General features: G+C 50.3%; 4 protein-coding genes across 11 annotated transcripts; 3 read left to right on the top strand and 1 right to left on the bottom strand.

Annotated features, from left to right (window-relative positions):
* The first annotated feature begins 26,921 nt into the window (after nt 1-26,921).
* LOC117882356 (endothelial protein C receptor-like) lies at nt 26,922-38,812 on the top strand. 2 transcript variants are annotated; one of them, XM_034780516.1, is made up of 4 exons: nt 26,922-27,222; nt 27,947-28,186; nt 29,902-30,183; nt 37,877-38,812. In XM_034780516.1, the coding sequence occupies exons 1-4, from the start codon at nt 27,168-27,170 to the stop codon at nt 37,930-37,932; spliced, it is 633 nt and encodes a 210-aa protein (XP_034636407.1). In that variant the 5' UTR covers nt 26,922-27,167; the 3' UTR covers nt 37,933-38,812. The 2 variants fall into 2 exon arrangements, with proteins under 2 accessions (XP_034636407.1, XP_034636406.1); XM_034780515.1 differs by lacking the exon at nt 37,877-38,812 and adding an exon at nt 30,479-31,946.
* Nucleotides 38,813-40,695: 1,883 nt separating this feature from the next.
* Nucleotides 40,696-63,250, bottom strand: DNAJB11 (DnaJ heat shock protein family (Hsp40) member B11). The gene is made up of 10 exons (XM_034780514.1): nt 62,673-63,250; nt 61,379-61,535; nt 56,389-56,486; nt 54,905-55,037; nt 52,195-52,337; nt 51,524-51,606; nt 49,783-49,840; nt 48,087-48,198; nt 47,532-47,691; nt 40,696-41,089 (listed from the first exon to the last, which is right to left on the bottom strand). The coding sequence occupies exons 1-10, from the start codon at nt 62,738-62,740 to the stop codon at nt 41,025-41,027; spliced, it is 1,077 nt and encodes a 358-aa protein (XP_034636405.1). The 5' UTR covers nt 62,741-63,250; the 3' UTR covers nt 40,696-41,024.
* A 21-nt stretch (nt 63,251-63,271) lies between these two features.
* On the top strand, nt 63,272-88,270 carry TBCCD1 (TBCC domain containing 1). Of its 6 annotated transcripts, none has more exons than XM_034780511.1 (8): nt 63,272-63,485; nt 64,308-64,699; nt 66,833-66,988; nt 68,746-69,112; nt 70,346-70,532; nt 70,691-71,188; nt 74,572-74,732; nt 87,639-88,270. In XM_034780511.1, exons 2-7 carry the CDS (start codon nt 64,364-64,366, stop codon nt 74,699-74,701), a joined length of 1,674 nt encoding a protein of 557 aa, XP_034636402.1. In that variant the 5' UTR covers nt 63,272-63,485; nt 64,308-64,363; the 3' UTR covers nt 74,702-74,732; nt 87,639-88,270. The 6 variants fall into 6 exon arrangements, 5 of the variants coding, with proteins under 5 accessions (XP_034636402.1, XP_034636401.1, XP_034636400.1 ...); XM_034780510.1 differs by having other exon boundaries at nt 63,272-63,502; XM_034780509.1 differs by having other exon boundaries at nt 63,272-63,632.
* On the top strand, nt 87,774-100,436 carry CRYGS (crystallin gamma S). Of its 2 annotated transcripts, none has more exons than XM_034780517.1 (3): nt 87,774-87,896; nt 95,525-95,767; nt 100,093-100,436. In XM_034780517.1, exons 1-3 carry the CDS (start codon nt 87,882-87,884, stop codon nt 100,363-100,365), a joined length of 531 nt encoding a protein of 176 aa, XP_034636408.1. In that variant the 5' UTR covers nt 87,774-87,881; the 3' UTR covers nt 100,366-100,436. The 2 variants fall into 2 exon arrangements, with proteins under 2 accessions (XP_034636408.1, XP_034636409.1); XM_034780518.1 differs by lacking the exon at nt 87,774-87,896 and adding an exon at nt 91,835-92,220.
* Nucleotides 100,437-141,493: the final 41,057 nt, after the last annotated feature.

Here is a 141,493-nt window from a genome sequence, read left to right as displayed (position 1 = left end):
ATGAGCCTAGGCAGCCTTGTGAGCTGATGGCTTTATCTAGTCAGAAGTTTGGGAAGGCAAGGAGAGTGGAAGATGAGTGACCCTATACCTTACCTGTTTCCTGTGTGAAGAATAATGACAGTGAAGGAAATGTGCCTGTGTCTGTCAGGGGTATTGACTTGCCTATGGAGGAAGCTACCCCAGTCTCCAAGCAGCTGTCTGTGAACAGCCCGGTGTGCTGGGACAAGGGAAATGAAATCCCAAACTGTATGTCTAGTAAAGGAAAATGTGTCTCCAACTCTTTTTTGTCTGTGGAGCAGACAGAAGGTGCCTTTCAGTCTGTGATGGTTAAGAGTAATTCAGTTGTCACAGAGTTGGTTCTGGATTCAATTAAAGCTCAGGAAGGGAATGGTCCTAAGTTTGTGTCTGCTGGGGAGAATGGCACTGTGACTAGGTTGCATCCAGTTAGTGTCTTAGCAAAATCCCAGAGACCAGACAATTCTGGTGCTTGTATTTTGCCTGTTGCTCATGTGTGGTTGGAGAAGGGTATAACAACTCTGTCTAATCAGGGTGATACCCTAGCCAGGACACAAGGAGAGCAGAAAGGTAATTTGGTTGTGCTACCTACGGACAGTTTAACAACTTGTAGCAAAAAGGAAAAAAAATCCTAAGCTTGTGTGTGGCAAAGGAAAGGAGAATGCTTCTGACCGTTCATCTAGTGAGTCTATGAGTTTGCCTGAAAGGGGATTGTGTAGAAATCTGCCTGGTGAGCCAAAGGTGATCCTGAATGTAAGTAAGACCCAGACAGAGTCTTGTTGCTCAGGAAAGTGTTCCTTTAGACTCTAGAGCAAGCCCTAGGTGAAGAGGGAAAGGGCAGAATTTCTGTGAGGGGTGAATTGCTGCTTAGAAAAGCTCCTGGGGAAAGGAATCCTCATGGTAATCTGTGCAAGCAGTTCCCTGCAACTGAAGGGTGTGAGAGTGCCACAAATACTCCTGTTCTTCTTAATCCAGGAAGTTTAAGTTCCTAGCAGCCAAAAATTGTCTGTTGTGAATGGATCCACTGACTTTCCTTTTAAAAGATCCAGTGTGGGTAGCTTTGAGAAGGTCTCAGAGGAAGTAAAAGTTGTTAAGGCATTGAGGCAGCCCTATAACCAAGTGGCTGTGTGGGGCTGACTTGTTGGGGAGACAATGGTGTTGGAACAGGAATGTCTCCATTCTGATTCTTTGAATGAGCAGTTTGTGCTTCAGGGTTTGAGGACAGATTTGGTTACTGATATGTCAGAGCAGAGCAGTTTTATGGCTAAATGCTTGAGGATGCGGGGGAGGGCAAGCAAACTCTCACCCTCAGACTCTTTAGATTTGTGTGGTATCTCTTTAAGACAGAGTCCAGCCTTGGAAATGATAGCAGTTACGAATATGAAAACTGGTGGACTGACTCTGGTCTGGGGTAGTGCAAATTACTTGCCTGGCTGGGAGAGGAAGGACTTGCTAATAGCTGTTAGCACAGAGAGCCCACCCCATCAGCCAGTGAATTCTGTTAAGCAAGAGAAATCTGGGTTTGATCCTGCAGGAGGAGGAGGAAAGAGAAAACTGAATTTTGCAAAGGGAAGCCACAGGTTAACCCCTAAATGCCCAAACTCCAATGGTATTGAGCCAAAGGTGGGGCATGACAAACATGATTGTAGATGGACACTTGCAATGAACTTGTTATTGCTAATGGTAAATTTTGTAACGAATGTGTTGCTATTGCCACAAACTGTAAAAATGTACAATGTGCCTAATCTTTTGGAGAATCCCTTGAACATGTTAAAAGGAATACATGAGAACACGTTATGTTAAAAGGCCTTGTTACACTGATGTCTCACAGTTAATGCCTGTAAACAATATTGGAACTTTTCACAGGGGAAAAGACATTCCAGACCCAATGTGCTGTATGAAAAGGAAGACTGAGGCACACTACCCTATTGCTTTCATGGATAAATACCAAGATTCCTGTACTATGAAGAACATTAATATCTGCATTTATTTGATGTTAATTGGGTTCCGAACATTTGCCCGAGCTTGTATGGATAAAGTAGCTGTTTTCTTTAGCTCTTGGCAAGATCACATGAGACATACAGGAACCATGCTGCAAGAGCAGATCCAATCCACTATTGTTCTAACTAAGTCTTATCTTGAGTTTGAAAAGAGGTTCAATCATGTTGTTGAACATGATTTTGATAAACCATTTCTGTTATACACTGGTATGGCTTCTAACCCAATACTAGCTGTAGTGAGACAGACCCAAGGATGGGGAGCTCTTGGGATGCAGTCAGTGATGTTGGTGTCATCCCTTCCTGCATCAATTTTGCGTTGGGGGTGTGACGTTATTGACATAAACTGGGAACATATAGATCATTGTTGCAACCAAGGTCCTGTAGTGGCACCCAAATCTTGTATAAAGAGGGTCAAATGGGGTGTATAAGACAAGGTTATGGTTTTCTGGTTATGATTATGCTGTCTATATGTGTGTATCAGTTTTGTAGTTGAAGTTATGAATATTGGCTCTGTACTGTCTGTATGGCAAACTTATGCTATGCTTCTGGGTGACATCCCAGACAAACTGGGATTAGCTCTGTCTAGCCTGCTTGATGGCCCATTAAGGACCATCACCTATACAATGGACCCCTTGAGAGAAGGCAAATATGCCTTCAGACTCAGCAAAGTATGCAAGGACTGGCCTATGTGATTCCAGGCTCCATTTTGCTGTAATTTTCCACAGTAAGAACAAAGAGGTGTTCTTACACCTGGAAAAGACTATATAAGGCTGATGCCTCATCTGCATTTTGTCTTCAGTCCTGCTTCTTACCTCTGGAAGGACTTTGCTACAAGCCGAAGCTTTGAACAAAGGACTGAATGACCCATCCCAGCGGGGGATGTACTCCAGAGACTTGATTTGAACCTGCAGTTTATTCTATCACTGTTGCAAGCCTGAACCAAGAACTTTGCCATTACTATATGTAATTGATTCCATATAACCCATTCTAACTCTTATCTCTATCTTTTTTCTTTTATCAATAAACCTTTAGATTTTAGATTCTAAAGGACTGGCAACAGCGTGATTTGTGGGTAAGATCTGATTTGTATATTGACCTGGGTCTGCGGTTTGGTCCTTTGGGATCAGGAGAATCTTTTTTCTTTTACTTGGGTATTGGTTTTCATAACCATTTGTCCCCATAACGAGTGGTACTGATGGTGATACTGGAAAACTGGAGTGTCTAAGGAAATTGCTTGTGAGACTTGCGGTTAGCCAGTGGGGTGGGACCGAAGTCCTCTTAGTCTGGCTGGTTTGGTTTGCCTTAGAGGTGGAAAACCCCCAGCCTTGGGCTGTAACTGCCCTGTTTGAGCAATTTGTCCTGAGTTGGCACTCTCAATTGGGTTCCGCCAGAACCGCATCATCACACCTCCCCAATATGGCCTGCGGGGCTTCAGCAATTTTTGGGCCGGGTCTCTCCCTTGGATCTGCCTGCCGCCCCCGGGCGCTTCCCCCTCCCCCTCCGTGCATCCCCTGGGTGATTTAAAATGGCCCGGGGTACTGTCCACCACCGGCAGCACAGCGGAGCTGAGCAGCTTCTTGGGTGCTCGCTCCACGTGGCTGCCAGCCCCTCCCTGCTGCCCCGGGGCGGGGTAGGGCTGTGCCTCCGTGCACTGCCCCCACCCCAAGCACCCCTGTGGCCAATGCGAAGCTGTGGGGGCAGTGCCTGGGGGCAGCAGCGTGCGGAGCCCCTCCCCGCCCACCCCACCTTGGAGCCTCAGGTAAGTGCCACACCGCCCAATCCCCTTCCCACACATTCCCTCCCGCCCTCAAACCCCCTCGCAGAGCCTGCACCCCCTCCCCACACTCCCCAGCCCCCAAACTCTCTCCCAGAGTCTGCACCCCTTCTCCCTCCTCCCTCCTCCCTCCCAGAGCCTGCAACCCCACCCCCTCCTCCTGCACCCCCACCCCCTGCCCCAGCCCAGAGCCTGCACCCAGCACCGAAACTCCATCCCAGAACCTGCACCGCAGACCCCTCCCACCCAAACTCCCTCCCAGAACCCAGCCTTTCACCCCTTCTGCACCCAAACTCCCTCCCAGGCCTGCACCCTGCACCCCAATCCCCTACCCCAGACCTCCTCCCTCACCCAAACTCCCTTCCAGAGCCTTAGACTGGTGGGGGGCGGAGTTTTGGGGGGTGGGTTCTGGGCGGCGTGAGTGACATTATTGGCCCGCTGGGAGGATTTGAGGACTGACACTGGTTCTAAGGTAAATTGAGTTTGAGACCCCTGATCTAAACTGTATTCATCTAAATTTGAGTTATTGCTGATTCAGCACTATATGTATCTTATGACTTTTAAAACAAACTTTGTATTTGTGGACAATCTAAGCACTATACCCAGATGTACAGACACTCTTTTCTCAACCTATGTATTATATAATTTTTTAACCTTAGCTTTAATAAAATTTTTATATCTGGCACATAAATACCTTCCAATGCCAGCTACAAAAGTGTCATGCGAATGCCTGTTCTCACTTTCAGCTGACATTGTAAATAAGAAGCAGGCAGCAGTATCTCCCATAAATGTAAACAAACTTGTTTCTCTTAGTGTTTGGCTGAGCACGAAGTGGGACTGAGTGGACTTGTAGGCTCTAAAGTTTTACAATGTTTTGTTTTTGAATGTAGTTATGTAACTAACAAAATCTACATTCATAAGTTGTGCTTTCATGATAAAGATATCGCACTACACTACTTGTATAAGGTGAATTGAAAAATAGGGTTCTCCGAGCTCTGGTCAAGTGAAAAAATTCTCTAAGTTATTTCTTTTGCGTTGATTTCAGTGGGTCAGCTGAAACGACCCTTTACTGACAGATAGTGAGTAAAATTGAATCCTGCCAAATCTAGTTATACTGAAGCAGTCTTTTGTCTTTATCCATAGACAGGCCACCCCCATCTATTGTAATTAGCGTGACCAGATAGAAAGTGTGAAAAATTGGGATAGGGGAAGGGGGTAATAGGCACCTATATAAGACAAAGCACCAAATATCGGGACTGTCCCTATAAAATCAGGACATCTGGTCACCCTGGTTGTAATATTCCTTGTTGTTGTAAGCAGAGTCAGGATGAGCTTTACCCTGACATCTGGTTGTGAATTATGGTGAGTGTGGAAAAGAACTCCGGGGGCTGATCTTGTTTGCATAGGCACACCCACTCCACCTAGCCTGAGCCCAAGGCAGCCCAAAATGGTCACTTTGGCTGCTGTGGGATCCCCAGTTTCTCTGTTATTGGGGCAGGAGGAATAAAGTGTTGTTACCCTGATTATGTGAATCAAGGACAATGAAACTGTTTTATGACAGAGGGTCTCACCATCACCTAAGTAGCACTCACTAGACAAGGGACATGGGTTCCAAAACCCAAGGAATTAAGAGAAAATGGGAACAGGTATTTGTGCTTGGTGATATGGAACCTCTTTGAGGGCCTGAAACACCAATTGTATGATCTTCTCTTTTCACTGTTAAATAGCAGAGCTAATTTTGATTTTATTGAGAGTCTAGTTACAGGTTGTCAAGTATCAGGGGGTAGCTGTGTTAGTCTACAAAAAAACAAGGAGTCTGGTGGCACCTTAAAGACTAAGATTTATTTGTTCCTATCCATCTGAAGAAGTGAGGTTTTTACCCATGAAAGCTTATGCCCAAATAAATCTGTTAGTCTTTAAGGTGCTACTAGATTCCTTGTTGTTTTAGTTACCGGTTGCTATGTGGAATTCACTTTGGGTCAATGGTGTACTACCATTGGGGCTCCCCTACTACAAAGCTGAAATCCCTGAAGAGCTAAAGTTACTAAGAGCTGAGATCACTGAGTGCTGTGTTAACCAGTGGGGGAACTTGAAGCTATATTGCTAAGTGGCTGGCAGAGCGGAGTAGTTTGCGGGACGTCTGGTAGAGTGGAGCAGTTTGTGGAGCAGCCCACGGAATGGTGAGCGGAGCGGAGTGGAGCTGAGCAGTTTGCGGGGATGGCTGGATGAGCAGAGCGGCTGGTAGAGCAGAGCAGTTTGTGGGGTGGCAGGAGCTGCTCACGGGACAGCTGGTGGAGTGGTGCGGCTCATGGTGAAGGCTGCAGTGGAACCCCACGGAGAGGCGGGAAGTTGGCCTCGGACCATGTAAGGTGCCCCTTAACACCCTGCATGTCCGCCCCTTTCCACCCAGGCTGGGGGAGTAAAACCGTGCAGATAAACTTTTGAACTCTGGGGCTGCACTGACCGGGGCAGAGAGTTTTGGGTTGTTGGACTTTTGGGACTTTGGGGGATTCTTGGGTTGCTGGACTCAAGAACCGAAGGGAAAGGACACAGCCCAATTTGCTGGGGTTGGTCTTTTGCTCATGGTTTGTGGTATGAATCCTGTTTGTGGTGTTTTTCCAATTTAATGCTGATGTCGTTTACCTCATGTTATTAAACATTTTCTGCTACACTCAGACTCCGTGCTTGCGAGAGGGGAAGTATTGCCTCTTAGAGGCGCCCAGGGGGTGGTATGTAATTGTCCCAGGTCACTGGGTGGGGGCTCGAGCCGGTTTTGCATTGTGTTATTGAAACAGAACCCCTAGATACTGAACCCGGCCCTTGTTGCTGTCAACTCAGGTGGACAGAAGGGTTACATTGACCTCCACGGGTTTTGATTGTTTGCAGTTGTCTTTGATGATTTTCCATTGATGGTTCTGGGGTGGAGCATTGCCAGACAACTGAGCCTGGCATTACAGTGCTGGCTGACCAGGGAGGGGTGGCCACACCCTCCGCATAAATAGGCTGTCACCGAGTAATATTACTGCCTGGTGTCTCCTTTTAACCTTAAGACCATGGGGGCATCATTTTCAATATAGTTACATTATTCCTTAAAAGACCTTAAATATCACCCATACACACATCACACCAGGATTATGAACATCCACAAGCTGCAAGTGTTCAGTAGAGACCTGAGCTGTTACCCTTGCTGGGCCATTCCCTGTATGCAATGGATTTGACATAGCGAGTTTGTCAGGTCTGAGACGAGCGTTGTTTGCAAAGAGCAGGGGATCCATTGTCAAGGGGCCTTTGTGGTACAGAGCTGGCGGATGCTCTTCAGGATGAGGCCAACCCCTCTACCCCACCAGCCTGCGGTCACTTGTTCCTCCTGCATGAGCTCATTGGATCATCAGCCATGCACCAAAGCACAATAGGACTGTCTAGACTCATGGGGATCAGCTTCTAGCGGCAAGGGGTTGTGAAGTACCCTGCTGTGACACTGTGGTGTGAGGAGCGAGCAGGGGGCCCCCAGAAACACCCAAGGCTTGCTGTGGGAGTCCCAGTGAGCTTCCAAAGGCTCACAGGGAGGCCAATAAAACTTTTAAGGTCTGTAGAAGGAGTGAAACTCCCCCACTTCACTGCTAACCCATCACCCTTTCTTCACTGCTCTGGCCCATACTGCTCTTCTCCCTGCTGTCCCCCCTTCCTCCCTTTTCTGCTGTCTCCCCACTCTGCTGCCACCTTCCATGCCCTAAAGATCCATGCTCTTCCTTCCCAGCAGGGGACTTGGGACATGGGTGAAGCAGGAGGGCAGGCACGCCCTGAAACTGATGCATCCCTCTCTCTGATCCGGCTGAACACACTTTTCTCAAAGCATCCGAGTTTACCAACAATCCATCTGATGAATGTCAGTGTTGGGGGAAAATTCTCCTCTTTCCATTGACAGGCCCCTGCGAGGGGTCAGCTTAAATGCTGAATTACAAACGATGATCTGTTTTAAAACAGCTGTTGAGCACTGTCCCGCCATCTGGAGTGGCTCAAGACCCTGAGTGCCACACCCAGGGCAGATTGTCAGAAAGCAGGGCACGAACCCTGAACTGGTGGTGTGTTCTAGAGTTAGATTTCACCAACCCAGTAACAAGAGTGAACTCAAGCATTATACATGGAGTCACAGACAGTCCCCTTGGACACTCTGATTTATCTTGCCCCCCAGGCAAGCCTGCCTTTGTGATAGATGGTCCCTTACACCATCAGAACAATATTCAAGTTACTCCCAGTCTGAAAGGGCCAGTCATTTACCCCAGCGAGTTAATTGCACCCTAGATCTCTTACCAAACTAAACGCTTGTAGCCAATCCTATAATAAACTAACTAAAGATTCATTAACTAGGAAAAGAATTGAGAGTTATTTACAAGGTTAAAGCAGGTGAAGATCCACACAGAAATGAGATACAGTCTCAGGTTCCGAAAGATGATAGCAGCTGCTATAATGCACATGCTTTATATGTCCTTTACGGGTAACCCAAGGTAAACAGCTCAGAATTCCTTGCTTATACTTAGAGACCCTTGCCCCTCAGATTTCAAGCAGCACAGGAATAAAGTTTCTTCTGGTCAGGCATTTTTATTCCCTTCCCCCAGAGTTCAAACTGACAGAACAAGCGTCAGAACCCATCTCCTCTTCATGTGAGTGGGGTGGGAAATCGACAAAGTCTTTGTTGTTTGATGTAGCACAAAAGCTATTCATAAGGTCTAAACACTAAATGTGTTCTTATCAACTTAACATCTCTTTAACAACTCTAACACACAGGTGAACCAGACTGGTTTCCAGCTATGCATTTGTCAGTGCTCAGTGAGGCCTAGGAGCATTGGCATGAACTGACCCCTGGTCTGCCAGTGTCACAAGCAAATTCTGACATCAGTACTGTATTCAAAATCTTAATCACTTTCAAAATTAATGTAAGCAACTAATCTTTGTTCTGGGGCACTAGATCTCTGCTAGGTGAATTGTCCAAGCTAAGGGTCAGTCATGGGGCTGGCTCGCACCTCTGTCCCCTTCCAGGTCTCTGTGCACACCCTTTACCTGTCTGAGAGTGGAATTTTGCAATTCTTCCACTCTCAGACTGGGACCTAAGTACACCATCTCTGGAAGAGGGTTGACTGGTGCACCCCATGGTAGCTGTGTGTGATATAGTAGCTATTTCTTTTCTAGTGCCCCCTGCTGGTCGCTCTGGCCCCATGTTAGTCCACCTCTTCTCACGATTCAGCCCTCCAGCCAAGTCACGTTTTAGTGCCTCCCCTTCCAGGGGAACAGAGAGTCCAACAAACAACAGGTCTTCAGCCCCACCTCTGGGCCCTGTGTTTCTTGTGGCAGGGCTTTCAAATATCCAGATCCCTTTATATCACGAGGCTTCACTCCACCTTCCCAGTGGCTGGTAGGGAAACCCAGGCCCTCCCACTACACCAGGTTCCAGTCCAGGGACCCTAGGACAAGCAGCCAAGGTCTGCTCCATAAGACACCTTGCAGCTATTTTCCTGGACTCCCTCCTACCATTAGCCTTTCTTCAGGCCTCTCCCCAGCCTCTTTCTGGGATTTTTGTGACAAACAACATCTGCCAGGGCTCCTCCCCAGAGTAGGTCTGGTTCCTGACCTACAGTCAGGGTCAGCCACAGGAGTTTGCTCCAATCCTGTGTCTTGCAGGCTTCTTTCTCCCCATGCAGGAGACTTCCTGCTCCCCACCCAGCCCTCCACTCCCTGCTACCTCTCTTCCTGCAGCCCCCTTCATTATCATCAACATCTTCTTCTTGGGTTTGTGGTGCAGTTACTCACTTCCTGAGTCTCTGGCCAACATTCACTGGACTCTGTAGTTATGACTTACATTCCCTCACCTTTCCCAGTATTCTTAAAGAACTTCAGAATAGCTTTTTTAAATTGGGGCTCATTTTCCTTGTACAGTAAAACCTGCCTTAGCGACCACCTCTGAAAAGAGACCATTGTCAGGTGTGACTACTTGCAGAGGCCACGGAACCTTTTCCTCTAACATTTGACTGTGAAGAAACTCTGAAGAGCAACTGCCTCTCATCTGCGACCAGTGACCATATTGTCTTACTCCCTTCAGAGCCAGATGCTTGGCCAGCAGCTGCCGTTCTCTGCTCTGCCTTCAGAGATGGATGCTTGGAAAGCAGCAGCTGCTTGCTGGGTGCCCAGCTCTAAAGACAGTGCTGCTGCCGGCAGCAGTGCATAAGTAAGGGTGGCATGTAGGGTGACCAGATGTCCTGATTTTATAGGGAGAGTCCCGATATTCAGGGCTTTTTCTTATGTAGGTGCCTATTACCCCTCACCCTGTCCCGATTTTTCACACTTTCTATCTGGTCACCCTAGTGGCATGGTATGGCATTTCCACCCTTACTTCTCTGCTGCAGCTGGCCGTGGCGCTGCCTTCAGAACTGGGCATCCAGCTAGCAGATTCCGCTCTCCGGCTGCCCAGCTCTGAAGGCAGCAAACCTTTGAAGAGAGACCATCTCTAACAAGTGACCACTTTTGCTAACTCCAATGAGTGGTCACTCTTGGCAGGTTTTAATGTATTCTGGACAGGTGCTGCAAATAAATTTTTCTTACTCCAAGGCTTCTGCGTTTTCTATATAAAAATATCTCCTTTCACTAGGACAGGCTTTACAATTCCACAAAAGATGATCTGTTGTTTCCTGGACCATACATGTTTTGCATAGCCAATCCTTATTTTTGTTTATTAGCAATAGATTATTATTAAATTCACATTTACCTGTTAAAATTCTGAACAGAGTCACTTCCCTCTTCCCCTCCGGGCCTTGGCTCATATCAATATTTTCAACCCTTGGGCGTGCTTCACAGAATTTTTTTCCCTTCGTTTCATGTGCCCACATTCTTCCCATATCTTCCTTAGCTCATTTTTGATTAAGTCTTTCAATTCCAGTTTGCTTAAGGGGATCTCTAGGTCAACTTATACCATACGTGCTTAATGGCATTTTTTGCCTCTTAGTCTGCCAATTTGTTGCCAGCTATCTTTACATGCTCTGGGATCCGTGTTATCACTATGGTCACATGCCAGCCAACTGGGCCAATTGGTTGTTAGCAGTAATATTTCATTATGTGTATCATTTCTGCTGTCAGACTTGTACGGTGCCTGCCGCCCTGATAAGGAATTGGACAGGATGGCCAGGGCAGCTGGCTGCACATCTAAGGCCCAAGTTAGTGCCAGCAATATTCCTGTACGCTCAGTCATAATGACAGACCTAAAGTTAGTTAGTGCCTGAATGTGAGCACTCGGAAAGTTGTTCCCACTCTGCCTGCTCTTTCCTCTTTGGAGCCACCAGTATACTGCTGGCAATAGCATCCCAATTTATCACAGATATATTGGTTTTTTATATTGTGTATATTTATCATTCTTCTTTTGTTTATTTGATTATATAATTTCATGTCTCTCTCTGGAGCAGGGTGGCAGGGAGGTGAGGCAGGGAGGGGCTCTAGTGAAAGAGTATTTTCCCACAGCTATAGATTTTGGCTTCTTTTAAGTCTTTCTTTTCATTGAGATTTATCCACTTCTTTACCCTGCTTACATGAGGAATGTTGAGTTTTTGTCCTGCCCGGTCTCCGCTTAATTCCCATCAGTTGGTGTATATTAGCTTAGGGTTATCTTCAATATTCCCTAGTACACTGGGCCAAAAGGGGAACTCTAGGAGCTTCATTCTAAGAGCGATAGACAGTTCTCTAGCTGCTATCTGCAGTACACACAGAGGCATAGTAATGAAGGCTGTACACAATGCCTGTGCTTGGATACAGTCTAGTTTTCTCAGGTTTGTTTTCCATGCTGACCTAGCAGGCCTAGCAGCCATACTCAATTATAGGTTGGGTTAGTGCTCTGTATAGCATTATCACCCTTTTCTTATCCACGCCCCAGGAGGTTCCAGAGATACTTTTACATAACTTGATTCTTCCTTTGCACTTATCTATAATATTTTCAGTAAGCTCCCTCCATGTGAGCTTGTTATCAAATATCTCATCTAAGAATTTGTCCTTTTTTTGCTATACTTATCTTCTGGTCAGATATGTATGTATGGTAGATAGACAGATGGATAGATTTTACCTCTTTTGAATCATCTGTGTTGTGAAGATCTTTCCCTTAGTTTTGTCAATGGAGAACTTGAAGCTCCACCTGTTTCCCCGTTCTGTACTCTGAAATGCATCCTTGTTGCTTTTGATGCCACTTTGAAGGTTTCTGCATTTCATCCATATGGCACAGTCATCAGTGAATCATGAGATGCCTATTCCTGTACGTGTCTCCTTTGGAAGGTCATTTATTATGATGACAAAAAAGGGTGGGGCTAATTATACCCCCCTGAGGAGTTCCATTGGTCACAGAATAGAGGGTGCAAAAGGTTTTCCCCACCTGGCCTTTTATAACTCTCTTGCTTAGGAAATCCCTTCTCCATCTGTACATTCTTTGTACAAAACTCACATGTTGGAATGATTATTACTTATGCAGGGTTTTACCATGGCACCAATTTAACCAGAAATCCCTTTATTAAATCCAAAGGCCAAATGGTTTATACAATTACTCTAAACATGCTTAAAAAGCTGAACTAATAAGTAATTTACTACATCCAAACAGGAACAAAACATTGATAAGCATTTCATTAAGATACTTACAAATGGGCTAAACCCAGAGTGTCCTAGTCTCAGGCAGGGCTTAGCAGTGAGCCCTTCAGAGTTTACTTTGTAGACCCTTTAACAAACAACAGGGGCACCAGAACAGAGGGCTCCAGGAGGCCATGGCTCCATTACTTTTAAAAGTGGGAGGGCTATCCCCTCTCACTTTTTACCAGCTGACAAGGCGAACAATAGGGGGAAGGGGCAGAGAGGAGCAAGCGAGGGTGGGCCTCAGGGGGAATGGGCAGTGCATGGGCAGAGGTTTGGGGGATGGGGCAGTATGAGGGCCGGGAAGAGAAGAGAAGGGGCAGCATGAGGGTGGGGCCTTGGGGGAAGGGGTGCTGTGGGGAGGCAGGACCATGGTTCCAGTGCTGGTGTCCCCCCCACTTTTAGGGCGCTTCTGCCAGTGGCATAGCCAGCTTCTAAGGGGAGGGGGCGCAAACATAAAAAAGGCGCCCCCCCCCTTGGCTCCTCCTCTGGCCATGCCCCCCTTGGCTCCTCCTCCGGCCGCCCTGCCCCTCCCCCCATGGCTCCTCCGGCCCTGCCGTGCCACCCCCGTTGCCCCCCCCCCTCGCTCCTCCGGCCACGGCTGCTGGCTGTGCTGCAGATCGCATACCGCGTTTCCCCCCCACTCCTCCGGCTGCGGCTGCTGGCCGCGCTGCAGGCCACATGCTGCGCCCTCCTTCCCCCCCCCCCGCTCCTCCGGCCATGCCCGCCGTCCCCCATGGCTGCCGGCTGCGCAGTGCTGCCAGCCTGTGCCCCCCCACCACTCCTCCGGCCGCTTTTGGAAAGGTGGGGGAAGCGGCTGCTTCCCCTGCACCCCNTCCCCCCCCCCCCGCTCCTCCGGCCATGCCCGCCGTCCCCCATGGCTGCCGGCTGCGCAGTGCTGCCAGCCTGTGCCCCCCCACCACTCCTCCGGCCGCTTTTGGAAAGGTGGGGGAAGCGGCTGCTTCCCCTGCACCCCGCTAGCTACGCTACTGGCTTCCGCCGCTCCTGCCAAACAAGTGATGTCGTTGCCAATTACTGACTTCAGCTAAAAACCAACTTGAGACAGTTCACCCTTATTTCCAGGCTTAATCCAGAGCAGATTTACAGCCTCCTTTCTGCCCAAGAAGGCCTTTCCTCCCTGTCTCTTCCTGCTGACCAACAGCTTTTCTCTAGCCCCTGGGATCACGCAGGCCCTGGTTTTGGAGAGAACGCTGCTAGTGAGGTGGGAAGGGCCCCGTTGGTGCTTTTTAAGACAGAGTCTTTTTTAAAGCCATCTGCAACCACCCCTATCGGTCAGACACCTTCTTTTTAGAAACCGTCTCTTATTTCATTTCTTCTCCTTTGAACCAGTGTTCTCCCTGCTTCCTTCCTTCTGACACATAATTTATTATTTTCTAGGCTTTCCTTCTACTTGCTAGTCGGGGCCCTGCCTTACAACACAGAGATTTCCTTAGCCAAACATAAGCCATCTCTAAGTCTTTAATTTCCTCTTTCTCCTACACTACGGATGCCACTTTATATAAAAGTCTCTCTCTCCAAAACATATCGTAGGTTTTTTCAAAGTGCAGAAAGGTTACTATCAGGTATTCTTTGCTTCTCCAGCTTTCTGTGCTCCTGTCTCTATCTGCACAATGTGGTCAGTCGTGCTCCTATCTCTTCTGAACCCACTTTGCTCCGATTTCTCATTACTTGTGCTGCTAATCTCACCATCACCAGTTTTTCCATCATTTGACTAAAACATGCTGGGAGGGCAGTTGGTCGGGATGCCTGAGGCGTGGAGCACATCTGGAGCAGGTGCGTTAGGTTCAGTGCCCTGCCTCGATTCTAGGGGATTAATTACCTGCTGCTGCACAGCTAGATGCCTCTGGCAATTTCAGTTGGAGCGGTGCAGAGCTTTCGTGACTGAATCCAAAGCCAGGTGAAACTCAGCTAGTGTCAGAGCCGAACACCCAGATGAAACTAGCCATGCTTCGAGCAGAGCAGTGCGGGGTCCACAAATCTCTTGGCTGGGTCTGGGAAGGCAGGGCAGTTTCAGTCCTGGATCTACAGTTTTGCAGGTAACAGGCTTCTGGGCCAGTGACTTGCTGAGTCTCCCTTTAGGCGGGGCAGTACGCCAAAGGACCATGCAGTACACAGCTGAGCTGTGCAGACTGTCACCGGCAGTCACAACCTTGGGCCCGAAGGCGGGGATGGATGGAGGGCACAGGGCTTGCTCCATCCCGGTGGAGCCATTCCTGTTTCTAAAGTGGGGTGAAAGGCCACATCTGCGACTAGCAGTGACAGCAGCCAGGAGGCCTGACCGAACCTCCACACACTAGAAGCAGGCCTGGAAGTACATTATTTGAGGCTGGGAATTATTACTTTACCTAATCGCCAGGCCAAAGATGATTATTAAAGATGCAGCATGAGACCAACAGAAAGAACTCACGGCAAAAGGCCCACAGTGCCTTGATGCAGGAGACATGACTTTCAAGGGGCTGCAGCTGCCGTTGGGGGAGTGGGGGAGGCAGTTGTATAGATTGTCCCATGCTGGAGTGTGTGTGTGTGTGAGGGGGTAGAAGCACCCAGGTCCCAACCCTGCAGGGTGCCCCCTTGGGTTAAAGCCCAGTGGGAAGCCAGGGCATAAGCAGTTATTAACAAGGATTCACATGGACTGGAGTGGGTCCGATGCCCAGGCTGGTGCTGGCTGCCGAGATGGCAGACCCAAGGGGGCAGGTTGTCAGGGAGCAGCTGCACACATGCCCTCGCAGGCCTGGATTAAAGTCTGAGGTGGGAGTGTTAAGGGCTGATGGGTGGTTTGATGTCATGAATGATGCTCTGCCAGGAACCCAGGGGGCAGTGGATGAAGATTGCTCCCACAGCACATGCCCAGCGTGAAGGGCACCGGACACAATGCCACCCAGCTACCCTTCTTTATGGGCTTGCTTCTCAAGCCTTTATCTACAGCAGGGTAATTGCCCGTGTCCAATAGCTGGGGGGCAGCAGGAGGTCCAGGGGGACTAGCATGGAGCGGCTCAGGACATGTGGCATTCAGCACTGCCTCCAGGAGCAAGGGGCAGCTGCATCCCCGTCACTGGGTGTGACATTATCTGATTAAAATATGACCATATAGATCATTGTTGCAAACACTCATATATTTGCAGAAATATTGTACAAAGGTTGTCGAGTGAGGTGTCTATGAAAAGGTTCTGATTTGCTGGTTATGATTATGCTATCTGTATGCATGTATCATTTTTGTATGTGAAGTTATAAGTATTGGAATATCCACCAGCTTTATGGGGATTGTCTGCCCCATTCTTTGCAGTTCACACTAACTGAGTAACCATAGCTATCCCCCGCTGGGACACCAATCACAGCCAGATATGCCATGTAAGATATCTGCAAAAATGTTATAATTTGCCAGATATGATAATCTTGTTTATATGTTTGTATCACCTTTGTATTATGAGTTATAGATATGTCTGTCTGTATTTCAAACTTGTGCTATGCTTCTGGGTGACACCCCCAGACAGTTTGGCATCAGCATTGCCTAGCCTGCTTGATGGCCTATTAAGGACCATCAGCCATACAACTGACCCATTGAGAGAAGGCAGATACACCTTATGACTCAGCAAGGCATGCAGGGACATGCCTATGGAGCAAACTCTAAGGCCTTGGCTACAGTTGCAGATGTACAGCGCTGTGAGTTAAACCTGACTTCATGCAGCTGAGTAGGGAAAGCACTGCAGTCTGTCCACACTGACGGCTGCCCAGTGCACTGTCGTGGCCACATTTGCGGCAATTGCAGCACTATTGGGAGCGGTGCATTATGGGCAGCTATCCCACAGAGCACCTCTTCCCATTCTGGTGCCATGGGTTGTGGGAAGGGGGCGTAGGTGCGGGGCATCCTGGGTCCTGTCCCAACGCCCCGTGATGCATCACTTCGCATCCCAGAAATCCCTTTGTTTCCATCCACCTTTGGCGCCATCTTTCAACGGATTCTGTGCAGCGCAATTTGTCTGCGGGAAATGGAACCCAAACTGCTGAGGCGTATGTTGACTTATCTCGCCAGCACATCACGTTTGGCTGTCGAACTATTCCTTAAGATCCAAAGTGAGAGTGAGGAATCCGACAATGCTATCAAGCCATGTAACGTGTACGACACGAAATTGCTTGTGACATTCACGGACATGCTCAGCACCGTGGAACGCCGCTTTTGGACTCAGGAAACAAGCACCAAGTGGTGGGATCACATTGTCATGGAAGTCTGGGATGATGAGCAGTGGCTGCAGAACTTTCAGATGAGAAAAGCCACTTTCATGGGACTGTGTGAGGAGCTTGCCCCCACCCTGCGGCGCAAGGACACGAGATTGAGAGCTGCCCTGCCAGTGGAGAAGCGGGTGGCTATTGCAATCTGGAAGCTGGCAACTCCAGACAGCTACCGGTCGGTTGCAAACCAGTTTGGAGTGGGAAAGTCGACCGTTGGAATCGTGTTGATGCAAGTTTTCAGGGCCATTAATCGCATCCTACTCAGAAGAACCGTGACTCTGGGTAACATGCAGGAAATAGTGGATGGCTTTGCATAAATGGGGTTCCCTAACTGTGGAGGGGCGATAGATGGGACGCACATTCCTATTTTGGCACCACCCCACCTAGGATCCGAGTATGTTAATCGGAAGGGGTATTTCTCTATGGTTCTCCAGGAGCTTGTGGATCACCATGGGCATTTCATTGACATTAACACAGGCTGGCCCGGAAAGGTGCATGACGCACGCATCTTTCAGAACACTTGGCTGTTCAGGAAGATGCAGGCCGGGACTTTTTTCCCAGAGCGGAAGATCACGGTAGGGGAAGTTGAAATGCCCATTGTGATCCTTGGAGATCCCGTTTACCCGTTAATGTCGTGGCTCATGAAAACCTACACAGGGAGCCTTGACAGCATCAAGGAACGGTTCAACTACAGGCTGAGCCGGTGCCGAATGACTGTGGAGTGTACCTTTGGCCGTTTAAAGACCCGCTGGCGATCTCCGTATGGGAAGCTGGACTTGGCCGAAAACAGCATCCCCACTGTTATATCCACATGCTGTGCCCTCCATAATATTTGTGAAGGGAAGGGTGAAAGCTTCACTCAGGCATGGACCTCTGAGGTTCAACACCTGGAGGCTGAATTTGCACAGCCAGAGAGCAGGGCTATTACAGGGGCCAGCGTGGAGCTGCAAGGATTAGGGATGCCTTGAGGGAGCAATTTGAGGCTGAAAACCAGCAGTGATATCTGGTGCCCTGCACGGGAGAGAAGTGCAGTAGTTCCAATCTTTAGGAATCAGTGTTTGCTAAGCAGACAAGCAGACTTGCAGTGCCTGTTTATTTCCTGGGCTAAGGAGTCTTTTACTTCATGCAATAATAAAGAATGTTTTCAAAGCCAAAAAATCCATTTATTGAAAAGAAACAAGGGGGTGGAGTGGGGAATGGTACAATCACAGATTCGCGTATGTCCTGTCTGGTGTGCTGTGCAGTGAGTGCTGCACTTCAGGATAGCTATACTGCATGGAGATGGGGGTTGAGTGCAGAGGGTAAGGGTTGTGGTTTTCAGGGCTGGGTGGTGAAGATACGGTGTTGGAGGCAGCGAGTGGCGTGAAGAACATGGAAGTTAGGGAAAGTGGGTTGGAGGTGACAGTGGGGCACAACGGAAAGAGTTTTGGGACAAGGGCTGTAGGGTGGGGGTGGCGTTTGCGGTACTGCTCCTTTTTCTGCATGGCTATGAGCTCCTGGATAGCGTCTGCTTGGCGCTCCAGGATGCTTATGAGCCGATCAGTGCTTTGCTGCCGGTGCGCGGTGCTTTGCCGCCGGTGCACTGCATTTTCCTAGCGGATCCTGCTTTCTCTCTCCCTCCAGTTCTGTGCTTTCTCATTCTCTTTAATAGATTGCCGCATCACTTTTTGCAGCATGTCTTCTTTGCTTTTTCGCGGTCTCTTCCTGAGTCTTTGCAGTCGATAAGAGGGACAGCTGAGGACTCAAGGTTGATGCAGCTGTATAGGCAAAATGCAACATTTAACAGAGGCAGCATTGTTTATACCAGACAGAGTAATGATTCCCCCCGCACTTAAGGAGTAGAAAACACACAGGGTCTACACAATTGCATAATTTTCCCGTCTGAAACAGAGTGCACATATCCCACGGGAGCCTCAAAATGGTGAGTAAGGGGGGCTGATTGTTTCAGGGCTGCACTGTCCTCTGGGTTTCTGTGCCTTGGGGAGAGCCAACAGCTTCAGGGGGCACCTACACTGAACACTGTCCCAACATTTTCCACAGGACTTCGTCCTGGACGATATCTCGCTGCTGAGGGTGACCTGGGAAGCAAGGGAGGGTCTTCTACTGCAATGCGGCTTCCACCCTGGCCCATATGCAGCTTGCCTGTGTGCAGCAATGGTCCCCCCGCCCCTCGCGGCACAGTGGCGTGGATACGTTAGCCTGGCTGGGACAAGGACCACGGTGGCTCTCCCGATAAACCTGCGCAAGCGCATTGCACACGTTCTGGATGAGACATTCGAGGAGATTACCGAGGCCGATTACTGCGATGTGATAAACCACATCAATGCACTATTCCGCATCTAGGCATGCATGCCTAACCCTCCTCTCCCAAAGAGCCCGCACCGAAAAAATTCCTTCCCGGAAAAAAAAACGCTTACCAGGAACTGGCTCTTCTGTTTGTCCTCCATCAAGTACTGGCTGCTGCGGCTGGCTTTCTTCCTCTGGGCTCGAGAGGAGCTCCTGGCTGCATGGCTCCAGGGATTCTGGGGTGTCTCCATCTGGCCCACCACCATCACTCCCGTTTTCCTCCTTCTCCTCCCCCCCCCCCCACCGGCTCTGAAGTGTCCATAGTGGTGCTTGGAGTGGAGGTGGGGTTAGCCCCAAGTATCGCATCCGGCTCTTTGTAGAATTGGCAGGTCACAGGGGGAGCACCCGAGCGGCCGTTTGTGTCGCGGGCTTTGCAGTAGGCACTCCGCAGCTCCTTCACTTTAATCCTGCACTGCAGGGCGTCCTGGTCATGGCCCCTTTCCATCATGTCCTTTGATACCTTCCCGAAGGTATCGTAATTCCTACGGCTGGAGCGCAGCTGGGACTGTACAGCTTCCTCCCCCCAAACACTGATGAGGTCCAGCAACTCGCCATTGCTCCATGCTGGGGCTCGCTTGGCGCGTGGAGGCATGGTCACCTGGAAAGATTCGCTGATAGCACGCCACGCCGGGCTGAGCAAACAGGAAGGGGATTTTTAAAATTCCCGGGGAATGTAAAGGGTGAGTCACATGGTTGGTTACCTGAGGCCAGGGCAGTAGAGTTTGAACTGATGACCAGAGTGGCTAGAACAGGCATTGTGGGATACTGCCGAATAATTCTGGAGGCCATTCACAGCGCATTGGGCGGCCACACTGGCGCTGCAGCGCTGCAGCGGCAACGCAATACTCGCTATTCCTCTTGGGGAGGTGGAGTACATGCAGCGCTGCAACCACAGAGATACAGCGCTGCAAATGCCTTGCCAGTGTGGACGGGGAGTGAGTTACAGCACTGTAACTCGCAAGTGTAGCCAAGGCCTAAGGCTTCCAATCCATGTGCTGGGCAGCTTGTGTTTAAAACAAAGGAGACATAGGACACATGGCAAGAGACTATAAAAGGCAGCTGCAACTTCTCCATTTTGTCTTCAATCCTGCTTCTTACCTCTAGAGGAACTTCGCTACAAACAAAGGACTGAATGACCCTTCCAAGCTGTGGATGTACTCCAGAGACTTGACTTAAGCCAGCAGCTTATACCATCTCTGCTACAAGCCTGAACCAAGAACTTTGCCATTACTGGATGTAACTGATTCCTTTAACCAATTTTAACTCTCACCTTTTTCTTTCTTTCTTTTTCTATAAATAAACCTTTAGATTTTAGATACTAAAGGATTGGCATCAGTGTGATTTTTTGGGTAAGATCTAACTTTTAAATTGACCTGGGTGTGTGGCTGGCCCTTTGGGATCAGAAGAACCTATTATTTGATGAGATGGGTTGTAAAGAACAACTCATCTCTGACTCCAGTGTTTTTGGTGGTGATATAAGAATTGAAATGCCTAAGGAAACTGCCTTTATGTTTTCTTGTTAGCCAGCGTGGTGAAACAGGAGTTTATTTTTGTGGTTGGTTTGGTATATCTTATAAAAGAATAACCACCAATTTTTGGGTTGTGTTTGCCCCATTTCTCAGCAGTTTGTCTCAAATTTGGAATTCTCAGTTATGACCCACTAAGACATGGTTACACCGTGTCTGATGGGGCGAGCCAAGGAGTGCCTTGGCATTGGCCGGGCCTTATCCAACTGCCAAGCGTCTGTGATGGGTGGGTTGGGGGCTTTGTGCCAACCTCGGATGCTGGCCCAGGAACCCTCAATGAGGCAACCCCCTCATTGTGGCAGATGAAACAGCAGCGGAAGGTGTCCAGCCTGAGGATGGGCATATTCCAACTTCTGCCTTCAAACAGGGGGCTGGAGAGCTGAATGGGGGAGGGGATACATCTGCTTTCACCTGCCCCTGCCCCGCAGTCAAGCACGTGTAGTGCTGAGTCTGCCTCAGTTTCCCCTTTGCTCAGCCAATCACAGTTTAGCCCCATGTCTGGCAGTTCCTCACTATGACTCCAGCCAGATCGCTAATAGTCTCTCCCCACTTGGGGCAGTAAAAAGTCCAGTGGGCTGGTAATAGCGTGACCAGACAGCAAATGTGAAAGGACGGGGCGGGGGGGGGGGGTAATAGAAGCAGGAGCCTATAAAAGAAAAAGACCCTAAAATCGGGACATCTGGTCACCCTAGCTGGTAACCCTAGGACAGGGTCAGCAGTCTCTGACCTCTTGGGGTTTGGACCCCTTTGCTCTGCAGGCTCTCCTACCCCCTGGGCTTGGGCTGGAAAGGGACCCCAGGCCTGCCCCCTCCTCTGGGCTCTGATCTAGGGGCTCTGTGTGAACAGCTGAAAGCAGCCAATCCCAATCCCACCCTGCTTCCCACAATGCCTCTCTGCTTCCCAGACTCACCCCTGTGATCCTCCCTGCCGGCCCATTGCTGAAGGCCCCTGCTCTCCCTGGCTCTGCAGCAGCCCTGCCCTGCTGACCTATCTCCCCAGCTGCTGCAGGGCTACCACTCTGCTCCAGCTGAAAAGGCAGCATGGCTCCCTGTTCACCCTTTAGTGCAGGGGTGGGCAAATCTTTTGGCCCAAGGGCTACATTGGGAATGGAAATTGTATTGTGGGCCATGAATGCTCACAAAATTGGGGGTTGGGGTGTGGGAGGTGAGGGCTCTGGCTGGGGGAGCGGGCTCTGGGGCGAGGCCAGAAATAAGGAGTTCAGGATGTGGGAGGGGGCTCCGGGCTGGGGCAGGGGGTTGGGGTGTGTGTGAGGGGGTGTGGGCTCCAGCTGGGGGTGCGGGCTCTGGGGTGTGGGCTGCAGATGAGGGGTTTGGGGTGCAGGAAGGTGCTCCGGACTGGGACAAAGGGGTTCAGAGGGTGGGAGAGAGATCAGGAGTGGGGCAGGGGGTTGGGGTTCAGGGAGGGTTGAGGGCTCTGGGTGGGGTGCAGGCTCTGTGTTGGGGCTGGGGATGAGGGGTTTAGGGTGCAGGAGGCTACTCCGAGCTGGGGCAGGAGGTTGGGGCGTGGTGCAGGGCTCAGGGGTACAGGCTCCGGGCAGTGCTTACCTCAAGCAGCTCCCAGAAGCAGAGGCATGTCCCCACTCTGGCTACTATGCGGAGATGCCGCCAGGCGGCTTTGCGTGCTGCCCTGTCTGCAGGCACTGCCAGAGCCGTCCTTAGCCATTTGGATGCCCTATGTAGCCCCCCTGTGGGGAGGGTGTGGGGGGCCCCAGGCCTCGCCCCCCCCAAGGGGCTGGGAGGCAGAAGCTGTTGGGGGCCCCACAGGCTCAGAGTGGCCCGGGGGATTAGCGGGGGGATGGGAGCAGCCCGCTCCGCTTCCCTCGCCCCGGCCCCAGCTGTGTCGCTCAGGGGAAGGGACTTGGGGGAAGGGAATCTCCCCCCCACTGGCAGCGGCAGGAAGCGGAGCAGCGCAGCCCCAACCCGCTCTACTCCGCCAGCTCCCAGATGTGGTGCTCCGCTTCCTGCTGCCAGTGAGAGCTGGGAACGGTCCTTCCCCAACCCAAGCAACATGGCTGCGGCCAGGGCAAGGGAAGCGGAGCGGGCTGAGGCCGCATCTCTCTGCTTCCCGCCGTCGGTCAGTGCGGGGGCCAATCCTTTCCCCGCACTCACCAGCGGCAGGAAGCGGAGTGCCACAGCTGGGAGCTGGCGGAGTAGAGCAGGCTGGGGCCGGGCTGCTCTGCTTCCCGCAGCTGCAGGTGAGTGCGGGGTCAGGGGAAGAGGTGGAATGGGGGTGGGCTGGGGGTGGAGCAGGGTGGAAGGGTAAGAGGCAGGGCAGATGGAGTTGCCCGGGTCCCCCCCAGGGACGGCCCTGCCCCTTGCAGGGGGGGCCGGCTGAGGGATAGGGCTGGTCGCCGGTGCAGGTGCTACCATGTATGCAGCATGCAGCTGCCTAGGGCACCATGAAATTTGCGGCAATTTGGTGCCCCAAATTCCATGGTGCCCTATGCAGTTGCGTATGCTGCATATGCCTAAGGACGGCCCTGGGCGCCGCCCCTGCAGCTCCCATTGGCCATGGTTCCTGGTCAGTGGGAGCTGTGGGGGGCAGCGTTTGGGGCTAGGGCAGCGTGCAGAGCCCCCTGGCTGCCCCTACCTGTAGGAGCCAGAGGGAATACATGCCGCTGCTTCCGGGAGCCACGCAGAAAGCCCCCGAACCCGCTTCCCAGGGGGAGCTCAAGGGCCAGATTCAAAGGTCTGATGGACTGGACATGGCCCATGGGCCGTAGTTTGCCCACCTCTGCTTTAGTGGCTGGAACAGCCTGGGGTCTCCTGGTTTTGAATGTTTGGGGTGTCATACTGCCCCTACATGTCTGTCTGTTAGGGGTTCCCTTTGGCTGCTTTGCTTTGCCAGGATTCCTTCATACAGCTCTTCCCGCTGGGGCTCAGCACTGCCACATGGCGCTGGACCTGGTCTGAAAAAAGTGGGGGTGACTGCCATTTTCTACAGATATGAAAGAGATAGCACAGCTGTTCTACCCCCCCCCCCCGGCCCCTGTCAGTTCTGCCCCCCCATCTGTCCTGCCCCCCAGCTCCCTGTCCGTTCTGCACCCACATCAGTCTTGCCCCACAGCTCCCCGTGAGTTCTGCTCCCACATCTGTTCTACCCCAGCTCCCCATCAGTTCTTCTCCCACATCTGTCCGGCCCCCAGTTCCCCGTCAATTCTGCTCCCACATCCGTTCTGCCCCTGTGATGCTCTGTACCTCGAGGGAACACACAGCCCCCATGTTCATCCCTGTAAAATGATTGTGTGTATCCAATGCAAAGTTTGTCATGTCAGGTGTCTTTGGAAGGTTCGTGATGTACTGAGCACTGCTGTTATAGTGATGTTATAGTAATTGTTACAATAATGTTATAGGTTATAGTTTCATGTATATAGTTATGAGGCTGAAAATGTATCCTCATGGCTTAAAGTAAGCCCAGGCAAATACTCTCTCAGAACAGAGAGGCAGTTCACACCTCATTGGGGCAGGTATGGGACAAACCCAGCCCAGCCTCACAGGAACAAAGGACACTGGCCTAGGCAGCAACAAAAGAGGGAGCTGGCCCCCTTTCTTTGGTCAGTTTGGAACTGCAATGAGATAATGCTCACCTGATTCTGAAGGGTGGGGGGGCAAAGCCAAGAGGGAAGAAAGGTCATGATAAAAGGGAGAGATGTTTGCCATGCTTTCTCTTCCACCTACATCTACAGACACCACACCAAGCGACTGAAGTGCTGATCAAAGGGGAGAGACTGGCTGAAGCGCAGCCAGCCAGCCTATGGTGAGACGCATCTAAGTTTGTAAGGGCATTGAAGGTGTTAAGATCAGTTTAGAATGAGTTTTGCTTTTATTTCATTTGACCAAATCCGACTTGTTATGCTTTGACTTATAATCACTTAAAATCTATCTTTCATAGTTAATAAATGTGTTTGTTTATTCTACCTGAAGCAGTGTGTTTGGTTTGAAGCATGTCAAAGACTCCCCTTGGGATAACAAGCCTGGTACATATCAATTTCTTTGTTAAATTGACAAACTCATATAAACTTGCAGCATCCAGTGGGCATAACTGGACACTGCAAGACGGAGGTTCTTAGGGTTGTGTCTAGGACCAGAGATATTGGCTAGTGCCATTCGCTTGCAAGTAGCTGGGAGCAGCTTATGTGCCAGAGGCTGTGTGTGAACAGCCCAGGAGTGGGGGTTCTCACAGCAGAGCAGGGTAAGGCTGGCTCCCAGAGTCAAGGATTGGAGTGACCTAGCAGATCACCCATCCAGATAACACCAGAGGGGAACATCACAGCCCCCAGCTCCCTGGCGAGCTTGAAGCCCCCTCGCAGAGGTAGTAGAACCTGCCCCAGAATCCCCCATTCCCCAGCCGTGGAGACAGCTCTATTGCTAATCCCAGGTGTTCCCAAAGCACAAATCAGGCTTCAAAGTCATGAGACTGGCTTCAAAATAATAAACAGTGTCCTTTCCTTTTGCCTTCTGGCTGCTGAGTCTCAAGGGGCGGGCGGGTCACATGCTCAGGCTCTTCTCCTAACTATGAGGATGTCATAAACATACAGCTAAGGGTAGCATAAAATCCCTCTTTACCCTGTAAAGGGTTAATTTCTCTTTTACCTGTAAAGGGTTAAGAAGCTCAGATAACCTGGGTGACACCTGACCAAAAGGACCAATAAGGGGAGAAGATACTTTCAAATCTGTGGGGGAAGGTTTTGGCCTGGGTCTCTTGGAGCCAGCCAAGAAACCAGTCAGGGAAATTCCATCTTCTTAAGTATATCTGAACCACCATTAGCTGTATGTTTATGATAGAGAGCTAGAAACTTAGCTTTTGTAACTGAAAGCTGACGCTGGCTCCCTCTGACCCGCCAGTGCTGGGAGGTCTAGCCCCAGACAAGGGGCTGCTGGAATGGTGGGGTGGGCAGGGAGATCCCCATGGAGGTCACAGCTGAGTGGGAACCAGGGAGAGCGAGACCAGAAAACCAGTCATGCTGCAGGCCCAGCTGCAATGACACATCTGGGCAGAGCTCTGAGGAGGCACTGCCCACGGCACAGCAGAGGGTAACGGGCCAGCCAGCAGCAGGATCACCAGGGAGAGTGGTGAGCCCAGGGCAGAGCCCAGTCCTCACCAATTGCTCCCCTTCTTGTAGCCCACTGGGAGCGACGGGGCCCCTTGGAGAGGAGCAGGCCTGGGCTGTGGAGCAGTAGGGGTTAAAGCCCTGTGGCCAGCAGCTGAGAATGGTTTCCACAGCCTCCTGCATGGCAGCCTCAGCTCCCCCTGGGGGAGGGGGCAGAATGACCATGTGGGAAGATCCTGATTGTCCCAGGCCAGGGGGAGCTGGTGTCCTCTCCCAGGGCTCAGCATAAATGACCCGGCTTGCAGCGCCTCGGTTTGTCTGGTCACCCCCTGTGTGTGGATAACTGTATGTGCCCAGGGCGGGGGTCTGCAGCTCCAGCCCCCTCCTTGGGAACAGGATCACATCTGCATGCCCTGCCCTTGCAGGAGGGGCTGTGTTGTCTCTTCAGTGCCAGAGGCGTTAACAATGTAATGCCCGGCCCAGGCCAGAAAGGAGATGGGGGGCCCACAGGGAGCTGAGCAGCTGTGCTGACACAGCCTGACACAGGCAGGGCGGGGCTGGACTGCTCCTGGGGATGGCTCCTGAGCCAGCCAGCTCCGTGGTGCTCCGCACAGAGCCAGAGCATGGCCAGGATTCAAGCACGGAGCAGACTTCTCCGTCCTCTCTGGAAAAGGCCATCCAGGGATCACTGTGCAGTTCATAGCCAGCCCACGTGCCCACCCCTGTGCCTCACATCCCCTTGGAGGGTCCATAGCCAGTCTACAAAGAGGGAAACTGAAGCACAGAGGTGAGTGACTTGCCCAAGATCACACAAGGAGTCAGCAGCCATGGTGGGCATAGAACCCAGGAGTCCTGCCTGCCAGTCCCCCTGCTCTAACTCATTAGTCCACACTCCCCATCACATCTTGGAGCTGAACCCAGGAGTCCTGCCTCTGTCAATCACCCCAATGTGAGCCTGGGAGTGGAATCCAGGGGTCCTGACTCCCAGCCCACTCTTCAGCCTATCAGAGCTTGGCCTGGCAGCTGGGGTTAACAAACACTCCCCCCTGCAGGAGAAGGTGCTGGGTGGGAGCTGGTACATCATGTTTGCTGGGGCCCCATTTCACTCATTATATATGTTCCGGGGGGTCTCCAGAGCTCAGGGCCCCGGAATACTTCCTCCCCCGTTTGCATCAGCCCTGGGTATGTGAGCTCCAGGGTCCAGCCCAGCCACATTGCCGGGACAGCAGAGGGGAGCCAGGCCCTGGGCTGGCAGAGAAGGCGTGTCAGCAGCTGCAGAAATGGAACAGAGCTGCAATAACAGAGCTGGACTAACATTCCCGCCCTCTTCCTCCCTGCTAGCCCCAGCTCCCTCCCACAGCCCTGATTGATCCACAGCACTGCCGCTGCATTCACATCCCTTGCACAGCTCGGCACAGAGGCGTAGTGCACGGGGCCCCTGCCATTGCTCTGCCAGGCTCCAGGACCCCGCAACTCCTCCATCAAGGGCACCAGGCTAGAACAGAGCCGTGACTGGGCCCCCCAGCCAGCCTGCGGGAATGCTGCTACTTCTGCTCCTTGTCGGTACTTTCTGCCACCAGGGAGATGGGGCAGGTAAGAGGGGTCCCCAGCACCCCTAGGCAGGGCTCTTGCACCCTGCGGGAACTGCAGAGCCACCGGGTCCCGAGTGGCTCTGAGGGCTTAGCCATGGAGACAACCCCTCGCTCTGATCAGCCCAGCTGAGAGAGAGAGTGTGATTTCCAGTGGTGTGGCCAAGGGATGGGATGGGGTGTCAGGCCAGGGTTCCCCCTGCAGAGACTGTAACAGCCCCCATCCCCCTCCCACCTCTGTGACATGGGGAAGTGGCAGGTCCCTTCCCAGCTTAAATGCTTTTCCTGCACTCAAAGCACCACCGGAAAGGCTGGTGCCGGCCAGTCTGAAACGGCTTCGCAAGGAGATACCAGCGGTGCTAGCATGTCTGAGGGACTGGCAGTGCTGGGGTGGGGGGGAGAGGGGGAACAGGATCCCCTGAGGGGGGAGGTGGGCAGGGAAACCCCGCAATGAGTGAAGCATGGCAGGGAAATCCCAGCATCTGCTGAGCCCTCCTGCAGGAATTACCTGTGGGCTTTTCTTTCCCATGCATGGCTGAGTGCGGGCGAGCCCGAGCAGCTGGCCAGTGGGCCAGCAGGTGAGGCTGGGGGCTTGCTGCAGTGATGGAGGAATGCCCTCTGGAAGGGAGGGCTTTGTGTGGCAGGAAGCCCAAAGTCAGCTGTCCAGGGGATGTGGTTGGCCCAGTGCCCTCCGACTCTCTGATTCTCTGGGTGTCTGTCTCTCCCAGCCCTGCACACCTTCACCATGATTCAGCTCTCCCACCTCCCGAACAACAGCACCATTGAATTTTGGGGGAATGCCACTCTGAACGGTGTACTGGCCCACAGCCTGCAGGGCTTCAATGCCAGCCAGCTGCTCCCGCTGGAGCCCCCGGCGCAGTGGCAGGAGATGGAGCGCAGCCTGCAGACTTACTTAAAGACCTTCCATGCCTTCGTGCAGGTGATCACCAAGGAGAGGCCGGTGCAGTGTGAGTACCAGAGCGGGAGCGGCACTGGGGACATGGGCCCCTCTGACACCTGGCGCTGGTGACATGGCTTGGGGGGTGGCAGCAAAGTGGAAAAAACAGAGTTTGCATCAGCTGGATGGCACAGGGGGGCATGCATGGTGTTTGCCACCCATAGATGGGCCAGCCAGGCAGGGTGCTGCGCTGCCCCCACGCCCCGGGTGCTGTGTGTAACGTGAGGGCAGGGAGGTGCAGCGGGGGCGAGGGTGTTATGCTTTACCAGGATTGCTAGGCAAATGTTTTTCAACTAATTGTTTTGGGTTGAAAAATGCATTGGTTTCGAGCCAACTCAATCCCTTTTGAAACAATCTTTTCCCCTGCATTGTTTGATTCCACAAGCAAATTGGTTTTGGTTCAGATTAGGGTTACCATATTTTGAGTGTCCAAAAAGAGGACACTCCACAGGGCCCCGGCCCTGCCCCCAGCCCTGCCCCCGCCCCAACTCCACCCCTTCCCCAAAGTCCCCGCCCCAACTCCGCCCCCTCCCCTGCTTCCCGTGAACATTTGATTCGCGGGAAGCCTGAAGCAGGCAGCAGGTAAGCTGGGGTGGGGGTGGGGGAGGAGGCGCGGCCCAGTCTGCGCCCCCCCAACCGAGCGGCTCCCTCCGGCGGCTGGCCCTGGCCCCAGCCCCAGCGTCTCCAGCCTGGCTCGGCTCGGGCCCTGGGGTGCCGGCCCCGGGCCAGCCCCCGGTCGAGCACCCCCAGGCCAGCACCGCCAGCCCCCGGCCTGGCCCCGGCCCGGCCCCGGCCCCCGGCCCAGCACTGCTGGCCCCGACCCGGCCCCCGGGCCAGCACCCCCGGCCCAGCACTGCCGGCCCCGCACCCCCGGACTCCGGGCCAGCCCCCGGCCGAGCATCCCCGGCCCAGCACTGCCGGCTCCGGCCTGGCCCCCGGCCCAGCACCCAGCGGCGCCGGCCCCTCCCTATTTTCCCGGACATGTTCGGCTTTTTGGGATTTCCCCCCGGACATGTCCGGGAAAATCCGGATGTACGGTAACCCTAGTTCAGATTGAACCAGATTTTTTGTCACAATTTTCAGCTTGGCCCTATTCCCTGCTCAGCCCCCCAGGGCCTGCCATAGCCTATCAACAGCAGTGACTTAGATCTTGGCCAAAAGGAAACAGCCAGGTGGCCCAGAGTCAAGTCTCTGTGAGCGAGCGCTGTGTGCGTCTCCTGGCTCCAGACTGCGCCCACTCAGCGAACAGAATGGCAGCTGCCACCCAGCTTTCCCGGGACCTCTGAGAGTACCATGAAAGGGGAACAGACACATCAGTTACCTGGCAGTGTGTGGCACCGGCTGGGGTAGGGAAGCAGAGAGAGTAGGTATGGGGGCGTGGGGATGGCAGTGGGGAATGAGAAGGGAAGGAGGAGGGTAGAGGGATCAGGCCAAGGGAGAGAAAAAGGGTAAAGGAGATTGAGTGAGGTACAGATCTGGGGAGCGCAAAGGGAGTTGGGGTGGGATCGGGGGAAAGAAGTGAGGAGATGGGGAGATGCGGCTGAGCCCAGGGAGCACATAGCAGTGAGGAGGGTGCTGCTGACTGCCCCCCATCTGCCCGAGGGTTGCTCTGGCAAAACAAGGAGGGGTTGGGGTGCTCCCCCATGACCCCTCCTTCCATGTGCCCTCCTGACCCCTGTGTCTGGGCCATGCCAGCCTGACCCCTCCGGCTCTGCCCCCTCACAGACCCCCTGCACTTGCGCTGCAAGCTGGGCTGCCAGCTCTCCCCTGATGGCGCCTCTCACAGCTTCTACGAGGTGGCATTCAATGGAGACGACTTCCTGAGCTTCCGGGCGGCCAATGCCAGCTGGGTGCTACCGGGAAACAAGGAGGACGACGAGCTGGCCACATTCACCCATGCCCAGGTGAACCGGTACCCACAGACCACCTCCGAGCTGCAGTCCTTCCTGAAGACGACGTGTGTGGAGTTTGTGAGGCGGCACAGCAAGATGAATGGCGCCAGGATCGGTACGTGAGGGGGGACCACCGGGCATGGGTTTCCCAGGGGTGCTGTGTAGGGAGGGCACTGTAGCCCAGCAATCCCTGCGCCAGCCCATGCTGGCACTAGGACCCTCTGCCCAGCAGCAGGAATACAACCCCCCTACGACACTGGCAGTGGCTCCCTTTGGGCCCCCAGCCCAGGGGAAATGGAGGGAACATGGGAATGGAACCTGGGTCAGTCCCATGCACCAGGCCCGGCGCCCACCGCGCATGGCCCCTGAGAGCGAAGCCCGGCTCTGAGCCCATTCCTCTTGTCTTGCAGAAGGACAGCACAGGCGCTCGCACACCCTTCTGGCTCTGGGCATCACCTTGGGAGCCATCGCCCTGGCAGCCTTGGCCATAGGAGTCTTCTTCTGCACAGGAGGGCGGAGTAGTGGTACCGGAGGAGGTCATGCCCCAGCCAGCCTTCACTGTGCAGTGTGACGGGGGGCTCGGCAGCTGCCACCCCCGGCAAGGGGAGGGGAACGCTGCTCAGTCCCCACGGCTGATCAGCTCTGCGTGTGGATCACTGCCCCTAAAGTACCAGCTCCTCAACTATGTGCCAGACATGGGGCAGCATCCGTCCACAGCTCCTACCACACCCTGTTCTTGTAGCCACCCCAAGCCCCCGCCAGTTGCCGTCCGGCTGCCCTCTCCCATTCCCCGCCTGTCCCTACAGGGGAACTCAGGGCCCTGAGCAGTGACTCAGATACCAAGTAGCCCTCCTAGGGCCACGGCAGGATTAGGCCCTTTGTCCATCCTTGAGGGGCTTTGCCCAGCCCTGGTTTGGAATGTTCCCAGCGAGGGCTTCAGTCCTTCTGGGTCAGGAGATGTGGTTGGAGACGTGGCCACAACCTTTGCATGGTCTGGGGTGAGGGCTGTTACATTGACACAGATTTCTGGTGGGGGGCAGGGAAGCTGCCCATTCTGGGCCAGAAATGGGGAGGGTGGCATGGCATGGGGGTATCTCAGCACCCAGGCCAGTTAAGGCTGAGCTGAGAAGGAGCAGGTCTGACCATGCCAGAGAGGAAGCCAACACACTCCCAGGGGCAAACCTGGCATCACCCAGCCAGGAGGGGCAAGCTCAGGCACTAGTGCTGGATGAGGAGGGGGGCAGCTGGAACATCAACCAGCCCCTCCCCTTTGGTGGCTGCGGAGAGCCATGCCCGACTCATAGGCAAGGCCTCACAGACGCTCCCAGTGCTTCTCCTTTGACTGGGCGAGGGCATGGGGGTGATGGTTGCAAGCAGTGGCGCTGGGCGTGGCCATCTGGGTGCCGCTGTGCCTGGGCCCTGGCACTGTTGGCGCTCAGCCTGGTCAGGGATGGTTCAGTCTGTGATCTATTAGTCTAAATCTGGTGCTGGGCAGCCGAAGGGGGCTGTGTGAACAGCTAACAATTTCTTCGCACCGCCTGGGGATGGCCATAAATCAGCTCAGGAGCCCACCTGCCCCCTTGCCAACCCGAGAGCGGTTCTGCCATACAAAGAGAGGATTCAATTGTTTGGAGGAACCACGTTGAGGCCATGCAGCTCAGTGAACCTGCTGGATGAAGACATGCAGGATTCCACAGCCCCAGGGGTCAAAAAACAGGGTTGCCAACCCTTCACGATTGGCCTGGAGTCTCCAGGAATGAAAGATGAATCTAATTAAAGATTACGTCATGTGAAGAAACCTCCAGGAATACATCCAACTAGGGTGACCAGACATCCCGATTTTATCGGGACTTTCCCGATATTTCCTTGTTTGTCCCGTGTCCCGACCAATGTTAGGTCGGGATTCGGGACAAACAAGCAAATACTCCAGAGCCCGGAAGTGCTCGCGCCCCCCCCGCCCCCGCCCCCTCCTTCCCCCATTGGCTCCCTCCCCGAATCCCCGCCTCTTCCCCAGGCTCGCCATTCCTCCTCCCTCCAGTGCTTGTGGAGGGAGGCCCGGGAGACACAGGGGAAGCGCGGGGCCAGGGTGAGTGAGAGTCCGGCCTGGCCCCGAGTGCAGGCAGGGTGTTAGGGAGAGTAGGGGGGCTGCCCAGCTGGCGCAATCCCACGGTGGCCCCGGGCCGGAGGCATTGGCAGTCCAGTTCCCCTGTGGGACCCGAGCAGGACGGGGGGGGCTGGGGCCTGCTGCCCCCACTCGGGGGCCGCTGCGGGATTGCACCAGCTGGGCAGCAGCCCAGATGCTGCTGGGCACAGTGTGCGCGCTGCTAGGTCCCCGCAGCAGGCCCGGGCTCGGGGGGTTCGGGCCTGGGTGCCAGAGCTGCAGCCGCCGAGCTTCGCCATTGGCTGTTTCCTCCCCCCACGGCAGTGGGAGCTGCAGCAGCAGCTGCTCCCGAGTCCCACTGCCCGGGGGTGGGGGGAGGGGAGAACAGTCACTGCCTGGCCCCGTGGGCCACCCCCCTACTCTCCCTACCGCCCGACTGAGTCCTATCTGCACTCGGGGCCAGGCCAGACTCTCACTCACCCCGGCCCCACACTTCCCCTGCGTCTCCCGGGCCTCCCTCCAGCGCTTGTGGAGGAAGGGGTGTGTGTGTGTGTGGGTTTTTTTGTTGCCCTGCCCCACCCCCCCCACGTCCCAATATTTGACTTGGGTGATCTGGTCACCCTATGTCCAACCAAAATTAGGAACCCTAAAAAGCATGAGTCAGGCTGCAAAAAAGGCACAGGATCTAAAACTCTAATAAATGCTGGATTAGTCTCATTTCTCTAAGAGGTGCATGTGTGGTCATGTTTTCAAGTGGGTCCCTGCAACCATGTGATCTTGAACCTTCCTTTTTTCAAATGAAAACTGGGCTCTCACACAACCTCTGGATTCCAGGGCTGAAGAGGGGAGTTAGGAAAAACACCAGGTCTTGCGAGGCTACCAATGAAACCATAAGACTGGGCAACACGGGTGTTGTATGTTTGTTACACTGCAGTTAGAATCATAGAATCATAGAATATCAGGGTTGGAAGGGACCTCAGAAGGTCATCTAGTCCAACCCCCTGCTCAAAGCAGGACCAATCCCCAACCAAATCATCCCAGCCAGGGCTTTGTCAAGCCTGACCTTAAAAACCTCTAAGGAAGGAGATTCCACCACCTCCCTAGGTAACCCATTCCAGTGCTTCACCACCCTCCTTGTGAAAAAGTTTTTCCTAATATCCAACCTAAACTTCCCCCACTGCAACTTGAGACCATTACTCCTGGTTCTGTCAGCTGCTACCACTGAGAACAGTCTAGATCCATCCTCTTTGGAACCCCCTTTCAGGTAGTTGAAAGCAACTACAAAATCCCCCCATTCTTCTCTTCTGCAGACTAAACAATCCCAGTTCCCTCAGCCTCTCCTCATATGTCATGTGCTCCAGCTCCCTAATCATTTTTGTTGCACTCCGCTGGACTCTTTCCAATTTTTCCACATCCTTCTTGTAGTGTGGGGCCCAAAACTGGACACAGTACTCCAGATGAGGCCTCACCAATGTCGAATAGAGGGGAATAATCACGTCCCTCGATCTGCTAGCAGTGCCCCTACTTATATAGCCCAAAATGCCGTTAGCCTTCTTGGCAACGAGGGCACACTGTCGACTCATATCCAGTTTCTCGTCCACTGTAACCCCTAGGTCCTTTTCTGCAGAACTGCTTCCATGAGTTTTCAAAGGACTGCACTTGTCCTTGGTGAACTTCATCAGGTTTCTTTTGGCCCAATACTCTAATTTGTCTAGGTCCCTCTGTATCCCATCCCTACCCTCCAGCGTATCTACCACTCCTCCCAGTTTAGTGTCATCTGCAAACTTGCTGAGAGTGCAGTCCACGCCATCCTCCAGATCATTAATGAAGATATTGAACAAAACCGGCCCCAGGACCATCCCTTGGGGCACTCCACTTGAAACCGGCTGCCAACTAGACATGGAGCCATTGATCACTACTTGTTGAGCCCGACGATCTAGCCAGCTTTCTATCCACCTTATAGTCCATTCATCCAGCCATACTTCTTTAACTTGCTGGCAAGAATACTGTGGGAGACTGTATTAAAAGCTTTGCTAAAGTCAAGGAATAACACATCCACTGCTTTCCCCTCATCCACAGAGCCAGTTATCTCCTCGTAGAAGGCAATTAGGTTAGTCAGGCATGACTTGCCCTTGGTGAATCCATGCTGACTGTTCCTGATCACTTTCCTCTCCTCTAAATGCTTCAGAATTGATTCCTTGAGGACCTGCTTCATGATTTTTCCAGGGACTGAGGTGAGGCTGACTAGCCTGTAGTCCCCCGGAACCTCCTTCTTCCCTTTTTTAAAGATGGGCACTACATTAGCCTTTTTTCAGTCATCCGGGACCTGCCCCGGTCGCCATGAGTTTTCAAAGATAATGGCCAATGGCTCTGCAATCACATCCGCCAACTCCTTTAGCACCCTCGGATGCAGCGCATCTGGCCCCATGGACTTGTGCTCGTCCAGTTTTTCTAAATAGTCCCGAATCACTTCTTTCTCAACAGAGGGCTGGTCACCTCCTCCCCTTGCTGTGCTGCCCAGTGCAGCAGTCTGGGAGCTGACCTTGTTTGTGAAGACAGATGCAAAAAAAGCATTGAGTACATTAGTTTTTTCCACATCCTCTATCACTAGGTTGCCTCCCTCATTCAGTAAGGGGCCCCCACTTTCCTTGACTTTCTTCTTGTTGCTAACATACCTGAAGAAACCCTTCTTGTTACTCTTAATATCTCTTGCTAGCTGTAACTCCAAGGGCTGGTCCACACTAACCCCACACTTTGAACTAAGATACGCAACTTCAGCTAAGTCGAACTATCATAGTTCGAACTTACCGCGGGTCCACACGCGGCAGGCAGGCTCCCCCGTCGACTCCGCGTACTCCTCTCGCGGAGCAGAAGTACCGGTGTCGACGGCGAGCACTTCTGGGATCGATCCCAGGAGATAGATTGCTTACCGCCAGACCCGGAGGTAAGTATAGACGTACCCCAAGTGTGATTTGGCCTTCCTGATTTCACTCCTGCATGTCTGAGCAATATTTTTATACTCCTCCCTGGTCATTTGTCCAATCTTGCACTTCTTGTAAGCTTCTTTTTTGCATTTAAGATCAGCAAGGATTTCACTGTTACTTTAACTGTGATTCTAAAGGAGAGAGGAGTGACTCCTTTGGGAAATGTAAATGTTCCGGCCAAGATTTAAAATACAATAGGAGCACCATGTCTCAGTTTGTTCCCAATTCATTGCACAGTTTGGATAATTCAATTTTATGGGACTTGTTCATGCTTTCCATCTGCCCTCCAGCTTGAGGGTGGAAGGGGATGTGTAACGGTAGGGGAATACCAGCCCATGTACTCACACTTTGGTACATTTGTCTGATGAAAGCTGGCCCATTATCAGAGTCAATACAGTGTGGTAAACTCCATTTAGGAAAGATTTCTATTAACAACACTTTTGCAGCTACCAGACTACTCTCTTTCCACCCATTTCCTGAAGCTACCTACAATTACAAACATAAATCTATTCTTCCTAGGTGTGGTGGGCAAGGGTCCCACAAAAACCACCTGCAAGCACTGTAAGGGACCCTTTAAAGCCTGATGCATTAATTCTCCTTGCCTTTTCCTTCTAGCAAGGTCTTGTTTTGCACATGTTAAACAACTATGAATATGGACATTCAAATCCTCTTTCATTCCAGGCCACCAGCTCATCTTTTTAAGTTTCTCCAATGCCTCTTCAAATTTCAGCTGTCCCCCCACAACAGAACCATGTATCCATCCCAAAGGGAGGTGTTGCATTTGCTAAGATTGCTAAAACCCATTAATTGTTTGGTTTTGACATAATTAAGCTTTGTTCTTTTTTCCATAGAATGCCCTGCCACTTTGAGGGGCATTCTACAATCCATTGCTGTACCAACTCAACTTTTGCCTGAATGTCCTGTAATAATAGCAATCCTTCCTGGTTGTTTTCATCATTTTTTTGTTCTTGTTTTGCTTGTGCCTGGGTGGTTATTGCCACTGGCACAGCTTCCAATATTGTACCAGTGATTGCTGCTTCTTTGCAAGCTTATCTGCCTGTTCATTCCCCCATTGTAATGGACCTTTTCCTTTATGTGATTTTATTTTAACCAGTCTGAACTTATTAAAATTGGCTGCCAATTCTTCCATTCATTGCCAAAGGATCTTACGTTTAATTTAAGATCCATCAATTCCTGTAAAAGTCATAGTTTTCCACCATGGAAGATAAATGGTGGTACCTTTATGAACATAATCTAATCTGAATCAGTTCCAATAATTATTTCAGTTTGTTTTTCATTCTCTCCAACACTTCTACAACTGCTGACATCTGTGGACTGTGTCCCTCCCTTCTCTAGCTTATATTGAAAGGATTTAAGTATTTGCCTGTCTCCTGATCCTGTAATTCACTTTCCTTCTTTATAATATAAGCTACATGCACAAGACAGATTGTTTTCCCAATTACCTGTTCAACCGGAGTTGTCGTAAAGACAGCGTGTGCTTTAGATTCCTCCTGGGGCTCTGAAAGAACCATACAGATATTTCAGGTTCTTTCAGGGTGAGCAATTGGACATTTTCTGTCATGAGACCAAAGACCAATTGTACAGCCTTATCCACTCACATGCCCTTTGAATAAAATTTCCTGACTTAGTAGTTTTCCCAGAGCATGATGGCTTTTAACAATTACTTTACTTGCTCCGATAGTTCCCTGGGCTTTCTGTCATGTCCAGTAAGCAGCAAGAGCAGTTTGCTCACAGATTCACAGTTAGCTTTCTGGAACTGTCAGTGCTCTGCTATAGTACTCAACAAGTCTTTGTTGGGGGCAGCCAAAGCAGATGCTTCTATTAACCCTTTTCAAGCTTTCCCATGAACTAGTTGCTTCTTCTGTCCAGATCCATTGCAGCCTTTTAAGCACCTCATACAAGGGTCCTGCTTTTTCTGTATATCCCACCATAAAGTCTCAGCCCCCAACAGGACTGCAAGTATTTAGTATCCACTGGCAGTGGAAGGTTACACTTCACTCTCTCCTTATCTACTGATCTCCCTGAGTCTATTTCCCAGATACTGCACTTCTCTGTTTGACCTGGGCTTTAGAAGGGTTAGGTTTCAAGGTGTGTGCTTGGCAGCAACCCAGTAACTGCTGCACTAACCCTTCATGCTCTTCTTCAGTTTCACTTGCTATCAAGATCTCATCCACCTACTGAACTCTCTTTCCCCTTTGCAACAATCCTCCTTTTCCCAACATACTCCTCCCAGCAGCATGGAATATCGTGGGTGCATTGCAGTACCCCATAGGCAAAACATTCCAGCAATATTGAGTGCCCTGGAACACAATGTTGCAGCGGGTGGGTAGCATTGGTGGCAGAGATAAAGTGCACATGGAAACAGGCTTCCCTGTAGGACAGTGAAAAATCCCGAGGTGAAATCTGTCAGAAATGGGTCTAACATACTGTCCCTGAGTGTGGGCAAAACCTGTCTTGAATGAACAACCATCCCCATCCCCCAGGAAAAGGGGTAACCATTTCTAGCGAAATGAGGTTTGTACTGCCTGAGTCCAGTGGAATGAGGGGCACTAGGATAGATGAAAGAGGGGGACTTAAATTTGTGGGAAGATTAACTCAGATCATGTTGAGAGCCCATTGTCCGATGTGGATTTTTTTTTTTTTTTTAAATATGGCTTGGACAGCTTGGGGTTGGTATTTTATTTACTCCTCTTTGGTTTCAGAGCTGCTGTCAAGGGAGCTGGAGTTCAGGATTACACCCACTACCAGGCCTGGCTAAGGACCTTTCTGGAACAATTTGGGCCAACCAACAAAATGCCCAAACCCTGGTTACCATAGAAGTTTGAAAGGGGGCAGTGGTTGGGGTCCTGCACCTTGAATTCTTCCTGCCTCTCTGACTTAACAGTCTTTCAGAGAGACTCCTGGATGCCGTATTTCGCCCCACTCAGAACAGGGAAAACCCAGCCAAGAAGCTCTGGCTTCCTGCTTCCAAAACTCCTGCTGCTGAATTTCTGCCCAACAGGTCCAGGCTGCCCGTACTGGTGCTGGCATTATGCAGCTAGGCCATGTGCAGGAGCCTGCAGCAGCTCAGAAGCCCTGGCCCTGCCAGGGGGCACTGAGAAGAAAAAAAATCAGTGCACACAATGGAGAAGTGCCTGCCTGGAAACAGAGTGTGGAGAGGCCCAGTGGAACTGCCTGCCACTTCCAGTGGAGGGGTCACGCAGGGGAATTAGTGAGGTTGGCAGATCTCTGCATAGCTCCACCATCTGTCACTATACTGTGCACTTGCCCTCAGTATGGGGCCACCAACTTTTGCAAGTGGCCACACTGACACTTTCCTAAAATACTTCATTAAGTTTAAGAAAACCAGATAAATATGCTCATATACACATCCACATCATTGTAATTATTTACGTAGGTTTGTCTTTTTTGCAGATTCAATAATAAAAATAATGCTGTGAAAAGTGATAGGTGTATGTTCGTTAATATCACTTTTCATAGCACATTTAGTAGCTAGCTGGGAGGCTGCGATACAAGATACTAATACTAATCACGTATCACAGCCTCCCACCTAGCTAGTAAGTCTGCTGGGAAAAGTGATACTTGTACGTTTGTTAATATCACTTTTCTCAGCAAGCCCCAGGACAAATTAAGCCCTGAAAAGGGGGTGGGGGGAGGGGAGGAAGAGAAGGCAGTGGGGGCCCAGGGCGATGGGGTGTGTGGGGAGCCTGCACAGCCAGAGCCGGGAGTCAGTGCATGCTGCTGTGTAGTCAGAGCCAGGGGCTGTGCAGCTGAAGCCTGGTGTTGGGAGCCCACTGCTACACAGCCGGCAGCAGGGGTCAGCACCCAGGGCTGGCTCCCGTCACATAGCGGCAGGAGCCTGGGACCAATGGACAGAGCCAGGGCGTGCCTGAAGTCCCACAGCCTGGCTCCCAAAGTCCTGCTGGGCTGAAGCCTGAACCTCGCCCCCAAGGTAGACGGAGAGCTCACCTTGGTCTTGCAACATTGTGCCTCTAGAGGCACTGCAGGGCAGCGCATCCAGGAGCACCAGGGAGGGAGGGTGAGAGCTGGATACTTTGCCCCCCTTTCTCCCCCATCACTGCCCAGAAGGTTGTTGTGGCCACACAAAAAGCCCCTGGTAGCCACATTTGAGAAATGCTGCACTACAGAGAGCAAAAACAGAGGTGCCTCTATGATTGGAAGATGGCAAGGAAAAACCTAGTTGCAACAGATCCCAGAGCGGCAGGTGGGAGAAACAGCATTTCACTCTGCTGTTGTCTAACACCACAGAGAGGACTGGAAAGGAGCAGGACAGGGGAGACGGGCACTGAGCTCCCCCAAATGCTTTATGTTTGTACTACTCAGGATATATTTAAGAAAACTAAACTTGAATTCTCCCAACTCTTCTGCCTCTAGCAAGAAGTCCCCAAAGTCTCACACACAGGGCTACAGTGCAGAGAGGGGTGGAGGGTGTTGGCTTTTCAGGGGAGAGGAAAGCAGCACTGCAAAAGTGTGCATGTACGGTCTGCTCTGCTGCTCGGTCTCTGCCATGCTCCCAAAGTAAGGGTCAGCACTAGCCCCAGCAGAGCAGAGGAAAGGAGGGGGCAGTTGCCCACAGGTGGGAATAGCTGGCTGCCATTTCTCACCCTTTACCTGCATGGAATGAAGTACCACACAGCCAGTTTCTCCAGCTGGATGTGCTTCAAGGCTTTTTCAGCTATGGCTTCCCAGTGTGCTGGAACGCACAATGGCACACCCCCATGGGCAGCCTCACGGAGGACACCAGAAAGGGCCTGAGAAACCTATCCCAGCCGAGCAGCACAGCCCTCCTCTCCAGTGAAGAGAGGTGCAGAGCTGTTGCCTGTATTAGCTGTCAGATGTAGCACAGCTTGTAGGTCACACACCTATTTTCATTAGGACAGAGCCTTCTTTAGAGACCAAGTGCTTGCAGCTACAATAGAGCCAGTTCTGCTTAGATGCATAGCCAGTCAATTGCCATTAAATTTTGAGCAGTTTCATTACAGTGCTCCCTGCTGCTCCTGTTCTCTTGGAGGACTAAGTGCAGGGGATACCGAACTATTCCAACCAAGCCTGTGTGTGCAAAGAGATGGGGGAGTGGGAAGAATTCCTAACATAGAGTTCTAGACCAGTCACAGGAAGAGATGGGTTATTTTTTTTAGAGCTCTATAAAGTGAAGAAAGGGCAAGGGGATAGCTGATATTTTCAAAGACCAGACTCAGTTCTGGCTTGAAACTTTATGTGAATGTTGTGGGCAAAAGACTATTTTTGGCATTAAGAAAGTCAGAAGAGGACTGAAGAGGCCATCTTCACCACCACCTCCATAACTCCATCCGATGGCTCCATAGCCACTCCCAAGACCCTCACTCAGTTCACTTCTAATAGAAACTGACCTCTTTCAGGGGAGTTTTGTGTTATGAAAGAATACGGCCCATTAGACTCTGTGGGGAGGGGCTGAGAATGAGAGGAAATGTTAGGGGAAGATCAATGTGAGAGACACACAAAGAGAAACGAGGAAAATACATTGAGAGGGTCAAGAAAAGTAACATCAAAATATATTTAAAAACCAGAATTTCCAATTTGCACCGAGTTTAACACTCCCCTGCCCCCATTTTCTTTGCTCAGGGGCTTTGCTCACTGCTCCACTACCGGGAACTCTATAGGCAGCACCAGTTATGCCCTGAAAAAGGAAATATTTTCCTTAAGCCATCTGACCACCTTCACCATTTGCAAAAATCTGCTTGAACCATTGCTCCACCCTCCCTCCTTTTCGTTCTACAATGGACAGAAGAAGACTGCAGATAAATATCACTGATTTCACTTTTCATTTGCAATCAAGTCCAATTTGTTGTGTTAGTATCCCTGCAGTCCATTGTACACCTTCTGCACAGATCCTTGTTTCAACAGCTGTTTGAGACCTACAAGAGAAAAGGAACAGTTATCACACAGCGTGAAAGACCCCCACAATATTTACATATCTGACTTGACACAGAAACCACTTGGGCACCCCAGCTGGCACATCTGAGCAATGGAATACAAACATCTGGCAGTCCAACTATCTCACTGGACAGTTAAACAGAAGGGCTGTACAAGTCCATTTCAGCTAATCCTGCACTCTCACAAGGAGAGGTGGCGCTAAGTGGATAATGCTGTTATATTAAAACCTTCTTACACATCCTCCCACAATACAGGATAGACAAACACAAAAGGGCTCGGACCCAATGAGACAGTCACCTCTGCTACAAACTAAGCAAGGCAGCAGATGGGAGTGGGGTGGAGACAAAAAAGAGGCCTGAGATCCTACTGGCCTGGGAGAAAAGTCGAGCCCAGGATACATTCTCTGGCTTTCTGTGTTGCTGGAACAATCCACTTAGTCTAGCATTTTACTGGGTGTTTTCTTTATGTGTTAATATTGATACCACACTTAGTAAAGCCATGTTTAAGACTATTTCAATGGATTATTTTGAAGTTGTATTCTGATGTCCTGTCTATATCCACGTCTTGTCTGAAAGTGAGGGCAGGGATCGGATTGGCTGGCATGGGGTGTCAGATGCCCTGGTTAGCACTCGCAACACCATATCGCACCTACTTGGGTCACTGTATTAAGGGAAAGACAGACCCACCCACATCTCCTCCACTTAGTGGCCTAGCCTGCAAGACATGGGTGGGAGCAGGAGAGACAGGAAAGAGCGTGTACAGTTCTGCTGGTCTGAAGCTCAGCTTCCTGGTATGACAGCAGCGGAAATGCTACTTCACTTAGACTTTTAACCTTGTGTAGTGCTCCACGTTGCTTGCTCCCCTCTGAACATTCCAGCCTGCTCCTTCAGCTGCACGGGAATTAAAGCTCCAAAATAGTAATAAAACCAATTCAAAGAGAAGCAATATAAGTATAGAGCTCAGGTGTAAGCATAGGAACTCTCTAGAAAGTAATCTCTGGCTGGCAGGTGGCAGAGAATCTGGTCAAAGGGACATCAGAGAAGCAGAACGTTTTCCCATCTTTAGAGACCCCCTCTGGCAGGATTCTCACTGCTGGAGCAAAAGAAGCTCATGAGACGCCTCAAAAGAAAGTGCACTTAACATTACAAACAGCAGGGCCAGTGGCCAAGAATGAGAAAAGGAAGGAATTTTTTCCCTCGCTAAATAAACAGAAAAGTACAGGACTAAGTATTTCTTGAATATTTAGGCAGCACAGCTGCCATTCAAACAGTCAATGTATGTCGTCGATCCCCGAATGACTCCAGTAGCCCAGGGGAGACATGGGTTGATCTTCTGACATTCTCCAGAGTGGTGTCCATCGTCAGTCATCTGAGAACACGAAGCCCCAGCCAGTGCAGTTACGCTACAACTACCGCCACATATCTTGCTCAACCATGCAGCACTGACACCAGCCCAAAAGACACAACATTGGTAGTGCTGTTCCCTCCAACAAATCAGACCCTGTGGTGGTAGGGAAGTATCCTAGAGTTCCTATGAGCAGAGAGATCCAGCCTGCACAGTCAGCCACCCTTACTGGAGGACAGGAGAAGTGCCACTGAGTGCTCTGTGGCAGCCTTGCATAGGACAGTGTCCAGGCAAGGTTGGCAAGGACAACTGGTAACCAAAAAGCACCATCACCCCCCCTGCTTCCAGTGCACTAATACAGGAGAGGGAAATCCAGGGCTCTTGATGGAGACTTAATGGCCTCTCCTGCCTTCGTCTCTTTAGTGAAGGCTCCACCTCCTTAGATGGGCTGGAATGCTATGCCACTGCCTTCAAATGCTATACGTGAGATGGGGCTGACACTTGGAGGATCTCTTTACTTTGGGGAGATGTACCATGCATTTTAGATGAGAACTGCCCTACAAGACTTTGTTGCAGGCTGTAGTGTGCACTAGTACCAAGTCTCAGCACCCAGTCTTCATTGACTCAGGATTTATTCTGCAGGGCATTTTGCACCACCCTTGTGCCAAACCAACAGAATCTCTCTCTCCAGGAGGGGTTGGATTGAATTCCCATCCCCATGCTTTTTTAGTGTGGAGTGACATTTGCAAGCATTCTTCATGTCCCTGCGCATTGTGACCCAAATCCTGGTCAGGGACATCGCTCTGCTACACTGACAGCAGCCTTTCTTCTTCTTCTGACATATACGCCAAAGAGAAAGAGGGGCCCTGAAAGCCCAGCACAGATCAGAGCAAGCAACAATGCACTGGAGACAAGGCTCCTGGGAAAAACAGCAAGACACCTGGACAGAGAGCCAAAGCTGCAGCACACACCCAAAAAAGTGATGGAGAGCATGAGGCAGAGACCTCACACTTTTAAAATCAGGACTGAAAGGATGCTGGTGCAGCAGCTGTCAGGAGCTCCCCCATTGACTAGTCAAGAAGGAAGCAACTGGAATATTCTGAAGGCAGCATTTCTACACTCTGATGGTGGCACATGACACCACTAAGGGGCTGGCTTCCACTCTACAAACTCTGGAAGGTTCAGTTCTGCCATTCTCACACTAGGAGGCAGATACCCAGGAGGGAGATTCCTGGCAGACAGTATCTTCAGAAAATGTGTATGGTGGCCTTGAGCAAGCCCAAAGGTAGTCCAGATGCTTCCCTCTATGCTGCTTTGGAAGTGGGAGAAGAAAGAGTCTCTCCTTGAGCATTCATACGCAACTGTGCCAGGATCCAATTCCTTCCCGTTAGTGGCAGAACGTGGTTTCCATCATCCCCGCTAGAGGGATATGTGGAAGAGGAGATCCTGTTTGCTGCTGCCTGGAGTACAGGAGCAACGCCTACCATAGGTGCTGGGGGAGGGGGTGGTGGGGAGGTCCTTCTAGCAGTGGTTCAGAAGCTGTGAAGAAGTGGGGGCTAAAGATGATGCTTCTCTGTCCTGCCCCCAACTTTGAGAGCTACCTGACTTGCCAATCACCACCCTCAATTTAGCTCAGACATTCACCCTCTAAAGAGGATTAAGTTGCAGCAAACTAAGTCCACTTTACTCCTGTGTGAGCATCACGAGGTGGGGGTTAATGGGCTAGAACACTGGTCTACAATTTTTGAGAAGTCGTCTGCTTCAGAGATAAAATGTGCTATTTATTATGTATTTTGATGTGCTGAATTCAAATATGACAATTAAAACAACTGATTGGCTACTGTTTCTAAGATATTTAAGTTTTTACATTTTATGTCTATGTATATTGTGTAGATAGTAGAGTTTTAATCATAAATTGTAAACCTAGGTCTTTTCATGTGTTTATGGTTGCTTTACATGATAATATTTCACCTGTCCTGTTTATGTAACACTTTAAAAATCAGCAAAAGGGTTATATAAATAAAATTTATTATGAAACAAAAGGCAAAAAACTATTACGTACATAGTTTAGTCCTATTCAGTGTCTACTCAGCGCTTCTTGGCTTGTCTCTTGTATTCATTAAACTGAGCATCTCTTGTCACTGTCCAGCAATAGTCTGCAAGCATTGATGGGCTCCATTTGCCCTGATAGCATTTCTCCATTGTTGCAATGTCCTGGTGAAATCGCTCGCCGTGCTCGTTGCTCACTGCTCCGCAGTTCGGTGGAAAAAAAAAATCTAGATGAGAGTTCAAAAAATGTATCTTTAGCGACATGTTGCAACTAAGGCTTTTGTATGCCTTGAGGAAGTTTTCCCACCAACAACCTGTAGTTGTCTGCCTTGTTGTTTCAGAGAAAATTTATTGCCACTAACTGGAAGGCTTTCCATGCCGTCTTTTCCTTGCCACGCAGTGCATGGTCAAATGCATCATCTCGAAGAAGTTGACGAATCTGAGGACCAACAAAGACACCCTCCTTTATCTTAGCTTCACTTAACCTTGGAAATTTTCCACGGAGGTACTTGAAAGCTGCTTGTGTTTTGTCAATGGCCTTGACAAAGTTCTTCATCAGACCCAGCTTGATGTGTAAGGGTGGTAACAAAATCTTCCTTGATTCAACAAGTGGTGGATGCTGAACATTTTTCCTCCCAGGCTCCAATGACTGTCGGAGTGGCCAATCTTTCTTGATGTAGTGGGAATCTCTTGCACGACTATCCCATTCGCAGAGAAAACAGCAGAACTTTGTGTATCCAGTCTGCAGACCAAGCAAGAGAGCAACAACCTTCAAATCGCCACAAAGCTGCCACTGATGTTGGTCATAGTTTATGCACCTCAAAAGTTGTTTCATGTTGTCATAGGTTTCCTTCATATGGACTGCATGACCAACTGGAATTGATGGCAAAACATTGCCATTATGCAGTAAAACAGCTTTAAGACTCGTCTTTGATGAATCAATGAACAGTCTCCACTCATCTGGATCGTGAACGATGTTGAGGGCTGCCATCACACCACTGATGTTGTTGCAGGCTACAAGATCACCTTCCATGAAGAAGAATGGGACAAGATCCTTTTGACGGTCATGGAACATGGAAAGCCTAACATCACCTGCCAGGAGATTCCACTGCTGTAGTCTGGAGCCCAACAGCTCTGCCTTACTCTTGGGTAGTTCCAAATCCCTGACAAGGTCATTCAGTTCACCTTGTGTTATGAGGGGTGGTTCAGAGGAGGAGGATGGGAGAAAAGGTGGGTCCTGTGACACTCATGGTTCAGGACCAGAAGTTTCATCCTCTTCCTCGTCTGACTCAAGTGAGAATGATTCTGGTGCATCAGGAACTGGCAGTCCTTCTCCGTGGGGTACTGGGCGTAAAGCTGATGGAATGTTTGGATAATGCACAGTCCACTTTTTCTTCTTTGACACACCTTTCCCAACTGGAGGCACCATGCAGAAGTAACAATTGCTGGTATGATCTGTTGGCTCTCTCCAAATCATTGGCACTGCAAAAGGCATAGATTTCCTTTTCCTGTTCAACCACTGGCGAAGATTTGTTGCACAAGTGTTGCAGCATATGTGTGGGGCCCACCTCTTGTCCTGATCTCCAATTTTGCAGCCAAAATAAAGGTGATAGGCTTTCTTAACCATAGTGGTTATACTGCGCTTTTGTGATGCAAAAGTCACTTCACCACAAACATAGCAGAAATTATCTGCACTGTTCACACAAGTACGAGGCATCTCTGCTCACTTTGGCTAAACAGAAATGTGTCCCTTTGCAAAATCAAACACTGACAAATAAGAGAGCACGACACTATATGATTTCTAGAGCTGAAATAGGGCAATTTGTTCAGCAGAGTGATGTAATCTTCGTTATGATTGCATCATCCATGACTTCTAGGAATAACATGATGCAATTCATATCATGTATGACGCAGCTTCAGATTGCATCATTCATTGTTTTGCCTAAAAAGCAAGTACTGTCCAAACCCAGTCATAGATTTAGTCATAGATCCAGTCAAAGATGTATTTTAGTCATTTCTGGTTTAAATTAAGATCCCTTCCCTTTATAACTCACTTATCCTCCGCCATTCCCAAGTCAAGGGTCACATATACTGACCCAATAGCATATCTTGAAAACTAGAGCCAATCAACAATTTTAAGCATCATTTTCGTTCTCAGTGACCCAGAATTAGTAAAGTTTGACTACATTTATTTCAGAAGCATTTTGGCTGTAGAGCAGTGTAATTTATGCACGTCGATTTCATAGTGTTAGCGGATTTTCCTTAACTTTCCTGAGCATTCCTGTGTAGGCTTGGCCTATGTGCTTAGGGTAAGGAGAGGTGAGGAGAAAGCATCTATTTCCTGATGCAGCAGAGTAGCTTCCACCTTAACATCAGAGCAATACCCAACTCCAAAGAGAAGTGGAGGCAGATGCTGGGAAACTGTGCTGTTAAGTCTGAGCTACCATTCTAACAAGGGTGAAGCCAGTGCAGGGCTAAGTCCAGTTCTAACCCATCTCCAACAAGGGTGCAATCAGTCCCTTGGATGGGAGCTTTGAAGCAGCTCCAGATTTGTCAATGTTATACAAATATCAGACCAGTGGTTCATCTAATCTAATCTGGTAGCCTTCCAAGTACAGTAACTAAAACCAGATGCTTCAGAGGAAAGAAGAAATTGCCCATAGTACACCTAGCCAATTACATTATGCTGTATGCAGTGGTGGGGGAGAGAATTCCTTCCTGATCCCTGCAGGCAGTTATCTTTTTTTTTTTTTTTTTTTTTTAAAATGGAGATATCCCATCTCCTAGAACCGGAAGGGACCTTGAAAGGTCATCGAGTCCAGCCCCCTGCCTTCACTAGCAGGACCAAGTACTGATTTTGCCCCAGATCCCCAAGTGGCCCCCTCAAGGATTGAACTCACAACCCTGGGTTTAGCAGACCAATGCGCAAACCACTGAGCTATCCCTCCCCCCATCTTAAAATCACATGACAAAGCTCTAGCATTGTTCAGAAAATTGTGAGATGTTGTGGTAGGTTTTTAAAGCACAAACCTTCCCGCTGTTCGTCTGTCAGCTGCTCTTTGGGGAAGTCCACATCAAAAGTAATGATTAGTGAGCCTTTGATGTTGTTGTTATCGAAGTTTGGAAGACCTTCTCCTTTTTTCCACAGTTTGGCCCCAGGTTTTGTGATTTTATCCCGGGCAACATGAACCTACAAAGCAAGGGAAATTTGAGAACAGTGTTAGTATCCTATTATCCTAAATTTCCTTTACAGCAATACTAGAAAGGCATGCTCAATATTGAATCTGCCACAAAGCCAGTAATATTCAGTGCCAGGACATGTAAGAGCACTGACACAGAGCTTAGGATAACATATGCCAGCACGTGCCCTCTAGCCTGGAGGCTAATCAGGGGCAGTGTCCTCACTTGTAGCTTCTGGAGCAGACTCCAGATAGTCAAAATGGGTCTTTTTAATCTCTGGATGAGACAAGATTGTTTACGGCCAACAGCTGCAACCAGGAGTGGACAAGTCCCTGTGGGGCACAGAGAAATCATTACTGAAATAATTTTGCTTGTAGAGAACATGAAAGTAAACTCTTGCCTCACCTTGTGCCCATCTAAATGGGCAATATCAATTTCAAAGCCTATCAGTGCCTCGACCAGCGAGATAGTGATGTTTGTATACAAATCATCTCCTCTTCTTTCGAAGACTGGGTGCCTGTGAACAGAGCAGAGGAACTTGAACCATTGACCTCTCTCCCAACCTCTTCTGCAAAAGTCAGTACTAGAGTTGAGCAAAATTGTTTTGGGAAATAGTAAAGTCACAGAAATATGCATTTTTCATGGCACTGAAACAATGAATGAGTTCAGGTTGAATTCAACAAATGGCTTTGGCTGAAAAAGAACTGAGAATAAAAATGTCAAAGATGTTGTTTCAATTTGACATTTGAAATGTTTCATTTCAACCTGAACAAACCTTTTCAATTTTTCATTTTGGTGAGAAAGATTCAGAATCAGTTCCAAAGGAACAGATTTTGTTTTTTTAATATTTCCATTCAGGCACAGAACTGAAAAATCAATTATTCGGGACCTCTAGGTTACTTGCCTCCCTCCATTTATGAAAAGGCTTGGAGAATTCACATAAATCTCAGAAGAATGGAGAAGACATTCATAAGTCTGATTCAGCTGCCTTTTCCTGCACTAGGGGAAATGCATTACTAAGAATCTTGCCCTCTGAACTGAAAGGAGTGGAGAGGTGTGATAGGCATACTCCAGCCCCCGCATACTCCAAGTGTCCCTCTGCAGTGTCCAGCCCCATATCTATTGGACACCCACAGAATTACCAGGCCTGCTGATCCCAAAGGAACAGTTCACTGTTGCTTACTACTTACACCTTAGAACACAGCTCCATGTAACATACAACAGAGAAAGCAAGTGTAACCAAGGCTGGTGGAAGGCACAGTGGGGCTGTAGACAGGCTGCTGGGGTCAGAGCTGCTGACCCAGGGCTGTCTAGCACATAGAAACTCAGGGTGCGACCTGCATGCAGGTAGCTGCTTGTGAGCATCCCAGGCTGGGAGCTACAGTGGTAAAGCACTGTAAGGCAGCCAGGGTTGCAGGGCAAGTGGTGACACAACCCCTCACTGGTCTGGATTGCACTCCGCACTGTCTCATACATACCTAACTTCTCACATATTTGTCATACATACATCTCACAATGGTTATAATGACCAGTGCGACACTGGCTTTCATTAGAGACCTTCCATTACATTCTCTAGTGAACGAATATGTAGATCACAGATGAGGGGATCCCTGTAACCCTTATGCACCCCTGTGACCTTTGACAGTTGGCACAAAGAGGGACCTGGGACACAAGAGCTGTGTCAAACAGTCCCACATGACTCATTCAGCAGCTTCCTTTTTCCTGTTCTAGCGATGTGTATTACTAAGAACCTTTCCATTCACAGGGCAAGAAGTGGCGCAGAGTGCTAAAGTACCATGTGATTCATCCAGCAGCTACCATCTAATCTTAGATTTTGGGCCAAACAAAGCAAAAGGAAACATCCTCTGAACAGCTGGCAATAATCTCAAAATATTCCAACTCCCTTAACATAGGACACTCTGCTCTGCAGAGTTCTGCCTCCAGCTCTCTATCAAAACCATCAGAGGATTGGCTCTCTCGCCTGATGCTGCTGATGGGTAACAGAGGTGCCATTTGAACTGCAAAATTGATACAAAAGACACTGGTAAGTTTTCTGTCTAGTAGCCAGGAGAGACGTGGGTTAGCCAGGCAGGTTACTTACTTGAGAACTTTTATTCGGAAGCGTAAGTCACCTGGCTCCCCGTCTACATGGGGTTCACCTGTGGAAGTAGGTTAGAAATAGTGTGTTACACTAAGTCATCAATTGGTGCTTCACCAGCAATTAGCCAGCTTGTCTGACATCAGAGAGACTCAGCTCACTTGGTCTTGTATTCTTCTTCTAAGCTGAAAAAAATCCATGCCATTTTTACGACGGACTCCCTACCTACATGCAACTTCTTAGATGGAAGACCCCAGGCTTTTGGAGTCATGTGTCAATGAACATTGGAGCATGAAATTAGTGCAGAAGACTCACCTACAGACTGTGTGTGCGACCGATATGGCAACGTTCTGTCACATCCTTGGGACACTTTATTGAATAAAATTTAAATATCTTTGAGGTCCATTGTATTAAATGAATGATTTATGTATTATTGTGGTTGTCAGCTGCAATTATATGCAACCTCTGTGGATGGGGGGGATGGGGGAGAGAGCAGACAGATGTGAGACCATAAAAATGTGCCAGATGAACGGATATGGAGGGACAATAAATGTTAAGTGGATTTCCTGGGGAATACCTAGGGAGAGGTTGATGCAAATTCCTCCCCTCTGGTTATGTGAAAACCCAGCTTTCTGAAGCTATGCCCTGAGAAGCAGGTCATTGTCTGCCGATTACCTGTTCCCAGAGATGAGATCAAAGGCCTGAACTGTACAAAAACAGCTGAACTACTCAGCCTGGGTTCTGGTTCTGAAGCTGAGAGTTATGAACTTGTAACCGCAGAGAAAACCCAGTTGTGAGTATTGAAGGACTGACACCTATCAGAGCCAGAGGCTGGAACTGGGGTGACTCCTGGTAAGCTTTTTAGCATCTGGGTAGGTTCTTTTAATGTTTTCTCTGTAATACTTTCACCTTAACAATAAATGTGCTTGCTTTGAAATTGCTGTGTGGTAGCTCATTACTGTGGGGAACAGACTAGTCATAACCTCTGGAGAGAAAGCAAAGCGCAGACGCTGGTCTTTTGGGCAGTCTGGCTTGCTGTGGACATCACAGTGTAGACTGGGAACTGTGCAGCCTTGAAGATCCCTCCGTCAGGAGGGAGTGAGATGCGGGCCTCTGCCCTAGAGAGATGACTTTTGAGAAGCTGGAAACCTCTAAGCGGGTGCTGTTGAGGGACCACACTGGAGGAACACAGGAGCCGCTGCCATGAACTGTGACAATGTGGATTATCCAAAACCTACACAGCTATAGTTGAGATACTGTGGAGCACTACAACTCACATTGATGACTAAAGGCAACCAAGGGTTTATTGGGACATGAAGTCATGATACTAGTTAATTCTCTTAAATGGCTAGAAGAAGAATTTTTGCATAATGGAGACTTGCTGACAAAGCAGGTTCAAGGCAGAAACTGGGTCTGTTTCTGAAGCACGTACTTTTCAGCCCCCATGGAACATCAAGGGTGAGCTCAGGCATACGGTACAGTGATGTAGGATTTAGCATTCTGCTCTGTTTTCCCTTTCGGCTTCCTGCTTTCACTCTGTCAGATCTGAACAAGCAGGGCATTACTAAAATTGACTGTAGGATGCAGTCTCTAGATTGAGAGAATGCATAGGACAAACCAACTGCTTAAAAAGGGGCAAGTTCAAAACAATGTCCCACAGCAAGCACTGAGATTCCTTAATGCTGCCCTCATCATAATCATTTTAGTGTTACCAAGGCTGATCTTTATGGTGGTAGTGCCATACCTTCCCCGATGAAGGGGTACTCCATGCCATCCCTCACGCCTGGCTCTATCTCTACCTCTAGTGTTCGCTCTTCATTCACAAGCCTGGGGAGATAAAGAGAAACAAAAGTAGAAGAGTGGATGCCTTGCTCAGCAAGAAGGCAGGTTTTACTCATTTTATTGGACTAGCACAGGCTACTCCCACAGTGGACTGCTGCTTTTCTCCTGCTGCTTGTATCATTTACTGCACACTACCCAGAGTGGAGGGCAAAAGGTGTCTCTTGCTCTGTCTCCACTGCTCAACCATTATAGACAGCAAAGAGCTAAGCTACTGAAACCATCCCAAGATCCCATGTACACCACTGCAGCAGTCCCCACCTTCACATATCCCAATGGGGAACTGTACTCCTGTTTTACTTTAGCCCCTTTCATAGCAGTGCAGAATCACCTCTTTAGATGGGTGTAAAGTCAAGGAGAGTGGACTAAAAATGCAAATTAAAAAACCTTTCACCTAATCCAGCTTCTCATTTCTGCCACAACTGCAAAGTATATGATAAAACCAGCTGCTCTTTCCCAATAAGCCACCCCGCCACATGGGTCATACTGGTCACACATGCATGTCCTTCCCCCATCTAGTGGCCAGTTGTGATTAGCTATCCATATCGCAGTACAAGGCAGAAACACAACACTCACTTGACATTGGGACACTCATCACAGACAACTTCTTGAGTCATCTGGAAACGCCCAGGGCCTAGCTGGGTAGTCCTCATCTCCTGCCGGCAGTTGCATTTCCGTTTGCCAGGAGCCTGCCTGGCTACTGGCTTGTTCCTAACAACCTGCAAGAAACACATCCAGCAGTTTCATATCAACCAGTCACACTGTATAATGATCTCGAGGCTTTGCAAATAGAAGAGTTCCTTCAAGAAACATATTCTAGACAACAAGCTCCAAGATATCTGTGCTGCACACAAAACAATAATTGCCTTTGATCTTGGAAATGCCTTCCTAAATACAGTCTTCAGTTCATTACCTGAGAACCCACTGTGTCACTGTTATAGTCATGTTCCTTTTAAGCCTACTTCCCAATGCTTATCTGCCTTTCTAAATAAAAAAGGTAACATTAGGCTGAAACATCTGATGCCTTTGATGAATTATTTTGGGAAGCTGGCTAAAATTCCATTCCTTTTACAGTGACTAGGAAAGAGTTTTTTCTCCAAAGATACTTTTAGAACCCCCCCCCCCCCCCTTCACATCTCTGAACAAGCTTATTTTAAAGATTTAAATCTGGCTGAGGCACTTGTCACTGAAGTCAACACTTGAAGACTGCAAGCTGTGCAAGTGCAGTACATGAGGATTCTTCTTTTTAAGAGGGGTAATGCCATAGTGCTAAGCTCCTGGCTTTATTTCAAAACATGTCTTTATACCTGTTTTTTACTGGGTTCAAGGTCTAGCAGGATGTCTATATCCACATGCAATACTTCTGATGTGCATGTGTGTCCATTTCCATATTATTTGGATGGGAAATCAAATAATGTTTTATACTGAAGAACCCGAGGAAATGAAACATGAAAACTGTTAATACAATGTTGAGATTCAGGAAATTAAAGTTATAAGTCCTAAATCTACCACAATTTGGTCATAGTTTATATATTAAGGTATACAGTGCATATATAATATTGTATATTGCTGTTCACACACACTGGGTATATCTACACTGCAGCTGGAAGATGTGATCACAGCATGTGTAATCTAGGTAGATCAAAGGTAGCTCAAGTAACATTAGCAGTGAAGATAGCCATGCCCACCCACGGCATACTTCAATGGCTAGCTTGGGTACATCTACATGTGCTGCAATCATACCTGACTGCAGTATAGACACACATACCCTTTAAGTTAATGGTTAATTGCTTTGGGAACCATAATTTTCAGTTGCCTGATTTACACACTTGAACCCTCAACTATAATGCTCGATTAATACAGCTTTTTTGCATTTAATTCAGTACTGGGGATTGCCAACATCAGAGACATAACTAGTTAAATGAAAAAAACGTATATTTGCTAAACACAGAGTGTTAGACGTCCGTTGTGACAGAGATGCTTGGCCATGTAAAAATTAAGTTAGATTAATATGGTGGCAACTACTTTGCTGAAAGTGGCAGGGTTTGATATGAGAGGACCTGACTTCAAGAGACTAAATAAGCTTACATCTTGTTTAATGTTTCAACTCTTTGCTGCAGCTTTCCATTGGGTTTCAAAGTGACCTACCTGAGAACATCCTTTTCTCCACAGTACCAGGTACTTGGCAGCAACAGGAGGATGTAGAGCAGGGGTCTCAAACTCAAATGACCATGAGGGCCACATGAGGACTAGTGCATTGAACCGAGAGCCGCATCACTGACACCCCCCGTCGTTGCCTCTGGCCCCGCCCCCACTCCACCCCTTCCATTAGGCCCCGCTCATGCCCCACCTCTTCCCTGCCCCATTCCAACTCCTTCCCCGAAGTCCCCACACCAATGCTGCCCCCAGGGGGTGCAGAAAGGATGCAGGGTGTGGTGGGGGCTCAGGGCAGGAAGTTGAGGTGCAGGTGGTGTGCAGGGTGCAACAGGGGGCTCAGGGCAGGGAGTTGGTGGGTGGGGTGCAAGAGAGTGAGGGGTGCGACATGTGGCTCAGGGCAGGGAGTGCAGGAGGGGTGTGGGATGTGGCAGGGGGCTCAAGGCAGAGGGTTGGAGTGCAGGAGGGGTTCAGGGTGCGAGCTCCAGCCCGGCGCCGCTTACCTAGAGCGGCTCTGGGGTGGCAGCAGCATGCCTGCCTGCCTTGGCCCCGTGCCGCTCCGTTCCAGGAAGCGGCTGGAACCATGTCCCTGCAGCCCCTGGGGAAGAGGGTGGGCCCAGGGTTCTGTGCGTGCACTGCTCTTGCCGCTCCTCCAGGTACCTCCCACAAAGCTCCCATTGGCCGCAGTTCCCTGTTCCCGGCCAATGGGAAATGCGGGGGAGGTGCCTGGAAGGAGGCAATGCAGGAGCCCTCTGCCTCCTTCCCCCTCCTCTCCCAGCCCAAAGGGGTGTGCTGCCAGCTGCTTCCGAGAGCAGCGCGGGGCTGGCAATGCCACAGGGGGCAATCCCGCGGGTAGGCAGAGGGGTGGGGGGGGGCACGCACAGGGAGCTTTGCGGGCCACACGCAAGAGCCCCACTTGTTTGAGACCCCTGATGTAGAGCATAAGAAATTCCAGCATTGCCTCTCACTCATGTCTATTTTGTACCTCACCCCTCCTCAGACACACTGTTAGGAAGTAACCCATTTCCATTTCTTTCTAAGAATGCACTATTCACCAACAGTTAGGCCAGCAGTCATCAGCAAGCTCAAGGGTTCAACGGCGAGGCTCCTAGAAACAGACTGTTATACTTACTTCCACAAAGTTTCCTGAATACACTTCCTCCAGTGTAACTTCCAGGTCCACAATGATGTCACTTCCTCGTGGAATATTCCTGTCTTGCTGACGAGGACTTCCTCCAAACATGAAACCAAAGTCCCCAAAGAAGCTACAGAGTAATGGACGTTCATTAGTTCAGGAAGAAGTTTAAGTTCACTCCAGCTATGTGGCTTCATAAACAGGATCTCTGTTAGAACACAGAGATCGAATGCAGCAATAGGCTTCCTTGAAGCCTCTTCTCACCACCATACAAGATGTACTGTACAGCAAATTGAACATTGTCAAACCAAATGCCTATTCTTAGCTGATATTCCTTCAAATACAAGTTGCATGCTTTCAAAAACAAACAGAAATCAGTTATTTTGGGAGAGATTTCCTTATTTAAAGTCATCACAGCTAAGAATAAATTTTTGGGACCACATCTAAGGTGCTTATATGACCCCGATAACCATAGTATCTGAGTTCTTCACAGTCTAACATATTTATCTCCTGTGAAGCAGGAAGTGCTATTAATCTCATTTACAGATGGGGACTGAAGCCCTGAGAGGCTAAGTGACTTGCATCCTCACAAAGGAAGCCTGTGGTGAAGTAGGAAATTGAACCCAGGTCTCCTAAATCCTAGGCTAAAACCATAACCACTGGGATATCCTTCTGTGCAGTACCAATGTTCAGACAAGGACACTATTTGAGGATGGACACTGAGGGGTCTTCTTCAAGAATGCATCAACTGGCTTCAGGGGAATCCAGCCCTAGCAGACAGAGTGTTTAGTGGAGGAAGAGACAGAAACCAAGCATGGCCTCTCTTTTTATGCAGTCAAACTAGTCAATAGGGGCTGCTCTCATCCTCCAAGCAGACCACACCAGCAGATACTGACACCCTAAAGGACAACTGTAGCAAAGATATCTCTATCATAAATGAATAATCCCCAGGTTTACCCTGAAGCAAGAGGTGCTGTTTGAAGTGCTAGTGAATGAAGAGGTCAGATTTTACTGTATTTAAACCAGTAAAAAACGGGAAAAGATGCTGTATGGTTTTCCTTAAAAAAAAAAAAAACCCACAACAACCCCAAAACCATTATCTGTGGCAGTGTGTTTATTACACCAGTCACATCCCAGAGGATGCAAGAAAGATTCTGCATATTTAATGCAATTACAATCTATTATACATCACTCACACTAGCAAATCTGCCAAGTGAACAATGCTGGTTTGTGGGGGAGAGAGAACAAATATGGTCTTCATGCCCATTACTCAGTGGAAGAAGGGGTGGCATTTACGTGAAAGCAGCAGCTAGGATAGGAGTGTTGAATACACAGTGCTGATTCATTTATCTTTGACCTGGAAAAAATGAGGAGATTGAGGCTACTACTAACAAAGCATTTGGTCGGTATTGGTGACTTTATATTATGGACAAAATTAGTCTTCCCTGCCTGCAGAGTAGTTTGCCTAGATGAAAGCTTACTGTGAGAAGATGTCTCCATGGGAACCCTGGTGACCATCCTTCAATCCCTCCTCACCATATGTATCGTACTGTTTTCTCTTCTCCTCGTCTGAGAGCACCTGGAAGGGCAGAGGATGTGGGACAATAAACACTAGTGCGTAAGTGAACTAGGTTATTTAGACAAATTTTGAAATTAACCCTGCCGTTATTCCTAAATGAGGAACAAGTGACATCGAGAGAAGACTATTATGATGGTGCTGGTCATGACTCCATAATTACCATTAAGTCAAAAGTTTTCAGCTTAACAAGAGAGCTATAAACCTTTATTTTGTATTCATCTAACTGAAACAGCAAAGCCAAGACACAATATAATTCAACACTATTTCAAATTTTTCATGGTGGTCCAATGGAAAACGAATTGATAGAACAATAAGAGTCGAAAAATACAGCCCTTTTGGCAGTCTTTCACAGAAGTGTGTCACCCTTCTTTGTAAATTACACTGCTGCTCCTCCTGCTCCAATATCAGTCATACAGAAGGAGCATTTGTCTAGAGAACATTTTATAATCTTTAGCCAAAATCTCAAGTTTGAGCACCAATGTGAAGCCACCAAATAGGATGATAAATCTGCTGCGGCACAAACATTGGCACTCACTTCTGGGACAACATGGGGCGAGGGAGGGGAAGGAAGAGAGAATATGAGAGCAGCAACCTCAGCCGTAGTAAGGCGGAATAACTTCCCAAATTCATGGAATGTGTGACAATCAGATGTACTAATCCGTTGATCCAAAAGCATGTGAGGTGGCTGTTAAAGTTTTGCATCAGAGGGGGGCTTTGATGAAGCTGGGATACATACAGCTTTTGGGTATCTGTTGGAGATGGAAGCAAAAGCTGAGTACTGGAGTGTGTTATTGACAGTGTTATACTCCATATAAAGTTGGAAAGGAAGGCACCAGTATTTCCTCTTAACTTCATATTTCCATGCTTTTCAGGTTTCAAGGGGGTAGCATACACCCTCATGCAACCTTAACTGCCACTAAATGTAGCTTTAGATTGCTAATTTATCTTGGTATTAGGACAATTACCAGCAACAATAGCTATAGCTGGGCTGTTAAACAAATAAATCTTTACTACACCTGTTGGAGCACGTTCATAACTTTCCAAAGTAACGAGGAGTCCAGTGGCACCTTAAAGACTAACAAATTTATCTGGGCATAAGCTTTCGTGGGTAAAAAACCCACTTCTTCAGATGCATTGAGTGAAAATTACCAATACAGGCATAAATATACCGGCACATGAAGAGAAGGGAGTGTACAAGTGGAGAACCAGTGTTAACAAGGACAATTCAGTCAGGCTGGATGTGGTCCACTACCAATAATTGATGAGGTGTCAATACCAAGAGAAGGAAAATTGTTTTTGTAGTGAGCCAGCCACTCCCAGTCCCTATTCAAGCCCAAATTAATGGTGTTAAGTTTGCAAATGAATTGTAGCTCCACAGTTTCTCTTTGAAGTCTGTTTCTGAAGGTTTTTTTGTTGAAGGATGAAGTTTAAATCTGTTATTGAATGTCCAGGTGATTGAAGTGTTCTCCTACTGGCTTTTGTATGTTACCATTCCTGATGTTGGATTTGCGTCCATTTATTCTTTTACGTAGCGTGGCAGAGCTCTGACCTTGTCCCCGTGGGTCCTGCGCTTCTAGGCGGTATATGCTAGCCTCAGTGGCTCTCTGTGAGCCCTTCTCTCTCTAGGGCCAGGGTACAGTCTACTGAGTCCTTTTCATCATAAGCCAGCAAGGAGGTTGGTGAGAGAATTCCCACAGTCTCTGTTGTCCCTAGGGCTTGTTTTAGAACAGTTTAGCCTCCTGTCCTGACAGGGGCCTGACTTCCCCTCCCAGGAGGTGTTCCTGTAGTGGTGGGTTGGGAGGAACCCGGGCCGGCCCTCTACTCCGGGTTCCGGCCCAGGGACCCTAATGGTAGCAGCTGTTGGCAGCCAACCTTTCACTGCCAGAGTTGCTACATTTCCCTGGGCCACTTCCCCACAGCTCTCCTGCTTCTCCCTTCTTCACCCTTACCTTAGGGATCCCTTATCAATAACTTGAGGGTGTCTTCATTAACCAGTCCTTCAGCCGCACTTCCTCTCCTCTGGCTCCCCTCTGCCAGACTGGAGTGAGCCCTTTTTATAGTATCAGCAGGGCCTTAATTAGAGTCAGGTGGTCACATTAGCTTAATGGCCTCAACTGACTCTTTGCAGGTTAATTGGAGTCAGATGTTCTCATTAGCCTGGAGCAGCCCCTGCTCTGGTCAGTCAGTGAACAGAAAACTGTTAATCCAGTGGCCAGTATATCTGCCTTCTGCTATACCCAACTGGCCTGGGTCTATCGCAGTAGAGATTGTCCGGTTTGGCCAATGTACATGGCATTGCTAGCACATGATGGCATATATCACATTAGTAGATGTGCCCCTGCTGAATGAGCCCCTGATGGTGTGGCTTATGTGGTTGGGTCCTCTGATGGTGTTGCTAGAGTAGATATGGGGACAGAGTAGGCAATGGGGTTTGTTACAGGGATTGGTTCCTGGGTTAGTGTTTCTGTTGTGTGGTGTGTAGTTGCTGGTGAGTATTTGCTTCCCTGTATTATCTGACCAAAAGTTACATCATCTCCTTTCATGCACTCACAACTATGTACTTGTGCAACAGTGCTTCTACAGTGAGGAAAGCACCAGATGTGCAATGGCTACAACTGCAGATCTTAGTCAGTTGCACAGCATTAGAGCCACCACTGCAGAAGCATAAGTGTGATCCGTATCTGTTCTCCAGCACAGTATCTACTCCAGAAGTTTTACAGACATATATACCCCAAATAAATAGATTCTTACACCTAAATAATCTGATGGCCCAGGACAGCTGCTCACTCCTCCTCTACCTGAAAATTACTGTCAGTTCCTCCTCAGGGACCTCTCTCTGCTCCCTTGAGGCTTGAATGGAAAGGGACAGAGAAACAGCACCAACCACAAGAGCACAGGAGGAAGAGGAAGGACAGCAGCTGGATAGTCACCTAAGATATGAGGGTCCAGCCTGCATTAATTTGAGGTGTGTCCAATATTAAACATGGAGGGTAGTACGAATGTGAGAGTTGCATGAAGTGAATTTGGGATGGCAGGGCCCACCTCTCCTTCTCACTGGCATTCCACAAAAAACCCAGGCAGCTAGCCCTTTACTAAACTCTTCAGTGGCCTGGGCAGCCCTCCCCCGCCCCCACCACTTCATTCCCTTCTCCTGGGCCACCAACAGCCAAAAAGAGGACTACCTGTGTTGTCGCACCATAAGTGCCAGACAATAATTTTTAAGGATGTTCTCTCACTCCGTGAATTAAATACAGATTGCAAAATGGGTTTAATAGATGTGAAAGCCAGAAGGGACCATTACAATCATCTAGTCTGACCTCCTGTGTAGCACAGGGCCCAGAATTTCAGCCAGTAATTAAGCCTGAATCAAGCCCATATTTTGTGGCTGAAGTGTAGCATATTTTTAGAAAGGCATTCAGTCAATGTAAAGGTTTTAAGTGATAAAGCACCATATTTGTTGATAATTAACCACTGAAACATCTTGTCTTCACTATTAGTTTGATTCTATATCTAACCCGAGTTAATCTAATTTTAGTTTTCAACTAAGGGATTTTGTCAATACCTTTGTCTCCCAGATTAGTGAAACAGATCTTCTCCCCAAGTAGGTGTGTATATATACATATACATATATATACACATATACATATATATACACACACACACACCACAATCAAATAATCTCTTAATGTTCTCTTTAAATTTCTTAAGTCAATTAACTCACATAGTGAGAACACCCTTAAACCAGTTTAAGACTGAAAACATTGTGCCATAAGCAACAGATAACAAAAGCCAGGTATCACAGGGTTTGGTCATTTGTCACATATTCTGACAATTTCCATTATACACTGGCAGGTCTGAAGACTTAGAAGTATGCTTCAGCTCCAGACTTAAGGACAACCAGGTATCAAATTTCAAACCTATATCCTACTAGCCTAGGAACAAATGCTAGGGATGGGAGAGGGCCGAGGAACTACACCTCTACCGATATAATGCGACCAGATATAACACGAATTCGGTAAAGCAGCGCTCCAGGGGAGCAGGGCTATGCACTCTGGTGGATCAAAGCAAGTTTGATATAACGCGGTTTCACCTATAACGCGGTAAGATTTTTTGGCTCCCAAGGACAGCGTTATATCGGGGTAGAGGTGTAATTTTAAATGATCTATTTCAGGTACAACTATGAAATCCCAGAATAGCATATCCTGTCTGAAGATTCCAAAAGAATGCATCGAGATGTCCATTTTATTAATCATGCACTAGCTTCCCTTCCCCAGCGAGAGAACTTTATAATAAAGTTTTGGTGCTTTGAAAGAATAAGCTATTGTTTTCCAGAGAAGAAAATTTAGCCACCACTGTCCTCATACATCCTGAGCATCCACAGCCATCAAGCTGCCTTTGGTCCCAGAAAGCCAACTACTGCAATATCTCCTGCAAAATGAAACGAGATGTTCAGATCCCTATACAGGAATCTGCAAACTCCATTAAAGGAAACATTCCCTCTTTCCCACAACATGCAAGAGAGGATAACTTAACTCTGAAAATTAGAAAATTGGAATCCAAAAATTGGCCTGTGACCACTGCTAGAAACCTTAGAGTGACAGCAATCAGGTTAACACACACCAGACTCTTTATGATTTTTCGCTATCACCTCCACTGCAGTTTGTGGTCAATAAACCTGTCCGATTTTTCACTTTTGTTGCAGCAATTCATTACCAACAGTGCAATGTAATCATTGCTGACTCCTCCTGATTAATGCCAGCTCCAAGGACGTCACTGGGAAAGAGAACTTGTTCAACCCTCACCGAAATGATGAGATGGGCAGAGATGCCAACAATACAAGAAAACCATGTTTGTGTTAGTACTGGGAGCAGATACCTGATTAACTCACTGACCTCATAGGCGGCACCCAGATCCTGGAACTTTTCTTGTGCTCTCGGATCGTCAGGGTTTCGGTCCGGATGAAGCTGCAAAGCCAGTTTCCGATAGGCCTTTTTAATGTCTTTTACTGATGCACTGCGGGACACCCCCAGAATCTTATAGAAATCCCTCCTGAGAAATACAGAGCAAAATAAGCATCTAGTTGTGGCCTCTGCCACATAGAACTATTCCACATGTGCAGCACATCTATCACTCATATACCACCACCACAGCATCCAAACAATAATGAATGCATCCTCCTGGCACACCTGAGAGTTTCAATAAGTGCTATTAACACTCTTTTACACAGGAGGAATTGAAGCACAGAAACATTCAGTGACTAGCTCAAGACAATGTGTATGTGTGGGGTGATGGTGACACTGACTGCGGGCTGTGTGCGCAGGGGTGTGTGTGTGTGTGTCTCTGTAACGGGATAGTCAGAGGCTGCGTGTGGGGGATGGGCATGGGCCAAGTTTGGAAGATGGGAGGACCAGGATAGTTGGGGGCTGTGTATGGGGGATGGGCAGGGGTCAGGTGTGGGAGCGGGGGGCTGGGCTTGTCAGGGGCTATGTGTAGAGAATGGACGGGGAACCAGGTGTGGGAGCACGGGGGCCACAATAGCTGGGGTCTGGGAAGGGGCCAGGTGTGTGTGTGGGGGGGCAGGGGAGATGAGGGCCAGGATAGTCAGGGGCTGTGTGTGAGGGTTGGGGGAGGGCAGGATAGTCAGAGACTATGTTGGGGGGGGGGGGGGGGGGGCAGGCACCAGGTGTAGGAAATGGGGCCCAGGATAGTCACGGGCTGAGTGTGGGGGATGGCCAAAGGCTGGGATAATCAGGGGCTAGGCTGGGGGGGATGGCCAGGGGCCGGGTATGGCATTGTCGGAGCCTGTGTTGGGAGTGGGTGGGCAGGGGCCGAGTGTAGGGAATGGGGCCCGGGATAATCGGAGGCTGTGTGGGGGGCTGTGTGGGGGGCGGGAATGGCTAGAGGCCGGATATGGGGAATGGGGCCCGGAACAGACGGGGGCTGGGGGGGGGCTGGGCGGAGGTTGGTCGCTGCTTGGGGTGGGCGGGGTGAGTGTGAGCGGAGGAGGGGAATGGCGTGGGCGGAGACCGGGGAGGCCCACGAAGGGTGGGGGTTGGTCGCTGCCTGAAGGGCCGGAGGCAGGGGCTCGGAGTCGGCCTGAGGGATCGCGCCCCCTCACGAGGAGCGGACCTAGGCCTCCACAGGCCCCGCTCCCCCGGAATCCCCGCCCACCGCGGCCGCACTCACCCGGCGCTGGCCTCCCCGAGGAGGTAGAGCAGCAGCAGGCAGAGACGGCCGAGAGAGCGAGGGGCCATGACGGCGGCGAGGCCTCACTCCCCGCCGCGCCTGCACGGGGCCGGGACACGGCTCACTTCGCCTGGCGCGGGGTGGGGGGTCTTCGGCCGGGTCCTGCAGCGGCGGAGACTCAGTCGCCGGTAACCATAGATATGAAACAGAGCCCGGCGAAGAGAGCGGGCCAATCAGAATGTGGCACAGCACGCGGCCCCAGTGACACCTCACCAATCACAGTCGCACACTTCACCAACCGCCCGGCCGGACTGGCCAATCACATCCCTCTACATCAGCAGTGAGCCGCCTTACCAATCGCTGCTATCTGCATCACCTACCCCAGTGTCCAATCAGAATGCCAGGAAAGACAGTGACATCACTATCAGCAACCAACTAAAAGGGACCTCTCAGAGATTGCCGGTCTGGAGGGTAGCCCAATCACAGGCTGCTCGTGCCTCCCGGCCAATCACGCAGCGGACAATACGCCCCGCCTCCACGCTAGTCAAACACACCAATCAGAATCTCGTTACTGTGACAGAAAGCGCAAGCGCTGCTATGTCCCAGGGCCCCTGTGTTCCCCCCCTCTTCACCCCCAAGCCCCCCGGCGTTGGTAGGATCATACCAATGACTGAAAAGGGTAATATGTAAATTAGGGGGCGGAGCAGCACGAGAGGCCAGGCCGGCTGCAGCTCGGACGGACGTTTGTCGTACCGGGGCACTGAGGCGTTACCTTGTCTGCAACAGCGGCCAGCCCACGAGGAAGAACAGAAGGCACGTGGGCATTACGGGTATCGTGGGCCGGAGCCTGTCCTGCCGCTGGTCCGGAAAGGGGCTGGGCGGGGCACGTCTAGCCATTGGCTCGATAGTGTTGGTGGGGTCTAGCTAGGCAACGTCTCGCTGGTCTGCCTGCAGCTGCGGGTCAGTGCGCACGCGTGGTTGCTACGTGCTGATGGGGAGGGAGCGGGGATTCAAACGCTACGCGGAGCGGAGCGGAGCTACCTGGCCCTGCCTAAGGGCAGGCGCGGTGAGCGCAGGCTCGGGACGCGGCGGCCGGGCTGCGCCGTGTGTGTGTGTGTGTGTATATATATATAGGGGTCTGGTCTCTGCCCTGGAGCTTGCCCGGCCTGCCGCCGCCCCCAATGCAGCCCCTCCTGGGGCTCCCTGCCCGCGGGGTGTGGGGAGCTTCCCACCCGGGCCGGCTTAACTGTGAGGGGGGAGGAGGGGAATCATTCTCGCCTCAGACCCGCCCCTGGGTGCGGGGGCTGGTGGGGGGTGGCCTGGCCTTCCTTTGTAGCGCTCATGGCTGTCCTCAACAGGCCGTAGTTCCCGGGTCTGTGGGAGTGGGTTATAAACACACGTTATGTCGGGTTGCCCCTGTAGCAGAGTCTTTCCAAGCACGGTTCCATTGTTGGTCGTTTGTGGCCTGGTCGGGCTTGTGACTCGCAAGGCTGGCCCGGCCCCCTGTGCTAGGTGCTGTACAAACTCGGTACAAAATGCTAGCCCTTGTCCCAAATTGCTCACTCTGGCCTTGGCGCAAATGTGCTGAGTGTTTTTGGATCAATGTCTGGTGTTTTGTTTTGTTTTGTTTGTCAGATCTGCAGGGAAGGCAGTCCCCACTCCTAGTTGTGGAGTTCCCAGAGCTGGTTAAAATGGATCAGTCCATGGTGCACCTCTGGGTGAAAACGGAACCCTTCATAGTGGGGGCTTTGCAGATCCCCCCTCCATCCAAGTTCAGCATGCACTATCTCCGGAAGATGTCCACGTATGTCCGGACACGGGCCAGTGAGGGCTGTTATCCACGCCTTTTCTGGCCTATGTGGCGACACATTGCCTGTGGGAAGCTGCAGTTAGCCAAGGATTTGGCCTGGCTCTACTTTGAGATATTTGACAGTCTAGTGGAACGGACTCCAGAGGAACGTCTGGAATGGGCAGAGGTGGTGTCCAGCTGCACGTCAGAAGAGGAACTAGAGAAGCAGAGGAATAAGGCATGAAATATAATGTTGTAATCTTTCTCTGGTGAACTGTTTTAGGCACTGGAGCATGGGTTATGCCAATCAAGGTTGTATGGTTAGGGCCTTTTGCTACTCATGCACAGTCATTTGGGATCACATCCAGCCATTTGATCTGAAGGGTTGTACAATCACATCTCCAACAGCCTTTTTCTCACACTCTTCATGGCAGTGAAGCCCTAATCATTCTGCTAACTGTGCCTGTGAATGCAGATCACGCTACCATTCAAGTTGTTAGTTGTTTTCTGTTTGATTGGTGTAAATACCAGCAACCAGATCTGCTCTTCAGAGCCACATTGCTACTTTTCCATTTTAAATGACAAGATAGCATTACAGAACAAATGTTGTTCAGCAAGATTGCATATGGTTGATATAACTGACAGACACCTTTCTAGAGTAAAACATTTGACATAAAAAGTAACAGGGTCTTGCTTAAACCCTTAAAAGCAGAGAAATCCCAAGTGTGGTTTATTCCTAACACACTACTATTTTTCTACACAATAATATAGGAAGATGTGCACAAAGGAGACTTCTGTAAAGGTGACCTGCAAACAATTTCAATTAGTCTATTCCTTTTTTTCTGCTTTATGATGTATAAAATAGATTTGAACATCTATATTTTTTTTTCTCTGTTTTGTTTCACTTTATCAGGATTGTCAGCTATTGTTTCCCCTGGTTTTGCTGACCGACTTGTAGGGAGAAGGGGGGAAAAAAAAGAAAGGTCTCAGAATGTATGTTCTCCCACAAAGGGTGGGACTATTCAGAAAAGTCATCCTTTAACGTGTTAGTTGGTCTTACAAGAAATGAGATTTAAACAGTCTGATTTAAAAATCCACTCCTCTTTTTCTTGCCTCTTGTAATGTCATTTTGCTTATTCTCTAGTTATTGTAAGGCTAGACAGGACCTGAATTTGTAATGGGGCATGGCAGAAAGTAGAAGAAAACTTTTGTCCTCTGTCTCAAGTCCAATATTTTTCCTTTGCATGTCACTGTTAAAGAACTCTTTCCACACCTTTTTGATAAAATTTTAACACTTTCAGCATTTGTTGATTGTGGCCTTTGTGGAAGGGTCTGGATCAAGGCTTATTCTTGTGGGAGGAACCTGACTTCACTTCCTTTGGTCTGTACTGGAAAAGCCAGTGGTCTTCTGAAATTGTAATGCTGTTCTCTGATAAACTCGTGTGTGGTGCAAAAAGGCATGCTAAGGAGTGCACATATAAAAGATCCATGTGATTGTCCTGAAATCAATTGAGCTTAAACAGCAAGCTCCCTAAGCCAGGAGTAGCTGTCCATTAGTCATTTGCACTGGTCCTTTGGGTCTTGTGTTCATTCACAAAGTCTATGTGCTATTATCTAGTGGGGCTTTGGTAGCGCTTGCAGTAGTCAAGATTGCAAAATAGGTTTGTTTATAACCACTTTTTTGCTCACTGATCTTTGAAATGTACAGCATTTAGGGGGCACGATTTGAACACAGGTCAGCCATTTGAGCTAGAGGGTGAAAAACTATATCCATTTGAAAACCATTCTAACACACTCATTAAAGACTACACTTAATTGTGTTTTTTAATTTGACGCTTGATAATGGTCATTTTTCATTGGAGGGCCTAGTGCTTTTGTTTGATGGTGTCCCACACTGTGCATATTGAGCCCAAGGAGAAGTATTTTTAGGAAATTATGGGCAAGTGGAAAAAAGGTTTGAGAACAAGAGTCTTCCCAGGGTTACCAGTGACATATGCAGTGGCAAATATTGTGATGTAGACAGTGAGAGAGGCGGAGCTTTTTGCATGGTGTAACATGGCTACCAGTGAGGCTTGTAAAGGAGGGGTGTAGAGTTAAAGAAACAGAAACCCCGTAGAAACCAAGCAAGCACCTGTCAAGCCCATAAACCCAATGTGTGTGTGTGTGTGTGTGTGAGCTAGAGCTTTCTTGAGGCTTGTTTAATAGCAGATAGTAACACCACACACCTATTTGTGTAGGGGAGCCACAATCAGTTGTGATATTGTAGCTACCCTGTTATCTATGTTCTAAAATAATAGGCTCTTTGGTTGAATTATTTCATGCATTAGTCATGTTCTGGTATGTGTTAACATTGTGTTCCCCTCTTGGCCAGCTGTCAGTAGACACTTTGCAGTTCCTGCTGTTCTTGTACATTCAGCAGCTAAACAAGATTTCCTTGCGGACATCTCTGATTGGAGAAGAGTGGCCAAGTCCCAGGGACAAATCTCAGGCTGACAACCTGACTGGAAAATCCACCTGTCAAAATAAGGTATTGTTTGTAACCCTGTCCCCACAGAGGTTACTGTGAGGGAGGGGCTGCAAAACCTTCACCTTAAAGTGGGGTGCGGAGCAGATCTGCTTTGTGGGGGAAGTGAACTCCTGCCCAAGGCTTGTGTATGCACCTAGGGGTGCACTTAATCAACTGAGCTAAATAATAAATGAGATGGTTACTATTAATTTTCAAAAATCTAACTTGCCCATAAAAACTTGCAGCAGACTGAACTTTCACATCCAGTCTCAATCTGTGATAGGTTTTTTTAAATTTTCCCGCCCAAATCTTTGCCCTTTAAAATAGAGGAGTGTAACAAGCAGAAAATGTTCATTTATTTCAGAGGCTGCTCCTCTATAATTACATGTTCAGGCTTCTAGGGTAGCCATTCTTAGAGCAATGTCTGAATAAGTTGCACAAAGCTGTGAGAAATAGATTAGTCAAATATAATCAAATGTAGGTGGTTATGTCTTGTATCTCACATTCAGAAGTATCTGAAGTTAGCCAGGTAAGCCAATCCTGCTGCACTACCATATTCGAAAGTGAATTACAAACTGAGGGCAGCACAATAGAGACACTTAGCTGACCCACACCTTGAAAAAAGGCCAGTTGCTAGTGTCAGCAGGATTTTTGTCAGGGATGTGACATCAATACCATACATGTTCCACGTGACACTACAACAAGAACTGTTGAACTGCAACTCAAGAGCATCTGAAACTAAAAATAGGGGTTAGCGGACTTTAAACACAAAGACTTATAATAGACAAGAGGGGGAAAGTGCTTATCCAGGGCTTTGTGCTGAATTTTCCTCTTTACACACACTGTTCAGGGCATTCAGCATCATTCTATAGTGGATGATTTTTGTTAACTGCAGTTCAAGTTCAAAACTAGACTGGCCCATCTTGTGAAGCTTCATGAATAGATAATGGATCTGCCGTATCTATTTCAGAAGCTTCATTCCCCCACAGGTTGGGGGATTATATTCATTGTGCTTATCCTTTTGTGAACTATTGAGGAAATGCCCCTGCTTGATGCTAATTTTCTAGGTATCTGGAATGGGCACTCCAGGTGATTGTAATTCCTTGATGTGGTCCAGTGAGGCCTGTCCAGCATAAGCTGATGTCTTTTGGAGTTTTCATCATCGGCTGTCTCATATTTTGGTCTTCCCTTGCTATGGAGATCTTCAGCACTTGAACCATAATGATCCTTTGAGATGAATGTTTAATGGAATTTTTCCTCATAATGGATTATCTGAGGTTTTTCCCACAACTCCTCCTGAGTTAGTACTTGATTGCATCTATTCTAAGCATCCAGGTTCAATAGGAACCATAATTGCCTTCATGGAGGCTTAGACTGTCAGGTGTTCATTACAGTTCATTCCCACTCTCGTTTCCAAGCACCTGTGTGCTGAACCTTTTCATGAAGAGTGGAGTGGGAATCCATTTCCTTCTCTCACTCTAGCTAATATAATGACTGGTTGGTCATGGCCACGGCAAGTAGAACTATTGAACCTCTTCCACTCTGAAGATGGCTAATGAATCCAGTGTCCTTTATTTGCTGGGGGAGTCTGTTGTGGGGGTAAGAGAAGGCCTGCAGAATCAATGGTTCGTGGGAAGGAGTCTGTATCCTACTTCTACTGATTTCTCCATTTAGAGCTGCTGTGGGTGGGATCTGAGCAGGATGCAATGGATATTGCATTGAGAAAGTGTCTCAGCCCAGTAAGAGCTCCTCTGTTTGTTTTTGTTTTGATTTCTAAGAACTGGAATGATTACACCCACCAAGCGTTTGTGCAGAACCACCTGTTGGATCTGCTGGAACTGCTACTGGACCCGGACCAGCTCACGGCCTCTTCCCATTCCACTCACGGTAGCCTGGTCTCCCCTGAAGCTGTTCGAGCTCTCAGCTTTCTCATTGAGGGGACTGTGAACAAAACCAGGACTGTCCATCCTCTTCATGAGCTTGCTCTCTGGCAGCCCTTGCATGTGAAGAACGGCTACTCGAAGATTACCAAAGCCTTCTCTTTCCCCAAGCTAGAGGTCTGGCTAAGGGCCTGCCTGACTGGGAGCCCGTTTGGGACATCTGCCTGCCTCAAGTCTGGGAAGAAACTTGCGTGGGCACAGCAAGGTATTTGAAAGCCTTGGCTTTGCTCTTTAGTTTTAGGATCAACTTTCCACTCTCTTCTGTTCCTGTTGATTAGGAGTCTGGTTTGTGGGCATTGGTGCTCTCCTGCCTGTCCTCTTGTTTACAGGAGAGAAGGGGGAGTTCATAGCTAAAGAGCTGGTCATATAAAATGCCTTCACCTCCTGTTTCCAAATGCTCCTATTTAACACTCATTACTCCCTCTCTGTTCTCTAGCTTGCATGTGGCCCCCCCCCTGCTTCAAGTTGACATCCAGATATTGTGTGGTGTACATATTGGCTGTTGCTAGCAGGCTTTCTTATTCTTAAAGATACATATTTGTTTGCAAGGTGCATTCTGCTGCATAGTGAACGTTAATGCCTAAGAAAGCAAATGACTGATTGCACAAGTTAAACCCAGGGTTAGGTGGAATTGCTGTATAAGCTGCTCCATATGGCTCTGTCAATATAATTCAGTCCCGACTAATGTTACTACTCTTTTGTTCCTAAGTGGGAACTAACAGATGAATGGGGTGGTCCTCTAGCTGTTCAGGTACTTTCATGGCCTCAGTCACTGTTGTATTTGAGTGCCTCACAAACATTAATGGATTTACCTTCAAACACTCCTCTGCGGTGGGTCAGTATTCTTACTCCCATTTGACAAATGGGAATTGAGGCACAGTGTAGATTAAGTGACTTGCCCAAAGTTGCAGAGGGCAGTCTGTGGAAGTATTACACTGCAGCTGGGAGGTATGACTGCAGCACATGTTGACGTACCCAAGCTATATTTGATCTTCTGTCTGTGGGCATCAGAATGAAGACTCCTGATCTCATTTAACATACGATTATAGCTTTTCAGAGGGAGAGAAAACTAGTCTTAATCCATTCCATCAGACAGAATGGAACAACATCCTATGGTAACAAGTGCCCTGAGGGCAGTATGCCTACAGGGAGCACACCACTTGGTAAGAATACATTGGACCAGACATGCTTCTATTCCATCAGCACAGTGGTGAAAATCTGCAGACTGCTGTAATTCTCAGTTTAGCAGAAAGAGCCCTTATGTTTAGGAGGAATTTCCCAAAGAGAGTTGGGATCTAAATCCCAAGCATCAGGGTGACTTTTTTTGATGGGATATTTACTCTGTGGCTGCCTGGTGAAATGTGATGTCATGGCCCGCCTGCTTAGGAAATACGTTCAGACTTTTTTTCTGCTAATGTATGTAACTTTTGCCTTGCAGTTGAAGGAACAACCAAGAGAGCAAAGATTGCCTGCAATGCCCATATGGTTCCTGAGGTTCACCGCATGGTGGTGATGAGCCAAGTCTACAAACAGACGCTGGCCAAGAGCTCGGATACCCTGGTGGGTGCTCATGTGAAGATTCATCGCTGCAATGAGTCCTTCATATATCTGCTCTCCCCTTTACGGTGAGTATATGTTCTCCTGGGATGCAGTGAAATGTCTTTGGGTGGGTTGCATAGGTATTTCCCGGTTCCCATTAGACATGGCAACCCCATTTTAACAGTGTGTGGCTTTGTCCTGTTCTTGGGCATTCTGGCTTACTTGCGATCTTTCTCTCTTTCAGATCTGTGACCATTGAGAAGTGCAGGAATAGCACTTTTGTCCTGGGCCCTGTGCAGACAGCCATTCACCTCCACAGCTGTGATAATGTCAAAGTCATTGGCATCTGCCACCGTCTGTCTATCTCTTCTACAACAGGCTGCACCTTCAACATTCTCACACCTACACACCCTCTCATTCTCTTGGGTAACCACGCAGTAACTTTTGCCCCTTATCACACCCATTACCCAATGCTTGAGGACCACATGGCCCGGATGGGCCTGGCTACAGTGCCTAACTACTGGGACAGTCCAATGCTGGTGTGCAAAGAGAACAGTGATGCCAGGGTCTTCCAACTCTTACCCCCCAGTGAGTTTTATACCTTTGTTATTCCTTTTGAGATGGAAGGAGACACGACAGAAACACCTGGGGGGCTGCCACATGCATACCAGAAAGCACTGAGTCAACGAGAGCAGAAGATACAGGTTTGGCAAAAAACTGTGAAGGAGGCAGGACTAACCAAGTGAGTAATTTGGCTTCCTCCATATATTGAATGCTCTGAAACTCAACTTGTCCATACAGGCCCTTGCATGAGGTCTGTTTATCTAGTCCAGTGGTCTCCAACCTTTTTATACCCAAGATCACTTTCTGAAATTAAGAGCAGCCCAGGATCTACCCTGCCCCTTCCCCGAAGCCCTGCCCCGCTCACTCCACCCCCACCCGCGTCGCTTGCACTCTCCCACCCTCACTCTTTTTCATCAGGTTGGGGTAGGGGTTTGGGAGGAAGTTTGGGTGCAGGAAGGGGCTCCAGGCTGGGGCAGAGTGTTGGGGTGCAGGAGGGAGTGTGGGGTGCTGGCTCAGGAAGGGGGTTCAGGGCTGGGAGTTTTGGGTGCAGGAAGGAGTATGGGGTGCTGGCTCTGGGAGGGGGGTAGGGGTGTGGGCTTCCGCTGGGCAGCGCTTACCTCGGGCAGCTCCCGGTCTGGGGCGCAGCGGGGCTAAGGCAGGCTCCCTGTCTGCCCTGGTCCCATGCTACTCCCGGAAGGGGCCAACATGCCCCTGTGGCCCCTGGGGGAGGGGATGTGGCGCCACGCGCTGCCCTTCTCTGAAGGCACTGCCTTTGCAGCTCCCATTGGCCGCAGTGCCCTGTTACTGGCCAATGGGAGTTGTGGGGGTGGTGCTTGCAGGTAGGAGCGGCATGTGGCCGGGACAGGCAGAGAGCCTGCCTTAGCAGCCGTCCCATTGCACCGCCAGGTTTTTAGCGATCGACTGGGAGAGTCTCCAGGATCGAGCAGTCAATCGTGATAGACCGGTTGGTGACCACTGATCTAATCTGTGTTTTATGCATGAGTGCATTGGGGGCGTGAGGAGCTGGCAGCATTTGATATCCTGCTTTTGTATTGAAAACTCCTGCCACCTTATTCTGTTTGAAGGAAATCTGGTGTGTGTGTGTGATAAGCTCACAAAATACAGGAAAAATTGTGCAAAGATTTTATGAAATGAAAGAACACGCATACTATGGGGTTCACCCTGTGTGTATTAACTCCTCAAACACAAAATGAGAAGTTTGTAGTTCTGTAAGTAAAACATATTAATGCAGTCAAGTCTCCAGTCTACTAACTAGGCCTTACTTTGCTTTTGTAGCTGATCTTGCATACTATACTAATCTACACTTTTACCAACTTACTGCTTTTTCAGCACCTAGCCTGTTAAGTTTTGAATAAATTAAAACATGTTCTTTTGATGCCAAACTGACTGGATAGGAGTGCAGGACTCCAGATATTGACAGTTCTGAATTTAGCTGGTCCTGTCTTCAGGATTTTACTCTTGGTATCATTTTGATGCAAACAAATTGTCTCCCAGTGTTGATAAATGCAAAGTAATGCACATTGGAAAACATAATCCCAACTATACATATAAAATGATGGGGGTCTAAATTAGCTGGTACCACTTAAGAAAGAGATCTTGAAGTCATTGTGGATAGTTCTCAGAAAACATCCACTCAGTATGCATTGGCAGTCAAAAAAGCAAACCGAATGTTGGGAATCATTAAGAAAGGGATAGATAATAAGACAGAAAATATCATATTCCTTCTATATAAACTCATGGTACGCACACATCTTGAATAGTGCATGCAGATGTGGTTGCCCCATCTCAAAAAAGATATATTGGAATTGGAAAAGGTTCAGAAAAGTGCAACAAAAATTATTAGGGGTATGGAACGGCTGCCGTATGAGGAGAGATTAAAAAGACTGGGATTTTTCAGCTTGAAAAAGAGACGACTGGGGGGGGATATGATAGAGGTCTATAAAATCATGACTGGTATGGAGAAAGTAAATAAGGAAGTGTTATTTACTCCTTCTCATAATACAAGAACTAGGGGCCACCAAATGAAATTAATAGGCCGCAGGTTTTAAAAAAACTGAAGTATTTCTTCACACAACGCACAGTCAACCTGTGGAACTCCTTGCCAAAGGATGCTGTGAAGGTCAAGACTATAACAGAGTTCAAAAAAGAACTAGATAAATTCATGGAGGTTAGGCAGGGATGGTGTCCCTAGCCTCTGTTTGGTCAGAAACAGGGAATGGACGATGGGATGGATCACTTGATGATTACCTGTTCTGTTCATACCCTCTGGGGCCACCTGGTTTTAGGCCACTGTCAGAAGACAGGATACTGGGCTAGATGGACCTTTGGTCTGACCTGGTATGTCCATTCTTATGTTCTTATAACCTCCTTTACAAACCCACAATAGGGATAGAACTCTGGTCTTCAATTTTAAAGGCTAGAATAGAAGGAAGCAACAATAGCTTGTGTTTCAGCTGTTTTTTTTGTTTCCCTAGAAACAAAGCCTGTGGCTTCTATATTTGGGGGTCAGTAAGTCAAGTCATGGAGAGAGTCCAAAGCTTCTCTGAATTGTTTAATTTTGGATGGTCTCAGTCCTCAGTTTAGTTAGATGAAGCCAGGGTTCCAATGAGACAGAGTAGTATCATTGGTCTGTGATTTGTCAAGTCCTTCCAGACCACCACCTTTTGTTTAGAGCCTGAAGAGTCCCTTGTCATGAATACTACATTTGATCAAGGTGCTCTTTGCACTCAGTGCAGATTTCAAGACTTGACTAGATTGGAAAATGGCCTTGGTATCTGACAGTCTTCTGATTCAGAATTTCTGTTGCACTGCATTACATTTGTCTATCTTGAATCCTGACTCCTCCAATGCCCATGTGTGTATATGTCTTGTTGAGTAAAGGCAGCACTTCAGACGTGAGTGATTTAATACCATTGATGTGAGGGGTTGGGTAAGTAGCATGGGGTTAATGTGTCACTCTCTCCTCTGGAGATGACTATTTAAATTTTGCCTGGGTTACAAATGGCAGATATGTATAGACTTAAGTTTTATGTGATGTAGGTTTTTTAGTAAAAGTCACAGGACGTGGGCAATGAACAATAAATCATGGAAACCAGAGCTCCGCCGCCTGGGGCTGAAGTCACAGAGGTCACACAAAATCACCGAATCCCTGACCTCCGTGACAGACTCATAGCCTTAGGTATGTATAATTGTCTGCCTGTGCTCTGAGAATCCTAGGGCAGAAATCCTACAGGGCAGAGGTACAGTAACAGCAATATGGGGAAGTCTGCGTGGCTTATTTCAACACCAGCAGTCTCTCTTTCAGGGGTATTCTAACTAATAGTTTTGATTAGGTGAATTCAATCTTTCCCATGTGGGCAATATGGGAAGCAAATCCAATGGCTTTGTTAGGCATGGTAAGTGTAGATCTGTTGCTTATTTTCAGTGAGGATGGAAAAGGCTACTCATTTGAGTAGCCAAAGAGAGATGTTTGGAAGTGTGGTGTGAATGCTTACAAGACTATTTCACTTGCTACGTTGCTGATGTCCTGGTGGGTTTCAGGGATCAGAGGAAGCAGTTCCAGGTGCTGGTGGAGAACAAATTCTATGAATGGCTAATTCACACAGGACATCGTCAGCAGCTGGACAGCCTTGTGCCTCCTGCAGCAGGCTCCAAGCAAGCAGCAGGATAGGATGCTCTTCTTTAACAGAAGGAAAGGAAGGGTGAGTACTGGGACAGTTTCTCTCCTGCTACATGATGGAGAAATTGTCATACTACTTTACATACATTTGTGTGCACATGGTATCCAGATAGAAACAATGAATGTGAAATTGTGTCCGTGGGCCTCCTCCCAGCTTCAGATCTGGCTTTGGTTTTCAGTTTGGAGTCAAAACCTCCTCTGAGCTTCTATCTACTCCCTTGTGCACTCCAATTCTTCCTTCCATCCCCATGGTCTTTCTGGCTGAAGAGTTCTATATGGATCTCTTCCATCAGAAACTGAAATCATAATTTTGAAATGAGGTTGAAGTGCTTCACTTACGCCTCTGGTCTGTATATAGTATCTGTCTCTGACAAACCAGCCTGCATGTGTCTGCATAGACAAGATGTACGCTTCAGGTATAGTCTGAAACCAAATCAGTTAGAACAGTATAGTTGTTCTGATGCCCTTACTTGCCCTCATCTCCTGCTGCTCAGCATGTACCTGAGGGCTTGTCTACATGGGGGTTTAATCCACAGTAGCTCGAGTCAGACTAGTGTGAAAATGCCTGTGCAATCACGATGCAATTCATTAGAGCGCAGTTATACCGCAAACTTTGGAATCCTTTTTCAAAGTGTATTATGTTCGATGCAAATTGTGTTAGTGCAGTTGACTGTGTGGACACAGTGCTGCCATGCAGTACTTGGGCAGTTATTCAGCTGGTATCCCACGTTGCTGTGCATGTGTCCATTATTGATCTGTCTGTTTATCTGTGTGCCTTCCACTACTCTGGGATCAAGTTGACTGGATGTTCCTTCCCCTGTTTAAAAATTGTCATGGGAACAGAGTTTGCCCATTTGCTCCTGGATTCAAATATATTGGCATTCCTTCACGCTCCAGCAGCCTTTGCAACATGCCTTGAGCACCCACTTGGAGTCTTGCTGTGCCCCAGATCTCATCGCCCCCTGGGGGTCAGTGCAGGAAGTTCTTGTGGCCAGCCACCAGATGAAGGATCTCTTTTTGGACATTGCTCAATAGTGGCCCATAAGGGGCCACAACCAGGATGCTGACCAGTGTGGGATAAAGAGCAAACAGCTCAGGAGGACTTAGATTAAAGCCAGGAATGCCAGGAAAAGGTCCAGCAGTGGAATTGTATCCTATTTATTTCTTGAGGAGCTGGATGGGCTTTTGATCAATTACATCGTTACCAAGCCTGAGGAGCTTGTGGACCCTGATACTCCCCCTGTAGACTGCAGACAAGTGGCAAGAGTTATCAGAGGAGGAACATGAGGAAGGCAGTGAGGGGCTCTCCCCAGCAAGTCAGGATCTCATCAGGAATCAGGACCTTGATTCTGGCTATGTAGGTGAGCCAGAAACCAGGCTGAGACTGAGGGGCAGATTACATGCCATTCAGATAGGATTTATCTTTATAACACTGCCAGAGAAGGCAGGAGAGGGGACGTCAGCCGCCGCTACGATCCAGCGGCTGCAGCCCGTATTCAGAAACTATACAGGATGAACCGGACGAAAGCCATGAGGGAGATCCTCGACGGGACATCCTCCTACTGTGCCATCCAGCCCGAGAGGCTCTACTCCTACTTCAAGGATGTGCTTGATCACGAGGCCCAGACCAACTTGCGACGCCCAGAGTGCCTTTCCCCGCTACCCCGGATCGACCTCACGAAGGACTTGGAGTGAGATTTTTTCCCCGCAGGAGGTGCAGGCGAGGCTGTCGAGGACCAAAAACACCGCCCCTGGAAAAGATGGCATCCGCTACCCCCGCTGAAGAAGCGAGACCCCGGCTGCTTGGTGCTCGCTGCCATCTTCAACAAATGCAAGCAGTTCCATCGCGTTCCCCACTCCTGGAAAAAGTCCATGACCATGCTCATCCACAAAAAAGGCGATCGAGACGACCCCGGCAACTGGAGGCCCATCTCCCTCTGCTCCACCATCTACAAGCTGTATGCCAGCTGCCTCGTGGCAAGGATCACAGACTGGTCAGTGTGCGGGGGCGCCGTCAGCGCAGTGCAGAAGGGTTTCATGTCCTGTGAGGGATGCTACGAGCACAACTTCCTCCTTCAGACGGCCATCCAGGAGGCCAGGAGGTCCAAGAGGCAGTGCGCAGTAGCATGGCTTGACCTGACCAACGCCTTTGGGTCCATACCCCACCATCACATCTTTGCCACCCTGGGAGAGTTCGAGATGCCAGAAACCTTCATCCAGATCCTCCGGGACCTCTACAAGGACTGCACCACCACCATCCACGCCACGGACGGAGAGACAGATGCCATCCCCATCCGCCGCGGCGTGAAACAAGGATGCCCCCTTAGCTCCATCATCTTCAACCTGGCCATGGAACCGCTCATCCGAGCCATCTCCAGTGGCCTGACCGGCTTCGACCTGCACGGCAAAAAACTCAGCATTCTGGCCTACGCGGACGATCTGGTCCTGACCGCGGACAACCCAGAGAGCCTCCAAGGTATGCTAGATGCCACCAGCTGAGCTACTGACTGGATGGGGCTCCGCTTCAATGCGAAGAAGTGCGCAACTCTGCATATTGATGGCAGCAAAAGGGACTCGGTGCAGACAACAGGGTTCCAGATCCAGGGTGAGCCCGTCATCCCCCTGGCAGAGGGGCAGGCATACCAGCACCTGGGCATGCCAACAGGGTTCCGTGTCCGGCAGACACCCAAGGACACCATCCAGAAGATCTTGCAGGATGCCGCCACGATAGATGCCTCCCTGCTGGCACCGTGGCAGAAGATAAACGCCCTCAACACCTTCCTGATCCCACGCATCTCGTTCGCCCTAAGAGGATCCGCCATGGCGAAGGTGCCCCTCAACAAGGCAGACAAGATCATCCGGAAGCTGGTGAAGTAGTGGTTGTTCCTTCCCCAGAGAGCCAGCAACTAGCAGGTCTACATTGCCCACAGGCACGGCGGTGCCAACGTCCCCCGCATGGGTGACCTGTGCGACGTCGCGGTGATAACTCACGCCTGCTGACATGTCCCGACGCCACGGTGAGGAACATTGCAGCGAACGCCCTGTGTGATGCGACAGAGAAGCGGATTGGCAGAGCCCCCTCGAACCAAGACATCGCCACCTTCCTGAGTGGCTCCCTGGATGGGGAATTCGGATGGGACGGGCGCGACATCGCTTCACGGTGGTCCCGCACTCGCAACGCCACGCGTCGCCTGGGGAAGAACATCAGCTGCCATTGGGAGTGGTGTGAGGAGTGCCAGGAGCTGGGAGTCCGGGTGCCGCAGATCAGGTCGGACGACAACACCATCATCACCCCGATGGCCAGGGGCTTGGTGGAGAGGACTCTGAAGGCCACCATCCGCTCGCTGTACGTGGAAACCCTGAAGTGTAAACCGGACCAGGGTAAAGCCTTTGAGTTGACCAGCAAGTGGGACGCCAGCAAACCAGTTCCTTGCTGGGGGCGGCTTCACCCGTTTCGCCGACTGGCGGTTCATCCACCGTGTCCAGCTTAACTGCGTCCCGCTCAATGGAGCCGTCCGCCACGGGAACCGAGACAACGTTGCAGGAAGTGTGGCTACCCCAACGAAAACGTCCTGTGCAGCTACAAACCCCACTCCAGAGCCTGGCAGCTGCGCCACAAAGCCATCCAGAACCGCCTGGTGAAAGCCATCGCGCCACGCCTGGGGGAGATCTCCGTGAACTGCACCATCCCCGGTACCGACAGCCAGCTACGACCTGACGTGGTCGTCGCCGACAAGGCCCAGAAAAAGATCATCCTCGTTGACGTCATGGTCTCCTTTGAGAACAGGACTCCGGCATTTTGTGAAGCCCGAGCTCGTAAGCTGGAAAAGTACGCCCCCCCCCCGGCTGACACCCTGAGAGCGAAGGGCTATGAGGTGCAGATGGACGCCCTGTTTGTCGGAGCCCTGGGCGCCTGGGACTCCTGCAACGAGCGTGTGCTGCGGACCTGTGGGATTGGTCGACGCTACGCACGTCTCATGCGGCGCCTCATGATCTCAGACGCCATCCGATGGTCCAGGGACATCTACATCGAGCACGTCACCAGCCACCAACAGTACCAGGAGGCATGAGCCAGAGTGACATCGTTCTCCCACAACGAGAAAGGAACCAAGTGACCTTCTCAATTGGATCATATGAACTGGAACCATAAACTCCCTAAACATTAAATCTCACCAAATGAGAGTCAATCCATCCTCATCATCATATCCACTCATTATACTCCACACCCGAACACAACCACTCTATGAACTTCATACCCTCATATCTCAATGTCTGTACTTTGACCCATCAACCTTTTACCCCCAATCGGGGATATTGCAGATAATGGATTCCTCATGCCACCTGATCTTAAGCCAGTGTTTGCACCCTCGATAATCTGTATGTTATTCCCTGATAACCAGAAACGTCTATGCTCAAACTCTGTTCACAATTTTTTTTTTCATCATCTTAATAAAATTTTAATTTGTTATATGACACCACTGTGCTAGCTTCTGAGCCAAGTGCCCCATGGCTACAGCCTTTTTTGGCGGGTGAGAGCTGGGAGCCTTTCCGAGTCTCCAGCACCTGCCTCCCTTTATTAGCCCACATTTTCAAAATGGCGTCTACTCCAGCCGAGCAATTGGCTTCTGTCTCAGGCGAAAACCTCGACCATCAACTCTTTACAAGCATATGCCACGGAGGACATGTATCCATCTACCTTATTTTCTTTTCTCTTTTCTGCATCTGTCCTGTCTGGCAAATGCGAGCTCCCTCTTCGCCTCCAAAACCCCTGTCTATCTGCTCAAAATAGTGGCTGGCAGCATGGCACAGCTGCAATCTTTACTCCAGGGGTAAGCAACCTATGGCACACATGCTGAAGGCAGCACGTGAGCTGATTTTCAGTGGCACTCACACTGCCCGGGTCCTGGCCACCGGTCCGGGGGGGGCTCTGCATTTTAATTTAATTTTAAATGAAGCTCTTAAACATTTTAAAAATCTTATTTACTTTACATACAACAATAGTATATATAGACTTACAGAAAAAGACCTTCTAAAAATGTTAAAATGTATTACTGGCATGCAAAACCTTAAATTAGAGTGAATAAATGAAGACTCGGCACACCACTTCTGAAAGGTTGCCGACCCCTGCAACTCTATCTCTCATTCCCTCGCTCCCCTCCCGCAGCATATTTGAATAATGAAAACACTCAGTTGTGCAACTTTGAGCCATTTGGGACAGTGGCTCTGGGAAAAGTGGTTTGGTTAGTAGTCTCAGATGACATGGGCATTGCATGCCTGTAAAGCACTAAGCCTACAGCTCCCTGATGAGCTATAAACATGCATTCATACACAGAAAGAGATCAACCTTATGGATAGCATACAGCTTTTAATGTCTTTCCACAGACTTGCATAGAGAGAGGGTTGGAGCAGTTCGTGTTTCGGACAGTCAGTGCAGAACCTGATCTGTTTTTCTCTGCACTTTTCAGCATGTCTGCAGGGGAGATAAAGTAGAATCAGAGAAATTGCTTGCTTTTTTTTTTTTTTTTTTTCTTTTTTCCCCCTTCCCCCCACCCACCATCTGCAGGAGTGGGGATAGGTGCACAGTCATTGCTCTGGCATGCCCTCCACTCCTGCCACACTTCTGGGGGACCGGCTTGGTGAAGTTCTTCACCGTGTATTTCACTGGTCTGCCCTTTGCCGTTGTTAATAAAGCCATTCTCTGTCGCCTAGTCACCTACCTCAATGTAACTTCACTGAGAGTCAGGACACTGATTACTATCCCACTCATTCCATATGCTCCCCACTAACTCCTCTGACACCATAGAAACAACTCCAAGGCACAGCCAAATTGCAAAGCCAGAGCGGGAATATAATTCCCAATCCCACCCCCAGCCTCCGAGGCACAGCTGCAACTCAAGCCAATCTAGCCCTCCTGAGCACACATCGCCTACTGGCTGTGTGGGCACACTAAGAGCCAAGAATCTCGGGGGTGGTGGGGTGGGAATGAGAGACACATTAAAAAGGATATCCTAGCCTGTCTGGAATACTACTAACATCTGCTTGGCTAGGTTTTTTTATCCATGGCTGATGGGGAAGAAACAGAGAATTTGGGATGAAATACCCAGCTTTCATTGTAGACCCCCTCCCACCAAATAAAAAGAAACTGGTGAAGAGCTGGTAGTTGTATTTGAGGTCAGAGATGGAAGAAGACAGGGAGCTATTGAACAAGTGAGTTGAAGTGGCTAGAAACAGTGTCACAGTGGCTAGGGACAGCGTTGCCATGGCAAAAGGCACTGTGGAGGAAGAAAGACACATGCGTAGGTGACTCAAGGAGGTTGTACAAGCTCAGAATGCTCTGCTGCAGCGCATGCTGCAAGTGGGCATACAGACAATCCAGTGCCCTCAGCCAGGACCCAGCCATGTTCTTCTTCGAGTGATTGCTCATATTGATTCCAATTAGGTGTGTGCAGTCGTTGGAAAGTTTTTCTCTTAGGAGCACCCATCGGGTCGGATGTGGAGCCCCCTGGAGCGGTGCCTTCATGGCGCTCAATATATGACCCTGCCGACCCGGCACCTCCTCAGTTCTTTCTTACGGCCAGTGATGGTTGTTGGAACTGTGGCGTCTTGCTCAGCAAGTTCTACCACGTTTTCCTACCTTTGCTTGTTTTGTTTGTTCTCTATATGTATTAGTTAGTTTAATTGTTAGTTAGTATTAGTAGTTAGCAGTTGGGATGGGGGGGTTTATCCTCTGTCCTGACCACTTTTTCTTGGGAGGGCTTACATGCCTAAGTACCAGGGATTCAAGTCCTGTAGCAAGCCCATGCCAATGGGTGACCCCCACAACGCTTGTCTAAAGTGTCTGGGGGAGGCTCACCAAGCCAGTTGGTGCAGGATTTGCAAGGGGTTTTGCCTCAGAACCAAAAAGGAGTGAGACTTTCGCCTCAAGCAGCTCCTTATGGAGGTGGCACTTAGACCTCAGCCTCTGCCGGCGCGGCGGGACCTGGCACTGAGTTCATATGGTGCATAGCACCCCGGCGGCAGTGGTGGAAGCAGCACCCTGGACGGGCTCTGGCAGAGACCCGCAGCACCACCACTCCCCGGCTCCGAAACCAGTGGGATTGACCCAGCACTGCTCCCATTCCCCAGTGCAGAAGTGGCACCAGAAGCAAGAGAGGAGCAGCTCTCTGTTCCAGAGGTCCGCCAATGGGGTGCATCCTCACGAGGAGCACCCAATGCTGAAGTATGTGGAGATGGCACCGTCGACTTTCCTCCCGCAAGGGGACCGTTGAATCCGGTGCCGTTGGACTCCCTGGCCCAGGTCATCAAGGAGGTGGAGCTACTATCCACCCTGGACACCTTTGAGACCGTGAGGGACCTCACTGCCATGACAGTGCCCAGGTCACTCACTCCTTGCACCAAGCCTCCAGTACCACATCATATGGCACCGTTTCGGCATCGTATGGCAAACCAGCGATGCTCCAGCCCTCGGCACAGTTGATAAAGTCCCGGTGCTGCTCTAGATTGCGCCAGCGCTCCTGCTCGCGACGTCAGTCCTCGTGTTGCTCCCCATTACGCAGCAGGTTCTGGTCCCAATGCCGCTTAGTGACCCCGCGCAGCTCCAGATCAGGGTACTGCTCCAGGTTGTGGCACTGCTCTCCAGCCCTTGAGATGAAGGATGCGTATTTCCATATAGCAGTTTGTCCCGCACATCGGCACATCCTACACTTCGTGGTCAACCGCAAGTATTACTAATTCACTACCTGCCCTACCATTAGGCCTCTCAACAGTCCCCCAAGTGTTCACCAAGTGCATGCTGGTCGTGGCTGCTCAGGGGCCACACCAAGGGACAGGTGCAGTCCCAAATCCGTTTGGTCAGGTACACGTTTGAGCAACTGGATCTTCTCCTCAACATGGGGAAGTCGACCTTGGAACCGACCCAGAGAATAGAATTCATTGGGGCAGTGTTACTCAGTTCATGCGCGAGCCCTTCTGCTGGAGACCTGATTCCAAGCCATCATGGACATAATTCAAAGCCTCCAGCAATTCCCAACCACAACAGCAAGGGGGTGCCTGAGTCTCCTCAGCCACATGGCTGCTTGTACTTGCGTGATCCGGCTCAGACTTTTGCAGGCATTGCTTGCTTCGGCCTATTGCCTGGGACGCAACAGCTTGAATTCAGTGGTCACGATGCCAGGGAGGTCCTTACATCCCTCCACTGGTGGCTCAATCCTCAAGCTGTGTGCGAAGGAGTCCCCTTCCACATCCCTCAACCTTCCTTGTCCCTGGTCACAGACACGTCAGCTCTGGGATGGGATGCGCATCTGGGAGATCTTCAGACACAGGGCCTGTGGTCCCAGGATGAGCTGTCCCTACATAGCAAGATCAGGGAACTGAGAGCGGTGTGCCTAGCCTGCCAGGCCTTTCGGGCCTGACTACAAGGCCAGTGCGTAACAGTTCTAACAGAGAACATCACCACCATGTTTTACATCAACAAGCAAGGGGAAGCCTGTTCCTCTCCCCTATGCCAGGAGGCCCTTCAGCTGTGGGAGTTCTGCATAGCCCACTCCATTCACCTGGAAGCATCCTTTTAACTAGGAGTTCAGAACACGCTGGCGGACCACCTCAGTAGGTCCTTCCGCGCCCATGAGTGGTCTCTCTGACCGGATGTCATACACCTCATTTTCCAAAAGTGCAGGTTTCCCAGATCAACCTGTTTGCCACTCGACGCAACAGGAAGTGCCTACCCTTCTGCTCCTTCCAGGGTCACAGCCCAGGCTCCCTCACGGACATATTCCTGCTACCTTGGAGACGTCACCTGCTCTGTGCCTTTCCCCTGTTCCCTCTCGTGCACAAGGTCCTGCTCAAGGTCTGCAGGGAGGGGACAGAAGTAATTCTAATAGCTCCAGCATGGGCTCGACAACACTAGTGCACTACTCTACTGGAGCAGTCAGTGGACGCACTGGTCACGTTACCTCTCCTCCCCGACTTACTCACTCACTCAGGGCTACAGTCACCTCTGTCACCCTGACCTACGGTCCCTCTACCTCACGACTTGGAAGCTTCACGGCTGAACCCCATGGAACTTCTGTACTCAGAACAAGTAAGGAAGGTCCTCCTCGGCCGCAGAAAGCCCTCCACTAGAGCCACGTGTCCGGCGAAGTGGAAGAGGTTCTTGTGCTGGTGTGACCAGTATCATACACCCCCTCTAAAGGCGCTGGTACCTCTCATCTTGGAGTATCTCCTACACCTGAAACAGCAAGGCCTGGTGGCGTCCTCCATAAGGGTACACCTCTGTTATCTCGGCCTTCCACCTCGGAGCGTCTGGTCGATACGTCTTCGCCAATCCTATGGTTGGTCGCTTCCTCAAAGGTCTGGACTGCCTACATCCCCAGATCAGGCAGTCTGTCCCTGCGTGGGACCTTAACCTGGTCCTCTCCAGGCTCATGGGGCCTCCATTTGAACCACTGGCGACCTGCTCCCTCCTGTATCATGGAAGGTAGCTTTTCTGGTTGCCATTACTTCTGCGAGGAGGGTGTCTGAGCTCTAAAGGCCCTCACCTCTGAACCACCTTACACAGTTTTCCAAGGGATAAGGTGCAACTCAGGCCACACCCGGCCTTTCTCCCCAAGGTGGTGTCGCACTTCCACACCAACCAGGACATTTTCCTGCCTGTCCTTTACCCTAAGCCTCATGCCAGTAACCGCGAGCAGCGGCTGCACTCCCGCGGTATTCGAAGAGCACTAGCTTTCTACATCAAGCGCACTAAGTTGTTCAGAAAATCAAACCAGTTCATAGCGGTGGCGGACCGGATGAAAGGCCTCCCGGTCTCATCTCAAAGAATATCCTCCTGGATCACGTCCTGCATCCGCACGTGCTATGAACTGGCCAGAGTGCCGATCCCGGCTCTCACGGCATACTCCACTAAGGCCCAGGCCTCGTCAGCAGCATTCCTGGCCCAAGTCCTGATCCAAGAAATCTGCAGGGCAGCGACTTGGTCCTCGGTGCATACCTTCACCTTTCACTACGCCATCGTCCGGTATGCCGGAGACCATGCAGCATTCAGCAGAGCGGTGCTCCAATCAGCATTCCTTAACTCTGACCCCACTGCCTAGGTAAGGTTTGGCAGTCACCTAATTGGAATCGATATGAGCAATCACTCAAAGAAGAAAAACCGGTTACTCACCTCTCGTAATTGTTGTTCGAAATGTGTTGCTCATATCCATTCCAAACCCGCCGGCCTTCCCCTCTGCCAGAGTAACTGGCAAGAAGGAACTAAGGAGGCGCCGGCTCGGCAGGGTCATATATTGAGCTCCATGAAGGCACCACTCCAGAGAGCTCCACGGCTGACCCGACGGTGCTGCTAGGGGAAAAACTTTCCAATGACTGCACATGGTGCGCGCACACCTAATTGGAATGGATATGAGCAACGCATCTTGAAGAACAACAGTTACGAGAGGTGAGTAACTTTTTTCTGCAGCCCCTGGACAACACAGGGTACTGGGAACACCAGCATATGTTCCCCGCTGTACCCCTGCAGTCATGCTCTCAGAGGCCATTCCCTGTCCCAAGCTCAGGGCAGCGAGAGCAATTGCACCTGGGAAAGCAGCGCTTTTGAGCCATCCAGTGCACCTGATAACTTCGAGCTCTGCCACTCAATACCAGACGCCCCAAGAACAAGAGGCAACAACGAGGCGTGTACTCACCCCTTGTAGTCTGCCGTCCACTGCACTGTCACTTTAAAGCTTTGCTTCATTGTTTGTTTAAAGCTTCATTTCTGCTGGTTTAAAAATCCATTCAGAAAGAGTCAGCGATGCACTTTATACAGGCAGTCCATTCATTTTGACTAAGTCAGAGGTTTTTACAAAAGGGTAAAGGCACAGACAAGATAAAATAAGGATTGCCACATCTACCACCTATCAAAGAGCCTTCACAGCTCACAATCCATTCCCAGTTGGGATAACAGCTGGATGTATAGCTGCGCATTTTCAGGCCTGAAACTCCAAGAGCCATAGACATCCCTGACAATACTGCACTCGCTGTTTCCATTGGACATTTTGCTGGCTGCTCAAACCCCTGAGCAAGTCTCTGCACCACAGCCTCCCACCCATCGGAAAGGCTTTCTCACTTACTATCTCAAATATTGTGCAAAATATAACCTGCAGCATGGGTTTTTTTTTCTCCAGCTTCTAACCTATTCCACAAACAGTACCACCTTCCTTGCAGATGGCCAAATGCACACTCTGCTGTCATTCTGCAACTACTGAGGCGATGGGATCATGAACCAGGGCAGCAGCAGCAGTCTCGCTCGATAACTGGAGTAATTGCCACATCATTAATGTCCAGAACGATGCTGGGGGCAAATTCTCCTTTATTTATTCAGATAATTAGAGCTGAGTGTTGAAAGAGCCTAGCATTGTGGGTCTTTCTAGACCACCCTATGTTTATGAACCTGCCACGGTGGTCAACCAGCCCTTGGAACACCATGGAGAAATATCCCTCTTATACACTCTGAGCCATGGTGTGGGGGACAAGCAGTTGGCATGTGGATCCCATCAGTTGCCCCAATGCTATTTGGGAACCCCACACGTGCAAAGCCATCAACTTTCTCCTGAATATTACGAATTGGCTGGTTATGAACCAGTAGCATTAGGAGGTGACCAGCTAGCATGTGGCATTGGCGACCAGCGTCTTTCTGGGTTTGGGCACCGCATGTTTGGTATGCTGCCACTGCAGCTCTGGGGCTTGCCATCCTGAAATTCTCTCATCACTGCTGGTTGTCCCAGGTCTATGGAACAATCCTTTCCCACCAATCCCCACTGGGGCGTTTCCCAAGCCCTTAAAAGGTGTTGCACAGTGTGACCCTGCTTCAGGAACAGCTCCGGTAGTAGCAGTTGCTCTGTGTCGTCCTTGTCTTCCTCATCCTCATCTTTCATTGTTCCTCCACCACTGCCCAACTTGCTGCTGAAGGAGCTGCTGCTGGAGTCGCCATATCTGCTTGGTAATGCGGTGGGCGAACTCCAAAGATAAAGCCAAGTTGCTCAGCTTCGAGAGCTGAACTACATCCCAAACAGCCTCTATCTATGTGCAGTTGCCAGCATAGTGGTATGGAGCATTGCTGGGTCCATGCTGGCTGACAGCAATTTGCAAACGGCACTTGCCTCTCCAGAAAGAGAGGAATGATGGGCTGGAGAGAGCTGAAGCATGGGATGTTTTTGAATTTACTCCAAGTCCTGGAATTCCACTGGCTTCTTCATTGTATCCCACCGCATGCAGCGAGAACCACCCCAGCATGCACACTGTGTAGCATTGAAGCAAAGGACCATGGGATACCCTCTGAGAATTCCATGCACTTAGTGCACAGCAAGCCCCTGCTGCGTGGACACAGAAATGTAAACTGAAAGAAGGCACAGCCAGCCTGTGTACACTATTGGTGCAGCTTGGGTTAATTATTGAGTTAATACACCTCTACCCCGATATAACACTAATTTGGATATAATGCGGTAAAGCAGTGCCCGGGGGGGTGCGCGGGGCTGTGCACTCCAGCAGATCAAAGCAAGTTCGATATAACGTGGTTTCACCTATAACGCGGTAAGATTTTTTTTTTTTTTTGGCTCCCAAGAACAGCATTATATCGGGGTAGAGGTGTATTGTGCGTTAATTCTGCGGATTAATCCCTCTATAGACAAGCCCTTAGTGGCCACTTCCTTGATGCCTCAAAGAATTCTTTCCCATACAATCTTTTGAATTTCCTAGTGGTGGTGCACAAGGAGCCAGACACTTGCCCCTGGTATGGGTACAATCACCACACATTTCAAAGGGTGAGGAATAGTTTGCTAACTCAAACTGATCATGCTCTGGGTTTTTCTCCAGCAAGCTGTTGGCCTGGGGAGGGGAAGTCACTGAATTGTTGGTGATTGCATGGTTGGAGTGAAGTTGTGTTTTGTTACAGCATTGTGAAGATGGATGGTGACAAACTGACGGTGGTTTCCAGTGAATGCTTTGGGGTCATGCTGGTTAGACACTCCTGCGGTGTTGCAAATTAATTAGGATATCTGGACCTCGGCATCAGCATGAGCTGGACTCTTTTTTTTTTTTTTTTTTTTTGTTCTGTTCAAGACATCACTGCATCACCTTGCTCCTTTCCAGGACTTGGGGTACATCAGCTCTCCAGCTGGCTTCAGGTGGAAACCAGATGAAGGATTACGTGGTAAGGAAAGGTGTTGCAAAGACAAGCCTGTGCCTTGCTGTGGGTCTCTTAGGCAGGGTGGGTGCTTAGTTAAAATTCTGGACATGTACGTATCCTGCGAAGGCACTCACGCTGGTGTGACACTGGCTGCAGGGTCATGGGGCTGTTATGTGTACCTGTCTGGGGAAGAGCTTGTTGCTCCCTTTCATAAATGAAAAGAAAATGTTTGATTTATTTCCCCCCCCTCTCTCCAGTGTGTAAAATGAACTTCAGGTATTTTTCTATGTGGAGATGGCGTTAGCACTTAAAGGATGAAGTTTCATGAAATTGCCTAGGTCTTTGCCTCTTCCGTGCTTCTGTGAAATGTCAATAAATGGAATTTTAAGCCAACTCAAGCATGTTTCCTAGGAAAAAATTTCTCAGTAATGAGGTGGCCAAGGATTGGGGGGCTCAGCCCCCCAGATCTGAGCAACCTTAGCCCAGCTCAGTGGGTGAAGCTCTGCCTCTGGCAGTTCCAAGGCTGGCTTGGCACAGAGCTGCCTGGCTGCCAAGTAGCAGGACAAGCAGGGAGAGTCGCCAGAGGCGGCAGCAAGAGGGGTGTGCCAGGCCCCCGCATGGTGCGGAGTCCCTCCTGAGTGCAGCCATGCCCCGTGCTGGTGTGGTGGGGGCAAGGCCTTCTCTGCTGTTGCTTGGGAGCAGATCTGGCTCTGGGGTTGGTGCCACACAGGGAGGGAGTGGGCCAGAGGGAAGGGGCTGCAGAGAAAGGAGCCAGACATCGCCATCCAGCTCCCAAATAACCCCTCACCCAATGTCGTCCTACTGCCCCAAATAAACCCAAGCCTCACAAAACCATCTCCTGTTACAGCTCCTCACTCATCCCCCTCACATTTAGAAGAGCCGGCCACAGTAAATCTCTGAATTCTGAGAGTCAACAGGCCAGCGTGGAGAGTTAGGCTCAGCCATGTGTGGGTGAGGTGGGCTTACTCTCCTATTGCCCCCCCCACCCCCCCAGCCCTCCCCTGCACACAGGCTGGGATGGAGAGAGCAACCCGCACACGTGCACTGGAGAGCAGTGTCTGACTGTTTTGACTCATTTCTTCCCACCACAAAGAATATTTTCACCGGCCACCTACGGTTCTAGCTCCTGCGGTGCTCTGACATGTAAATGTGGTCATATTCCATGTGGGGGGGAACATTACTTCCCTTAGCAACAGTGGGTGAGACTTCTCAGTCCTAGAGGTCAGTGAGGTAGTATCAGCTGTGGCATCCCTGTCACAACAGTCATTTGATCTGAGCAGTGTTTCCTGTCATCAATATTTCAGCTTTCCACAGTTGAAAATCAACGGGAGTGGGTCTCACCTTCAATATCTGCTCTCAAGACAACCAGTCTCCAAGCGTATGTCTACATTGAGATAAAAACTAACCACGACTGGCCTGAGTCAGCTTGGCATTTGGGCTTGGGCTGAAGCCTGAGCTCTGGGACCCTGCAAGGGTGGAGGATCCCAGAACCTGGGCTCCAGCTTGAGCTTGAATGTCCGCTGCAATTTTTAGCTCCTCAAGTTCGAGCCAGCTGACCCAGGGCAGGAGCAGGGCTCGTGGGGTACATCTGATTGATCAGTTCACAATTAGTGAGGCAAACGAGGCAAGCTGCTGCGTGGTTGATAAACATCTCACTATGTTGTATGTAATTTGAACCACCCAACTGGCAAATGTGAAACAGAGAAACCAAATGTGTGGAGCACAAGGAAAATAACGGGATCTGATGCTCTAGCCTCAACATCTTCTGGACCTATGCACGCATGAGTCAACATTTCCAGCAGGCTCCTGGAGCCAGTAAGTGGGAGGGAGAAGGGGATTGAGGTATGGTCTGAGGAGAGACAGTGGGGCCACATGCTCAGCTAGTGCAAATTGGTATAGCTCCATTCACTTCAGTGGAGGAGTGACATTGGATTGACAGCAGGGGGTGATCTAGTCTTCTGGTGTTCAGCCAAAACTCTCCTAGCCATCAGTGGGTGTCATAAATATAAAGGGAAGGGTAATAACCTTTATGTATGCAGTAACAGAAATCCCTCCTGGCCAGAGGTACAGAATCACTTCCTGTAAGGGGTTAATCAGTTCAATTAATCTAGTTGGCACCTGACCAGAAAGACCAATGGGGAAAGAAGATACTTTCAAATCTGGGGAGGTTGGGTTTGTTCTCTTTGTTGGTTCCCTCTTAGGACAAAGAGAGAGACCAAGCAGGTAGCCCAGCTCCTAAAAAGATCCTGAACTGATACATCTAAAAATTACAGAAATTGTAAATAATAGCAAGGAAATGCATTAGACTCTTTTGTTTTAGCTTGTGAATTTTCCCTATGCTAAGAGGGAGGTTTATTCCTCTTTTTGTAACTTTGAAGTTACAGTGGGTGTTTGTTTTGCCTGAGTAATAAGTGAAGATAAGACTTGGACATGGCTCTTAAAGGTGTGGGACAAACCCAGCTACACCCTCGGGTTACTACCCAATCCACAGTGGATGATGATGAATCTGTTTTACACATTTGCAGGATGATGATAAAAATCTAATTTGGCAACACACCCTCATAGCTTTGTAATGTCACAATTTTGCCCCCCACAGGACAACTTACTCATGCAAACTCCTCTTCCCCCCTCCCCCCCCCCCCCCCCCCCCCGGACCTCCACAAGTGGCTGTCTGTCCTAGGCCCAGGGAAGAAATGGAGGTGTTGGCTCTGATGTGCACCTACCCAGCATTTAAATGGGGATGTGGGATAGCAAAAGGGAATCCAGTTCTGGGATTAATATACCGAGCCACTGTAGCACCCTTCAGTGGGAGCTGGGTCCTAGGCTGGATGCTGGGATCTTCATAAACAGCTCTTGGATTAATGGTGGTGAGTGGCCTCACATCTAGCAGAAAACCAGTGTGTGTAAACCACAGACCCTGATACTTAAAGGATTAGGCAGTAAGGAGAATGGGATGCCATTGGGCAGATATGTAGATCAACCTATTGGCCTCAGGGTGCCTCTGGAGTTGGCAGGGTTTAAAGGTGTGCTGGTGTAGACAGAAGCATGCGGAATCATTGGGATGAAATGGATCCGTTCTGACAGACTTGAAATAACAGCTGAGTGGTTCAGGCGCTGCTTGCCAAATTCATCTGCTGTCTTTGTCTCTCTAAGCCTTTGGAGTGGTGCAGGCAATAGCTGGAGAGGTGTTTATAACAGAGTGACTTCTGGGGCACAGACATCTACACCCCTGTATTCCTTGTTTTGTGCCCTGCTTTGATTGTGTTAAGTATTTACCTAGCCCAGTGCATCGAGTCAGTATAAGGGTGTTCCTAAGAAAGATCGTCTTGTGGTTAAATCACAGGTGATCTTAGTTCTGTCCCTGACTCTGACATGGACTTCCTGTGGGACCGTGGACACCTTACTTAATCCCTCTGTGCTTCACGTTCCTCATCGTAAAATGGGGATAAAAGTCCCTCCCCTGGGTATGTCTGTTAATGTTCTTAACAGCAGTTTGAGCCCCTCAGATGGAGGGTGCTATAGAAATAACTAGGTCTTATCTAGAGATCCCTAGATCTCAAAGCACTCTACATAGGTCAATATTGCTATCCCCATTTTATAGATGGAGAAACTGAGGCATAGAGAAGTGACTGGCCCAAGGTCACCCAGCAGACTACTGGCAGAGCCAGGTATAGAATGCAGGTCTACTGAGTCCCAGTCCAATGCACTATCCATTAGGCTACACTGCCCGGTTCAGTGTTATCACTGCTGCACAAACATTCCTCTAAGCAGAGGCCATTCTCTCCAGCTCTCTTCCCACCCTTCTGCTGAGCATGTGTTTATGAAACCTGTCACCACAGCACCTTGCAACAGTTGGAAAATGTCCTCTCACAAGGCTTGGTCCCTTTTTACAGAGGGGTGTAGGGCCTAAGATTCTTGGATTCTAGTCGGTGATCAATCTTTTTTAGCATGTTCAAAGCAGAGAGAGCAACCAAACTGTCATCCCCCCAGGCAGGGGGCTTCTTAGTTGGAATGTTTTTGGCCGAGTTTTGGTGTTCTGACTCAGCAGACCATTCAGCTCTGATGATGCAACAGCAAAAAAATAAAGAGCATAGCGAAGCCTCCCTTTATTCCCTAATCCTGTTTGCTTTTCTAGAAACAATCCCTAGCCCTAGAATCACTGACTCAATTCTTGGATCCCATTCTCATGACAAAGCGAATGTCTGGTACAAAAGGAGCCTTATAAAAAGGGGCCCCCAGCTTCTGGATCTTTGCAGGTGCTCCTGGAATTCCTGCAGCAGCTAGGGTGTAGTGCCTAGAACGGAAAATGTCCAAAACAGGAACCAGGGTAAGTGTGTGTGTGTGTATCTTTCCGAGGGGAAGAGATGCAACTTAGGAAGCTGCTCTTGTTTACAAATATGGCAGAAGTGCAGAAAGAGCTTAGGGTAATAGAGCAGAATTTAGCACAGTGGTAGGAGAGTCTATTTCTCTGAAAGAAGATCAATGAATAAAAAGCAAGTGTTTCAAAAATGTACGTGGCTTTCCACTGGGGACAGGAGTTTTTCAAACTGAAAGCTCGCTCAGGCAGATAAAATGACTTTAAAATACAGGGCTGTATTGTGAGTGACAAACATGGTCTCTCCTCCCTTTTTCTTCACACTGGATATTTCTCTTTCTGCTACAGTACATCAGGAGAGCGGAGGTGGGAGGCGAATGTTGTGGTTGTTGGGGAGACTCAAATGTGCCTAGTGCCTGTTGCTCTCCTCGGTGTCTTACTGGGGAGGACTGCTGTGCCATGGAGAGCGTGGCAAGCTTGCGGGAAGATGCGCAGTCTGTCTGCAAAGCATCTGAGTTCCAAAGCTAGCAGCCAGCACCAGTGTATGCTCCATAGTTAGGCTGTCGAGGAGAAAGTACAGCGTGACTGCTGGGATGCTGATGCCTGACTCTCTGATCACAGGTGGGGGGAGACCAGTTGTGTGAAGTGTATCATACTGCCAAAGAGGGCACTGCCCAGACACCTGAGCTGCTTCAGGACATGTGTACCCCAGCGTTTTGGAGTGAGCCTCCCAGCCTGGGGTGACAGACTTGGGCTAGCAGGGCTTGTGCCAGCACTCTAAAAATACCTGTGCAGACAGCGCTTTGAAGGTGCTGCTTGGGCTGGAGCTAGGGCTCTGAAGCCCACTCCCTTCCCTAGCCTTCAGAGCCCAAGCTGCGGCTTCAAAGTGCTGTCTACACCACTATTTCTAGAGCACCAACATGAGCCCCGCAAGCCCAAGTCTGGTGCTCCAAAACGCTGGGTAGACATACCCTCAGACTCCAGTGCTGTACCCAGGGGTGTTGAGAGCAGCTTTCCCACTGACTTCAGTGGAGGTGGGAGCAGGCCCTACACTTTGGACTCCTAGCAGGTTTAAAGCAGACAGGGATGTAGCTCACAACCCTATATTCTGCCTATGGATCAAAGTGCATGAGACTGAGAGCCTAGGTGCTGGTTCCCAGTCGGGTGCTGCTTCGCTGAGTGGCCCTGGGCAGATATAGCCAAATTCTGAACTTCCTACTTCCACTGGGGGACACACTGGAGTGACCCTTCATTGCTCTGTGTACCCGTATGTAAAATGGGCACAATGACACTGCACAGGCATGCCGTGCAAAATATTCTTGTCATCCGCTCCTGTCTCCGAGTCCCATCGCAGCATGAGAACAGGGCACTGCAGGCAGGCAGGGACCTGCCCCAGTATCAGGTGGACACAAGGGTCTGCTCATGTAGAACTTACTTCACTACTGGGACCTAAGATCTTCTAAGCAGGGGGAAAGGTGCTTTGTCTGACAGCTGGTGGTGTTGGGGCTGAGCCTGCTGGAGGACAGAAACTGACTAAAGATCAAGGACAAAGGTTCACTCGCTGCTTCACTAACTTCTTTTCTTGTTGCTGATATAACTTAAATTGTGGGGAGCAGGAGGCTCCAGTGTCCTCCGAGAGGCAGAATGGTCCAGTGATTAGGGCACTAGTCTAGGACTTGGGAGACCTGCTGTGCCACAGACTTGCTGTGTGACCTTGGGCAAGTCACTTAGCCTCTCTCTGCCTCAGCTTGGCACCTGTACAATAGTGACGCCAGCACTGCCCTGCCTCATGGGCTGTTGTTACTGATTGTAAGGAGCTCAGATGCTATGGTAATGGGGCCCACACAAGCACCTATTACCCCAAATGCATTATGTGCTGTGGAACCCCTACCTTGGCGTTCTGGCAGTTAACGGGGTAGAGTTATACTAGGAGGTTGGTTGTTTGACTGAGGGGTTGGAATGTCACATGTGACGGCTATTTCAGGCTGCTGAGCTCCAAGCAGTGTGTGTGTTGTCAGGCCATTGCAGAGATGGGCCGGGAGTTTAGAACTGCAATCCAGAATTCACCTGTCACTTCCCTGCAGGTTAGAGCTGAGCCATCTCACTTGAACTAAGGTTCTGTGCCCACCTGCAGTGAAGTCTGTGTGTGTGAAAGGAGCTTAGTGGAGGGCTGGTGGGGAGGAGCGTGTTCCTTACACATTCCCATGAGCTCTTCTCACTAAGGCTAGACATACTGATCTTTATTGTTAGTCCATTCTTTGCTCTGTGGACATAAACTTCAGGGGTTCTCCGTTCTCTTTGTGGTCATGTTTGAAGGGGGACGGGAAGCAGCCTGAAAATAGGAGCAGCGAATTGTTCTCTGTGACTACAAAACTTTGATTTGCTTGGTTAAAGCAAATTGAGGATGGGGGAGGGAAATCAAATGTATTTTACAAATTTCACTTTTGAAACTTTTTTTCAGTGGTAAAACAAAATGGTCATGTTAAGGCATCATAGCTTAGGAAGTGGAAACAGGCTGATGTATGTTATACATAGAGACTCCGAGAACTATGAAAGGGAAAATCATGCAGTTAATAGATAAGGCCCGATCATGCAAACATTCACGTGCTTCATTTTAAAGCATGCGAGTAGCTCTCTCACACAGTATTTGGAGGACTGGAGCCTAAACGTCTTTACCTCTGTTACAAACCATCCCTGAAATAATTAAAATGACAAGAGATGTGAACCAAACTAGCCTTTTCCCTCTCGATGGTTTGTTTACTTTTTGCATTTCCCTTAGTGTGGCCAATGAAAACAGACAGTTTCATTCTTCAAAATTAGAACAGAACTGTGGTGTTTGGGTTGCAAACAGCGGTGCCAACCCTGCCGTTCTTGTTACAAAACTGGCTTTCCCTCGGGCTACTCGCTCTTCTAGGGACTATTGGTGAGTATGAGGCTTCACAGGATTGGGCCCACTGCAAGTAATTTAAACCAAAGCAACCCTCTCCCCCACCCCAATTTTTTTTTATTGCCTTTTTCTTTGAATGTCATTCAGACCATTCTAATAATATTAGGTTTTGTCATTTCTTCCCAGGGCAGTCCCTTTAACTGCTCACGGTTAATGATGTGCCTTTATGTTAAAGGCAGTAGCTAAGGTGTCAGCCTTGCTCAAATGGTACGATTTTAACTAACGCATGCTTACTTCAGTGACAGCACTTGCAGTTCTCACCCCCTCAGCCTGACTCTTCGCTGCTTTTGCCCAAGAGTCATCGACTGAGCCATCACCATCTGTTTGGAAGAAGGAACCTCCCCTCTCTCTGCTTTGCTTGTGTTTCAGATCACTTTCTACGAAGACAAGCATTTCCAGGGCCGTCGCTATGAGTGTGACAGTGACTGCCCTGATTTTCACACCTACCTAAGCCGCTGCAACTCCATCCGAGTGGAGGGGGGTGCCTGGGTTGTCTATGAGCGGCCTAACTTTGCAGGGAACATGTACGTTCTGACCCATGGCGAGTACCCCGAGTACCAGCGCTGGATGGGCCTTAATGACCGCCTCAGCTCATGCAAAGCCATTCACTTAGTAAGTCTGACTTTCCCTTCCTTTCCCCAGTCTCCCCCAAAGCACACATGTTGCTGCTTCTCCTCCATAACACAATGGATGGGATATTCCCAGATATACTTGAGAACGAGGTTAAGAGAATCCCAACAGGTCACATGGGACAATTTCTGCATCATCAGAAGGTTGCAATCTAAGGGGCAAGTGAACAAACCACAACCCTGGGAAGGCAGAGAGAGTAAGAAAATCTTCCCAGGAAAGCTTCAGTGTTTTCATGTAGAACGCGGCTGTAGTTCTATTGAAACGCTGCTGCAGCTCAGTCTAACCCACAACAGAGGGAAATGCTCTGAGCTTCCCCATGACCCGCTGAAGTGGTGCAAAGAAATGTGATGTCAACAGATAAAGAGAAACTCCCCCACTGATTTCAGTGCAAAAAGCAGTTTGCTTTGGGCAGGTTGTAGGTAAGTTTCAGTGGGTACCTCTCACAATTGGGGTGTCAGTGTAGTTTTGTTTGGAAATAACATTGCTGCAGTTTGCTTCTAGGAAGCTGGGGTTTGGAATTTATACAGGGGAGGTGGTTACTCTGTACCCTGTTTTCCTTAGTTTGCTCATCTACTTTCCTTGCTCCTCTTCCTGGCAGACGCAGTTTGCAGCAGCTGGTGTGTACACATGGTGACATTCCCTAAGCACCTATGTCAGTTAGGGGCACAAGCCCCCTGGGAATTTTCATCCCTGGGATTTGTACTCCCCATTCAGTTGCTTTGGAGAATCTTCCCTGCACGGCCTGTGCCAGCCTGGGTTTGTCTGAACCTCTGTAGCTTATTTCCCACTCTGCTCCCTGCTAGAACCGATCTCCCGGTCATTCAGTTTCAGTGCAACTGGCACTAGAGAGAGGAGATGGCTGCCAGGCAGTAGTTCAGCCCCCAACCCCCAGACATGGGGTGTAGGTAGGGGGATGGTTCCCCTAGGAGCACTCCGCTGGTGAGGACTTGCAGGTGTCTGCCTGTGCACAAATCCCACACCCCATTTGCCTAGTTAAAGTTAATTAAAAACAAAACCACTTGCCCCCTCTTACTTGGAATCCCAGGGATGGTTGGAGATGCGAGACAGCGTGCTGCCTGCTTTTCCCATTAACTCAACTGGCCACAGGCTCCATCCCTTTCAGTCAGTCAAACTTCCAGCTGCTTCACTGTACGTGTGCGGCCTGCGTGGAAGGAGCTTGCTGTCTGCAGCAGGGGCTGGAAGGACAGTGAGGATGTTAAGTAAAGCCAATGGCGTTTTGATACAAGACTTTTAGCAGAGGGCAGAGTCCTCTTTGCCACATGCTGGCAGCGAAGTGGGTGAGAACAACCCCAACTCATGGAGGGCTGTTCTTGTTTCTCAGGATCATTAGTAGAGTACGGGGAGCAGCGTAAGGGGGAGCAGCCCTGAGCCAGATAGATCCCTCAACTGCCCAAGACTAGAGAGCACAAAAGGGGAATTTTAAGCCCCGTATCACCTCAGGCACCTGCCCCAAGTGCAGGAACATTGGATCTAAGGTTTCTCATTCTGCCATGGTCGCAAATCGCTCCGTTCAAGCATTTCAGTAGCTCCTGCCAGCACTCGCAGAGCGCAGGGCCTGGCCTTTGGAAAGACTGGCTGTGTACCTGCTTCACTGAGGAATCCATGCTGACCTGCTCTTACACAGGAGTGGATCTGAGCTCTGTCCTGCAGCTTGTGCTGGCAACCAGCTCACCCCATGGGCAACCTGCTGAGTGAGCAAGGGGCAGCGAATGCTCAATAGTAGTGTGAAAGAAACAGCTGATGCATAAGGTGGATGGGAAGGCTGGTTCCCTTCCAAAAGTTTAGAGGAAGGGAATGTAGGGCAGCCTGGTGTTGAGGCTGGCAGGGTGTGACAGGGTAACCAAGGCGTGTATCCCTGAGTACAGGGAAATGGGATCCTGAGCGAAGTGCAGGCAGTTTTCCCAGGGCATCCCCCTTCTTTAGTCTATGCTGGGAGTTCCCGTGGCTATCAAAGGAGAACACAGTGCTTGGCTGGCTTTCTTTGCCCTTCTTTCAAAGGAAGGCTTTGCTGCTTGTGCTCAGCCTGCCAGCGTGAGGAACCCGTTGCCATGACTAGGCTGTGAAGAGCAGGGAAGCTTTCATCTGCTGCTGGCATTCATGTGACCCTCTCCACTGGCAGGGAATAAAAGCCAGGTGCATCAAAAGTACAGGCCAAAGCTGATTTTGAAAGGGCCGCAGCTCAGCAGAGTTTCACTGATGGTATACAGCACCCTGTGCATCGTCCTTCATGTGTTGGTTGGAAATGTTTTTATCTGATCAAATGCTTTTGTAGCTCTGTAGTGCAGCTGCCCATGAACTATTAAGTATGGAATAAAGAACATCCCTAAAAATGCAGGGCACGTGGAAGGAGGGGAGGGGGGCAAGTCTCAGTGTAATGCTGGAGGCAATCAATGTGCTTAACAGTGATGCCTGTGGCAACCAAGGAGTGTAAACTAAGAGGTGATAAACCAGTGTCCAGCCAGCTAGTGCCCAGAGCATTGCCCCTGCCAGAGGAGGGAAATCCAACGCATTAAATACTGCAGGCCTCCATATTCCAGAGGCAGGCCTGGGGCATGAGCAGCTGCTCCAGCATCCTCCAGCCAGAGCATACCTTCCCATAGGGGGCTCTGGAACAGCAGGACTTTCCTCTGGAACAGCGGGTGGGTCCCAGAGGACACCACCTCCCCTGCCACTGGTCTCAAAGAGCAACCTGCCGGTTGCTTTAACAGTGGTGGAGCCCTGCTGATATTCTATAATTAAACAGTGGGTGGAAGTATTTAACTTGTAATTCTATTAGCCCAGTCAACTGGTGCTTGGTTTAGAGTCTTTTGCCTCCCGTGCTGCCTTCACCAATGCCAAGGCCTCGTAGTGGTATGTGACTGCCTTCAGCTGTGCTCAGTGCTTGAAAGAGCCAACGGCTGGGGGCACTCAGCTGGCGGGTCATTAGAGGAACATAAGCTATGGGAACCTTCCCCCGTGGGCATGGGCCTCCAGCTCATCCAAGGCAGCAGTGAAGCGTTCCTTTCTGGTGGGGAGGGCAAGAGGAACAAGCTGCCCTGAGGAAGGGAAACGGTGGCATTCAGCTTGGAGCTGGTGGTGGTAACAGACCAGGGAGGTAGGGATGAGGTGGGCCAGGCTGCACAGGAAGCTGCAGATTAACACCCTTGCAGCGCTTATGGGTATTCAGTGCTTGAAATCTCAGCAGATATAATGTCGTGCACATGTGAAATGTGAGTACAGGCTGTCACCATCTCATTGACCCCTTACTGCTCTGGGGCACACTGCGGCTCCAGTTCTGAAACCTGCAGCAACCGAAGGGTTAAAGCAATGGGAATCAGTTTAAAACACTGAAGCACAGCCAGCCACAGTGCATCTCGTATCCGTCACCAGCAGTGCCCTGGCCTCTCTCCCCTTGAGCCTGGGTTTGCCCTACCCGGCCCCTCATCCGTCTTTTCCACCCAGGGATCCTAACGCTGGCATAGCAGGATGGCAGCAGCTGGAGATGGGCCAGTGACTACATGAGGTGTAAAGCAGGGGAGAATCAGATCTCTGAGCCTGCAGGGTGTGCTCAAGTGTTAAAGCCTCTGGGCAGTGGAGGAGCCTATACTGGTACAGCAAAAAAAAAAAAAAAAAAAATCCAGATGGGCTGGGGGAGCCTAAGGGCACCTTGAGGTGCAACAAACTAACCCAGGTGAACTGGAAAGCCAGCTGATTGTTTTGATCAGGCCTGTCCTTTTATACGCCTGGGAGCTACCTCTTCCCCGTCACCTCTCCTAGTCACTATGTTCCCATCATCAGTGCATTCCCCAGGGTTGGGGGTGGGGGAAGGGGGAGGTTTCTTGCCTCTCAAGAGTAATGAGGCCCCTTTAATTGTCCACCTGTGATGCTCAGAAACAGCACAGTCCTATGCAAACCCAGGGTCTCCATGGCCAGCGGCCTCCTGCAGCCTCCATCCAAAGCCACTGGGACATGAAGGGGCTTGTACAGGAGTGCAATGAGCGAGGGGTTTTGTGGCATAACAGCTGATGCTACTCGGAGTTCTGGGAGGGAAACAGAACCTCCTGCTCCACTGGCTACCAGGGGTTAGGATGAAACCTTGGGAGGTAGATTACCATACATCTGCCTGTTGTGGGGTCGTTTACCTTCCTCTGGAGCATCTGGCAATTGCCAGAGGCAGGATACTGGATGAACTGGACTCAGGTTTGATCCAGCCCGGCAGTTCCTATGCTCCCTGTGTATAGTGAGAGAATGAGCAAGAACTGTGCTGCTGTGCCCAGCAACGTGTGATTCTCTGTCTCCTGTTCCAGTCCAGTGGAGACCAGCACCGCATTCAGATCTTTGAGAAGGGGGACTTTGGTGGCCAGATGTACGAATCTACGGAGGACTGCCCTTCGGTCATGGACGAGTTCCACATCCGGGAAATCCATGCCTGCAAAGTGCTGGAGGGGGCCTGGGTATTCTATGAGCACCCCAACTTCCGTGGCAGGCAGTACCTCTTGGAGAAGGGGGAGTACCGTAAGCCCGTTGATTGGGGGGCTGTGTCCCCCACTGTCCAGTCCTTCCGCTGCATTGTAGAGTGAGGGGTGGGGCAGTTCCCCCTTTGCCAGGGAAACCGCGTGGAGTCTGTGAATAAAGCAAGTGGCTGATGCAATGTTGCCTGTCCTGCTTATTTCCGCTCTGGTGGTCGGGCCCTGCCTGGCTGCACCCCGCAGCCACCCCTCACTCACGCTAGGGGCTAGACCTTTGCTACCATTCACCCCTCCCTGCCCTGTGCCAGCCCTTCCCCTGGCACCAGTGCTCCCCTCCTCACCCTGTTAGGGTTGCCACATGTCCGGCTTTCGAACGGAATGCCCGGTCTAAAAGGGACCCTGGCAGCTCCAGTCAGCACTGCTGACTAGACTGTTAAAAGTCCGGTTGCTGATGCAGCGGGGCTAAGGCAGGCTCCCTGCCTGCCCTGGCTTCATGCAGCTCCTGGAAGCAGCCGGCATGTCCCTATAACCCCTAGGCAGAGGCACAGCCAGGGAAGCTCAGTGTGCTGCCCCTGCCTCAAGCGCCAGCTCCATAGCTCCCATTGTCCGGGAATTGCAGCTGCACAGGGCCGACTGGCTGCGCCTCTGCCTAGGAGCCAGATACGCCGGACGCTTCTGGGAGCAGTGTAGGGCTAGGGCAGGCAGGGAGCCTGCCTTAGCCCCGCTGCACTGCCAACCGGGAGCCGCCTGAGGTAAGCACCGCCTGGCCAGAGCCTGCACCCCAACCTCCTTGCCCCAGATTGGAACCCTCTCCTGCACTCTAACTCCCTCCCAGACCCTGCACCTCCACCTGCAACCCAACCCCCTGCCCCAGGTCGCACCCAAACTCCCTTCTGGAGCCTGCACCTTGCCCCCACTCCCAGAGCCTGCACATCAAGTCCCCTCCTGCACCCCAACCCCCTGCCCCAGCCCTGACTCCCCTCCTGCACCCCAACCCCCTGACTCCCTCTCCTGCACTCCAAACCCCTTGGCTCCAGCCTGGAGCCCCCTCCTGCACCCCAAATCTCTTATCCCTGGTCCCACCCCAGAGCCTGCACCCCCACCCCCTGCCCAAGCCCTGTGAAAGTGATTGAGGGTGGGGGAGAGCAAGCAACGGAAGGAAGGGGTTGAAGTGAGTAGGAGTAGGGCCTCAGAGAAGGGGCAGGGCAGGGGGCGGGGCAAGGGTGTTCAGTTTTGTGCAATTAGAAAGTTGACAACCCTATTCCCTGTGCCAGCCCCTCCCCTCCCCATGGCACCAGTGCTCCCCTCCCTGCTCTGTGCCAGCCCCTCCCCTCCCCATGGCACCAGTGCTCCCCTCCCTGCCCTGTGCCAGCCCCTCCTCTCCCCATGGCACCAGTGCTCCCCTCCCTGCCCTGTGCCAGTCCCTGCCTTTCCCAGCCCCTGCCTGACTAGCCCTGCTGGGAGCCCTGGCCCCCAGTGCCCCAGGACTGATTCTCCATGGCCATGCACCTTGGGGTGGCCTTTGGGGGCCTGTGTATTCAGTTCCTGGCCTCAGTCACCTGCCCTGCTTCCAAAGAGTGATGACTGGCCACCTACCAAAGGTGATAGCATGTGGGGCTTTGTGCCTGTCATGCCAGCCTCCCCCAGCGCTGTGCAACCGTCCCGCCAGCAGGTACCTGCTGTGATTGGGCCCTCACTACAGCGCCAGCCATGCTAAAGCAGAGAGCTGCCCACGGGGGACAGAGAAGTGTGGAGGAACTAGGAGAGGGAAGTCAAGGCGAACCTGAGAAAGGGAGAGCAAGAGGGGAAGGATCCCAATAAGGGATAGAGAACTGCCGCCCCACTTTCTGCGGGGGCAGCCAGGGAGTTTTGGTAGCTCAGCCTCTTTGTGACCAAGAGATGCCTTGTGCCTGCTTTTCAGAACACCCCCAGCTCCGTGCAGACGTGGCTGTTGCTCACCAGGGCGGGAGGAAGGGCGACTCAGCTGAGAGACAGGCTCCAGGGAGAGCCAGACAGAGGTGGGGTTGGGGAAACAGGCACAGGGGCTGGGGGGAGAGGAAGAAAAGGGAGATAAAGGCGAGAGAGCAAACGGGCGAGAGAAACGAACAATATGGGAAGAGGAAGGAAGGAAGAAATGGGGGGATGGCAGGAAAAGGACATAGCTCAGGTGGAAGCAAGGTCCTGCCCATGCAGAGCCTGTGGTGGGAAATCATTCGTATGGCTCATGGTTAATGGTCCGTGTTCCAATGGTGTCAAAAGGCCCCAAACGAAATCCGGGCCCCATTGTGCTGGGCGCTGCACGTACATGCACTGAGAGAGTCTCGCCCCCAATAAGCATTAGGCCCTGCCTCTGCCGACTGTTGGAGCGCCTATCTCTGATCTCCAGGGGTGCCCGGACCAAATGGGCCTGCCCGCATCCTTAAAGTTGAGCACATGCCCTCCACCTCTGTAGGCCTGGGGCCATGTACTTACATTGCAGCCTGTGCGGCCAGAGTTGCCGGCGACACTCGCATTTGCTTGTCAGCATTTTGTCTTTCCACCCTTTGGGGGTGGCATAGAAATATTCTCGGCCTAGAGCAGCCGTGTGGGTAAGGCCGACCCCAATGAATGCCTCCACGGGGGAAGAGTGAACTGTTCCTTGGAAGGTAAATAAACCCAATAGCCCCCGAGGGACAATTGTCAGATGCAGCAGGTTTTCCCCAGCCAGAGGGTCCAGCTTTCCGTGGTTTCTGGTCTGGGCCTCTCTCCTGAAGAGGTGTGTTTTCTCGCTGTGCCACCAGGTGTCAGGCTGGCTCTGCTGGGCCCACCACCGCTGGTGTAATCATTCCCATTTCCTGGGCAATGCATCAGCGTGCAGAACATGACAAATGTCCATTTTGCGGGGCATTTTCTCTGCACGGGACTCTGGGGAGCCAGCGAGTTTTTTGCATATCAAGCAAGGGGACCAGGGACTTTGGATAATGACATTTGCTGCTTAAAGAGCGCCCCTCCCTGCAATGGCCCTGCAGTCTCGTCCAGGTTGATAGATGAGGTTATTACATGGCAGTGAGGCAGGTTAAGTGATGCTTGTCAGGCGCTGCAGGGATACGGCCCCCTGTGAGTACATTAGTAATTGGGGGTGGGGCGTGTGGGAAAGGGTCCTGCTCCAGAGGAGAGGGGCTCTGCTGCAGCATAGACAAGGAAGGGGGGGGGGGGGGCAGGAGGCTGCATGCCCTGGTTGTAAGGGGCTGGATGTAAGGGGAAGGGCCTGGTGGGCAAGTTTAACTGAGGAAGGAGGCCTGTGGCATGGCCCCGGCCGTGGGCACAATGTGTTTAGAGAGGCGGCTGTGGGGAGAAGCTGCTGCAGCTGGAAAAGTAATCGGCTGCCCAAAGCAGCTACAGCCTCTTCCCCCACCTGGACAGCAAGGGAGCCAAAGAAACCCCTCCTCCCTGTCCTGGAGCAGGAGTCTACAGGGCTTCCTCCGGCTCACACACCCTGCCCAGCTAGGCCCAAGCCACGCAATCCACTGCCCTAAGCCTTACCCCAGAGTGCTGGATGCAGAGGGAGCCCAGTGGTTGCTGAGCTCTGTGGGCTGCTCCTCACCAGCTGCATGGACAATTCCTGCGGGTTGCTCCCAGGGAAGGGTGGCATGTTCCCCGTCCCTCTGGCACAGTCCTTTGCTGCTTTCCTCCTTTGCACTCGGCTTTTCCAGTGTGTTCCTATTCAGTCTCATTTCTCCTCCTCTCTCCATTTCTCTGTCCCCTTCTCCCCTTGTGTTGTCTCCGCCTTCCATGCCATCGGCCCTTCAGTCCACTCTTCCCCATCAACCCCCCTCTTCTCTCCCCTTTCATCCTCTTCCCATCCTGTACTCCTTTGCTCTCACCCTCCTCTGTCACCACTGCCTGCCCACAGGCCTCCCTGGGTCACTGCTATGGCATAGGCAGTGCACATACTTCCCTTGGGGCTGGTAATCTCTCTCACAGGATAAGAAATGCAGCTAGAGCAGTCCTGGTCCCTTGGCTTCTCTGCCCAGCCACTCTCATGGCTCTTTGCAGGTGGTGGTGGAGCTCCGCCTTGTGCAGAAAGGGGACCATTGTGTGCATGGGGTGGAGCACACATTCCTCTTCACCAACACCCCAGGACAAGCTGGGCTTGTGGGTCCAGAAAGGCAGCGTGGCCCTGCAGTGGAGCACTGTGCTGTCCATTCCATGCACACTCGCCTCTAGGCACAGGATGCCCTGCCATGCACACAGTGTGATCCCCTTCCCATGCACTCAGCAGGGTCCGGCCTGTACATATGCTGTCTCCTCAACACACACATAGTGCAGCTCACTTCCTGTGCACACAGATGGCAGCTTTCAATACCTTTGTTGGGGCTCCCCCCCACTGTGTGTTCCCACAACCTGATGTCCCTCACCCTGGTACAACAGCAACCACTGAGGCAGATTTGAGGATATTTTAGGGATGATTACATCATCTAGTCCAGGGGTGGGCAAACTATGGCCCACGGGCTGGATCCAGCCTGTCAGGGCTTTGGATCCGGCCTGCGGGATTACCAGCCCCATGGCGCAGCGCAGCTAAGGCAGGCTCCCTGCCTGCCCTGGCCCTTGCCACTCCCAGAAGCGGCCAGCACCATGTCCCTGCGGCTCCTGGGGGAGGCAGAGGGCTCCGTGCGCTGCCCTCACCCGCAGGCACTGCCCTCCGCAGCTCCCATTGGCCAATGGGAGCTTTGGGGGAGGTAACCACAGGCAAGGGCAGCGCGTGGAGCCCTTTGCCCCCCCTCTCCCAGGGGCTGCAGGGACATGGTGCCGGCTGCTTCCAGGAGCGGCGCGGGGCCAAGGCAGGGAGGGAGCCTGTCTTAGCCCTGCTGTGCACCGCTGCCACCCCGGAGGCGCTCAAGGTAAGTGGCACTGGGCAGGAGCCTGCACCCCGAACCCCTCCTTCACCCGACATTCAACCTGCTGCCTTGAGCCCTCTGCACCCCTAATGCATCTCAACCCTCTGCCCTGAGCCCCCAACCCCCTGCCCTGAGCCCCCTGCTGCACCCTGCACCCCGTCTGCACCCCAGCCCCCTGCCCTGAGCCCCCTCATACACCCTGCACACCTCCTGCACCCCAACCCTTGCCCTGAGCCCCTTCCTGCACACCATACCCCCTCCCACACCCCGCACTCCCTCCTGCACCCCAACCTCCTGCCCAGCCCTACATTCGTAGCCCTGCATGCAATTTCCCCACCCAGATGTGGCCCTAGGGCCAAAAAGTTTGCCGACCCCTGATCTAGTCTGACCTCCTTCACATCACAGGCCATTGCATTCCACCCCAAACACCCCTGGGTTGAGCCCAATGATTGAGTTCGATTGTAGCAAGAAGGTGTGGCCTCCCTTGGAGATTGAGAGCTAGGAACGGCTGGACGCCCCCTGGTGGGTGGAACCTGTAAGGCCTTGTCCGCCCCTCCGAATGCAGAGGGGCCGGACAGGAACAGGAAATACAAAAGGTGGTCCCTGCAACTCAGTTGAGCTGGAGCTGCTGAGGGAGACAGATGCTTCCAACCTGCTGCTGGAGCAGGAGCCTGCAGAAGACCTCTGCTGTCCTGAGGACTTACTAGAGCTGCCAGACATGCCTGATGCTGAGGAGCTGCTGGGATTGCCAATGGTGATGTACCCCAAGGAGATGGAGGATGACCCTGGGACTCAGGTACACCCTGAGGGGAGGGGAGGAAGTAGCTCAGGGATGGCTGACTCTAGTCTGGCTGTGTTGCTGCCTGAACACAGGTCAGCATGTTGTGGCTGGATTCCCTGCTGACCCAGTGGTGGAACTTTCTGCCTTTGGCTGGGACCCGGTGGAGTCAGGTGGGCCCGGGTCCCCCTAACCTTTACCTCCCCACCATAGGCCAGGAGGCCTGTGTTAGTCTACCTTCTACCAGAGCTAGGTTGCTAGACCAGTCACTGCTCTGCCCTGCCTGAGGGCAGGAGCCTCAGACTTCTCTGGTACTCTACCCTGCCTGAAGGCCTGGGCCCTGATGGCAGATTAATGCTTGGCCCTGAGCTCTAGAGACAGCTAGTTTTCCCCTTTTACAGATTACCGTTCTGAGTGTGTGACAGCGAAGAGGTGTGGCCTCCCTTAGAGATTGACAGGGAGGGATGGCCACACACACCTACTTTGACTAAAGCATTTCAATCCTCAGGAGACTAACATGTGCACCACAGGCAGAGACCTTTTGAGTTTGCAAATCAACAGAAATATATATTTTTAAAAGTGGTGTGTCCTCTCCTTTCCCACCTTTGATTCCTGAAGGAAAGACCTATCTTTTTAGATTTGTCAATCACCTACCATGCTTGGGGGGCACCATTCAAATAGAGCTCGGCAAAAGATTTTGGAATCAGAAAGCTGCACTGAAATTTTGAAATTGGAAAAAAAGAAAAAAGACTTTGGCAAAGTTTGCACAGATTTCCCCCTCCCCTTTCATTTTTCCACCGGTTGCTGAGCTGGTCAAAATTTTGATTTGAAATGTCCCATTTCAAAATTGAAAAGGAAAAAAAAATTGCAATCCTCCTCCCTGTTTAAAACAGCAGGCCTAATCCAGTGACCATAATCAGTAACAGAGCATTATTAGGCACATTTTTCATATGGAGCAACTAAAGAAAAGTTCAATGAACTGGCTTGGAGACAGTGTTATCTAGTAGGTTAAGCGCTGGCTGTTTAATCTACAGACCTGTGATCAGCTCTCAGATCTGTCCCATATTTGGTGTGGTTTTATTTTTATTTTTTTTTAGCATCTCTGACTAGTGTTCATGGTGATGGTGTGCAGGGCAAATTGATAAGGTTGCCAGTTTTGGTTGGACATATTCCTGGAGGCTTTGTCACATGACAAGATCTTAATTCCTGGAGACTCCATTGCAATCCTGGGGGTTGGCAGCCCTATACATGGGAGTGTCACACTTAGTTCTGTGCAAGTGGCTTATTCTTCCTGGGCCTCAGTCACCCTGTGTCTGAAAAGAGGCCAGCCAGCCATTCTCTCCTCTGTAGAGCATTGGAGCATGTACAAATGAACAAGTGCAAAGTAGCACGCTTAAGCCCATTTCACAGATAGAGAACTGGGAACCAGGAGAGCTGAGAGTGGTGGCTGGGTGGATTTGAGTGTAATTCTTCTGCCAGGTACTAAGGCCAGCCACAAGGGCCGGTTTGAAATGTGTAGGGGACCTTCCTGAAAAATAAATAAAACATCTCACATAGGCCTGTCAATTAATCGCAGTTAACTCATGCAATGAACTAAAAAAAATAATCGTGATTTAAAAAAATTCATCATGGTTAATCGCAGTTTTAATCGCACTGTTAAACAATAGAATACCAACTGAAATGTATTAAATATTTTTGGATGTTTTTCTCCATTTTCAAATATAGTGATTTCAATTACAACACAGTATACAAAGTAGACAACGCTCACTTTATATTGTTGTTTTTGATTACAAACATTTGCACTGTAAAAATGGCAAACAAAAGAAATAGTATTTTTCAATTCACCTCATACAAGTACTGTAGTGCAGTCTCTTTATCATGAAAGTGCAACTTACAAATGTATATTTTTTTTGTTACATAACTGCACTCAAAAACAAATCAGTAGTAAAACTTTAGAGCCTACAAGTCCACTCAGTCCTACTTCTTGTTCAGCCAATTGCTCAGACAAACAAGTTTGTTTACATTTACGGGAGATAATGCTGCCTGCTTCTTGATTACAATGTCACCTGAAAACAAGAACAAGTGTTAGCATGGTGCTTTTGTAGCCAGCATTACAAGGTCTTTACATGCCAGATATGCTAAACATTTGTATGCCCCTTCACGCTTCAGCCACCATTCCAGAGGACATACTTCCATGCTGATGATGCTCGTTATTTAATGCATTAATTAAATTTGTGATTAAACTCCTTGGGGGAGAATTGTATGTCTCCTACTGTGTTTTACCTGCATTCTGCAATATATTTCATGTTATAGCAGTCTTGGATGATGACCCAGCACATGTTTGTTTTAAGAAAACTTAACACCAATGTGAGATTTCTAAAGATAGCTACAGCACTTGACCCAAGGTTTAAGAATCTGAAGTGCCTTCCAAAATCTGAGAGGGATGAGGTGTGGAGCATGCTTTCAGAAGTCTTAAAAGAACAACACTCTGATGTGGAAACTACAGAAACCGAACCACCAAAATCAACCTTCTGCTGGTGGCATCTGACTGACACAGATGATGAAAATGAACATGCGTTGGTCCACACTGCTTTGGATGGTTATCGAGCAGAACCCATTATAATAATAATAATAAAAAAAAAACCCTCTCCTATTTTCTAGAACTGGAAGGGACCTTGCAAGGTCATTGAGTCCAGCCCCCTGCCTTCACTAGCAGGACCAAGTACTGATTTTGCCCCAGATCCCTAAGTGGCCCCCTCAAGGATTGAACTCACAACCCTGGTGTTAGCAGGCCAATGCTCAAACCACTGAGCTATCCCTCCCCCATGAGCATGGACACCTCTCCTCTCGAATGATGGTTAAAGCATGCAGGGACATACAAATCTTTAGTGCATCTGGCACATAAATATCTTGTGATGCCAGCTACAACAGTGCCATATGAATGGCTGTTCTCACTTTCAGGTGACATTGTAAACAAGAAGTGGGCAGCATTATCTCTTGCAAATTGTAATCAAACTTGTTTGTCTGAGCGATTGGCTGAACAAAAAGTAGGACTGAGTGGACTTGTAGGTTCTAAAGTTTTGCATTGTTTTATTTTTGAATAGTTATTTTTCTGTACATAATTCTTCATTTGTAAGTTCAACTGTCATGACAGAGATTGCACTACAGTACTTGTATGAGGTAAATTGAAAAATACTATTTCTTGTTTTTTTTTTCCTTGTAATCAAAAATAAAGTGAGCACTGTACACTTTGTATTCTGTGTAATTGAAATCAATATATTTGAAAATGTAGAAAACATCCAAAATTATCTAAATAAATGGTATTCTATTATTGTTTAACAGTGCGATTAATCGCAATTAATTTTTTAAATCACTTGACAGCCCCAATCTCACACTGGCTTTGCGGAATAAAAATACGACTTTCCTGGTCACCTCTGCCGGCGGTTCCCTCCCCCACACACCTTGCAAGCATTCAAAGTCCTTTGGGCACATGGGGCACCGGAATATTCTTTGTTTAGGGACAAAGGCGAACACTCCAAAGAACTGTGGGGGAAACCCTTTATATATAGGTATGAAATTGAGCAACCCAGATCCCTACAGGAGGGGTTTGGTCATAGCATTTGAGACAGGTGGCAAACTGTCTAGAATGCTGTCTCATCACAAACTTCCCCCCACCCCAATCAAAATCCCCAACCACTGACCCAGTCAGTCTGCCCAGGTAGGCAAGAGGCATCTCCGGTCTGCCCTGGTCCTGACAGAATGGCTCCGCTAGGGTCTATTCTGAGGTGCAGCTGGTTGGGTCAGTTCAGGGATTTCAGGTCTGCATTCAGCAGTCCAAAGCACTGAAAAGCTGGCTCAGTATCGCAGCGGCCAGGTCTGCTCCATCCTGCCAGCCCCACTAGGCCTGTATGACGGCAGCTCTCGTCCAGTTGAACTTCACCGTAGATATCTTCATATCATGCATAGTGCAGGATTTTCAGTTGGGGAAGCAAGAAGCAGCTCCTTGACCCCAAGTCAAAGCCCTTTTCCTTCACTGAGCCCAAACTTTGTTAGTCAGCCAAAGTCCATTTCCTGTAAGCTCAGGATGACCCCTCCCCTCGCCCAGCGCACATCCTGCACAACTGCTGCTATACATTGGGCCAGAGGGAGACTGGGCCCGAGAGAGAGAGAGAGCAACTTTCAGGGCACTCAGCTGAGATGGGAGAGAACCGGGGTCAACTTCTTTCTCCAAGATGTAATTATCTATCCAAAGTGGATGAGCACCAACAGGAGAGATTGAGGGTGTCCCTCCCCTCAGCGGTAGAAGTTGCCTGGAGCACAAGGCCATATTCTCCTCTCTAAATTAGCCAGTCCCAATCTTCCTACTTTCTTCATATGGGAATTATTCCAGAGCTCTCAGTTTTGGCTCCTGTCTTTTCACCCCCTTTTGTGTCATATCCTTTTTGAGAAGAGCTGATCACAGTATTCCAGATGCGGGCATCTGTCCCATTGGTTGATATGATGATGGCAACTCATTGTCCTACATGACACTAACACAATATGTTTAAGACATCATAAAAGAGCCATGGATTTACAGCATTAAAAATCGGTGCAAATCCAAGCTGGAATTTGGTTTATCAGGTTGATCAATGATAGACTCCAGCTCCTCCAGTGGGGATGGGGGGGATTCTGTTTGACTTCCCTGCTCCTTCACTGTGACCTTGCTCAGAGCACAAGAGGGACAGACCAATGTGTTCTCATGTGTCTGAGTCTACGTTTTGGTTGTTTGCCCGACTTCTTCTCCTGGGCCAGATTAACCTTGCCCTGGTGCATGGACTGTGGCCCCGCCCACGGCTCCACCCCGAGGCCCTGCCCCCGCTCAGCCTCTTCCTCCTAAGGCCCTGCCTGCAGTTTGCATGGATTGGGAGGGGGCAGAGAGGAGCAAGCCGCAGGTGGGTGGGGAGGAAGAGGGCAGAGAGTCGTGAGCAGCGTGCAAGGCAAGGAGGGAGCAGAGAGTAGTGAGTGACAGGCAGGGCCTCAGTGGGAAGAGGCCGAGCAGGGGCAGGGCCAGGGTCCAGGCGCCAGGGCCCCTTCTGAGTGTGGGCCTGGCCCCACGATGCCATTGTAAGTGTGCTACTGTGCTGCTCTCAGGACAGTAAGGAGTGCTGTGGGGGTTGTGCAGGGGAAGTGTCACAGTCGTGTCTCTCACTGCCGGACTGGCACCTCTTCCTGCTCATTCTGGGGATTAGCTAGAGGCTGACACCCCTGTCCACAGCTTGCACACCATCACTGCATCTCTGCCATCCACCTGCAGCCCCTCTCGCAGCCTCAGGAACCATGTCACTGTCCGTGTCCCCACTTCCGGAGGTAGTCCTGCTGCTTCCCAGTGGTGACTGTAATCAGTTATCCTGCCATTTGCCCAGTGGTTAGTGTGTGGGGATCCAGGCCCATCTACTACTCCAGGTCCCTGCCCAGGGACCCTGAGGATTACAGCCTTCTGCTTCACCTCAAATTCCTCTGACCATTGCTATGTCTTCCTGGGCCACTTTCCCATGGCTCCAGCACCTTCTTCACCCTTCCTCAGGGCCTGCAACTACCCGTTCCCAACAGCCAGCCAGGAACTCCTCTCACTCCCCTGGTCTCTGCCTGCAGTAGCTCTGTCCAAGATGCTGCAGGTCTCTCAGCCTACTGAAGACACAGTCCTCACTTCTTAATCTCCAGACAGTGACTGACTGCTTCTGGCCCTGCAGCTCTTTTTATATGGGCCTGCTGGGTCCTGATTGGCTGCTCCTCACAGCCCCTCTCCTATTGGCTGCTTTCTGCACAGACTCCCTAGGGCTCTATTAACCCCTTCTCTGCCAGTGGGGGGTGGACGCCCAATCACTTGAAGGAGCACCCCCTTCTGGCCAAGATAGGAATCAACACAGTAGCTGTTGGCAGCCTTCTTGTGCTGGAGGATTGCTGCAACTGGAGGCAGGGGAGCGGGAAGGGCTTGATACAAATCTAGGGGGATGTCTCATCTTTTCTCCATGTTTGGGAGCCCTTCCGAGAGTCTGGGAGCAGAGATGTGGATGTTAAATGCCCCTACATGGAACCGCACGCTCAGGAGAGAGAACGTTCCAAGGGCGTTGCTCTACACTGCGAACAAGTCAGCTTGAGCCACTCTGTGGTTCTGCTGATTGGGGCAGAGCAGCCAGGACTGTGGCAATCTGTTCCAACAGGCTAGTGCCAGCCTGTAACAAGCCACCCCTGTAACACCCAAGAGCTGCTCCCCGCCATGCACACCGAACGATCTGAGATTCTCGCATGGCTGAGTGGGAATGTGGTGACTCTGATTCCAGTGTGCAAACCATTTGCTTGCCTGATCCATTTGCCCTTACGTTAACATTTCCTTTGCATGTCCTTTTATTGGAGCGCTTGGTCTGCCCACCACCAAAATGCAATTATCAGAATGCCTTTCCCCCCTTCCTCCCCTGAACGGCTCTTGCCCTCTGGTGAATTTTGCATTGTGCCCCAAATGTTGGCAACTCATACCAAGAACAATAAAATGTGCTCAGGGTTTTTTTGTTATTATTTTATTTTAGATTACTTTTTCCACAGGGGGCTCCCTTGTCAAGGCTGCCCACAGAACAGAGTGCATATGTATATGAGCCACAGACCGAGGGAAAGAAAGCGAGCAGGCAATCCAAACCTGGGCTGCTGATGCCTTCACTTGACAGCTAATTTCCATTTTTCAGTATCAGGGGGTCTGTTCCAATAATTGGCATGCAGATTGTGTCTGATGGGCCTGTTATACAGAAGAAAGGAATCTGCTAGTTAGAATAAGCCAACCCCAGGCTGATGGATGGGGCATAAGGAGGTCATTTCAAAAGAGAATATATATATATATGCATGCACACACTCACACACATATATATATATTTCATATTTCATACCCTCTCCCCTCTCCTACTTTCTTTATCCTGCAAACTCTAATCTAGCATATTTCATTGAGATGAATCCTTCCCTGTTTCTCTCTCTCTTTCCTTTTTTCCCTTTAAGGGATATTTTTGACAGAACCCACTCTTGGCTTTAATAATAAGATGGTGGGGCATTGCAGAAATTAAAGTGGTGCCATGGTTCATTAACAGCTTGGGATCATCCAGAACTGGCCCACGTGTTAATTACACTTCCGGAATTAATTGGCATGAGGCATTTCTCTCTTCCATCATCCTTAATCCACTGGGCATGTGAGACATTCTGATAGCCTGGCAGAAATCATAACACATCTTTGCTGCCTCTGTTTGGTCTAAATTGTTATTGTTCCTGTGTGTTCTTAAATGATAATTCTCATTGGCTTAGGTCATGTATATGTCAGCCACAGGCATCAACTCTTCTCCCCTTGGAACCCAGCTGGAATGTTCCCCCCCCCTCCGGGCTATACATATGTGCAATAGCCAGATACTAGAACAAACCAAGCTGTTTCATGGAGTCTCCATGCAGTGCGTGTGTGTGTACGTGCAGTGTGCACATTACCACAGCTAAAATTCACACTAGAATGCTGATGATCTTCAGCTACACCATCAATAAAGGGTTAAGTTAATCTCAGGAGTTGCTAGGAAACAACATCTTGTTTTCAAGATCACTGATCAGCCAGTGAAAATTGTTCTGATGGTTTGATCTTGCGTGCCATTAGCTGAGTGGGTTGTCACTCAATATCCCCTTGGAGGGCAGAGAACTTTGAGAAGTGAGAGTAGACTTTGTTTCCATCACTCAGCTGAGTAGGAATTTGTTGAACCCTGGGTCCCAACCTGGGGCTCCAGCGTCTACACTGCATTATGTGGGCTCGAGTCCAACTACCCATATCCCAGACTTCCTACTGCCCTCCCAAAAAGTGGCCACTCTAGCCCTTTGTTCATGGTGCAGTGTGGGAAAGCTTGACTAACCACCAAACTGGACTGTCCAGCGGACAAAGAAAGTTGGCCTGTGGGATTGTGGGATACTTTTGGTGGACTCCCAGAGCATGAGTCCAGTGGGGCTGCGTCTACACTGCAAAGCAATAGGCCTTGAACCCTGGGTCCTGGCTTGACTCAGGCTCAGACCTTTGTGGGGTCCTGGGACCCTGGGTCCAAGCCCTGGGTTAGAGTGATTTGTGTGTAGATGGAACGTAGGTTAGGCTTGAACCTGAGTTCAAACCCTGGGCTTACATTGCAGTGTAGGTGTGCCCCGGTCAGTGACTAATTTGGTTATTTTGATAGCTGCCTAACCTTTGTGAAAGCAAAGGTAGTCAGTCCACTGGACAATTCAGCACAATGCACACCTCCAATTTCTCAGCAGCACACACCAAAGCACAACCTGAACCTGGCCCTCTGATATTTAGGAGAACAATACCAGACTTGTCAAGAACATGTCTGTCTGCTGCTAATATGCCATACCCTGGGCGGTGGGGAAGGTTTTCATGGCATATCAGGATTAATTGCAATACCTCTGTACGAGTGACAAAAGTCACACAATCAAATCTTGTGAAATAAGTGTTAGTAAAACCTTTCCACCCCACCCCATCACCCTGCCATTCTGTCCAGGCCAGGCATTTTACAGTACATTTGACATGACGGGGATTCTTAAATTGAGACTGGCCCTCTTTCTAAAACTGCTTCACTTACATGGCAAAGAAGAATTAACTCCCACCATTGCAGCCTCCTCTGGGTGAAGTTCTCTGCGTGTGCTATGCAGGAAGTGAGGCTGGATGGTCATAATGGGCCCTTATGACCTTCACATGGGATAGCATACTGATACTTCTCATCTCTTCATTTGTAAGGTCAGAGTACCTTAATACCTGGAGTCTAACTGCTCTGTTCTCCAAAAGGACCAACTATAATTACATTGCAAATGGCCTGACATAGCTGTTGTGTACACAAGCTGTTCTATGCCTAACCCTCGGCTTCATGGCTTAAGCCAATCTCTGGCTATTCTAGATCAGGATGGGACCTAATGTGGGAGGCAGACTTCTGCCATCGCAGGGTTCCTACACCTTCCTCGGACCATCTGGTCCTGGCCCACTCTCAGAGATGGGAGACTGGGTTAGATAAACCTCAGATCTGGTCCATTATGGCAACTCCTATGGTCCTAAGAACACTGTGATGTCTTTTAATTGAGTAGGGCTACAAACATGTTTTTACCATTAAAAGGGATGCAGGGGGCTCCTGCCTTCCCAGCTCCCATTTCTAGTCCTGATTGTGAGATCCCAGCCTTGAAACCTGTCACTGCTCCAGGACTGACTATTGCCTGTCCTAAATCTTAGGCCAAAGTAGTGTGTGTGTGTGTGCGTGTGTGAAATTTATACTGCCATGAAGAGCAGATTCCCATCTCCCCCTGGAACACATAGCATTGATTCTAGCTCTGAAAGGTTGGAGACAGCAGCCCTTAGAATTGTGACATTTTCAGAACAGAGAAAAGCTATTTTATATCATTCTCAGACATTGTTATGGCTCCATCTGAGCCCTGTGCAGTTGGACTCATTGTAACGAAAGAAGCCTGACATACAGGTGGCGGGACACAAAAAATAGTCTTAATAACACTTTTAAAAACTCTGAAACCCTGTGAATTTTTTTGTGCACCACAGGCAGTACATACAGCATATAGGGTGTTGGGAGACTGGAGTAGAAGTGAGATGGATTCTCATTTGGGACAATTAACATAACTGAGAACATGGCTAATCCCAGACTCAGGACAAAGAGCTTGTCCTGCACCTCCCCTTCTCGTAGTTATAAATACAGAGGTGGCATTCATGTGTCAAACTGCAGCACCGTGGGATAAATGAGCATTTGGACTTCTGGCCACCTCATCTACCCTGCCCGCTAATCTGCCTCCACCGGGACTACGGATCACCTACTAAACATCTCAACAGCCACAAAGAGCTGCCGTTTAAACAAAGTAATCTTACAAAACAGTTCCTTTTTGCTCCCAAATCTGGAATTTCCCTATAAACCACACATTGCTCTGAGTCCCAGCATGGGCAATATTCAGTCCTGGACCAGGGACAGATTTGTGGTCGGCAGGAGGTCAAACTAGGCCACGGGAGTGGTTCTAGCCTTAACACCTATGAATCTCACTGGCGCCCTGTCAGGTTTAGAAATGTCAGCTGCATGGCGCTGGGCTGGGGAGAGTCCCAGCTTCCTGATGGGACCCACGTAACGTCCTGCTATTCCCATTTATACTGTGACATTATTATGCATCTAAGCGCTCTTGGACATCAGCTGTAGTGGTTTTTATGGCTCCCTCTAAGCCCTGTGCAGTTGGACTCATGGTAAGTCAGGCCCCGATCCTACCAGCTACTCCCTGTGAGCAGAACCCTGTACCATGCAGAGCCTCACTGACATCCGGGGGCCTCCGTGCCACCACAGGGTTCTGCCTTTGCAGAACAGCTTGTAGGACTGGGGCCAAAAGTGGATCCCAAACATTGTCCCAGCCTATTTTTGTTAGAACTTGTAAATGGGTTTTCCTGTATTATGTGGGGCCCATGCAGGAGGGAGTGGGATGGTAAATAGGTATGATCAGCCCTTGTGATTACCTGCGTAAAATAAAAATAATGAAACAAAGAAATCCTGTTTCTGAGACTACTATATATTGCTGCCATTGTGTTCTCCCAGTTCCTAAAAGAAACTGGTCTCCACTCACTCTTCTTCCCCCTCCCCTGTCTCACCTTGGATTCAGCACTAAAAAACTGTAAAAGACGTTAATAAGACAGCAGGCGCTTTATGCCAGAGGGTATGAGTGATACGGTTGGAAATGAAGAATATTCCTCTGAATGTTGTCAATTTGTTACTTCTCATGGCTGGTGGCAGCTCAGCAAGGGGCATGGTTATCTCTGAGCCAGAGCATCATAGCTCTGGGTTTCTGCCTGGATTGTTAGATATTGCTTCGTGGCCCCAGTGGGACATTCACAATTTCTTTTTCCTTAAGAACCTTTAAACAGCTATCAGGTCCTAGCTGCCTGCCTGCACCAATGGGGCAGCTACCAGATGGCACCGGTCAGTAGCATAGTGCTCGTGAGAATGGTCTGAACGCCTGGCCTAAACTGCGTGGTACAGGTGAGCACATGGCCAACAGTGCCAGAACATGGGCATGCTCATGGGGGTAAGTGGCTGGATTGTCTGCTCCCTGGACAGCTCTCTGACCCCTGGAATTGGTTGCCCTATTAATTAGACTCCTCTGAAATCTCCAGCGAGGGGGAATATTTCCACAGCTAAGGCTTGGTTAGGCTCCTTGAGATCTCAGGTATTTAGGGGGATGAGGTACAGAACTCTCTCTTTTTGGGGTCTGTCCCCAACTTTCCCCTGGCTGGACAGGATTGCTCAGTTCCTTTGTGGCACCAGCAAGCAGAGGCCTTTCTCAGCCCATTTTCCCTTCTCCTCACCCTTTCGGGTTGCATGCTGTTAGCAATAGCATAGTCAAGTTTGTTGTTGTTCTATTGTCTTCCTCTACCGGGCAGTTGCAGATGTCGGGGCCTTGCTGGTCGGTGTCTCGTTGGAGAAGAAATCATTGATGTGGAATCTGGGTATTTACTTTGTGCAACTTGTATATTTGTCACTGTACACACCAGTCCTTGAACAGAGGTGGTCACAAGCAGCATGCAGGTAAGCCCCTGTCCCTGACATCTCCACTCACACACTGCCTTGAGAACTGACTCTAATTAGAGAGATTAAGGCCGATAGCAAGCTCCCTGGCTGCTTGCCACAGCTCCCCCTAGGGTCCCAGAGCCCGGGCTCCACCCCGAACCCGGAAGTCTACACAGCAGTGAAACAACCCTGCAGCCTGAGCCCTGCGAGCCCGAGTCTGTTGGCACGGGCCTGCCATGGGGTTTTCTCTGCTGTGTAGTCAATGCAGATTCGGATCCAGAGTTAGTGAAGGGACTTGGAAAGGGTTGTGATGTGGTCAGAGTAGCAGGCACGGAAGGTAAGTTTCTCCATGTGGGCTGCATTTTGGACAGACTGGAAAGTTGTGAGGCAGGTGACTGAAAAGCCAGAGAAAATGTCCTAGAAAGCGGGTGCTTGCCAGATGCGAGTCTGAACAGATGTGGAGAGATCGGGCGGAGAGGTAGATTAGGGAGGGATTGGTTAAAGATTTGGGATAGTAGTGTGCATATTTCCTGGGCTTTGCTAGTGCTGAGCATTTCAGGTTCTTCAAGTGATTGCTCAGGTGTATTCCACTAGAGGTGTGCGTGCTTGCCACGTGCACCGGTGCCAGAAGTTTTTCCCTTAGCAGTACCCGTAGTGGGGGAGCCCTGCTGTGACCCCTGGAGTGGCGCCTGTATATCGCGCCATAAAGGAGGCTGCGTGCTCCCCGCACCCTCAGTTCCTTCTTGCCGCCAGTGAAGGTAGTTGGAACTTCTGCTCCAGCAATTGCTGTAGCTTCTATCCTTGGTAATACCTCGATCGTTACTAGTTCTGTAGTCAGTAGCCTGGCCCGGGACATGCCCCGAGCCCCAGGCTTCAAGTCATGCAACTCCTGTCGCAATTCCATGCCCAGAAGCGATCCACACTCCAAGTGTCTTCGCTGTCTGGGTGGGGCTTACATAAGTGAGCGGTGTAAAATCAGCAAGTGCTTTAAACCCTGGACTAAACGCAAACGCGAGATCCGACTCCGGGCCCTACTTATGGAGTCAACATTGGCCCCGGCACCGGCGCGCCGACCCGACGTGGTGCCGGGCACCACGTCCTCGGTGCAGAGCGATGCCCCATCCACCAGCCGGCACCACTCCCCGGCCAAGAAGCAGGGCAAGTCCCAGCGACGTCGAGATAAGGACAGGGGTGAGGCTGGACCTGAGTTGGCCAGGCCGCGATCCCCCTCAGGGCCCAGACCTCCGATTCGTGCGGAATGGAGTAGTCCGGCCCTGTCCGCGCGTATATCCTTGCTGATAAGGGTTCCTTCCATGCCGGCGGCAGCCCAGGCGGCGTGCGACATCCTTGCCATGCCAGTACCGGGCGGGCCGCCAGAACTGAGGCCCCGGTCCCGAGGGAAGCTGCCGTTGGGTGCTCACCAGCCCTCACCGGACAGGTCGGTTATCGATGCCTCCATTCAATCTGCCAGGCTCTCCCGCAGCCTCTGACAGACATCCACTCCGTTGTCGGGGTCGCCTGGGAGCGAGTCGCCTCAGTCTTCCTTGACCCATAGAGGCCGCAGGCACCGGGACGGAAAGTGTCAATGCTCTGCATCTAGCGATAGCAGGTTTTGACATCGCCGGCACCGATGGTCATATCACAACGTGCGCCATGCTCGGAGTGCATCCCGGCAGTCACCGGCACCGCGGTGTCATGCCCAGAGTCCCCGACGGGACTCCAGGGATACGACCTCCGACGTCTACTTTTCATCGTCATCGAGGTCGAAATCCCAGGGCAGGACCCGACGTGGACGGCACTGGTTGAGCCGTTCCTACGGCACCGTGCGCTCCTTGGCCACCTCTGCCTCGGCCCCCAGCCGTCCTTCCCTGGGCTGCACCGTTCCCCAGGAGCAGATAACCCTGGTAGGACCCCAGGCAGCTCAGTGGCAAGGGGTGCCATGGCAAGGACAGTGGTGCCAGTGGGCACCGTGGCCCCAGGCTTCCGCTCCGACGAGGCCCCACTTCGTAGCTGGGGCATCCCAAGTGCCCTTGACTTCCCCGCCTTGGCACTGACAACAGTTCTCGGATACTGCACCACCGGCACCGCACCCGGACCCGGACGCGGAATGTGACTTGCTGGCACCACCCGATGCCCTGGCTGTCCTGGTCGTCCGGTCGGCACCGCCCCCTCCTTCTCAGGAGGATTTCAAGGCGCACCAGGAGCTCCTCTGGCGTGTAGCTGCCAATCTCCAGCTGCAGGCGGAGGAGATGGAGGAGCCATCGGACAATCTGTTTAACGTCCTCTCCTCCTTGGCATTGGGCCAGGTGGTACTGCCGCTTCACCAAGGGGTGGCCAACATCTCAACTAGTCTATGGCAAACCCTGTCCTCACTACTGCCCATCTCTAAAAAGGCGGAAAGGAAGTACTTCGTGCCAACAAAGGGGCACGAGTACCTTTATACTCACCCTACCCCGAACTTGTTGGTGGTAGAGTCAGTTAACCACCGGGAACGGCATGGTCAGCCCGCCCCAACCCCTAAGGACAAGAAGGCCAGGAGACTGGACACTTTTGGAAAAAAGGTTTATTCCTCTGCCAGTTTCCAGCTCAGGGTGGCAAACCACCAAGCACTCCTGAGAAGGTTTGACTTTAACTTGTGGGGCTCTTTGCCAAAGTTCGAGCCATCCCTGCAAGAGCAGGACAGGAAGGAGTTTAGGGCGCTGCTTGACGAGGGTGCAGCAGTAGCGAAAGCAGCTCTCCAGGCCGCCTCGGACGCAGCTGACATGGCGGCTTGTTCGATGGCCACGGCTATCTCCATGAGGCGGGCATCATGGCTTTCCCTGTCGGGGCTGTCGGTAGAGTCCCAGTCTCTAATGCAGGACCTGCCATTCGATGGTAAAGCATTATTTGCAGACCAGACAGACACTCGTCTGTACGGGATGTAGGACTCCCACACCACCCTGCAGACACTTGGTCTGTATGTCCTGCCGGCTAAGGACAAGCCCAGACCACAGCCCTTGGTTCGCCCTGCACGGGGCAGGTACGAGCCCCCGCCGAAAAGGCCTAGGGACCAGAGGCGCAGATCACAATGTCAATCCCGCTCGGCCCCACGCCCCAGACCCCTGAAAGGCAAGAGGCATTTTTGACTATTTGCGGGGGGTCACCCGGCCTGTTGCCAGGGAACCCCCTCCCCCAGTTAATAAAGTTAGTTTTTGGCAACCGTTTATCAGCCTTCCGAGTACACTGGTCCCGTATAATGTCGGACAGGTGGGTCCTCAGTACCGTCTCCGAGGGGTACAGGCTGCAGTTCATTTCACCCCCACCGCACCACCCTCCGTCCCGGGATGTCCCAGGGGACCCGGAGCACGCCCTCCTCCTAAACCAGGAGGTGACACGCCTCCTCACCCTAGGTGCAGTGGAGAGGGTACCTCAGGAATTCCAAGGCAAAGAGTTCTATTCCCGGTACTTCCTGATCCCAAAGACCAAAGGTGGGCTCAGGCCCATCCTCAACCTGCGGCATCTCAACCAGTTTCTGGTTCGCTGCAAATTCCGTATAGTGTCCCTGACCTCTATTGTCTCGTCCCTGGACCCGGGAGATTGGTTCGCAGCCCTGGACTTCCAGGATGCCTATTTCCATATCCATATTTTCAAGGGCCACAGGCGCTTTCTTCGCTTCCTGGTGGGGACAGACCACTACCAGTTCATGGTCCTCCTCTTTGGTCTTTCTACGGCCCCCAGGGTTTTCACCAAATGCATGGTGGTGGTTGCAGCCCACCTCAGGAGGAACGGGCTGCAGATCTTCCCCTACCTGGACAACTGGCTGCTCAAGGGCAAGTCTCGGTCCCAGGTGCAGGCACAGATGGAATTCCTGCTAGACACCTGCACGAGTCTAGGCCTAGTGGTAAACAAGGAGAAATCAACGTTAGTCCCGGTTCAGCACATACATTTCATAGGGGCGCAGTTAGACACGCTGGTGGCCACGGCCTCCCTCCCCCGGGACAGGTTCGAGACGCTCAAAGGTCTCATCGCCTCGGTCACGGCCTTCCCGCTGATGACGGCATGAATGTGCCTTCAAATCCTAGGCCATATGGCAGCATGCACTTTCGTGGTGCGACACGCCAGGCTCAGGATGAGGCCCCTCCAACTCTGGCTGGCCTCCCAGTATTCCCAGGCCAGGGATGGCCTGGAAAAGGTCATCACGCTGCCACCCAATGTGGTGGCTGACCTGCAATGGTGGTCCCTCCCGAGCAACATGCTCCGGGGTATCCCCTTCCGGGAGCCCCCTCCCTCACTAGATCTGGTATCAGACACTTCAGACCTGGGATGGGGAGCCCATGTGGGGAACTTCAGGACCCAGGGCAAATGGTCGCCCTCAGAACTGTCCCTGCACATAAATATCAGGGAACTCAGGGCAGTACGCCTGGCGTGTGTGGCCTTCCGCCAGCACTTGGGAGGGAAGGTGGTCAGAGTCCTCACGGACAATACGACCTCAATGTATTACATCAACAGGCAAGGGGGCACACGTTCAGCGGCCTTGTGCCAGGAAGCCCAACTCCTGTGGGAGTTCTGTATAGCCCAAGATATCCTCCTGAGAGCCTTTCACCTGCCCGGCAAGCGCAATAAGCTCGCGAATCACCTGAGCAGGTTTTTCTCCCAACAACACAAATGGTCTCTGCACAGGGAGGTAGCCAGACGGCTCTTCCTATGCTGGGCACACCGCCCAGAATCACCTCTGCCCACGATTCTGTTCCAGGGCGAGGGAGGGCGACGGGGCGATATTGGATGCATTTCTGATTCCATGGTCAGGCCACCTGTTCTACGCCTTCCCACCCTTTCCTCTGATAGGCAGGTCCTACAGAAGGTGAAGGTGGACGGGGCACGTATTATCCTCATAGCCCCGGATTGGGCCTTTCAGCATTGGTACGGGACCCTCCTGCAGCTTTCAGTGGCCTCCCTGTACAGGCTGCCACTTTGACCGGACCTCCTCTCCCAGGAGGGAGGATGCCTACCCCATCCCAACCTGGCCACGCTCCACCTGACAGCGTGGCTGCTCCATGGTTGAATGAGGAGGAGGGAAGGTGCTCGGAGGGTGTTCGACAGGTCCTCCTAGAAAGCAGGAAACCGTCCACACGTTGAACCTACTTGGCAAAATGGTATCGGTTCTCCAGGTGGGCGACGGAGAAGGGTGCTTCTACCTCCTCCACTCCTCTCCAACTCATCCTTGATTACCTCCTGTCCCTTAGGACCCAAGGACTCGCGCCCTCCTCAGTCAGGGTGCACCTGGCGGCCATCTCGGCCTTCCACCCCTTGGTGCAGGGCCACTCGGTGTTTTCACACCTCATGACGGCCCGGTTCCTAAAAGGGCTGGATCGGACCTTCCCGTATGCTAGACCCCTGGGCCCGCTCTGGGAGCTGAACCTTGTGCTCTCCCGCCTCACAGGGCCCCCCTTCGAGCCCTTGGCCATGTGTTCTTGGTCCCACTTGTCATGGAAAGTGGCGTTCCTGGTGGCCATCACCTCAGCCCGCCGGGTCTCGGAGCTCAGGGCCCTGACCTCCGAGCCCCCATACACGGTCTTTCATAGGGATAAGGTCCAGCTCTGCCCACACCCAGCTTTTCTGCCGAAGGTTGTCTCAGCTTTTCACTTAGATCAGGACATTTTCCTCCCGGTCCTCTGTCCTAAGCCTCATTCCTCCAACAAGGAACGATGCCTGCACATGTTAGATGTGCGTAGAGCGCTGGCGTTTTACCTAGACAGAACCAGGCCATTTAGGAAATCCCCCCAGCTGTTTATTGCATCGGCTAAGCGCATGAGGGGGCGACCGATTTCCATCCAGCAGATCTCCCGCTGGATCACCTTGTGCATACGCACTTGTTACAACCTGGCAGGGGTTCCCCCGCCTCCTATAGTGAAGGCTCATTCGACGAGAGCTCAGGCCTCGTCGGCTGCCTATGTGACTCACGTCCCTATTCAGGACATATGCTCTGTCCACACCTTCTCATCGCACTATGCGATCGTCTCCCAAATACGGGATGACGCAGGGTTTGGTAGGGTGGTACTCTGCCCGGGTAACCCTTACAACTCCTACCCACCTCCATCAGGTATAGCTTGGAGTCACCTCTAGTGGAATACACATGAGCAATCACTCGAAGAAGAAACGACAGTTACCTGTTCCGTAACTGGCGTTCTTTGAGATGTGTTACTCAGGTGTATTCCACATCCTGCCCTCCTTCCCCTCTGTTGGAGTTGTCTGGCAAGAAGGAACTGAGGGTGGGGGGAGCACGCAGCCCCCTTTATGGCGCGATATACAGGTGCCACTCCAGGGGTTGCAGCGGGGCTCCCCCACTACGGGTACTGCTAAGGGAAAAACTTCCAGCACCGGTGCACGTGGCGAGCACGCACACCTCTAGTTGAATACACCTGAGCAACACATCTCAAAGAACGCCAGTTACGGAACAGGTAACTGTCCAATTCCATGCCCCCACCCGTCTTCTAGTGTGAAGGGAGCCCCCAGCTCCAGCAGGGCTCCTCAGATCACCATGGGGAGCGTGAGAGAATCCAAGTATTTGTCCCATGGCCTCAGTGCAAGGAGGGTGCCAGGGCCAAGCACAAGCTAAAGATCTGGAAATATTCAAGAACTTAATAATTAGGGCTAACAGGTGCCTGGAGAATTCATAATTTCCGGGATTATACTTTCTTCTATAGCACACCCACAGCACAGTTCAAAAAAAGCTGTTTCTCATCCCCATTACTGATACAACCATTAGGCTTGCCGGTGTCTGATTTTTGAGTGGAACGCCCGGTAGAAAAAGGACTCTGGTGGCTCCAGTCAGCACTGCTGATCAGGCCATTAAAAGTCTGGTTGGCGCTGGGCTGGCAGGCTCCCTATCCGGCTCTGCACAGTTCCCCGGAAGTGGCGACATGTTCCTTGGCTTCTAGGCGGAGGATTGGCCACAAGGGCTCCATGTGCTGTCCCTGCCCCGCCCCGAGTGCTGGCTCCACAGCTTCCATTGGCCAGGAATCATGGCCAATGGGAGCCATGGGAGCGACACCTGCGGGCGGAGTCAATGTGCAGAGCCACCTGGCCACGCCTCCACCTAGGAGCTGAGGGACATGTCGCCACTTCCAGGGAGCTGACCAAGGTGAGTGCTGCCTGAAGCCTTCACCCCCACCCTCTGCAGTGCCCCAATCCCCAGCCCTGAGCCCCCTACCACACCCAAATTCCCTCCCAGAGCCCGCACCCCACATCTCCTCCTGCACCCCAACCCTCTGCCCCAGCTCGGAACCCTGTCCTGTACTCCAAACCCCTCATCCCCAGCTTGGAGCTCCCTCCTGTTCCCCAAATCCCTCATCCCTGGCCCCACCCCAGAGCCCACACCCACAGCTGGAGCCCTCACCCCCCCCTGCACCCCAACCCCTTGCTCCAGCCCAGATCCCGCTCATCCCTGACCCCACCCCAGAGCCCGCACCTCCAACCCAGAGCCTGAACCCCCTTCCACATCCCAACCCCCTGTCTCAGCCCGGAGCCCCCTCCTGCACCCCAAACCCCTCATCCTTGGCCCCAGCCAGTGAAAATGAATGAGGGTGGTGGACAGCAAGCAACAGAGGGAGGTGGGATGGAGTGAGCTGGGGTCAGGGCCTCGGAGAAGGGCAGGGCCTTGGGGAAGGGGCGGCACAGGGGTAGGGCAAGGGTGTTCAGTTTTGTGCAGTTAGAAAGTTGGCAACCCTAACAACCATTGATTGCAAAATGATACTCTTCTTTCTTCTAGATCAGTCCCCTAGTGTTCTGTCAAACAGCCCCTGATTCCTACACATCAGTTATCACACACAACTACCCACAAAGTTCTGCTAGAGCCAGTGTGAACAGATGGGCTACCCACACACCCTACTGGGGACTGTGTTCCGCTCCAGACTTTGTGGCTGTGTAGACCCAGTAGCTTCCAGCACTCAGTTTGATCCCAGCCCACTTTGCTACACTCCCAAACCCTTGGAACAAGAGTGACACTTGTTTGGAAAGAGCTATGGTGCTGACATTAAGTGCCCTGTTCTGGTAGTAATGGGATTCAGAGTAGTCTCAAAACTTGGAGGCCAGGCATGGGGTCAGAGTAGAATTTTTCTACTACATTTGAAGGGAATCAGGGAATGGGATGCTGGGCAAATAGTCTTTGATTATGGGTTTATTTGTTTTTGTTTTGTTTTGGTACTGCAGTTTAGGAGAAGAAAGAGGAGAAGAAGAAGAGATAATTTAACTGAACTCCTCTAGCTGGTATCCAGGGTCCTTGGCCAAAGATTACAACCATGTAACAACCTTTTATGTACTTGACAACTGTTATCATGTCCCCTCTCAGATTTCTCTTTCCTAGACTAAACAAACCCAAATTTTTCAATCTTCCCTCATAGGTCATGTTTTCTAGACCTTTCATCATTTTTGTTGCTCTTCTCTGGACTTAATCCAATTTGTCCACATCTTTCCTGAAATGTGGTGCCCAGTACTCGACACAGTTGAGGCCTAATCAACACGGAGTAGAGCAGAAGAATTACTTCTCATGTCTTGCTTACAACAGTCCAGAATGATGTTTGCTTTTTTTCCAGCAGTGTTACACTGTTGACTCATATTTAGTTTGTGGTCCACTATGACCCACAGATCCCTTTCTGACGTACTCCTTCCTAGGCAGTCATTTCCCATTTTGTATGTGTGCAACTGACTGTTCCATCCTAAGTAGATTACTTTGCATTTGTCCTTATTGAATTTCATCCTATTTACTTCAGACCATTTCTCCAGTTTGTCCAGATCATATTGAATTTTAATCCTATCCTCCAAACTCATGCAAAAAGTCCCCTTGCTTGTCCTCTAGAAGAGCTCTAGAATAATCACCCCATACTTTTAAAGTTCTCAGCAGAGGGCACCGAAGGCAAATGTATCTTTATTATTCTCCTCTGGCAGATGTACCTCCGTGTGTGTGGGTGAGCTCTGAAGGAACTCAAATGTGAAATTGCAGGACTACTAACTATCATCTGTAACCTATCATTTAAATCATTTAAATCAGCTTCTGTACCACATAGCTAATGTGACGCCAATTTTTAAAAAGGGCTCCAGAGATGACCCTGGCAACTATAGGCCAGTAAGCCTCACTTCAGGACCGGGCAAATTGGTTGAAACTATCGTAAAGAACAAAATTGTCAGACACATAGATGAACATAATTTGTTGGGAAATATTCAACATGGTTTTTGTAAAGGGAAATTATGCCTCAACAATCTACTAGAATTCTTTGAGGGGGGTCAACAAGCATGTGGACAAAGGAGATCCAGTGGATAAAGCATATTTAGATTTTCAGAAAGCCTTTGACAAGATCCCTCACCAAAGGCTCTTAAGCAAAATAAGCAGTCATGGGATAAGAGGGAAGGGCCCTCATGGATTGGTAACCAGTTAAAAGATAGGAAACAAAGGGTAGCAATAGGGTGGACCAGACAGTAAGTGTGAAAAATCGGGACGGGGGTGGGGGAGGGGGGGTAATAGGATCCTATATAAGAAAAAGACCCCAAAATCGGGACTGTCCCTATAAAATCAAGACATCTGGTCACCCTAGGTAGGAATAAATAGTCAGTTTTCAGAATGGAGAGAGGTAAATAGTGGTGTCCCCCAGGGATCTGTACTGGGCCCAGTACAACATAGTCATAGATAGTTTAACATAGTCATAAACAATCTGGAAAAAGGGGTTAACAGTGAGATGGCAAAATTTGCAGATGATACAAAACTACTCAAGGTAGTTAAGTCCCACACAGACTGTGAAGAACTACAAAAGGATCTCACAAAACTGGGTGACTGGGCAACAAAATGGCAAAATGGCAGGACGGACAAACTGACAGAGTCTCTCTCTCTATGCCCCCTGCCTTTGTCAGGGGAAGTTCAGTGCTTTGCTATGAAATCCACCTATACTTTGGTGGGAATGCCAAGTGGCTGATAAAGTTCTGTCTCCAATGTGCAAGAATCTCCCCCTGCTGGCCAACAGGTTAATTGTTCCCGTGTAGCCTCAGTGTGGAAGGTCCTAGCTGCTGGAGGGGGTGGGGGGCAGGAGGGGATGATCTCTCCAGCAGCTTGGGCCAGTCCCATGGAGAATGAGACCTTGATTATGACTCTCTTTTCAGTGGAAGCCAGTGCAGAGCCCGGGAGAACTGTGGCCTGTGTTGTTAAGCAGACAGTACCAGAAATGATGCAAAGCTTGGCAGCTTTGCAGATTGGATTAAAAGCTGTTTGGATTGAGGACAATATTGTATCACTTCCCCCACTCGGATTAGCCAATGCTACACTATTTAACTCCAATGCTTAATAAATACATGGGAGAAAGGAAGTCTTTGTTAAACATTCAGTACTTTCAATGCAGCAGTGACGGGCCTGTCTAGATCTTATCTGAGGCCTCCAACAAGCCTTCCAGCAAAACCCAAGGAGACCAGATTTGATATTCCTGATATTTTGAAAGTCCAAAGGAGGCAGATTGCATTACATAATGACAACCAACCAACCCAAACAAACAGCCTTACTTCCAAACCTCCAACCATCAATGCTATCTACACCATAGAGGAGCACAACTCTCTATAACCCCTATGATAATGCTCTGCCTTGTCTACATGAGGGCTCTGAGATGCTGGTAGTGGACCTCATGGGAGTGCCGAAGGTGCAGTGCATCACTACTAGCCAGGCACTTTTGTCCCAGGGCCACACTTGTGCTGTATGGCACAGCTGCCATTTCACTACCCTCTAAGTAATTAGCCCATGGTACGTGGCATCCCTCCCTGAAGCCACGTCTTGGGAACATTTCAAAAGGCCTTCTGGGAGCCCGGGGGGCTTTTGGGAGAAGAGGTCAAAATTCCCATAAAACCCTGGGTGGGATGGGGCATCATTTCTCAGTCCTTTGCTCAACATGGAGGCCAGGGGGACTGTTCAACTCTCGTTCTGTTGGCACGGTTACTGCTGGTGCTTTGGAAAAGCAGTTGCATCTGATGCTAATGCAGGGAGCAGAGGAGGGTATTTTGGCAGAGCCAATGAGGAGCCAGAGACTGAGGGCAGAGAGGTTTCTTGTCACAATGGTCAAATGCCTTTGCAGCCCCAGGAGTGCCAGATCCATGCTGTACTTCGGCACCTGGCTCACTAGGTGGAGAGCTGCGATCACAGGGCCCAGACCTGTGATCCCACGGTGGTGGGACCGAATCATTCTCCAGGCTACTGGGTCACCTTGGGCAAGTCATGTCTCTTTCTGTGCACATGTGAACTGAGGCTAACAGTGTTGCCCTCCTTTGCAAAGCATGGTGAGATCCGCTGATGAACCACACTTGGTGAGAGCTTGACGTCAATTGTTTAGTCCAGAAGCAGGAAGGAGATGCTTCTCTACCTCTGCAGGGACCTCACCCTGCCACTGCAGCACCAAGCCACTCAGCTGGCAAAGAGAGTGGCAGTTATTGGGTGGGGGAGACCCTGGTGACCAGTCAGTTGGGCACCAGTTTGGGGCTGAGGTGTCTGGGGGAGACTGCTGTTGTGAGTGCCCGGCATTACCTTGAAATTTACACCATGTATGTATTTAGATGTATACAAGAGCTAAAAGGGCACTTACGGTACCATGTCATTGCTGAGTCAATGCTTTCTGTCTAAGAAGTGACAAAGTCCCAGCCAGGAGAGAGAGAGAGGGAGATGCTTCACATCTCACAGTTTGATGGCCTGAAGTCAGAGTCTCTTTCCTACAGCCAGGGCAAATCCTAAGGAACCTTTGGGGTACTGCAGTGAAAGTTACGGCCCCTTCACAGGACTGAAACATTCACAACAGTTGCCTGGGTACTTCTGACAGAGAAAGCCAGAGCATTACGCTAAAAGAGGGTTGCCAACTTTCTAATTTCTGAAAACCAGACACTATAGCAGGAGCGCTGGAAGCTCCCCCTGCTCTGCCTCTTCCCCCAAAGCCCTGCCCCTGCTCTGCCTCTTCATAGAATATCAGGGTTGGAAGGGACTTCAGGAGGTCATCTAGTCCAACCCCCTGCTCAAAGCAGGACCAACCCAGGCTAATCATCCCAGCCAGGGCTTTGTCAAGCCGGGCCTTAAAAACCGCTAAGGATGGAGATTCCACCACCTCCCTAGGTAACCCATTCCAGTGCTTCACCACTCTCCTAGTGAAATAGTGTTTCCTAATATCCAATCTAGACCTCCCCCACTGCAACTTGAGACCATTGCTCCTTGTTCTGTCATCTGCCACCACTGAGAACAGCCGAGCTCCATCCTCTTTGGAACCCTCCTTCAGGTAGTGGAAGGCTACTATCAAATCCCCCCTCACTCTTCTCTTCTGCAGACTAAATAAGCCCAGTTCCCTCAGCCTCTCCTCATAAGTCATATGCACCAGCTCCCTGATCATTTTCGTTGCCCTCCGCTGGACTCTCTCCAATTTGTCCACATCCTTTCTGTAGCAGGGGGCCCAAAACTGTATGCAATAGTCCAGATATGGCCTCACCAGTGACGAATAGAGGGGAATAATCACTTCCCTCAATCTGCTAGCAATGCTCCTACTAATGCAGCCCAATATAACGTTAGCCTTCTTGGCAACAAGGGCACACTATTGACTCATATCCAGCTTCTCGTCCACTGTAATCCCCAGGTCCTTTTCTGCAGGACTGCCGCTTAGCCAGTCGGTCCCCAGCCTGTAGCAGTGCATGGGATTCTTCCGTCCTAAGTGCAGGACTCGGCACTTGTTCATGTTGAACCTCATCAGATTTCTTTTGGTCCAATCCTCCAATTTGTCTAGGTCACTCTGGACCCTATCTCTACCTTCCACCCTATCTACCTCTCTCCTCGGCTTAGTGTCATCTGCGAACTTGCTAAGGGTGCAATCCATCCCATCATCCAGATCATAAATTAAGATGTTGAACAAAACTGGCCCCAGGACCAAGCCTGGGGCACTCCGCTTGATACCTGCTGCCAACTAGACATCGAGCCGTTGATCACTACCTGTTGAGCCCAATGACCTAGCCAGCTTTCTTTCCATCTTACAGTCCAGGGGTAGGCAACCTATGGCACGCGTGCCAAAGACGCCACACAAGCTGATTTTCAGTGGCACTCACACTGCCCGGCTCCTGGCTACGGGTCTGAGGGGCTCTGCATTTTAATTTCATTTTAAATTAAGCTTCTTAAACATTTTAAAAGCCTTATTTACTTTACATACAACAATAGTTTAGTTATATATTATAGACTTATAGAAAGAGACCTTCTAAAAATGTTAAAATGTATTACTGGCATGCAAAACCTTAAATTAGAGTGAATAAATGAAGACTTGGCACACCACTTCTGAAAGGTTGCTGACCCCTGATAGTCCATTCATCCAATCCATACTTCTTTAACTTGCTGGCAAGAATACTGTGGGAGACTGTATCAAAAGCTTTGCTAAAGACCACTGCTTTCCCCATATCCACAAAGCCAGTTATCTCATCAGAGAAGGTAATATAGATCGGTCAGGCATGATTTGCTCTTGGTGAATCCATGTTGACTGTTCCTGATCACCTTCCTTTTCTCCAAGTGCTTCAAAATGGATTCCTTGAAGACCTGCTCCATGATTTTTCAGGGGACTGAGGTGAGGTTGACCGGTCTGTAGTTCCCTGCATTCTCCTTCTTCCTTTTTTTAAAGATGGGCACTCTATTTGCCTTTTTCCAATCGTCTGGGACCTCCCCAGATGGCCACAAGTTTTCAAAGATAATGGCCAATGGCTCTACAGTCACATTAGCCAACTCCCTCAGCGCCCTCGAATGCATTAGATCCGGACCCATGACTTGTGCATGTCCAGATTTTCTAAATAGTCCTTATCTGTTCTTTCACCACTGAGGGCTGCTCACCTCCTCCCCATACTGTGCTCCCCAATGCAGCAGTCTGGGAGCTGACCTTGTCTGTGAAGACCGAGGCAAAAAAAGCATTGATTACTTCAGCTTTTTCCACATCATCTGTCACTCGGTTGTTTCCCCCATTCAGTAAGGGTCCCACACTTTCCCTGACAGTCTTCTTGTTGTTAACATACCCGTAGAAATCCTTCTTGTTACCCGTCACATCCCTTGCTAGCTGCAACTCCAATTGTTCTTTGGCCTTTCTGATTACACCCCTGCATGCTCAAGCAATATTTTTTACACTCCTTCCTAGTCATCTGTCCAAGTTTCCACTTCTTGTAAGCTTCCTTTTTGTGTTTAAGCTCACCGAAGATTTCTCTGTTAAGCCTAGCTGGTCACCTGCCATATTTGCTATTTTTTCTGCACATCAGGATGGTTTGTTCCTGCACCGTCAATAAAACTTCTTTAAAATACAGCCAGCTCTCCTGGACTCCTTTTCCCCTCATATTCACCTCCCAGGGGATCCTGCCCTGCCTGTTCCCCTGAGGCCCCACCCTCTGCTGCATCTCTTCCCCCAAAGTCCCACCCCTCACTTGCTCCTCTCCACCCCTCCCCCATTGCTTGCTCTCTCCTCTCCCCCTTCTTCATCACTTGATCCTCTCCACCTCCCTCCCTGCCCCAGCTGGGCTCCCTCTGCTCCAGGCCTGGGATGGGAGCTGCACCCCCTGATGTGGAGCCTGCTGCCTGCCTGTCCACGAGATGCAGATAGGAGGTGGCCCCAGCTGAGCAGGGGCTGTGGCATGGTTTGATGACCTGGCACCTCCCCCTACCCTCACCCACGGTAACTGGACATTTGGTGTCCGGTCAGTACATCTGACTGGACACTGCACAGGTCCCCTTTTGACCAGACTTTCCGGTTGAAAACCAGATACCTGGCAACCCTATGCTAAAACCAACAAGCTGACTGCTTCTTGGGACCCCTAAAAAGCAATGTGTCAGTCCCCATGAACTAGTACCTCAGCCCCAGATTTTTAAAGGTATTAAGACGCTGCTGCCTAAGTCTCATTTTCAAAAAGGATTTAGGCACTTAGGCTAAGTCCCATTGTCTCCCAAGTGCCTAAATCTCTTTTGAAAAGGCGATTTAGGCTCCTAAATCAGCTAGGCACTGAGTTAGGCAACACCTAAGTACCTTTAAAAATCTGGGCCTCAAACTTTAGAAGACACTCATACTAGTGCGGCCAATGCAAGCACTTGTTAGCTTTAGGGTAATTATATCACATGCCAAATTACCATCATGCCCCAAGGCCAGCGTGCCCCTGGCTTCTGTGGGTCCTGGAACAGATGAGGTGTTATCCCAGGAGATGAATGGGACAAAACAGCCAACAGCAAAAGAACAAGGAAGGAAATACCCTGTGCACACAGTCCATGGATCTTGAGTCACCACCCCAGGCCTTGTGCCATCACGGGGTTAATGCTGGTCTTTGCCTCAAAGGCCGGTGTCATTTCCTTTCCCTCTAAATGGCCAGAGAAGAGCTCAAGCAACCCCCTTGGTCTGCTGCTGTAGAGCCGGGAGCCTGCAAAGAGAGGATCGACCCCTACACATACGATGTCAGGGCACGATTCTTGGTGCTGAGCAGGCCTTGGGAGATGAGAGGAGGGCAAGCGGCTGGAAGCATCCCGCCCCACCTCTGTAGGCGGTGAGCAGTGGGGGAGGGGGTGAATTCTCCAGCCGAAACACAGACTCCAGCGTGGCCCCTCTGAAAGCCCACAGTCAGAAAGGAATGGAGAGTCAGAGCTGGATGTATGGCCTCGGTCCCTGCCTAGAGCCACGCCACACAGCTCCGGTGCTGAGGGGCGCTGAGCTAGGAAGGTATTCAGGGCTGGGGCGGATGGTGTCAAGAGAGGCCAGGCTGAATGCTGACCCCCCCATGTGCTGCAGAAGGAGCCCCCAGCTGTCCGGGCATGCCGGCTAGCTGCGTTGTGTCAGCCGCTTGCCTCACAGGCCAGAAAGCTGCTGGTTTGTACCCAGGCCTTTGACAGTGGCTCCACAAAACTCTCCTGTGTGCGCAGCGGCCTGCGCCTTGTTATATCCCATGGGCCTGCCCCTGGGCATCAGTGCAGGCAAGCTAGAGATGCTGGGCTTGGTACCACCACAGGGTGGGTGCCCTGCAGGCTGGCATGCAAAGGCCATGCACACGGACTGAGAATGTTCAGTAATACCGCTGAAGCCGATTGCCCTCACTCTGCTCCCCCACTATTGGCAGGCTGGGGTCATCTCTGCTGGTGGGAGTATTTGGGGGGTCCTGGCAGCGGTACCTGTGGCCTCACTCTCGAGGTGGGGGGCAGTATTGCTCCCTGGCAGTGTGGCTGATGCGGACATAGGATGCAGCACCTCCCTGCTGGCCTCTCCCCCTCCCCAGGGCTGGGAGCAGGGGCTTGGGTGGGTGGGATCCAGCAGCTGTGGCTGCAGGGAAGGGACCAGTTGGGAAGTGGGCCAATTGGGGCTCTTTCTGAGCTGCAATTTCTGCTCCACAAAAATCCTGGACGTTGCCTGCTATTTGAAAATCTGCCTGGACAGAGGGCGGAGGATCAAAAAAGAGGCACTGTCTGGGAAAACGTGGATGTAGGTGAACCCTAAATAGACTGAGCTCCTTGAGTCTATCACTGTCAGGCAGGTTTTCTATTCCTTTAATCATTCTCATGGCTCTTCTCTGAACCCCTTTTCAATTTATCAACATCCTTCTTGAACTGTGGACACTAGAACTGGACACAGGATTCCAGCAGTGGTCACCCCAGTGCCAAATGCAGAAGTACAATAACTTCTCTGCTCCTACTCAAATTTCCCCTGTTTATTCATCCCAGGATTGCATTAACCTTTTGCCCACAATGCCACACTGGGCGATCATGTTCAGCTGATTATCCATGTGACAGGATTCACCTGGCCCTTCATGGCCCCATTGCTGGAGGGCCTGCGGTCCTGCAAAACTTACCCCAGGAGAGGAGCAGAAGAGGTGGGTTCTCCAGGTCTGCCTAGAGAGCCCTTGTGGAATCAGCCAATCAGAGCCCAGCAGGCTCAGATAAAAGGAGCTGCAGGGGCTGAGCAGGTCAGTCTCTGGCTGGGATCAGAGGGGTAAGGAAGGAGGCTTGACTGATGGGCTGGGTTTACTGGCCCTGGGAGAGAGGCTCTGAGAGCTCTAGTCCTGAGCTAAGGGGAGAAGATGCAGTGCAGTGTCCTTAGCCCTGAGAAGGCAACAAGGCTCCTTTAGAAGTCCAAGAGAAGGGCTGGATTTAAAGGACCCAGAGCTGGGGCTGAAGACCCTGGTGAGGGCAGTTTGGTGATCTCTTTGTTACTGTGGTAGGGGTCCATATTGACTGTGTGACCCAGCTGGAGGGCTGAGCTAGTGAAGGCTTGCCTAGTGAGTCTGGCAACCTACAGGAGGTGCCAGGAGCAGGAAAAAGATTGCAATACTGCACCCAGCTGCTAGGAGGCACTTAAAGTGAGTGCCACCCTGTCACAATCCACCACAACCTCCAAATCTTTGTCAGAGTCACTGCTTCCCAAGATAGTCCCCCATCATGTAAATAATTTTTTTCCTAGATGTACTCATTTACATATAGCTGTACTAAAACACATATCTTGCTTGAACCGTTTCTACTCAGAGAAAGAGCTAAGACAGGAATAGGGTGTAAAAAGTGACATATGCAAGCAGGGGACAGCAGGCAAAACCCAACTGTCCCTTCAAGAATGTCGCCGCTTGCCCAGAATTGCTGAAGTAGCTAAATTAGGGGGAGCATTAGGGTGAAGAGGGTTTAAGATTGTGCTTTGGTAAATGTTATGTTTCCGGGAGTACACACAGGGGAGATAGATAAAAACACAAATATTCTAGCTAAAAGGTTGCACTGTAACACTACTCTCATTTCTAGAATTCAGAATAACACATAAGAACCCCCAAACAGAGGGAGATAAAGCAAGCTGCTCCCTAAGGCAGAGATACCACTCACTCCACCTGACTGTAGGCTGGCTCTCTGCAGACTGCTGGCAGGCCCTTATTACAAGTTTTGCCCATTTTGCTTGGACGTATTCCTGGAGGTTTCATTACATGACATAATCTTTAATTAATGATTAATCTTTCATTCCTGGAGACTCCAGGACAATCCTGGAGGCTTGGCAACCCTAGTTATTGCACACTTCCCTACAAAGCGCTCAGCCTGCAGACAGAACCAGGAAGGCTACCTGAAGTTTAAAGTGACAAAACAGTTTTCAATACACAACAGCAAACCTTTCTACCTTCTCTAGCAGAAAGTGGGCTGTTCCGCAGGTGGTTACTCTTTGCTTGCTGTCCTTTTGTGCAGCAGTGAAGGAAGAGTCTCTCTCCTCGCCTGGCAGTGAACTGGGGAAGTGGCAAGTGAGCTGGATGTGTGTTTCTGTTCCATTCATTCTTTCACGACTCTTATTTTTAAGAAAAGCTTGCAAAGGAAGACCCAGCTTGGGTGGCTGAAATTGCTCGTAGTGACTGCATTTCACATGTCCCGCTACCTTTTATCACATTTGCCACCACATTCGACCCTATGCCACACTGGCTCAGCCCGCTTCATAAAGCCTAGCACAGTAGTATGCTCCATTCAAAGATGAGACTCAGTGGGCAGCTGGGTTGGTTGGGCACCAACTCCTATTTCAATTGCCATTCCTGCCTCTCCTGGTCCTCCTCCTTCTCCAATTGCTTTTCTATCCACCATTGAATCTGTGGGTCCAGGTTCTTATGGACACCTGGCCCCCTCCAGTCAGGACTCAGATGAAGATTTCTGTGTGATCTGTGGTTAATCTGCAATTGGTTGGATGAGTCTTGGGGTTTTCTAAGACTTGCAGCTTCTGGGGTTTCCTTGTAGCCCAATGTAAGGCTGTGAGCAATGGCTACAGATCTGAATGCCCACCCAGGTTCCCTGTAAGCTGTGTGGCCACATGGCCGTAAAGCTGCCTATTAAGCCCCATGCAGGGGCTTAGGGCTGCAGCGGGGAGAGATGCCTCTCCCCCAGCACGGATGTGCCATGGCTGAGGGAGAGGTGCCCCTCCCCGCCAGCCCCAGGCAGATTTGTCATGGCCAAGGGAGAGGCACTCCTCCCCATTGGCCCCAGTGTGGACCTGACCCACTTGGACTTACCACAGCTGGGGAAGAGGCACCCCTCTCCAGGCCCCAACACGGACCTGCCCCGGACTTGCTGCGGCTGGGAGAGAGGAGCCCCTCCCTCAGCCTGGCCCAGGGCTGCTGGAACTGCTGCAGCCGGGGAGAGGCGCCTCTCCCTCTCCCCCTGCCCCGAGCTCCTGCGGCAAGAGAGGGCTGGGAGGAGTCCTCTCTCCCCACAACAGCCCTGGGACAGATTGCATCCCCAAACCCCTTATCCCCAACCCCACCCCAAAGCTTGCACCTCCAGCACTCCAACCCTCAGCCCCAGCCCTGAGCCCACTGCCACACCCTGAACCTCTCATCCCCAGCCCCATTCCAGTGCCTTCACCTCTAGCTCGAGCCCTCACTCCCCTGCACCCCAACCCTCTGCTCCAGCCTGAGCCCCCTCCCACACTCCGAACCCCTTGGCCCCACCCCCACCACACATCACCTCCATATTGGTGCACATAACAAAATTCATTCCGCACATGGACGTAAAAAAATAGAGGGAACACTGGCCTCCTCCCAGGAGACTCAAAGCCCCAAAGAATTTTGTTCAGGCATAACTCCTTTTTATAAGGGGTGGGTGATCAATCAGAAATGAAACCATGTGACTTAGGAGACCAATTAAAGAACAGGGAACATGGTGAGCTCAGAGGGACAATTATTTACAGTGGGGAGGGGGGAGTTTGATGGGATTTTAATCAAACAATTCAACACTGATCAGTGATTGAATTTCAGTCCAGGAATCCAAATAAATTCCAGGCAAGCTCTTATTCTATCTTTGCATAGAATTCTGAATGGCTTAAAATAATTGAAAAGGCCTTTGGCTTTTGAAGATTTCCACGGCAGGATCTGTGAATCACCATTTTCTTTTAAATTCATCTCCTCAGGTTCCCACAGCCTGCCTGCTTTTCCATGGCGAGCTCTGGGCCATGGAATTGCTCACCAGCCTAGAAGATGATAGAGATATATTTCTCCAGAGTCAACCTTTACAGGGAGTAAAACTGAGGTGTTATCAGGCAATTACCAAAAGAAGAGGTGATGGAGCAACTTGGGAAACTATCCTGTAATAAATCAGTCTGGGGTGAACCAGGAAGCAGTGAGGGAAAGTCAGAAGGAAGGACCAGCCAGGCACTTTGGTTTTGTTGCAGCTCTACAGAAAAGCCATTTTTTGGCTGCTCTTGCATTCTGACGGGCTGTAGTTGTATGTCATAGTGTTATTCAGCAGGGCTCCACTTGGTGGCACTGCTGCCCTTCTCCTCCCCCGGCAAAGATTCAGCCAGAACAGGTCATATGTTAGGAGAACAGTAAAGCTAAATTATGGGCAATAATTAAATCTGTGTGAACATTAGTTTGAATAATATTGAATCACTTAGATTTAAAGCCCTCCTCTTGCCTGGATTGGCAAAGCCTGGGCATGCTAGTGGAGATAGTGCCAGGGTGGGCATGAGGACCAACTGTAGTATGGGTTTCCAGTGAAGTTTGGCAGGTAGGTGGTAGTGAGATGTTGCATTGACATCTGGCAATTGAATTCCTGACTCACGTGGCAGATCTCCACAGAGCATTCCGTCTCCTGCGCGTCACCTTCTCCACCTACCTGGTTCTCCACACCTGAGTCATGCCTAGCAGCTTTACACGGGAGAGATGCTCTTGTTGCAGCCGCTGGCAGCCAGTCTTTGGACTACCTGTGCCTGGGGACACCCCCAGAGTAGACAGGTAAATCTGACATGAGCTATGATTAGCACTTATGCAATATGGCTTGGGGTCAAGCAAGGCTAAGTGCTACTGGTACCTTTTCCTGTCTATACTAGGTGGTAGCGCTGGTTTAGCCACACCAGTGGCAGAGCATCAGTGTCTGAAAGCCCCAGAGAAGACAAGGCCTTAGATATTCCCACAGATCCTTCTCCAAGTCCAAGCAGCAGAGGGGAAAATAAATACAGCTTTTTCTGCAATTAAATGTGTGTGTACTTTTTCCATTTTTTTGGGGGGGTGGGCACACTTTATATCATTACAATCATCTCTGTTGTTTTTTAAGAACACTATTTCCTATGGAATCTATACCAAAATATCCTTTTAATTGTTGTTATTTTTCCATTCTTTCTTTTGGAACATCATTTCACTAACAGAGTTGTTCATTACAGCAATTTGTGTGATTTTTCCATCAGGAAATGCACAGGAATTGCAGACAGGGTTAGACTTGAGGTCCCTCTAGTGCAGTAACGTAGCTCAGACAGTGGCTAATAGTGGATGCATCCGAAGGAGATGAAAGAAACTCAGTAGAGGACAATGCTAGAATAACCCACCTGGTGGGGAAGGTTTCTCCTAAGCCCAGGCAGTTGTTAGTTGACTTATGCCCTGAAGCATGAAGGTTTACATCCTTTATAAATGTTTTATCTCATCTAATGTAATGGTCAGTGATCTATATAAATGTCAAATCCAAACAAGCTCTTGGTGGCAGTAATATCATGTGGCAATGAGTTCCTCTGGCTAGCTAAGCATTGTGGAAGAACTATTTCCTTCTATCAGTTTCAATGGCATCACCTTTCAGTTTCATTGATTGTCTCCTTTTGGTTTTCTGAGAAAGGTAAACAGTTATGTTCTCTACACCATTCTTTATTTTATATATCTCCTGTATAAATTGAAGGGTCCTAATCTTCATCTCTCCTTCTGGAAGGGGGTCTTCCCATGCCTTGGATCATTTTATTGGACTGTTTCAGGACCTCTACTCTTTCTGCTAGACCCATTTGGAGAGGGAGGCAACTAGAATGCGAGGCAAGGGAGTACCATTTATTTCTATAATGTCAGGGCTATTGTCTAGCCCATGCTTTATGCAGCCTCCTTTCTTTGTTTGTTGCATTACACAGAAGTTTTCACCGAGGAGCTCAGATCTCTTTCCTGAGTTGATGCTGTAGTTTTAGAATCCATTAAGTTGTAGAATCCATTCACTGAATATGTGTAAAAGTGGTAGTATCTAATAAGTATACATAGAGATAGATGAGCCTGACCCCACTGAAGTTAAAGGAGATCCATTCTCAGCCAGTGTAAGGAGATGTATCTGGCTTTACATGTTGAATGGGAAGGAGGCGAGTGGTGGGGGGGGCGGGGTCAGAGGGCTAGTGGGACATTTAAGGACCTACAATGAGTCCACCTGCCTCCTAGGCCTTTGACATCCTGCCTCGTGGGCGTAGCAGGTTCTCTAGAGACCAGATCTCTGTGGTGTCCTGACCCTTGTACTCCTCAGCCCTGTTGCCCGTGCTGGCTCCTTTATTCCATAGTCCCCTAGCCCGTTGCTCTCCTATCAAACACTGCTACCTCCTTAGAAACGACAACCAGGGGATGGAGAGGAGTGGACGTGGCGCAGAGGATAAGCACTGACTGGGACAAGGTGGTGGTGACCAGGATGGAGTCCAGAGTATGGAAGGGCGTGTATGGAGGAGGCTCAGGGATGGCACATGGGGAGTATGAGGGAGGTGTAGACAGACTGCAGAGGAAGAGCAGGGATGCATACATGGGGGTACAGGGGATGGGTGCTCCCATTTAATGCTGACTAACATCAGGAAAAGTCCTATCCAAAGTCCCCACAGCCAGTTCTCAGAGCCAGACTTGGACCCCCACCCTTACCTCCAGCCCTGGGCCCAGTTCCAGTTGGCAGAGATCAGCAGTTCTGCACTGAAACCACAGAGACCATCTCTGCTGAAGTTCATGGATCTCCAGATTTCCAGCAGCTGGGGATCTGGGCCCAGAGGGCATCCCTGTAAGAGCCACCCCCGTCAACATTACCACCCTGCTATCTCTGGGCTCTAATCCTCTTCTTTACTCTTTCCTACAGCCAGCTCCAGACACTCCTTATCTCTGCGCACCTTCCCTAGAGACAAACTGCACCTTTATTTTCTACTGGAAACACCAAATACTGGCTGCTTCCTGTTGGAGACTTCCCAGGAGTTCTCTCTTGCTCCTTTCTGCTAGCTGTAGCTTAAAATCAACATGTCTCAAAGTCACATGGATTTCAACGAACAAAGAGTTTGGCTGGGAAGCAGATGGGTTGGTGTACATTGGTACTGGCAGGGCATGCGGTGTGGTGACCCTTAGCATAGAAACATGCTTGTGGAGATAAGTAACGTGTCCAGACCCACCCGTTGCAAGCAGAGGGAGGGCTGGACACAGTGCAACTGAGCAGCTGGATGGCGAAGTAAGTCAAAACACACTAACAAACTGACACACCAATTTGCCCGTCTCACAAAGCACACAGCTAGCAGTGCACCCCCGATGTGTATGCAGAGGCTGGAATGCCCCCTTAACTGCCCCCACCCAGCCATGCTTACTGCAAATGCCAGGGGCCAGTGTGCAGGATTCCCAGTGCGTGCAGCTGGCAGTTAATTTCTGGCTGTCTGTGTGTCTTTCACTGCACCTTTCCTAGCCATGGATTCTCAGGACCCGCCCCCCAAGCCACCATTCTGCCCCCTCACAGGGTCTCTCAGCCAGCCATGGAGTCAGGGCCAAAATCACTTTGCCCAGGGAGAGCATCAGGACAGTGGCAGTAACACTGGGGCCACTGTCCCACCCTGCCGAATCTTCAGCAGTCCCTGCCCCAGGGATGGAGCTGTCGGCTGCCCTCCTGCCATCATCCCTCTCGAGAGCACATTGCCACCCCCTTCCCAGGCAGTGCAAATCCTTCCCGGCAGGTAGAAAAAATCCAGTGACGGCAGGGTGACACCTGGAGAGTGGTGGAGACTAAGCCCTGAGTGGGATGTGGGATGGGGTGCAAGTGAGCAGGAGGGCATGGAGGGAGTACGCCAGACTGGAAGCAAGAAGGCTGTAGGGGGAGGGGAGGACAAGAGGAGTGCATGGAGGGGCATGACTAGGGAAAGGACCATGGCCTGCTACAGGCTCTGCAGGCCTTAGAAGAGTTAAGAGGGGCGCACCGAGGGGCTGGTCATGAGCTGGCTTGTTCTATCCAGAAGCTGGCTTAGGCCTCATAAGCACACCCCGACAGCCTGATGTTCGTGGCAGAAGCC

This window comes from Trachemys scripta, chromosome 9, assembly GCF_013100865.1.
Source record: "Trachemys scripta elegans isolate TJP31775 chromosome 9, CAS_Tse_1.0, whole genome shotgun sequence".
Taxonomy (NCBI): domain Eukaryota; kingdom Metazoa; phylum Chordata; order Testudines; family Emydidae; genus Trachemys; species Trachemys scripta.
This window is presented reverse-complemented; position numbering and strand designations above follow the sequence as displayed.

Bases quoted from the DNA above. Each gene is read 5' to 3' on its own strand.
- TBCCD1 (XM_034780508.1), top strand. From the start codon at position 64,208: ATGCTAGCCCTTGTCCCAAATTGCTCACTCTGGCCTTGGCGCAAATGT. The intron at 66,989-68,745 runs GTATTGTTTGTA...TTGATTTCTAAG, and splicing joins AATCCACCTGTCAAAATAAG to AACTGGAATGATTACACCCA. The intron at 70,533-70,690 runs GTGAGTATATGT...TCTCTCTTTCAG, and splicing joins TATCTGCTCTCCCCTTTACG to ATCTGTGACCATTGAGAAGT.
- LOC117882356 (XM_034780515.1), top strand. From the start codon at position 27,168: ATGCTGCTACTTCTGCTCCTTGTCGGTACTTTCTGCCACCAGGGAGAT. The intron at 27,223-27,946 runs GTAAGAGGGGTC...TGTCTCTCCCAG, and splicing joins CCACCAGGGAGATGGGGCAG to CCCTGCACACCTTCACCATG. The intron at 28,187-29,901 runs GTGAGTACCAGA...GCCCCCTCACAG, and splicing joins CAAGGAGAGGCCGGTGCAGT to ACCCCCTGCACTTGCGCTGC.
- CRYGS (XM_034780518.1), top strand. From the start codon at position 92,200: ATGTCCAAAACAGGAACCAGG. The intron at 92,221-95,524 runs GTAAGTGTGTGT...CTTGTGTTTCAG, and splicing joins TGTCCAAAACAGGAACCAGG to ATCACTTTCTACGAAGACAA. The intron at 95,768-100,092 runs GTAAGTCTGACT...CTCCTGTTCCAG, and splicing joins CATGCAAAGCCATTCACTTA to TCCAGTGGAGACCAGCACCG.
- DNAJB11 (XM_034780514.1), bottom strand. From the start codon at position 62,740: ATGGCCCCTCGCTCTCTCGGCCGTCTCTGCCTGCTGCTGCTCTACCTC. The intron at 51,607-52,194 runs GTGAGTGTTGTG...TTATCTCCCCAG, and splicing joins GATGAGTGTCCCAATGTCAA to GCTTGTGAATGAAGAGCGAA. The intron at 47,692-48,086 runs GTGAGGCAAGAG...CTTGCTTTGTAG, and splicing joins CCCATTTAGATGGGCACAAG to GTTCATGTTGCCCGGGATAA.